Here is a 144,179-nt window from a genome sequence, read left to right on the forward strand (position 1 = left end):
GCTGCTTACTTCCTGATGACAATGGGTGAACCTCAAGATCAATGGTTCTGTTTCTCACAGGAATGCCTAGAGCATCTTAGGTCGAGGCCCATATGATAAACAAGGGTATGGGAAATAGCTTTCCACGGAGTGTTACAGTTTAGCTCTTTTTGAATGAAATTGCTGGTATCAGATGGTAGTGGAGACTTGGGAGTTCCACAAACTGGTGATGATACAGAAAGTGTGACAGCTCTTAGAGATGTAGATTGACTCTAGAAACTGGTCAGAGGGAACGCAGGCCCAGTGGGCGCTTCCCTAAGCTAGGTGCTACAATGGAGCGGGCTTCAGGGCTGCCACGACAGCTTCACCGGCACTCCCTGGTTGCCAAGTCCAAGGCCCAGAAACCCAGTGTTGATTTTTCCCCAGAATAAAAGGAGTTCGGGATGGGCATCATGAAGCAATTGAGTGAGCATGACATAGCAAGCTAGCCTACATTTATTTTCATGAACCAGGGATTTATAAAACTTGGGCACAGAGAAGATGTTTGAGGATGAATGTGTCTGACTCACAAGGGCTAGGGATGCAAGAATACTTGATTTATATGCAGTCTTTTTATTTTGCATTTTAATTTTAATTAATTTGATTAACTAATCTCATTGGCATTTCACAGAAGGGAAACTAATTAAAAATTTAAAATAAAAAATCCTAAGACCTATGGGTTTTCTAAATTCTTTTCATTGTATTAACCTCCAAATATATTTTAATTTTTTTACATATACATTTATATTATTACAGAGAACAATCAGGAGATATATTCATATTACATTCAAGTGTTTTGGCTCTTTGTATTTGGCAACCTTGAAGAAAATGTTTTCCTATATCAGTGAGTCTAAAATTCTGAGTGTAACTCAATATCTATCATTTCTCATTACTATCAAGTTAAAACATCTACCTAAACCTAAAAATATATTAACCCCTAAACAACTAAGATTAATTGTGAAACTAAATCATTTGGTCCCTAACCCCATCAGAGACCTGAGAAGGAGTAAAATTAATTCCTGAGTAAATAGGGAGTGCAGCTTAGCAGCTTCAAAAAGATGACAGAGACAGTTTGTTGCCTGGAGAGTCACCCATAACTCTCTAAAACACTGGAGCATCATCTACTGCCTTCTGGCCCAGTATATCTGACAGACGTATTTGTGAGGCAGGAACTATTGAGGACATGCTTTCTCTGTCTTGGCAGAGTTTGGCCATCGAGTCTGCCTACATCCAAGCTGCCAAGATTTAGTCAGGATCTGTCAGTGGTTGAAACAAGGCCATTTTCCCAGTGGCTTGTTTGCCATATTTCATCATCATCTTTGAGGTAGGCTGGGTGTTGCCAGGAGTTAACCTGTCTTGTTGTCAAAGAATCGTTAAAGCAATATAAACATCTTTAAATGCCATATTCTGTAGGACTCGGAGGGTTTTGAAGACCTTCTCTAAGTATTTTACTTTATCTGTTGGTAGAATCACACATATCTGCTACATCTAGGATGTATATTCTTCTGATATAAATAGACTAGTAATTGAAATGGCCACAATTTGATCAGTTAGCAATTAACTTGTCTAACTTACTTATCCTAAACAGCCTGCAGTAGGATTTTCAAAGTATTGGAGGTAAAGTTTGTATTCTACTTGAGTAATGTGGGTACAATACCTCAAATTAGAAGATATATATCTAGTCATAAGTCACATGTATTCTGTAACCAATAAGAAGCATTGACTACACATAGACATTCATGTCTCAGCCAATCTCAGAGCTATTCCCATGTAGTGGGATTAGGAATATAAATTACCTGCTTCTTCTGCCATTTTTTTTAACATCTTGATTGTAGTCCCCTCCCTCATCACCTCCTGATACCACTCTCCCACCCTCATACCCTCTCCTTTCCTCCCTTACCTCCTTTCCCTCCATCCACTAGCCCTCAGAAAAGGGGTCCCTTCTCCCCTAATGTGTGATTTAAGTTCATGAAGTCTTACCTGTACCACTTATATCCTCTTCCTCTGTGTTCTGAAAAGTCCACCCAGCCCAGCGGAAGTGATCCATATTGGGGTACCAAAGTCCATGTCAGAAGTAGTCCCTACTCCCCACATTGTGAGACACAGAGGGAGACTGTGCTGCCTGCGTACTACAACTGAGTTGAGTGTAATGGTCCTCAACATGCATGGTCCTTGGTAGGTGCATCAGTCTCCGCAGCAACCCTCTCCTCTGTCCAAATTTTTTAAGTGTATATTTTATTTATTATAATTTATTCATCTTACCTCCTGATTGTTATTCCACCTGTCTTATCTTCTCCTTGAAACTCTTCCTCCGTCTTCTACTTATTCCCCTCCCCTAGACCTCTGGGAACAGCCTATCCTCAGAGTAGTCTGCACCCCTTCCACTGTGTGCCCACTAGGCCATCTTGCAAAGGAACAATGGCCAAGTAGTGGTCCCCTGAGTGCATGTCAGAGTCCCTCCTTTCCACCCTTGTGGAGAATCCACAGTTTATTGGCTACATCTTTAAGAAGGGTCTTGGTTATTTGCATGCATTGTCCTTGAGTGGAGCATCAGTTTGTGGAGACCCCCTTGTGCCTTGATCCACAGGCCTTGATGGTCTCCTTGTGGGGCTCCTACTCCCTCCTGGACCTTCCATTCCCCAACTCTTACCTACAACTCTTAGCACTCTGCCCAGTATCCAGCTACTCCACTGGGTGGAGTCTCTCAGAGAACATCTATGTTGAGCTAAAATCCACTTATAAGTGAGTATATACCATGCGTGTCTTTTTATATTTGTGTTATCTCACTTAGGATGATCATTTCTTAGTCCATCCATTTGCCTGAAAATTTCAAGATTTCCTTGTTTTTAATAGCTGAGTAGTATTCCATTGTGTAGCCGTACCACAGTTTCTTTATCCATTCTTCAAGTGAGGGACATCTAGGTTGTTTCCAGATCCTGGTTATTATCGATAAGGCTGCTATGAACATAGTTGTGCAAATGTCCTTGTGTGGTGGAGCATCTTTAGGATATATGCCCAGGGATGGTATAGCTATATCTTGGGGTAGAAGTATTCCCATTTTTCTGAGAAAGCACCAGATTGATTTCCAAGGTGGTTGTACAACTTTGCACTCCCATCAGCAATGGAGGAGTGTTTCCCTTTCTCCACATCCTCACCAGCATGTGGTGTCACTTGAGCTATTGATCGTTGTCATTCTTATAGGTGCTAGTTGTTTTCATTTGCGTTTTACCTTATGACTAGGAATGTTGAGATTTTTAAGTGTTTTTAGCCATTTGATATTCCTCTGTTGAGAATTCTTTGTTTAGCCCTGTCCCCCATTTTTTTCAATTGGATTATTTGGCTTGGTGGTGTTCATTTTCTTGAGTTTGTTGTGTATTTTAGATATTAGCCTTTTGTTGGATGTAGGGTTGGCAAAGATCTTTTCCTAATCTTTAGGCTGCCACTTTGTTTTGTTGACAGTGCTTTTTGCCTTGCAGAAGCTTTTCAGTGTCATGATGTCCCATTTATTATTTATTGAACTTAAAGCCTGAGATGTTGGTATTCTGTTCACAAAATTGTATCTTGTGCCAATGAGTTCTAGGCTTTCCCCCACTTTTTCTTCTAACAGATTTAGTGTGTCTGGTTTTATGTTGAGGTCTTTAATCCACTTGCAATTCAGTTTTGTACAGGGTGATAATTATTGATCTATTTGCATTTTTAAACAAGTAGACATCCAGTTAGACCAGCACAATTTGAGGAAGATTCTGTCTTTTTTCAATTGTATGGTTATGGCTTCTTTGTCAACAATCAAATGACCATAGGGATGTAGATTTATTTCTGGGCCTTCAATTCGATTCTATTGGTCAACTCACCTATTTCTATGCCAGCACCATGCCATTTTTGTTGCTGTTGCTCTATAGTACAACTTAAACTTATTTTTCATCAATATACAAATTTAAAGGCTTCTCAAATATTCATGAGTTGCGATCTAAGGCCATTTTATTGTTCCTCTGCTGTGTGAAGATATCCTGGGTTTGTTGCAGTATAATACTTGGGTTCTGCTATTACTAGGTTCTTGTTCTTTGTGCTTTTGCATTGGCCTTTAGCCATCTGGTTGTCTCTGGTATTGGTTCCTTGAAGTTGCTGGCTTCCGGTAATGAGTGTAGGTGTGAGTTCCAGTAGATGGAGGGTGGAGGGGGTCTGGTGAAGTTTACTGCCGCTATGGTTGCCCTACAGCCTGGTTGTGTCTATATTTTCCAGGTAGCTTCCAATTGCCCCCAGGGTCCAAGGCAGTGGATCTAGAGTGGTGTGCACAGTAGGTGGAGTAGAATTCTCTGCTGCTATGTTTTCTTGGAGGGCAGGGCCGGATAGGAACTGTGGTCCATGGTTGTCTCACCTGTCTTTCTCAGGTGGCCACCAAAGGCTTCCATGGTTCAGGGTCATGGACCTAGAGTGCGGTGAGTACATTATTTGTGAGTATTGTGAAAGGTGTTGTTTCCCTAATTTCTGTCTTATCCTGTTTGTCATTTGCATACATGATTTTTTTTTTTAGTTAAATTTGTTTCCAACCACTTTGCTGAAGTTTTTTTCTCAGCTGTAGGTGTTACCAGGTAGAATTTTGGGGGTAATGTAAGTACACTATCATATTATCTTCAAATAATGATATTTTTACTTCTTCCTTTCCAATTTGTATCCTCTTGACCTCCTTTGGTTGTCTTATTGCTCTAGCTAGAACTTTGAGTACTATCTTGCATAGATATGGAGAGAGCAGGCAGCCTTGTATTGCTCCTGATTTTAGTGGAAATACTTTAAGTTTCTCTCCATTTAATGTGAGGTTGGCTATTGCCTTGCTATATAATGCCTTTACTGTGTTTAGGTATGTGCCTTGTATCCATGGTCTCTCCAAGACTTTAAACTTTAAGGGATGTTGGATTTTGTTGGAGGATTTTTCTGCATCTTGTCAGATGATCATGTGCATTCTTTCTTTCAATTTGTTTATATGGTAGATTATATAGATTTTTAAAATAATGAATTATCCCTGCACTTGGGGTGGAGACTTGATCATGGTAGATAATATCTTTGATGTGTCCATGGTTTTGATTTGCAAGTGTTTTAACAAGTACTTTTGCATCGATGTTCCTAAGATGGATTGGTCTGAAGTTCCCTTTCTTCGTTGAATCTGTGTGGTTTAGGTATCAGGGTGACTGTGGCCTCATAGAATGAGTTTTGGAATGATCCTTCTGTTTTTATTTTGTGGAATTGTTTGAGGAATATTGGTTTCATCTATGGTGGTTTGATAGGATACAAGAAGTTATGTCAATTTTCTTTTATCTGTTGAGGTTTGCTTTGTGGCCCACTGTGTTCGTTTTCATGTTTCTCAGTTTAGTTACAGTATTAAGGGGCCAGCCCCACAGTGATCTCAGGAAAATGTGTGGCTCCTTGTGGAATGCAGCCTAGTGAAGCTTGGGAGGCTGGGTCAGGGTGGCTTGTGCATGGGACAGGGTGACTGTGAGGTAGATAGAAGTACACCTGGGTATGTAGCTGTTTTAGTAAGCACCACATGCATTGGCTAAGTTGTGGTGCTCCAGAGAAGTGTGTATTATTCTGGTAAAATCAGAGATGTGTGTCTGACCCCGGGGTGTGAGAGCTAACCATGACTGTACTGGGGCTGCAATGAGTAGCTGCTCAGGATCACAGTGGAATGACTGACTTCTTCCTGTTTTCCACTGAGAACTAATCAACATGTCATGTTTGCACAATTCTATTTCATGGGGCTCCAAATTATATATCTCAAGAATATAACTTCTTGGGATCCAAGATGATGGAGCAAAATGTACACCTTGTTTGATCAAAAGGACAGCAGCACCTGTGAAGCAGCCGAAGAACTGACTGAGAAATACAAAACATCAGTGCTGTTGATACCCAGGTGAGTGGGGTGCAAACCGTACTGAGAATGGGCAGGTCTGGCCTCTGGCCATCCAGCAAATGCACAGAAATGTCCCCGGGTCCTGCAGGCACAGTCACCTGCTCCAAGATCTATATTTATTACTTGCTGGTCACTAGAAGCCCACTCTGCTCAAACCATAAGACAAGAGCAAAAAAAATCAAGGGAACCTTCCCCCAAAACCACCCATGTGACTAGAGGCCAGGTTAAGAACATCAGCAGAACAGCCAGGGGGATCATAGCACCACTGGAGCCTGGCTGTCCTACTACAACAAACATTGGATATTGCATCATAGTCGAACCAGAAGAAAATGACCTTAAATCCAGTCTTATGAAAATGATAGAGATACTCAAATAGAAACAGAAAAAAGTCCCTTTAATCCAGAAAAATACAAACAAACCAACCAAAGAAATGAATAAAACTTTGAAGACTCAAGATGGAAATAGAATCAATAAACAAAACACAACCTAAGGGAATCCTGGAGATGAAAAATCTAGGTAAGTGAACAGGAACTACAGACACAAGCAGCACCAACAGAATATAAGACATGAAAGACAAAAACTCAGCTGTAGAAGATACAAAGAAAGAAACTGATACACCAGTCAAAGCAATGTTAAATGCAGAATCTTTCTGAAATGAAACATGTATGGAAACTGGGAAAAGTCAAAAAGACCAAACCTAAGAATATTAGGAATAAGGGACACCAAGTAAACCCCTTCTCCTCCAAGCCTTGCCTCATCAATTTGCCAGAAAGCATACCCAAACACAGTAAATTTCACCTCATACTCTGATCCATTTCTCACACCATTACTCTGATGTTTTCTCTAGAGGCTTGCCATCATCAGGAATCCCAGGTAAGCCCCTACTCCAAAGCCCTTGCCTGCCAACCCCCTTGAAATTGTACCAAACTGCATTAAACTGCACTCATACCCTGTGATCCATTTCCTATCCAATAACTCTGCATTATTTTCCAAGAGACCTGCATGCACCAGGCATACTAGGTAAGCCCCTTACCGACAATGCCTATGGCCTTCAACTTGCCTGAAAGCACACCCAACAACAGTAAACTGCACCTCATGGAACCTTCTCCAAAACTGACTGGGTACTCAGTCACAAAGCAAGACTCCACACATAGAAGAAAATTTAAATAACTCCCTGCATCAGACCAATATGGATTAATGCTGGACTTCAAAACAGAAACAACAGAAAGCCTACAAACCCTTGGAAGCTGAACAAGTCCCTACTAAATGATCACTGGGTCAGGGAAGAAATAAAGAAATTAAAGACTTTGTAGAAATCAATGAAAATAAAGGCACAGCATACTGAAACTTATGGGACACAATGAAAACAATGCTAAAGCAAATGTTCAAAGCACTAAATGCCTTCATAAAGAAACTGGAAATATTTCATATTAAGCATAGCACACATAAAAACTCTAGAACAAAAAGAAGCAAACACATTCAAGAGATGTAGAGTGCAGGAAATAATCAAATTCAGGGCTGAAATTAATAATATAGAATCAAAGAGAATGATACAAAGAATCAACAAAACAAGAGTTGGTTCTTTGAGAAAAATCAACAAGATGGACAAATCCTTAGTCAAACTAATTAATGACAGAGGGAATATCTAAATTAACAAAATCAAAAATGAAAAGGGGGACATAATAAAAGACACTAAGGAAATCCAAAGAATTATTAGGTCTTACTTTAAAAAAATCTGTATTCCACAAAATTGAAAAATCTCCTTGTTAGAAATTACCTTTATCAACCTATAATAGTGTTTTTAACTCTTTTTTCTGATTTTCTTTCTTTTTTCTTTTTTTAAAAATTTGTTCATTCATATTACATCCCAAAGGTTATCCCATCCCTTGTAACCTCCCATTCCTCCCTCCCTCCCATTTTCCCCTTACTCCCCTCCCCTAAGACTGTGACTGAGGGGGACTTCCTCCCCCTGTATATGCTTATAGGGTATCAAGTCTCTTCTTGGTAGCCTGCTATCCTTCCTCTGAGTGCCACCAGGTCTCCCCATCCAGGGGTCATTGTCAAATATGAGGCCCCAGAGTTTGTGTGAAAGTCAGACCCCACTCTCCATTCAACTGTGAAGAATGCCCTGTCCATTGGCTAGATCTGGGTAGGGGTTTGAAGTTTGCTGCCTGTATTGTCCTTGGCTGGTGCCATAGTTTGAGTGGGACCCTGGGCCCAAATTTGCCTATCATAATGTTCTTCTTGTAGCTTTCTAGGACCCTCTGGATCCTTCTACTTTGCCATTCTCTCATGCTTCTGTCATCCAGAGTCCCAATAGGATGCCCTCCACTCTGTCCCAGTTTCCTGGTAAGTGAAGACTTTCCTGGGACATGCCCCTTGGGCTAGTGTGCAGATATAAGTGAGTGTATACTATTTGACTCTTTCTGCTTGTGGGTTAGCTCACTCCTTATGATCAACTCTAGTTCAATCCATTTGTTCACAAATTTTGGGAATTTCATGTTTTTAATAGCTGAGTAGTATTCCATAGTGTAAATGTACCACAGTTTCTTTATCCATTCTTCTACTGAGTGACACTTAGGTTGTTTCCATGATCTGCGCCACTGCCGCTCCAGTCTGAGAAATCTGCGCTTCTCTCGTGTGCAGGGGTACACACGTCCTCTGCAACCCGGTCCCTTCAAACCATGGAGCACTCCTGCTGCAGTGGTGTGGGGACCTCGGTGTTCCTGGTTCAGAATTCTGTGCAATTCCCTGAATTGTTTACTGGAGCTTCTAAACATGCTCCACACTGCTCACCACCATCTTGGATCCACTGTGTTTTTAACTCTTAAGCTAAAGCTTTTAAGAAGACTGTGACTATCTAGTTTTCAAACCCATCAGAGATCCAAGAAGGAAATATTAAGTAATATGAAGGAAGTGTAGGCAAGCAACTTCCAAAAGTATAGACAGGACAGAGAGAGTTGACTGCCTGGACAGTCACTGGTTTTTCTCTATCATTGGGTCATCCAGTCTTCAGCCTGCTGGCCCAAAATATCTAACAGAATATTCTGTGAAGCAGGAATTTTGAAGGACCGGCCCACCTAGTCTCAGCAAAGCTGGACAGACACTTTCTCACTATCATGCTTGATTATAGTGGACAATAAGTCTTTTATCAGCAGTAGAGATAAGAACTGTTCCTCAGTCCAGTGGCTATTCTGCCACACTTGTTTTTTGATGCCCATCATCTTCATTGAGGTCGACTAGAGGTGCTGCCAGGAGTGAATGTGTCTCTCTGTCAGAAAAGCCCTTTATTATTAAATGCTGTATTCTGTGGATCTCTGAAGTGTTGAAGACCATTTATCTACCTAGTCTATATTTATCTATTCTATTTATCTATCAACTTATCAGTCGATGGACTTATCTATCTCAGTATATCTAATTAGACAAGCATTGCTAGTTTTTAGCTTTGCACTGTCTGCTTAACTTTAAAAAGATATACAAGAAACCACATAAAGCTTATTCTGTAATTAAGTAATTCAGTATCTAGTAAGATTTATAGATGACTGACTACCAATTTTTATCTCTGACCATCCTGAACAGGTTATAACAGTTAGATTTCATAAGACCAGAAGTGTCCATCACCTTTTGAAATGAGTTGCACATGTGTAATACATTAAGTAAATGTTGAGCAAAATGATCTTAGGTTTCTACCAACATACAATACATGGTTTAAATTTTTATCAACAAACAATATACAGCACATAAAGCAAAAGTTGAATAAAATACTCTTAAATTTTCATCGATCTACAATACCAATGCAAAATATTTGAGGGTAGTAGATTCAATAATCTACTCTTTATTCTATAAATCTATATCCTCCCCTTGTATCCTTTCCCCCCTTTCCCCTGATGCTAGCTAGGATAGAAAAATAAGAGAGAAAGTAGGATAGAAGAATGAAATCCCTTAATAAAACTTTTATTAACTTATAGCTAACACCCCTAAGCAATAATGACCATTGGTAACCCACTAAAACCACCCACCCCACCTACTGAGAATGGGGTCGTGGTGTCCTCAAAATTACTTTTTGCTGTCTGGAGGTAAAAACATCTTTTTGGTGCCCTTAGAAAAAACAAGATATTAGCTAATTGCTGAAAAAGCTAGCTGTATCTTGTCCCTGGCCCACGGGTTCAGTTATTTGTGGAGTGGCGAGGAGGGTTGCGACCTGTGAATAAAGAATAGGCAAAAAAAAAAAAAAAAAAAAAAAAAAGGCACGGGCCCAGGAAAACTTTGCTTATCGAGGGCGGTTTATTGTAAGGGGGTATCCAAATTTAAAGTGAACTTTTCAGAGGGCAGGCGGTGGGAAGGAATGCAGTGGAAAGTTACAAAATCTTCTGGGCCAGGCCCAAGGACAGCAGGTGTGGAGTGGGGCGATTATTCAGAAGTCGCGATACACCGAATGTTCTCTTTCTCAAGGTCAGGCTGTATTTTTGTGGTTGCCAGGCAGAATAATTATCTCAAGTATGCAGACAGCTGTGGCTTTCAGCCAGCAGGGCCTCTCAGCCACTGGGGCAGGTCAGGCAAGGTCCTATGGCTCCTGACATCTCCCCCTACTCTAACTAATACAGTGACAGGTGGGCAATTGCCAATTAACATAGTCTAGTCTCTTGCCAATCAAGGTCTCAACCCAGAGAGCGCTCGCCGTTGGGATGGCGGAAGGCGGAAACCAGCGCCAAGTCAGGGCATGGTACTTCGCAGCTCTCTGTATTTTGCCCATGTTTGATGAAACGGGTGAGAGTAGAGGTCTGATCTCCAGAGGGCACTGATATACGCAGGGCTGTCAACCCTGTGATCGGCCCCTATATGGCCACTGATATGCTCAGAGCTTAACTGGGTGCTCAGCCCCAGCCTGGCTCTGGATCCGATCGACACCTTTTGTCTGGAGGTGGGACATTGGGTGTCAACCCACATGCAATCAGACATGCTCCCCAGAAGGCCATTAACAGCAGGCAATGTACCTCCTGTGCAATGCTTTGCCTTGCACCCCGAATGTGATGAGAATTAGGGCTTAAAGGCTGTCAGCCAAGCCTAAGGAGGCTACCTGGCCTTAATGGCAAGAAGGCATGAATAATAAGGGCATGGTCTCCGTCTGTGTGGACACCAGCCTGTATTAGAAAACCCGACTGTACAGTAGAATGAGGGGAGATTTTAGGGAGGAGCCACTAAGAGGTGTCTTTGCAGAGCCCTGCCAGCCAGCGGCCTCCTAGCCACTGCTTTTTTGTCCAGGGCCCTGATATTGAGGGGGCAACCAAACAAGATTGGCCCAGGGTTGGAGGAAGTCCTGGGCGTAAAGTCAGCTGGGGGGTCTTCGGTGTCCAAGCGATGATAATGGACCTGAACAGGGTTGGTAGCTGCATCCACCTGTGCTTTAACAAAACTGGAAAGGCGGTTAAGGGCCCAAGGACCAAAGGAGAGGAGGAGAATAATCCCCACAAGGGGTCCCAGAAGGCTGGGTAAGAGGGTGGTGAGCCAGGGGGAGGAGGAGAACCAGTTCTGATACCAGGACTCCTGTTTCTCTCTGGCTCACTGGCGTTCCTCCAGGGCCTTGGAAACTTTGTCAAGGCTCTTTTGTGCTAAGCCTGTTTTACTGACATAGAAGCAACATTCCTCTTTAAGAGCAGCACAGAGCCCCCCCTCCTTGAGGAAAAGGAGGTTGAGGCCTCTGCAGTTTTGAAGAACTACCTCTGTAAGGGAATTGAGGGAGTCGGAGGGGGGGAGCTCGCGGAAGGCCACAGGTAGCGAGTGGGTCCCATCTTCCGGAATTAGTACTGTTGAGGTGGTGGCACAGAGGTCCAGTCCTGGGCTGGGGGAAGGGGAGGACGAACAGGAAGCGAATTGGCAGGGGGGAGGGGGAGTAAGGGTGTTGGAAGGCTGGCTGGCGGCACCGGAGTCTGCTGGATCTGTCCCGTAGCAGGCACTGGGCTCAGGAGAACGAGGAAGAAGATGAGCAGGGACATTCGATGCTCTGTCCCCTGCCACTGCCAATAGCCACTGCCCCCTGCTGCTCCTGATGCTGCTGCTGCGGCGGCCAAGATGCTCTCAGCTCGGTGGAGCCTGCTCCTGGCAGTGACTGCAGGGGGAGACGGCCGTGGGAGCCGCCGTTGGGAGGGCTGGTCCTGCCAGGAGGCCGGCGAGCCACAGCCTGTTGCGTGGGGGCCGGCTGCTGGGGCTGGGAAGTCTGTTGTGGCAGCTGAGGCTTTAACATGATGGCAGAGAAATTAAAGAGTGAAGGGAGAGGAGGGCCTGGGGATGGGCCCCAGCTGGAGAGCACGGGAGCGTGTGATGGATGTGGCGGGTGCAGGATCTTCACTCGCAGCCTCAGCTTCTCCAGAGGATGGGGGAGGAGCAGGATTAGATTGAGAGCGGGTGACAGGGAAAGTAAGACAGGGAGCTGGAGTCTGTGAAAGACGAGAGTTTAAAAGCCAAAGCTGTTTTTGAAGGCGAGCGATTTCAGCAGCATCTGCGAGCTGGGAGTGAAGATGGGCTTTTAGGTTACAAAGGCAAGAAGAATATCAGCAGGAAGGAGATTGATTATAGGGGAGAACAGGAGGCTGCAGTTTATGGGGTGAAGCTGTAGGAGGTGGCCACTCTTTGGAATGATCTCCAGCGGCTTTTTCTTCAAGGGCTGCGTCGTCGTCAGGGTTAAGGGAATCTCCAGGATTAACAAAAAGGACAGCAGAGGGGCAGAAGACTTTGTAGTGGGTGGAGAAGCAGCCTTGGAATTCTTACTGTTAAGAGGGATAACAGGCATGCAGAAACGGGAATAGACGCGTTCCATAGAGGAGGCAGGATCTTCATAAGCAGGGAGAGGCAGAGTCGGGTAGAGGGAAGAGGAAGGGGGGTTAGAGACAGGGTGGGTTTGTTGTTGAGGAGCGGCCTGGTCCGAGGTCTGCGCTAAAGGGGGCAAGGGGTCAGGCTGGGAACTATTAGGGGGCATATCGATCAGGGTGAAAGAGGACCGTTGAATAGAAGAGCAAGAGGGGGCACGGGAAGATTGGCAAGAGGGCGGGAGGGACTCACGCAGGCATAATTCAGCAACGGAAAGAAGTTGTTTTTGGCCACTATCGTTTTCAGCCGATTCAATTACATCTCTAATAAGTCCCCAGTAAGAGAATACACTGTGTTTGACTGCGTCATTGCCTTGTTTTTCAATTAAGGCGTTTAGTTTCCTGCCCACCTTTTGCCATTTTTTTAGAGTGAATAGTAGGACCATCAATCATAAACCATGGACACGTATCAGCAGTAAAAACAACTGCACCATGTTTTTCTTTTTAACCCTAATGCCTCTCTCTCTGAGAATTTCCTTTAAGTCCTTAATGAATCGGACTTCCTTGGACATAGAATGGCCCATTCTTGAGAAAATGCGGATGGATGACTCACCTAATAACAAGACCAGCCGGGTGCGCAGGACGAGTTATGAAAAACCAAGCGGGATCCCTTAATCCATCCGGGGGCGATCCGTGCCTCATACCCCACATCGGGCGCCACTGTCCCCGACCCGCGGGTTCAGTTATTCGTGGAGTGGCAAGGAGGGTCGCGACCTGTGAATAAAGAATAGGCGAAAGAGAGACATGAGCCCAGGAAAACGTTGCTTATCGAGGGCCATTTATTGTAAGGGGGTATCCAAATTTAACGTAAGCTTCTGAAAGGGCGGGGAGTGGGAAGGAATGCAGTGGAAAGTTACAAAATCTTCTGGGCCAGGCCCAAGGACAACACGTGTGGGGTGGGGCGATTATTCAGAAGTCACGATACACTGAATGTTCTCTTTCTCAAGGTCAGGCTGTATCTTTGTGGTTGCCAGGCAGAATAATTATCTCAAGTATGCAGACAGCTGTGGCTTTCAGCCAGCAGGGCCTCTCAGCCACTGGGGCAGGTCAGGCAAGGTCCTATGGTTCCTGACAGTATCTATTTTTGTCCAGTCTTTTTTGGGGCTCAATCCTCTGGGATAGCCCTTTTAATGTTGACATGCATCAATTTCGTGAGGAAACCGTAGCTAAGGCAGTCTTCGAGGTTGACTCACCCAGGCTACTTGCTTTGCCTTCATTATATTCTGGGTTTCTTTTGCTCTGAAAATAAGCAAACGTTTGAAAGTATTAGTATAGGTGTATTTATACATATATAATTTCTTGAGGAAACAGTAGCTGAGGCAGTCTTCGAGGTTGAATCATGCAAGCTACCTGCTTTGTCTTTATTATTATCTAGTTTTTTGCTCTGATAATAAACAAACCTTTCAAAGTATTAGTATAGGCACAATTCTACACATATATGGAATATGCAAGGTATACAAATTATCTAAGGATAAACATCTGCCCTTTTTGAGCAGGTGTAAGCCATCAAATTTCTACATCTGTTTGAGCTATAATATGCAAGCTGTATGAAAGAATGTCATGTTATAGGGACCAGGCAACTTTTAAGATTCCCTTGCCATTCAAACACATTCATGTTTTAGGTACTAAGAGGTCTTCCCTGGTCTGATCTACTCTTTAAAGGTTTTGTCGGTAACTATTTTTTTTCACTCCCTGTAGAAGCATAAGCATAACCATGTCCCCATCTCAAAGCTACTGCAGGTTTCCAGTCCATTGTCAACAGATCTTTATAGTATATTGGTTGTCCTAGTTCCTCAGTTTTTTTTTATATAGCCCAATATCTCTCAGCTGCTATTGTCACCAAGACTAAGAAAATTTAAAGTCAACAAAGTATTATTTAATCTGTGCTTGGGGGCCTTTGCCCTTCCCTTTTGTTTAATAAGCATCTCTTTTATGGTATGATTAGCTCTTTCTACAACAGCTTGTCCTGTAGGATTGGGCAGTATACCAGCAATGTGCTTTATATTATTATTTGTAAAGAATTTCTTCATCTTAAGGGACACATATGCAGGAGCATTGCCAGTCTTAGTTTGTGAAGGTATTCCCACAAATACTATTATATCCAATAAATGAGTAATTACACAATCAGACTTTTCAAAACTTAAAGCAGTTGCCCATCAAAATCCCAAATATGTACTGGTGGCATGATGTACGTACCTTAGTATTCTAAATTCTGCAAAATGAAACACATCCATCTGCCAGATTTCATTCCTTTTGATACTCTTAGGATTAATTCCAACAGGTAATGGGATTTGATTATAGAAAGAACATGTAGGACACCTATTAATCATTTCTCTGTCTTATTTCCAAGTGATATGGAATATTTTCTTTAAACCCTTACTGTTAACATGATTTTTTAAATGAAATTTTGAGGCTTTGAACACATTTCCTATTAATAATTGGTTGATTTCCTCCTTTCCTTGTCCCAACAGGCCTGGTAAACCTATATGAGATTGAATATGAGTAATATACAAGGATAGTTTCTACTTTTGAAGACCTGTTGCAGTTCTATAAACAATATAGTTAGTTCTGAGTTTAGAGGTAAACTCAGCAGTTTCTATATGCAAAATAACTCTTTCTGTATATTGAGAGTCAGTAATTATAGTAAGAGATTCTGGAAAATCTAACAATACCATTAGCATTGCATACATCTGATTTTTTTTTTTTTTTGCAAATCTGATTTTTAAAATTAAGGTAAATGGGCTTTTGATCACCTTAGTAGTTTTATCAGACTTATAACCAGCCATATCCAGCTTATTTTCATTTTATAGAAGGTGAGTGTCCCTGGAATTGGTGTCCTCTTTTCAATACTTGGAAGGATCCAATTAATTCTTTTTTATAAACTGTATACATTTGCTTTTTGGGTATTTGTTATTAATTTCTCCCAAATAGTTACTACAAGCCCTTTGCCAATCTTCCTTGATTACCCATAATGACATAATCTCAGAATTAGTAAGAAGCACTACACTTTTGGCTTTGTTTGTTCCTGACAGTTGGTGAAATCTTATTATTCCCTTTTTAATCAATTCAGGAATATTTTCTATGTATATCTTCAATTTTTTACTTTGTTTAATTTCTAAGAAAATCCCTTCCATGATCTATCTCCCCTTGGATAAGGAGCCCAGTAGGAGAATGTGTTGAAGGTATAACCACAATGCAACCAAGTATAGGATCAATTATATCCACATATGTTCTTTGTATTTTTTGCTCTACCAGAATTAACTCCTTTTCTGCTTCAGCTGTTAGACACCTTGGACTTTTTAAATCTGATTCTCCTTGTAATGTTTGAAACAAGTTACTTAACTTATAGGCAACTAGTCTAATTGTAGGCCTTAACCAGTTAATATTTCCTATTAACTTTTGAAAGTCATTAAGAGTTTGCAACTGATCTCTAGGGATCTGTACCTTTTGTGGTCAAAATTTTTGTTCAGTTATTTTATAGCCTAAATAGGTAATTGAGGCTCCTTTTTATATATTTTCTACAGTAATCTGTAATTCCCAGCATGGCAGAATTCTTTGTGTTTCCTTAAACATTTTCCTAAAATATTAGGATCAGAATTAGCCAACAAAATATCATCCATGTAATGGTAAATGATAGATTGAGGAAACTGTCTACAAATTATTTCTAATTATGTTGCACAAAATATTGGCACAAAGTTGAACTATTCAACATTCCTTATGGAAGTACCTTCCAATGGTATCTCTTCATTGGACCATCACTGTTAAAATTATGTATGGAGAAAACAAACCTTTCCCTATCCTTTTCATTCAAAGGTGTTGTGAAAAAACAATCTTTTAAGTCAATTGCTATTATAGGCAGTGACCTAGGTAACAGGGAAGGTAAAGGAATTCTAAGTTGTAAAGGACCCATTGATTGAATTACTTTATTCAGTGCTCTCAAATCTGTTATCATCTCCCAGCTGCCTGAATTCTTTTTATTTATATTTATTTATTTATTTATACACCAAACACAGGGGAATTCCAAGGGCTGGTAGACTCTTCTATATGCTGAGCCTCCAGCTGCTCTTGTACTAAATGGTGAAGTGCCTGCTATTTTTCTTTTGTTATGAGCCACTGCTCTTGCCACACAGGGCTGTTTGAAATCTATTTTAGGGGCAAGGCTGTTCATACACCAGCAGTGGTCCATCTTATAAATTTGGAAACTCAATACCTGAGAAGTTCTGGGTTAGGACAATGGGCATAGCTTGTGGTTGCTCCTGATTACTCAAATTAATATTGTCCCTAGAAGCATGTACCATTTCACCCCTAGCTTCATCATTGTTTGTCTCTGAAATTGCAGGAATAATCATCTGAGTACCCCATTGTTGTAAGAGATTCCTTCCTCATAGATTTATGGGTATGTCAGCCACATAGGGTCTCAGCTTCCCTGTCTGCCTTTCTGGTCCCACACACTTAATCCATCAAACACTTCAATTTATTTGAGATAATTTACCAATTCCTTTAATTTCTGTATAAACCTTCGGAAGTGGCCAATTTGGATTTCAATACTTTTGAGAAAGGATCATGACATCTGCTTCTGTCCACCAAGCCTTCTATTTCAACACCATTCATTTGTACAATTAATTTAGGTCTCTGATAATTAACCATTGTTTGCTAGAACACACGTTTACCTGTACTCCCAATTACACCTGTTCTTTCTACTGGAGTGGCTTTGCCCTTGATATAAGGAATCAGTTACAGCTGAACAATTCTATCCCCTGCATTAATTTGCATCTCTTGCTTTACACATGCCATGATTTTGATTTCCTCATTACAATCCCCATCTATAATACTGGGATGCACAATAAGACCTTGAGAAGGCAATCCACTTCTTCCCACAATTATACCCACAGTGCATGAAGGCAAAGCACTGGAAACACCAGTACTTATTCAACTTGTGGAGATAGTGTAAGAAACATATCCTTAGGCCAGATCCAAGGCTGAGCTGCCTTCAGTAACATGCATTAGGTCATTGATACCTAACCCTCATTTTCCTACAAATCCATTACTTCTGGACTGGCCAGGGTGTGCTGGCTTGTGTTGTTGGTGCGCTCCGGAGCTGATGGGCCACTTCTTCCATTTCCTGTCAGCAAGATATTATCTTGCATGTCTCTTTTAGATTGACAATGCCTAGACCAATGTTTTCCTTTCCCACAATGGCTACTGTATCCTGGGAGTCCTGGCACCTTGTTACTATAATGGCCAGAAGCTCCTTGTTCTCTCCTACGAGTAATATTTTCTTCTGGGTTATTGTGATGGTTGTTTTGAAGCCTGTAACTTTTATCTCTATAGTTTCTTTGCACATGATCAATTTTACTACAATTCAAGCATCAGTGTTATGATATCTGAGGCCTCTGGCTGTAGCTTGTCCTACAATATTGTTTTGATGCTCCTGAAAGTTAATATTAACTGTCTCTCTTACCCATTCACCTAATGGAGTTCCTCTTTCCTATATTGGTCTAATTGCCCTCTTACATTCAGTATTTGCATTCTCATATGCCCTGAGCAGTTTCAGTGCCTGTTTGGTCTCAGAATCTTGTATGGCTCTATCTAGAACTGTATCCAATCTCTGCAAAAATTCTGTGAAAATTTCTGAAGACCCTTGAAATACCTTAGTAAATAGAATGGTTATCTTACCAGGTTCCTCTACCATGTCCCAAGCTCTTAAGGCTGCAACACGACATTGTTCAATTACTCTATCTTCAGATTCGATTTGTTTTCTTAAGTCTGCATGTTGCCCTTCACCAGGCAATTGATCTCTATCAACATTTATCTCCCTTGTTCTATTTTCTTGTTCTATTCTCACAGCCTCATTTTGCCACCACAAAGACCATTATAATTGTTGCACCACTTCTAATATGGATGAAACCAAACTTTCCCAATCTTGGGGAATGAGTCTATGCTGCATACCCCAGTTATTTATTAATGAAGGTCGAATGCATTCCATACCTGATAACAGGCTCCTTAAAATGTTTTAAATCCAACATATCTATTGGATGCCATGCCATTTTATCATAACCGTCAGCACAATTTTGAGCAGGCATGTGTCTTCTAGTAACTGGAAAAACTGAAGATGTCTGTGTGGCTCTGGAGGGTCCCTCTATTGGAACATTTTTCTCCAAAGATCTCTTTGTTTGTCTTTCCTGTTCCTCTAGTTTCTGTTTTTCTTTACCCCCTTTTTCCAAAGGTGCTTTTTGCTTTCCCAGCCCTCTTATTTCTTTCTTCATTTTCTCCAGCTGTTCAGTCAAGTCTGCAATTCTTTCCAAATGATAGAATTTAGTGACACTTCTGGTTTTCCTATCTTATCAACCTTTCTTACAATGCTTCTAAGAATGAAATACAATAAAAAGACAAAGAAAAATAGAAAATTCCCTCTAAGTATAAAGCAGGAGAGAGTTTTACAACAGCAGTTGCAATTTTGCTGATACCCTGAAACAGCATTTCTATACCTTGAAATTTGAATCTTCCTTCATACAATTAGACCTGGGGGTGAAGCTCATTTTCCCAGTAAGCCATATGTTTAGTATCTAGATATGGGAGGTATCTGGAGCTGCATGCAATAGCAGTCAGGAATCATTTTTTACATATACATTTATATTATAATAAATACAATAGATTATCTATAGCAAGAAGAACCATGACACAATCAGGAATTATATACATGTTACATTCTTAGTGTTTTGGCTATTTGTATTGGACAGTCTTGAAGAAGACATCTTTCCTATCTTGGTGCACCTAAATTCTGAATGTAAATCAGTCTCCATCACATATTGTCATTATCAACTTAGAACATCTATCTAGATCAAAAAACATCTTAACCGCTAAACAATTAAGCTTCATTGTAAAACTAAGCTACCTGGTCTTCAGCTCCCTCAGAGACTTGAGAAGGAATAAACCTGGTTATCTGAGTATCCTGGGAGTGCAGGTTAGTAGCTTTCCCCCAGGCATCTGGGCTTCTGGTGGCTGCTACCAGGCACAGCATGTGACCTTGCACCCTTTTGGTCTTAGGCGTGGCCCGGTAACATGACCTGCCTTCCCTGAGTTCAGTGAAGAAGGGCAGGTACACAGAGGCCTCATGGGAAGAACAGCAGGATAAAGAAGTGGTGCATCTTGGGAAGAATGAGTGTGAATTATAGAGAAATAATAAAGAGCTGCTCCATCCATTCCACTGTAGCCAACACTGATCCCTGAGGCAGTTACTTAGACAGCTGATGGCATCTTTCCGTGCTATATTAGACCTTTCTAACATGTTATTCTAGTGTCCACTTAGTTGCTGACTCCTGGTTGGGATGGATTGCAGTGGGCATTTAGAGGTAATTGATAAAACCCCACTACTTGTCATGGTCATGGATGGTGTCCTAGAACCTTGCTTTCTAACAACGTAAGTCACAGGTGGTCTATTTGTCATATATCATGTTCTGTAAATCCTTGGAATCCAACTCCCTCTGTTAATTTCGAGTGCTTTCTTCTGTGAATAATGGTGGGAAAGAAGATCTTTCTTTCCTGACTCTGTTTAAAGCAGCGCACAGCCCCAAACCAAATCTGATAAGCTATGGGAGTTGAGGACAGTACTATCTAAATCCATGGCAAGTCCAAGGCTGGCGGAAGAGGAAAGTAGAGCAGGTATGGTGGTGTGTGCATGACGTGGATGGTCACAAGGCATCCATTGAGGGAGCAGAGAGAGGGGGATGCTGATGCTTACACCTCAGCCCAGGAAAAGTGCTACCCATATCCACTGAAGGTCATCCCTCCTGAGTTGAACTTCCATGAGATGCCCAGTGATTGGTGACGGGTTCAGGGTGGGAGTTGTGAGAACTCATTTTAGATACAGAAGCTTAAAATGAAATCTTCCAAGAAGAGACTTGATACCCTATGAGCATATACAGGGGGAGGAGGTCCCCCTCAGTCATAGTCATAGGGGTGGGGAGTAAGAGGAAAATGGGAGGGAGGGAGGAATGGGAGGATACAAAGGATGGGATAACAGTTGAGATGTAATATGATTAAATTAATAAAATATATTTTAAAAAATGAAATCATTATTTTTCTCAGTTCAAGGAGGTGGCCATCTCAGGATCTGAACCAAATACTTGAGGGAAAGTTGTATTGAACTTTTAAAGGGTGAAAACCACAAGGCTCATGCATGAGGGCAGATGATGGAACAGGTCGTTAGCTCTGACTTATGTTATTTTGCTAACAAGCAGTTCTAGCTAGTCTTGAAACTGCCTGGCAGTTGTGGGCAACTGGGCTTGTGGTTGGTGAATTTTTGCTGATTAATAAGGCCATAGGGTTGTAGAGAGTTTTCCCTCAAACTGAAGGTATAAACACATTCCTTAGAACATAAACATTACTTTTATCCAGCTTTGTCGTCAGCTTGACTTTTTCTAAGGAATTTCCCCAGATTTGGTGGTCTTTGGCAAAGAGAGAGAGAAGGATGAAAGAGAACAGGAAAGGGAGATAGATAAAGAGATGAAAAAATGGCAAGAGGAGAGAGAAAGATGAGAGAGATAATACCGTAAAACAACACTGTCAGCGGAGGAGAGCTTGGGGGAGGGTTGCTAGCTTAGGAAAGAACCTAAGCTGAGGAGAGAGTGGGGACAGACTTGTGGGACCATAGCTAAGGAAGGTTAGAGCATGCTGGTACAAGGAAACCATCCACAATCCCAGGGATATGAAATGTGGCTGAGATACTGCCTGTGTCCGTGGCGATATCTGGCTAAGAACACCTGGTTCTGGTAGACAACGTGAGCAAATTGGAAGTCTGCCAGAGGTTTTCCACGCCCATAACTGCTCAGGATTGTCTCTCCTGAGGGTGAGTTCTGCTGTGTGCCTGAGGTCTGGGCTCTAACTAACAGCTAGCTGTGTAGAAACTGAACCATCCTGGGCCCTGCGATGGACCTCAGAGGTGAGCTTAGGGGTGAGGAAGGGGGCTGTGGGAACCTTCACTGATGTTTGCCATCTGGTTGGGATGGTTTATTGCTGTGGGCCCAGACCGAGGCTTAGAGATGGCAAGGCCAGGCCTGATGGGCTGTCAGGAAGCCTGAGATTCTCTGGGTCTGTGTCTTTGTGCCTGTGTATTGGTGAGGGGTGAGTGAGTCTGCGTCATAGTGGAAAGTCCTGATCTGACCAGTGAAGGAGAGATAAGCATGTTTTTTTGATATGATCCCAAGAGTGGGATGGGGATCGGACTTGTGAGAGAATAGGTGATGTTAGTTTAGAAGACGAACCACCTTGTGTGGGAGCTTTACTGTTGCCAGATGAAGGAAATCGGTGACCAAAACCTGTGACGACACTCTGGGGGGAGAGAGATATATAGGAGCCCAAGACAGGAGGCAGGGCACTTGTTCTGAACACTGGAGATAGTTTTAGCTGTTCATCGCTCTACTTTGAGATGCTCCTAGAGAGAATTGCTTGAAGGAAGGCTTTGAGGATCTGGGCTCCAGCTGAGGCTCCAGGTTCCGGTTGAGACAGGTTCCAGCAGAAGAAATCCTGCCTAATATGCCAGGAGAATCATTCCTCAGAACTGATATCCTTAAGGTTTCATTATTGTGTTCTTTAATCTCCTTTTCCTTTTGCTTAGGTTAACTGGGTTATATTTGAGGTGCTCTTGGTTAATAAGTTCATAATAAAATATAATTGTTAAGAAAATTGAGTCAACAGACTAGGCCAGGATGACATGGAAAGACATTGAATGCCAGTGACCTGTCTGTTTCTTTACTAGGCATCCTCTTCTTCACCTGCTGAGGTTTTCCAGGACAGGGGTGTTAGTCAGTGGTCATGAACCAGGCTTTCCAGGTATTCAGATGAGCCCATGCCACCTAGGAGGAAAGGGGAGATAGGAGGCTCATGGGAGGAGAATCCAGTGGCTGAGTGGCAAGTAATCCTGCAGGGCTGGAGAGGAGGGGTGATGGGGTGGAGGTTAGGGCTAGTTCCCCAGCCCTTAGTTTCTCAAGCCAGGATCATTTTCTTAGAGAAGAATATTCTTTCTTCCACAAAGAGACATGTGGACAAAGCAAAATTAATCCAGAAAGAGAATTTCTCTTTGCTAATTACCTCTATGCAAATACCTTGGAGTACAAAGTCCACTTCATTTTTATCGTAGCTCAAGTGGTAACTGCATCTCACCCCATTGGTGGGATCTGGACCTTACAATCTTATGCCATTGGCTAATTCCTAATCAGCACAAATGTAAGGGTGTGGTAGAATCAAAAGTCATGTACAGCAGGGCTTTACAAGCTGGGTGAGGTTATGGCATATTGGACCTTGGCAGGTAGCCAACTTAGAAAAAGCTCATTTCTCACTCTTCATATTTTTTACTTTGTTAAAATACATGAAACAAAATGATCATCTGAATCATTTCCCCCACAACAAAGAAGATAGAGTTCTGATATCCATTTCTGCATGCACTGTTTTCACATGGACATATGTTAATAGGTCAGAGGGCAACTTTGTAGAGATGTTTCTCTTCTATCACATATCTGGACCTCACACTGAGGTTGTCAAGCCTGTATCTATTGTGAAATATTACTGGCTAATCGTAGCAATTTTAAATGCAATTCTCAGTGTCTTTAAATAGAAAGGCACACTAAGTGGGATTACAGCACCTTCTATTTTTTTTTGAAATTTTTTATTAATGTATTTTATATTATAACTCAGTTGTGATCCCATCACTTATATTCTTCCATTCCTCCCTCCCTACTGCTTTCACATTATTCCTCTCCCTTAGGTCTATGACCGAGGGGGACCTCCTCCTCCACTATATGGACATAGGCTATCAAGTCTCATCTTGGTAGCCTGATTATTCTTTCTTTGAGTGCCATCAGGCCTCCCCACCAAGGGGAGGTGGTCAAATATGGGGCACCAGAGTTCATGTCTATGTCAGTCCATGCTCTCCATATAACTGTGGAGAATGTCCTGTTCATTGGGTAGACCAGAGTAGGGGTTATATGTTTACTACTTGTATTGTCCTTGGATAGTGCAATAATTTGAGAAGAGCCCCTGGGCCCCGACCCACTCATGATATTCTTCTTGTAGGTTTCTAGGACCCTCTGGGTCCTTATATTTTTCCCATCTCCTATATTTCTCTTCCATAGAGTCTCAGCAGGATGTCCTCACATCTATCCCAATCTCCTGGTAAGTGAAGACTTTTGTGGGACATGCCTTTTGGACTAGTGCCCTATTATAAGTGACTATATACCATGTGAGTCTTTCTGCTTCTGGGTTAACTCACTCAATATTACCATTTCTAGTTCCATCCATTTGTCCACACATTTCTGGATTTCCTTGTTTTTAATAGCTGAATAGTATTCCATAGTGTAAAAGTACCACAGTTTCTTTATCCATTCTTCACCTGAGGGACATTTAGGCTGTTTCCAGGATTTGGCTATTATGAATAAGGCCACTATGTACATGGTTGAGCATATGTCCCTGTTGTGAGGTGGAACATTTTTTAGGTATATTCCAAGGAGTGGAATAGCTGGGTCTTGAGGAAGCCCTATTCCCAGCTTTCTGAGAAAGCACCAGATAGATTTCCAAAGTGGTTGTACAAGTTTGCATTCCCACCAGCAATGAAGAAGTGTTCCTCTTTCTCCACATCCTTGCCAGCATGTGGCATGAATTTTTGATCTTAGCCTTTCTGATGGGTGTAAGATGGAATTTCAGAGTTGCTTTTATTTGCATTTCTCTGATGACTAAGGAGGTTGAACATTTCTTTAAGTGTTCCTCAGCCATTCAATATCCTTCTGTTGAGAATTAGCTCTTCAGTTCTGAGTCCCATTTCTGAATTGGGTTATTTGGTTTGGTGGTATTTAATTTCTTGGGTTCTTTATATATTTTGGATATTAGACCTTTGTCAGATGTAGGGTTGGTGAAGATCTTTTCCCAGTCTGTAGGCTGTTGCTTTGTTCTCTTGACAGTGTCTCCAGCCTTACAGAAGCTTCACAGCCTCATGAGGTCCCATTTATTAATTGTGGACTTTAAGGCCTGGGCTGCTGGTGTTCTGTTCAGGAAGTTGTCTCCTGTGCCAATGGGTTCTAGGCTCTTCCCCACTTTTTATTCTAATTGATTTAATGTCTCAGGTTTTATGTTGAGGTCTTCAATCCACTTGGACTTGAGTTTTGTGCATGGTGACAAAATATGGGTCTAATTGCATTTTTCTACATGTAGACCTCCAGTTAGAACAGCACCATTTGTTGAAGATGCTATCCTCTTTCCATTGAATAGATTTGGCTTCTTTGTCAAAGATCAAGTGACCATATGAGTGTGGATTCATTTTTGGGTCTTCAATTTGATTCCGTTGATCAACCAGCCTATTGCTATATCAGTAACATGGCTGCTTTAATTACTATTGCCGTATAGTACAGCTTGAGATCAGGTATGGAGATTCCTTCAGAGGATCTTTTATTGTATTGGATTGCTTTAGCTATTCTGGGTTTTTTGTTTTTCCATATGAAGTTGAGAATTGCCCTTTCAATGTCTTTAAATAATTGTGGAGGTATTTTGATAGGGATTGAATTGAATCTGTAAATTGCTTTTGGTAAGATGGCCATTTTTACTATGTTAAATCTCCTGTTCCATGAACAAGGGAGATACTTCTATCTTCTGATGTCATGTTCAATCTTTCTTCAGAGATTTAGTTTTTTTCAAACAAGTCCTTCACTTGCGTGGTTAGAGTTACTCCTAGATATTTTATATTTCTTGTGGCTATCTTGAAAGGTGTAGGTTTTCTAATTTCTTCCTCTGCAAGCTTGTCACTTGTATATAGGAAGGCTACTGACTTCTTTGAGTTAATTTTGTATCCAGCCAATTTGCTGAAGCTGTTTATCAGCTGTAGGAGTTCTCTGGTGGAATTTTGGGGATCACTTATGTTCACTATCATATCATCTGCAAATAGGGATAATTTGACTTCTTCCTTTCTCATTTGGATCCCCTTGACCTCCTTTTGTTGTCTTATTGCTCTGGCTAGAACTTCAAGAACTATACTGAAGAGATATGAGGAAAGTGAGCAGACTTGTCTGGTCCCCAATTTTAGAGGAATTTCCTTGGGTATCTCTCCATTTAATTTGATGTTGGCTATTGGATTGCAGTATATAGCCTTTATTATGTTGAGGAAAGTGCCTTGTATCCCTGATCACTCTAAAACCTTAAACATGAATAAGTGTTGGATTTTGTCAAATGCTTTTTCTGCATCTAAGGAGATGATCATATGGTTTTTTTCCTTAAGTTCGTTTATATGGTTGATTACATTGATGGATTTCTGTACATTAAACCAACCCCGCGTGCCTGGAATGAAGCCTACCTGGTCATGGTGAATGATATCTTTGATATATTCTTGTAATCATTTTGTGAGTATTTTATTGAGTATTTTTGTGTTAATGTTCATAAGAGAAATTGGTCTGAAATTCTCTTTTTCTGTTGGGTCTTTGTGGGGTTTAGGTATCAACGTGACTGTGGCTCTATAGAATGAATTTGGTAATGTTCCATCCATTTCTGTCTTTTAGAGTAGATTGAAGAGTATCAGTATTAGCTCTTCTTTGAGGGTCTGGTAGAATTCTGTGCTGAGACCATCTGACCCTGGGCTTTTTTTGGTTGCTAGACTATCAATGGTTGCTTCTATTTCTATAGGATTAATATGACTATTTAATTTGTTTATCTGACCTTGATTCAACTTTGGCAAATGGAATCAATCAAAAATTGTCCATTTCCCTTAGAATTTCAAATCTTGTGGCACATATGCCTTTAAAGTAGGATCTTATGATTCTTTGTATTTCTTTTGTGTCTGCTGTTAAGTCTCCCTTTTCATTTCTGATTTTGTTGATTTGGGTAGTGTTTCTCTGCCTTTTAGTTAGTTTGGCTAACGGTTTGTCTATCTTGTTAATTTTCTCAAAGAACCAGCTCCTTGTTTTGTTGATTCTTTGAATTGTTCTCTTTGTTTCTAATTTATTGATTTCAGGCCTGAGTTTGATTATTTTCAGATGTCTACTCACTCCTCTTGTGTGTTTCTTCTTCTTCTTCTTCTTCTTCTTCTTCTTCTTCTTCTTCTTCTTCTCCTCCTTCTCCTTCTCCTTCTCCTTCTCCTTCTCCTTCTCCTTCTCCTTCTCCTTCTCCTTCTCCTTCTTCTTCTTCTTCTTCTTCTTCTTCTTCTTCTTCTTCTTCTTCTTCTTCTTCTGGGCTTCTAGATGTATTATTAAGTTGCTTATGTGGGATGCTTCCAATTTCTTTCTAAAGGCACTTAGTGCTATGAATTTTCATCTTAGCACTGCTTTCAATGTGTCCTACAGATTTGGGTATGTTGTTCCATCATTTTCGTTGAATTTTAGGAAGGCATTAATTTCTGTCTTTATTTCTTCCCTGACCCAGGTGTCATTAAGTAGAGAGCTGTTTAGTTTCCTTGTGTGTGTAGGCTTTTTGTTATTTCTTTTGTTGTTGAAAGTGGGTGCCAGCTGGGTTTCTGCTCTGCTTGGATCTCCCACATCAGTCCTGGGTTTCAACTGAATCATGAAAAGAATTCACTAGAAAAGACCAGCTGCTGTCCCTGTTGATGTATGCATACAGGGGCCAGGAGGATCTGGTCCTCGCCTCTGTGATGGAGCCAGCAAGTGACCCCAAGTAACTCATTTTGGTTAATTTCAGTTTACTATGGGAAGGAGTGCTCAGTGGCATAAGAACATGGGGACCCAAGGGGACTCTAAGGGCCTAGAGGAGCAGCTGAGTCATTAGCTGAAAGGAAACAACCTTCTTTCTTCTCTGAGTGCTCAGCTAGGCTGGAGCTGGACCAGGATTGGGGCTGCCCGAGATAGAGTGGTGGCTGCAGGGCACAGGGTGACCTCTGGGTCTCAGGAGAGGCAGGAGGGGAGTCAGGCCTGGGAAGGGTGAGTAACTGCATCCTGTGCTGCTGTTTTACAGGAAGACCCAAATGCTACTCACCGCACTTTGGACTCCTTTTCCTCATAGTGCTTGTCCTAGTCTTCTTTAGGTAAGAGTCAGGGTGGTGAGCAACAGTTGAGACCCTGATGGGGATCCTGAGCTGTGCACATCCCTACTACCACAGCAGTGATAGAGATGCTCCAGGCTCCACCCCCACAGTTGCATGGCTAGCTTTTGCTTGTCAACATAGTGAAGCCTGTGATTCCACACATGGGACATGGGGATTGGTGCCCAGCCATTTGTCTTGACTGTAGGGCATCAGGAAGGAGAGGAAGGCAGGCCTAGGGCCTGGACCTAGGTCCTCACTCTATGGAGATGGCTGTGAACCCTCATAGAGCAAAGACACTGCCCTGTCTATTGGAGCTTGTGTAGACACAGCCAGGAAGTACTCCATGATGTGACCTTGGTTGTCCCCTGGCTTTGCTGGCCCTTTGTAAGGGCTGTCTGCAACTGCTCTTTGTGTCCAGGTGTCCAGACACAGGCCTTTTCCCCAGGGCCCTTCTTGCCACCTCTTCTTCATGTGGTAAGCATGCTAAGACCTGTCACTGGGCCCCACATCTCTGCTGGGAACATATGTGCTCACTGTCCTGGGTACAGTAGCTCATTTAGAGTGAGGGACAGACATCTGGTTTCACATTTGTGTCCTGAACAGATGCCCCTATGTCTGTCCTTCCCATAGCTATAGGTTCCTGAACCACAGAATTCAGGGGTTGGGGGCATTCAGGAGTTGTGACTAGGTGAGTGGGCATTGAAATGTGGTGTGTGTGTGTGTGTGTGTGTGTGTGTGTGTGTGTGTGAGAGAGAGAGAGAGAGAGAGAGAGAGAGAGAGAGAGAGAGAGAGAGAGAGAGAGAGAGAGAGAGAGAGAGAATGTGTTTGGGAACTAAGCTGGATAAACTTTCTGCTGGATTTTCCTTGTGGCCTCTGCCCTTACCTCTACATGAATTGCTTTCCAGAGCAGCTTCCACTGACCCTGCTGTCTTTAATGGGCTGTGCGTTCTTTGGTTTCAGCCTCATTCTCCCTCTATACCTGCTTGGGCAGCCCCAAGAACAGCTTCTGTTCCCTATGTACCTCCCCAGCAGCCTGCTGAGTGCAAGGTCATTTGCATTCTATAATCAGACTCAGGTTGGAGGCTCCTCCAACCCTACTGTGCCCACATCCTGTCAGTCTGTCTTTTGGGAAGACCTCCCCTGGCTTTGCTCTGTTCTGAGCCTGCTGTAGCCTAGCATCAGCCACATGCTTGTCTTTCTGTGTCAACCCTACTTTCCATAAAGCACCTACTGATCCTTCAGAGCAGAAGGCAGGAGGCACTCTCAGATCGTATCCTGCCTGTTGACCCTCTCCACCAGCCTGCCCTTTGTACTCCCCCACAAGCCGAGCATGCCACAGAACTGGGGTTCTGGCCTTGGCCTTTGTCCATGCTGTGCCTCACAGTAGACTGCACGGCCTCCCAGCTGCTCCCTGTTCCCACCACTTCCCTTTTGTGCCAGCTTTCCTCTGTTGCAAAGCACTGTGCTCCATCTTCATTTTTGTCGGCAGGCAGTCACACCTTTGATGACTGTCTCTCCAGAGGTATCTGGTTTTAAGTGTAGGAGTGTTTGTTTGCATGTATACCACATTTGTGGCTGTGCCCAAAGAGGCCAGAAAGGGGCCTCAGGTCCCCTGGAACTGGAGTTATAGACTGTTGTGTGTTTCTATGTGGGTACTGGGAACTGAATCCAGTTGTTCTGCAAGAGCAGCCAGTGCTCTTGCTGCTGAGCATCACTCCAGCCCTGCTTTCTGCTCTCTGCTTCACACACCATCACAGGCATGTAGCTTACTGCCAGAAGTGGCTCTTGTCCCTGGTACTTGACATTACTTGTGGGGACACCCCATTGCCACACATTGCCCTGGGAGTTTTGTGGGAAGCACTGTACACTGATGTTAGGATTAGTCTGAGGGAGAAAGAAAACCAAGGTTCTGTGTGCCACCAGCCAGGAGAGGACCAGTGCAGGCTGCAGGCCCAGGTGGGATGGTTGCCATCCACAGACATGCCCAGTAACAGCTGGCTTTTGAATGAAAGTAGTCCTTAGATGTCCCTGCCTTAAGTGTGGGGAGGGGCTCTGTGATTTCCTCTTCCTACTTGATGTCAAGTAGGACTCAGATCTTCCTGCTTTGGCTCATCCTTGGATCCCAGCATCATGGGCAGACAGGGTGGCTGGGTTGACACTGATTGTGCAGGTCTGTTTGCCTAGTGCATGGCTGGCTGCCAGTTACATGCATCCAATGACCTTCCTGTCAACCTGAGTTCTGGTATTTTCTTTCAGGATGACCTATCCCCAGGCAAAGGTGTTAACACCCAGGTGAGTAGATTGAGTCACTGCATGTGCAGTGCCTGGGTCCTGAATGCACTAAAGGGTGATTTCCTTGTACTGGGAGAATAGTTCAGAGCACACCTGAGGCTCTGAGTCAGGCTCTGAGTCAGCACTGGAAACAGCAAAACTCAGAGAAAACCAAAGACCTGATTATAGTTCTCACTTACCTTGCTCAGCCAATGCTTTCAAAACTTAGAGTTGTCTGATTCAGTCTGGAGCCCCAGAGCATCTTCTCCATCTCCTCTTGAATTTGGGCCTCAGATCCTTGTTTCCAGTCTCTGTCATCAGGGCCTTTTAGAGCTGTGGTGGGTGTGGTGGTAGTAAAGTCAATGGCTTTTTATGGCTGGGGGTGGGAGTAGTCACTAAGCTGCTTCTAATTGGACCAGGCCCTGGTGATCAGCTCTGGGGTCATCTGCGGGTGTGGCATCTGAGAAGGCCTTCTGCAGGCACGTTGGGTCATGTGCTCCCCTGGCTCTCTCCCCGTGCAGTAGGAAGGATGTTCTTGTCTTGGCTCCTTGGCTGGCTCCCATCATCTGGGAGGGGACCTTCAACATCGATATTCTCAATGAGCAGTTCAGGCTTCAGAACACCACGATTGGACTGACCGTGTTTGCCATCAAAAAGTAAGCAGAGGGGGCTGGAGAGACGCCCAGTGAGTGGGTAAAGCACTTGCTTCAGGGCATGGGGACCTGACTTTGATCCCTAACACCCATGTAAATGCTGGGCATGGTGGCATGTGCCTGTAACCCCAGCACTGTGGGTAGAGGGGACAGACAAGGGGATCCAGGCAGCTTGCAGGACAAGCTAGCTGAACAGTGAGCTTCAGAGTAAATGGAAGGACCGTGTCTGAAGAACAAAACAGATGAATGGCAGAAGACAGCCAAAGTCAGCTTCTGCCCCTCACACATGCCCTTCACACATGCCCCTCACACATGCCCTTCACACATGTGCTTCACACATGCCCTTCACACATGCCCTTCACATACCCTTTACACATGTCCTTCACACATGCCCTTCACACATGCCCTTCACACATGCCCCTCACACATGCCCTTCACACATGCCCTTCACACATGCCCTTCACACATGCCCTTCACACATACCCTTCACACATGCCCTTCACATACCCTTTACACATGTCCTTCACACATGCCCTTTACACATGCCCTTCACACATGCCCCTCACACATGCCCTTCACACATGCCCCTCACACATGCCCTTCACACATGCCCTTCACACATGCCCTTCACACATGCCCCTCACACATGCCCTTCACACATGCCCCTCACACATGCCCTTCACACATGCCCCTCACACATGCCCTTCACACATGCCCTTCACACATGCCCTTCACACATGCCCCTCACACATGCCCTTCACACATGCCCTTCACACATGCACACAGGAAAGCAAACATGTATATGTACAATACGTGAGCATACACATGCACATATACACACACGGTGGTTCAGGTGCAGGCATGCAGGCATACCGAGCTTCATGCTTGTATTCAGGATGCAGTGGGGGATGGGGCTTGTCTGTCACCTTCCTGAGCTGTGGTGGCCTCACAGGTGAATGAACCCAGCTCTGCCTCCTCCCAGAGCCCCAGGCAGCCTGTTCCTCCCACTCAGCAGGTACCATTGGCATCCCTCTGCACACACTTGAGGTTGGCATCCTTGTCCCCAGGGCTGAAAGCAATGAACAGGATGCTAGCAGCACTGTGGCCACTGAGGTGTCCTCAGATGCAGGACAAGGTGGACAGGAAGGCTTGAGTGAAACATTTAACCTCAGCCCTGGGAGCCGTGCATAGTAGACCTGGGAAGCCCAAGATGCTGCATCGGGCTGACTCATGCCACAGAAATGAAACGTGTCCCGTGGGAGCCTGTGAGAAGCAGAACAGGGCAGCGTGACAGTGTGGAAGGCTGTGGGAGAAAGAGAGCAATTTGTGCTGCCCATGCTCATGAAGAGTGAGTGCTGAGTGAGGTCCAGGATAGATCTGAAGCCTTGGTACCAATCAGACTTGAGAGATTTGGGGTTTCAGCTTTAGGCATCTTGAAATATCTGCTGTTATAACATGTCCAGCCTGCAGGACAAATCGAATCAGGATTCACCTGAATGAGGGAGTGGGGATTGAAAGTGGAGTACAAAGATGTGAGAAATAACAAGTCAGGTCTGGAAATTTCTGATCAAGACTCTCTTTAATGCGGACAAGTAAGACTTTTATTTTATTTTATTAGTTTGTTCATATTACATCTCAATGGTTATACCATCCCTTGTATCCTCCCATTCCTTCCTCCTATTTTCCCCTTACTCCCCTCCCCTATGACTGTGACTGAGGGGGACCTCCTCCCCCTGTATATGCTCATAGGGTATCAAGTCTCTTCTTGGTAGCCTGCTATCCTTCTTCTGAATGCCACCAGGTCTCTCCATTCAGGGGCCATGGTCAAATATGAGGCACCAGAGTACATATAGTAAGGTCCATAGGATCTATTCTGATCCCTCTCTCCCTAGGTATCAGGCAAGAAGAACACAATAGCCACAGTAGCTTTCTGTAAGGACTTCTTTAATCCTCTGGGTGTCTCTCAGTAGGAAGTTCCCTAGTTCTTTCAAAGGTAAATAGTCTAAGGATGGCCTGGAACACAAAGACCTTGTCTGGCAAAGCTCAGCAACTAGAAGGTCACAGCGTGCAGCCTACGCATGGGATTTCTGACATGGCAGAATTTAGCACAGCTCCCCACATTGCTCCTGGGAGAAAAAGACTTCAGAGGAACAAGACACAAGCACCAGTTATCTGGATGCTTCTGGGTACATGAGCAAGAGCCCTGCCAGGTGTAGGTAGGTGCATTGAAGTAGGGACTTGGCATATTTGCCAGGTGATGGAGCCCTGTTCTTATGGTGGGGGCACATGGAGGACCAACATCAAGGGGGACAGCAATCTGAAGTAGGTGAGAACCTCTTGGGCTCCGCAATGACATAGAATCTGGGTCATGAGCTTTTTTCCCTTGGACCTTAGGGTCTTGGTTTAGGCTTGCCCTTCTTTCTCGGGTGCCTGTCTCCCACTCCCATCCTACCTTGTGGGAATGATTTATGTTTTGGTGCAGTTTCTGGGAGAATGACGTTTAGGGATTAAATGAGTTTCCAAGTGCTTTGCCCACCTGCACTTTGAAGTCTCTGAGGAAGAAGGTCTGGAGTATAGAGGTCCTTTGTTTTTCTGAGACTGATCCCTGGAGAGTGCCACAAAGGAGGGGGGTGAGGGAAGTACCATGGCCTTGAGGATCCATCCAGTTACACAGGGTTTATAAAGTGGGGCCTTATGAGCGCAGGTCTCCTCAGGGATGGAGCTGTCATTACTGAAGGGAAGGAGATAGACTTAAGGAGAGGTGGTCTGCTGAGGAGCTGCCCAGATAAGTGGTGACTGCAGAGGATTTGCTTGGAAGTCCAGGTACTTTCAGTCAGTGAGCAGGATTGTAGCCAAAGGAGAGTGAAGTGAGGTACAGCCTTTGGGACAGCTGTAAAGTGGGAGTACCAAGCCTCTAGGTAGTGATGGTTTCTACATCCTGCTAAGTCATGTTCAAGCTGTATTAGACCTCCCCTAACTCCTTTGTCTCCCCTCACAGGTATGTGGTGTTCCTGAAGCTGTTTCTGGAGACGGCAGAGCAGCACTTCATGGTGGGATACAATGTCACCTACTACGTCTTCACTGACCAGCCAGCTGATGTGCCACAGGTGCTCCTGGGGACAGGACGCAGGCTGGTGGTGCTACCTGTGCACAACTACACTCTCTGGCAGGATGTGTCCATGCACCGGATGGAGATGATCAGCCACTTCTCAGAGAGGCGCTTTCTTCATGAGGTGGACTACCTGGTGTGCACAGATGTAGACATGAAGTTCCGTGACCATGTAGGCGTGGAGATTCTCTCAGCACTCTTTGGCACCCTGCATCCTGGCTTCTATGGTAGTAGCCGAAAGGCCTTTACCTATGAGCGCCGACCAAAGTCACAAGCCTACATCCCCTGGGATGAGGGTGACTTTTACTATGCTGGGGGCTTCTTTGGGGGGTCAGTGGTGGAGGTGTACCATCTCACCAAGGCCTGCCATGAGGCTATGGTGGAGGACCAGGCCAATGGCATTGAGGCCGTGTGGCACGATGAGAGCCATCTGAACAAGTACCTGCTCTACCATAAGCCTACAAAGGTTCTATCCCCAGAGTATGTGTGGGACCAGCAGCTGCTGGGATGGCCATCCATCATGAGGAAGCTGAGATATGTGGCCGTGCCCAAGAACCATCAGGCAATCAGGAACTGATATCTGAATCCCTATTGGAGAAGCCAGGCCTAAATACCCAGAGGAACTCCAGGCTGTGTTGGAGCAGGAAGGACTTGAGAGACATTGCCAAACGTTACACCCTACCACACCCAGAACCACTTGGCTTACCACACACTTCCTCTGTTAGGGTGGCAGCCATCTTCAGCTCCCACTGTGTCCCTAAGTTCCTTGTATTCAGTCATATTGTAGACAGAGACTTCAGAGCATGGGAGAAACTCTGTCATGCAGTTACCTGAGGGCCTGTCCACCTTCACTCATGCTTGTCCCTTCCTCTGCTGGTAGGTTTGACAGAGGGTCATTGCCCTTAGGTGCAGGCAGGAGGGCATTGAGAGTCATTCTGCAGCACACAGAGGTGCTTAGCTGCTGTTTGGACCATTGGGGCCTTTACCACCCTGTGCCCATCACCTCTGCTCATTTTTGGTTTATTTGGAAGCAGGTAGTTATCCATTCCTGGGCATGCTGTCACTGAGGTGCATTCCCCGTCTGGACTCTATCTTAGAGACACATACTGACTGAAATTGCTGAGTGTTAGGTCCACCACATTATTTTTATAGTCTAGTTTTCATTGAAGATTTCCAACATAAAGGGATGATACTTTTTCCTTTGTAGTTTTTGGGCTCTGACTCAGTTCCCAGCTTCAAATTTTATATGTTTGGGTGTTAGGTTTGCATATTGCTGCTTTTTTTTTTATTGGCACAGCATCTTTGGTACTGCAAATAGTTTCAGCCTTACTATATGGCTATGGATGGCCTTGAACTCCCCATCCTCCTGCCTCTGCCTCCCGAGTGCTTAGATGATAAGCATTCATGAGACCTAGCTCTGATGTTCTTAATTTTGTTAAAACTCTATTTATTTTGTTTCAAAATGTTTTCTGTGTCCTGAAGACCTTTGTGCACGTAGTTCATTTTTCATTTCTTTCGCCGCAAGAATTTTTTTGTTTTCTGTGACAGGATTCCTATGTCTTTCTGGCTGGCATGGAATTTGGTATTAGAACCAAGAGGGACCAGGATTCAAAGAAATCTATACCCTCTGCCTGTTACCACACTTGGTCAGAATTTTTCCCTCTATCATAGGTGAGCAAGGTACCAACCACCAATATTCCATTAGCATCTTGAGATCTCATTATTTTTATTTATTTATTTTTATCTTATCTTTATTCTTTTTACTTTTTATTTATTAATTCATTCATATTACATCTCAATTGTTATCCCATGCCTTGTATTCTCCCATTCCTCCCTCCCTTCCGCTATCACCCTATTCACCTCCCCTATGACTGTGACTGAGGGGGACCTCCTCCCCTGTATATGCTCATAGGGTATCAAGTCTCTTCTTGGTAGCCTGCTATCCTTCCCCTGAGTGCTACCGGGCCTTCCCATCAAGGGGACATAATCAAATATGGGGCACCAGAGTTAATGTGAAAGTCAGTTACCACTTTTCACTCAACTGTGGAGAATGTCCTGTCCATTGGCTAGATCTGGATAGGGGTTTGATGTTTACTGCACATATTGTCCTTGGTTGGTGCCATAGTTTGAGCAGAACCCCTGGGCCTAGATCTCCAGAGATCTTATTTTTGTGCTGTTTGCCATGCCCTGGATACTCCTGTGGTCATTCAGCATCTGGTGGGTGGCATGGCTTCTGAGTCCAGTGGGCGGGTTCAGGTGCTGCTTACTTCCTGATGACAATGGATGAACCTCAAGATCAATGGTTCTGTTTCTCACAGGAATGCCTAGAGCATCTTAGGTCGAGGCACATATGATAGGCCAGGGTATGGGAAACAGTTTTCCATGGAGTGTTACAGTTTAGCTCTTTTCGAAAGAAATTGCTGGTATCAGATGGTAGTGGAGACTTGGGAGTTCCACAAGCTGGTGATGATACAGAAAGTGTTATAGCTCTTAGAGATGTAGATTGACTCTAGAAACTGGTCAGAGGGAAGGCAGGCCCAGTGGGCGCTTCCCTGAGCTAGGTGCTACAATGGAGCGGGCTTCAGGGCTGCCACAACAGCTTCACCAGCACTCCCTGGTTGCCTTAACTGGCAGTCCAAGGCCCAGAAACCCAGTGTTGATTCTTCCCTAGAATAAATGGAGTCTGGGATGGGCATCATGAAGGAACTGAGTGAGCATGACATAGCAAGCTAGCCTACATTTATTTTCATGAACCAGGGATTTATAAAACTTGGGTACGGGGGAGATGTTTGAGGATGAATGTGTCTGATTCACAAGGGCTAGGGATGCACGAACACTTCATTTACATGCAGTCTTTTTATTTTGCATTTTAATTTTTAATTAATTTGATAAACTAATCTCAGCATTTCACAGAAGGGAAACTAATTAAAATTTTAAAATAAAAAATCCTAAGTACTATGGATTTTCTAAATTCTTTTCATTGTATTAACCTCCAAATGTATTTTTAAATATTTTTACATATACATTTATATTATTACACATATATAAAATAAACTACATACAGCAAACAGAACTACAGAACGATCAGGAAATACATTCATATTACATTCAAGTGTTTTGGCTCTTTGTATTTGGCAACCTTGAAGAAAATGTTTTCCTATCTCAGTGAGTCTAAAATTCTGAGTGTAACTCAATATCTATCATTTCTCATTACTATCAAGTTAAAACATCTATGTAAACCTAAAACCATATTAACCCCTAAACAACTAAGATTAATTGTGAAACTAAATCATTTGGTCCCTAACCCCATCAGAGACCTGAGAAGGAGTAAAATTAATTCCTGAGTAAATAGGGAGTGCAGCTTAGCAGCTTCAAAAAGATGACAGAGACAGTTTGTTGCCTGGAGAGTCACCCATAACTCTCTAAAACACTGGAGCATCATCTACTTCCTTCTGGCCCAGTATATCTGACAGACGTATTTGTGAGGCAGGAACTATTGAGGACATGCTTTCTCTGTCTTGGCAGAGTCTGGCCATCGACTCTGCCTACATCCAAGCTGCTAAGATTTAGTCAGGATTCTGTTAGTGGTCGAAACAAGGCCATTTTCCCAGTGGCTTGTTTGCCATATTTCATCATCATCTTTGAGGTAGGCTGGGTGTTGCCAGGAGTTAACCTGTCTTGTTGTCAAAGAATCGTTAAAGCAATATAAACATCTTTAAATGCCATATTCTGTAGGACTCGGAGGGTTTTGAAGACCTTCTCTAAGTATTTTACTTTATCTGTTGGTAGAATCACACATATCTGCTACATCTAGGATGTATATTCTTCTGATATAAATAGACTAGTAATTGAAATGACCTTGATTTGATCAGTTAGCAATTAACTTGTCTAACTTACTTATCCTAAACAGCCTGCAGTAGGATTTTCAAAGTATTGGAGGTAAAGTTTGTATTCTACTTGAGTAATGTGGGTACAATACCTCAAATTAGAAGATATGTATATTGAAGAATAATCTTAAATTAGAATTCTGTATCAATGAATCAAAATTAAATTTATCTTACATCAATATTCAAGTTTCTATATCAATGAATTAAAAATAGCTTTGTGGGCAGAGTTAAGGTCTTAAGTTGACAAGTCAACTCAATAATTTACTTTTTGCCCTATCATTCCTATATATTTCTATTTACCTTTTAATTTTCAGCTCCTATCTTGAAGCCTGAGAAGAAAAGTTAAAGGAAAAGAGAGACATCCCTGAGTCCAATATTGTTTTTCCTCTGGATAAGACCAAGAGTAACTTATAACCAATTCCCAATGAAAATAAAAATCTAAAGCCCAAGAAAGCAACCAAAAGCCTACCTAACCCCCTTAAGGGAAATTAGATGTAGTTCTCTTTGGGTTTCTTTCAAATGATTTGGGATGAATAAACATTTGTATAGGACCAAAAAAACTTGGGGCAGATTGTTAAACAAGATAGAAATATCCTTTGTGATCCAGCTTCTAAATGCTTAGAACTTCAAGACTTAATAAAAGTCTTGTGTGTGATAGTCTGAAATGCTGTACTAATTGGGACCAGAAGCTCTCTTCAAAACTGTCTTGGGAGCTGTCCTGTTCTGATGGAAAACAGCAACTAAAGCCCTTGGTGATGGAACATGAAGGATGTAAGATGTCAGCATCAAGCATGCTGAGAGGAATGAATCCTGTCAGGTCTGGTCCAGTTTCAAAGTCCTCTTCTTTTGTTCTGAAAACATATACTTTGTCACAAGCATTAGACCATGCTAAAATTTTAAGAGCATGAGGTGTACAAGGTGCACACAACAACTAAGGCTAATTCTCTGCTCTTTGCATGAGCAGAAGAAAGACATCTGTAGATCTTTATTCATGCCATACAAAGAATGGCATCTAGTCATAAGTCACATGTATTTTGTAACCAATAAGAAGCACTGACTACACATAGACATTCATGTCTCAGCCAATCTCAGAGCTATTCCCATGTAGTGGGATTAGGAATATAAATTACCTGCTTCTTCTGCCGTTTTTTTTAAACATCTTGATTGTAGTCCCCTCCCTCATCACCTCCTGGTCCCACTCTCCCACCCTCATACCGTCTCCCTTCCTCCCTTACCTCCTTTCCCTCCACCCACTAGCCCTCAGAAAGGGGGTCCCTTCTCCCCTAATGTGTGATTTAAGTTCATGAGGTCTTACCTGTACCACTTATATCCTCTTCCTCTGTGTTCTGAAAAGTCCACCCAGTCCAGTGGAAGTGATCCATATTGGGGTACCAAAGTCCATGTCAGAAGTAGTCCCTACTCCCCACATTGTGAGACACAGAGGGTGACTGTGCTGCCTACGCACTACAACTGAGTTGAGTGTAATGGTCCTCAACATGCATGGTCCTTGGTAGGTGCATCAGTCTCCGCAGCAACCCTCTCCTCTGTCCAAAATTTTAAGTGTATATTTTATTTATTATAATTTATTCATCTTACCTCCTGATTGTTATTCCACCTGTCTTATCTTCTCCTTGAAACTCTTCCTCCCTCTTCTACTTATTTCCCTCCCCTAGACCTCTGGGAACAGCCTATCCTCAGAGTAGTCTGCACCCCTTCCACTGTGTGCCCACTAGGCCAGCTTGCAAAGGAACAATGGCCAAGTAGTGGTCTCCTGAGTGCATGTCAGAGGTTCAGCAGCAGTCCCTCCTTTCCACCCATGTGGAGAATCCACAGTTTATTGGCTACATCTTTAAGAAGGGTCTTTGTTATTTGCATGCATTGTCCTTGAGTGGAGCATCAGTTTGTGGAGACCCCCTTGTGCCTTGATCCACAGGCCTTGATGGTCTCCTTGTGGGGCTCTTACTCCCTCCTGGACCTTCCATTCCCCAACTCTTACCTACAACTCTTAGCACTCTGCCCAGTATCCAGATACTCCACTGGGTGGAGTCTCTCAGAGAACATCTATGTTGAGCTAAAATCCACTTATAAGTGAGTATATACCATGCGTGTCTTTTTATATTTGTGTTATCTCACTTAGGATGATCATTTCTTAGTCCATCCATTTGCCTGAAAATTTCAAGATTTCCTTGTTTTTAATAGCTGAGTAGTATTCCATTGTGTAGCCGTACCACAGTTTCTTTATCCATTCTTCAAGTGAGGGACATCTAGGTTGTTTCCAGATCCTGGTTATTATCGATAAGGCTGCTATGAACATAGTTGTGCAAATGTCCTTGTGTGGTGGAGCATCTTTAGGCTATATGCCCAGGAGTGGTATAGCTATATCCTGGGGTAGAAGTATTCCCATTTTTCTGAGAAAGCACCAGATTGATTTCCAAGGTGGTTGTACAACTTTGCACTCCCATCAGCAATGGAGGAGTGTTTCCCTTTCTCCACATCCTCACCAGCATGTGGTGTCACTTGAGCTATTGATCGTTGTCATTCTTATAGGTGCTAGTTGTTTTTATTTGCGCTTTACCTTATGACTAGGAATGTTGAGATTTTTAAGTGTTTTTAGCCATTTGATATTCCTCTGTTGAGAATTCTTTGTTTAGCCCTGTCCCCCATTTTTTTTCAATTGGATTATTTGGCTTGGTGGTGTTTATTTTCTTGAATTCTTTATGTATTTTAGATATTAGCCTTTTGTTGGATGTAGGGTTGGCAAAGATCTTTTCCTAATCTTTAGGCTGCTGCTTTGTTCTATTGACAGTGTTTTTTTGCCTTACAGAAGCTTTTCAGTGTCATGATGTCCCATTTATTATTTATTGAACTTAAAGCCTGAGATGTTGGTATTCTGTTCACAAAATTGTATCTTGTGCCAATGAGTTCTAGGCTTTCCCCCACTTTTTCTTCTAACAGATTTAGTGTGTCTGGTTTTATGTTGAGGTCTTTAATCCACTTGGAATTCAGTTTTGTACAGGGTGATAATTATTGATCTATTTGCATTTTTAAACAAGTAGACATCCAGTTAGACCAGCACAATTTGAGGAAGATTCTGTCTTTTTTCAATTGTATGGTTATGACTTCTATGTAAACAATCAAATGACCATAGGGATGTAGATTTATTTCTGGGCCTTCAATTCGATTCTATTGGTCAACTCACCTATTTCTATGCCAGCACCATACCATTTTTGTTGCTGTTGCTCTATAGTACAACTTAAACTTATTTTTCATCAATATACAAATTTAAAGGCTTCTCAAATATTCATGAGTTGCGATCTAAGGCCATTTTATTGTTCCTCTGCTGTGTGAAGATATCCTGGGTTTGTTGCAGTATAATACTTGGGTTCTGCTATTACTAGGTTCTTGTTCTTTGTGCTTTTGCATTGGCCTTTAGCCATCTGGTTGTCCCTGGTATTGGTTCCCTGGAGTTGCTGGCTTCTGGTAATGAGTGTAAGTTTGAGTTCCAGTAGATGGAGGGTGGAGGGGATCTGGTAAAGTTCACTGCCACTATGTTTGTTCTGCAGCTTGGTTGTGTCTGTATTTTCTAGGTGGCTGCCTATTGCCCCCAGGGGCCAAGACAGTGGATCTAGAGTCATGTGCACAGTGGGTGGGGTAGAATTCTCTGCTGCTAGGTTTTCTGGGAGGTCAGGGCAGGATAGGAACTGTGGTCCATGGGTGTCTCACCTGTCTTTCTCAGGTGGCCACCAAAGGCTTCCAGGGGTGAGGGTTGTGGTCCTAGAGTGCAGTGACTACATTATTTGTGAGTATTGTGAAAGGTGTTGTTTCCCTAATTTCTGTCTCATCCTTTTTTGTCATTTGTATACATGAAGGTACCGAATTTTATCAGTTAAACTTGTTTCCAGCCACTTTGATGAAGTTTTTTCTCAGTTGTAGGTGTTACCAGGTAAAATTTTTGGTCATATAAGTATACTATCATATTATCTTCAAATAATGATATTTTTACTTCTTCCTTTCCAATTTGTATCCTCTTGATCTCCTTTGGTTGTCTTATTGCTATAGCTAGAACTTCGAGTACTATCTTGAATAGATATGGAGAGAGCAGACAGCCTTGTCATGCTCCTGATTTCAGTGAAAATGTTTAAGTTTCTCTCCATTTAATGTGAGGTTGGCTATTGACTTGCTATATGGTGCCTTTACTGTGTTTAGGTATGTGCATTGTATCCATGGTCTCTCCAAGGCTTTAAACTTGAAGGGATGTTGGATTTTGTTGGAGGATTTTTCTGCATCTTGTCAGATGATCATGTGCATTCTTTCTTTCAATTTGTTTATATGGTAGATTATATTGATTTTTAAAAATAATAATGAATTATCCCTGCACTTGGGTTGGAGACTTGATCATGGTAGATAATACCTTTGATGTGTCCAGGGTTTTGATTTGCAAGTATTTTAACAAGTACTTTTGCATCGATGTTCCTAAGATAGATTGGTCTGAAGTTTCTTTTCTTTGTTGAATCTCTGTGTGGTTTAGGTATCACGGTGACTGTGGCCTCATAGAATAAGTTTTGGAATGATCCTTCTGTTTTTATTTTATGGAATTGTTTGAGGAGTATTGATTTCATCTATGGTGGTTTGATAGGATACAAGAAGTTATGTCAATTTTCTTTTATCTGTTGAGGTTTGCTTTGTGGCCCACTATGTTCATTTTCATGTTTCTCAGTTTAGTTACGGTATTAAGGGGCCAGCCCAACAGTGATCTCAGGGAAATGTGTGGCTCCTTGTGGAATACAGCCTAGTGAAGCTTGGGAGGCTGGGTCAGGGTGGCTTGTGCATGGGACAGGGTGACTGTGAGGTAGATAGAAGTACATCTGGGTATGTAGCCATTTTAGTAAGTGCCACATGCATTGATTAAGTTGTGGTGCTCCAGAGAAGTGTGTATTATTCTGGTAAAATCAGAGTTGTGTGTCTGATCACAGAGTGTGAGAGCACACCATGACTGTACTGGGGCTGGAATGAATAGGTGCTCAGGATCACAGGTAATGACTGACTTCTTCCTCTTTTCCACTGAAAACTAAACAACATGTCATGTTTGTACAATTCTATTCCACGGGCCTCCAAATTACATATCTCAAGAATATAACTTCTTGGGATCCAAGATGGTGGAGCAGAATGCACACCTTGTTTGATCATAACGACAGCAGCGCCTGTAAAATAGCCTAAGAACTGACTGAGAAATACAAAATGCCAGTGCTGTTGATACCCAGGTGAGTGGGTGCAAACTGTACTGAAAATGGACAGGTCCTGCCTCAGGCCCTGCAGCAAATGCACAGAAACCTCCCCAGGTCCCTGCAGGCACAGTCACCTACTCCAAGGTCTATATTTATTGCTTGCTGGTCACTAGAAGCCCACTCTTCTCAAACTGTAAGACAAGAGTATGAAAACAAGGTAACCTTCCCCTGAAAGCCCCATCAACAAAGATAAAGTTAAAATCACCACTCAACCTGATAATAAACCACAAACCCATGTGACTCGAGGCCAGTGTAAGAACAGCAGCAGAACAGCCAGGGATCATAGCACCACTGGAGCCTAGCTGTCCTACTACAGCAAACATTGGATATTTCATCATAGTCAAACCAGAAGAAAATGACCTTAAATCCAGTCTTATGAGGATGATAGGGATTCTTAATTAGATATAGAAAAAAAAGTTCCCAGGAGATCCAAGGTGGCGGTGAGCAATGTGGAACGTGTTTAGAAGCTCCAGTAAACAATTTAGGGAATTGAACAGAACTCTGAACCAGGAACACTGAGGCCCCCACACCACTGGAGCAGGAGTGCTCCACGGTTCGAAGGGACCAGGGTGCAAATGACCTGTGTGCCACTGCACACAGGAGGAGCATTAATTTTCTCAGACCGGAGTGGCAATGGCAGCAGCGGCAGCGGCGATGGCAACAGCTGAAGTTTGCAGCTTGGAGCCATCCAGCAGAGGTTATTGGTGTGGCAGCTGGTGGGAGTTGCTGTGGGAGAGGGGACTCTGGGCAGGATTTGGTCCATACTACGTGGTTTGGGCTCCATGGCCCAAGCTCAACTTGGTGCACGGCTCATGCCCTGAGACCCAAACTGGACTCAGCATGCATTTTGGCCCCTGAGATGCTAGCCGAGCTCAGCGTGCAGTTCTGCCACAGAGACACTAGCTCAGCTTAGCTCAGTGTGCAGTTTCGGCCGAGACACTAGCTGAGCTCAGCGTGTAGTCCTGCTTTGGAAACACTAGCTCAGCTCAGCATGCCGTTCTGCCATTGAGATGCTAGCTCAGCTCAGCATGCAGTTCGACCCCTGAGACCCAAGCTCAGCTTAATTCCATTTCTGCTGCTGAGATGCAGGCTGAGATTGGCATGTAGTTTTGGCCCAGAGTCCCTAGCTGGACTTGCTGGGCAGGTTGGGCCGAGAGACTCTAGCTGAACTTTGTGTGTGGTCACAGCCCTGAGACTCTGGCTGGACTCTGTGCACAGTTTGGGCCCAGAGTCCTGGGCTGAGCTCAATGCATGGATTGGACCCAGAGTCCCTAGCTGAGCTCAGTGCATGGTTTGGGCCCAGTGTCCCTAGCTGAGCTCAGTGAATGGTTTGGGCCCAGTGTCCCTGGGTAGACTTGGCAGACATTTTGGGCCCTGAGACTCTAGCTGAGCTGGCAGGTAATTTGGCCCCAGGGAACCTAGCTGAGCTCACAGTGTGATTTGAGCCAGGAGTCCCTGGCTGGACTTGGCGGGCAGTCCCAGCCCTGAGATTCTGACTGGACTTGGTGGAAAGTTTGGGCCCTGAGACCCTAACTGAACTTGGTGAGCTCAATGTGTGCTTTGGGCCCACGACCCTGGTTGAACCCAGCACTAACTGGACTATGTGCATGGAATAGGCCCTGAGACCCATTTGGGCCCAGATACACAAACTGGACTCTGTGTGGATGGTTTGGGCCTGTGACACTAACCTGTACTCTGCAAGCGGTCTGGGTCTTGAAATGCTACCAGGAACGACAGACCAGGAGAGCCCCAAAGCTCCAGGACTAAGGAATTCTCAGAGAGACAAGTGGTAGAGTGGCCATCAGACCACCTCCACCTGACTTGCTTCAGTCCCTGGAGAGCTCCGGTACTACAAGGGACTCAGAAAGCTGTGGACACTTTGGCCTGACCCAATGCACATTCAGAGGCCCAGAACGATTGCAGGACGCACAGTACAGAGTAGCTGAGGATCACTGGCTGGGAGAGTCCAAAACGACAGGGCTAGCCTCCTGCCATCCACACTAGTGAAGCATCAGAGCTTCCGGCCTAGGAAAGTCATGAGGAAAGAGGTGAATCTACCATCAGACTCCCTCCACTCAACTCTGGAACCTATCCAACAAAAACAGAGACAGTAAGATGTCTAAAGGACAGCATAGAAGCATATGCAAAAAAGCCAAAACAATATGGCGTCTCCAGATTGCAGCTATCCCAAAGAAAACAACCTAGAAACACAAACACAATGGAAACACAAGAAAATGACCTCAAATCCTTAGTAATGAGGATGATAATGGAGGAAACAAATAAAATTCATAATCAAATGCAGGAAAGCACAGCCAAAGAAGTGGAAGACATAAAAGAAACATATGGAGTGGAACTCGAAAAATTGCAGGAAAATGCAAACAACCAGATGAAATAAATAAATAAAACGGTTCAAGCTCTGAAGACCTATAAAGAGGCAATGGAAGACACTCGAGAATATACAAACAATCAGATGAAAGAAATAAAAAAATCAGTTCAAGATCTGAAGATGAGAATGGATTCAATGATAAACACACAGACAGAAGAAAAACGAGAAAGTGGGACCTCAGAGAAGGAGGCGAGCAACACAGAGGTGAGCTTTTCTAACAAAAACCAAGAGATGGAAGAACGAATCTCAGGTCTGGAAGATAAAATCACAGGTCTTGAAGCAACCATTAAAGAAAATTCCAAATCTGGAAAAATTCTGACACAAAACATCCAAGAAATCAAGGACACCATGAAAAGAAGAAATCTGAGGATAATAGGCTTTGAAGAAAGAGAAGATATCAGACTCCAAGGCCCAGAAATTATTCTCAACAAAATCATAGAAGAAAATTTCCCCAATCTAAAGAAAGAGATGCCTATAAACATACAAGAGGCTTACAGAACACCAAAGAGAATTGACCACAAAATAAAAACTGCCCAACACATAATAATCAAAACACAAAACATACAAAATTAAAAAAAATATTAAAAGCTGCAAGGGAAAAGGGCCAAATAACATTTAATGGCAAAACTATCAGAATTACACCCGACTTTTCAGCAGAGACCATAAAAGCCAGAAGGGCCTGGACAGAGATCCTGCAAACCCTAAGAGACCACAGATGCCAGGCCAGGCTACTTTACCCAGCAAAACTATCAATAACCATTGATGGAGAAAACAAAATATTCTATGACAAAAACAAATTCAAACAGTACCTATCCACAAATCCAGCTTTACAGAAGGTACTAGAAGGAAAACTCCATCCCAAAGGGTCAAGCTACAACCAAAACTACTCAGGAAATAGATAACTATATCATGGCAAAAACACAACTACACAAACGCTCGACTGGAACCAACACCAAAATTAAGACTCTTAACAGTCACTGGTCATTAATATCTCTCAACGTCAATGGCCTCAATTCTCCAATAAAAAGACACAGACTAACTGAATGGGTGCATAAAAAATATCCATCATTCTTCTGCATTCAAGAAACACATCTCACCCATAACGATAGGCATTACCACAGGGTAAAAGGTTGAAAAAATATTCCAAGCAAATGGTCACAAGAAGCAAGCAGGTGTAGCCATTTTAGTATCGAACAAAATAGACTTTCAACCAAAATTAATCAAGAGGGATGAGGACGGACACTTCATACTCATCAAAGGTAAAGTCAACCAAGATGACATCACAATTCTGAACATCTATGCTTCCAATACAAGGGCACCTACATTTGTAAAAGATCTGCTAAAAAAGCTTAAACCACACATCGATCCCCACACAATAATAGTGGGAGACTTCAACACCCCACTCTCACTGAAGGAGAAGTCATTGAAAGAGACACTATGCTGAGAAATAACATTATTAACAAATGGCATGGGTCAAATGGATCTAACAGATATCTATAGAACCTTTCACCCAAACAAGAAAGAATACACCTTCTTCTCAGCACCCCATGGAACCTTCTTCAAAATTGTTCACACCGTAGGTCACAAAGCAGGCCTTAGCAGATACAACAAGATTGAAATAATACCTTGTATCCTATCAGATCACCATGGCCTTAGGCTGCAATTCAACAACAACAGAAATTTTAAAAAAGCCTACACGTACGTGGAAACTAAACAACTCTCTGCTAAATGACACCTGGGTCAGGGAAGAAATAAAGAAAGAAATTAAAGACTTCCTGACATTCAATGAAAATGAAGGAACAACATACCCAAACTTGTGGGATACATTGAAAGCAGTGCTAAGAGGAAAATTCATAGCACTAAGTGCCTTTAAAAAGAAATTGGAAACGTCACACATAAGCATCTTAACCACACAACTGGAAGCCCTAGAAAAAAAAGAAGCAGAAACCCCCAAGTGGAGTAGACATCTAAAAATAATTATACTCAGGGCTGAAATTAATAAATTAGAAACTGAGAAAACAGTTTAAAGAATCAACAAAACCAAGAGCTTGTTTTTTGAGAAAATCAACAAGATAGACAAACCATTGGCCAAACTAACTGAAAGGTAGAGAGACTGTATCCAAATCAACAAACTCAGAAATGAAGAGGAAGACATAACAACAGACACTAAAGAAATACAAAGAATCATAAGATCCTATTTTGAAGGCATGTATGCCACAAAATTTGAAAATCTAAGGGAAATGGACGATTTTCTTGATCAATTTCACTTGCCAAAATTGAATGAAGAACAGATAAACAAGCTAAATAGTCCCATTTCACCTACAGAAATAGAAGCAATCATTTACAGTCTTCCAACCAAAAAAAGCGCAGGGCCAGATGGTTTCAGTGCAGAATTCTACCAGACCTTAAGGGTGTGCTAATACTGATGCTCTTCGAGCTACTCCAAAAGATAGAAATGAATGGAACATTACCAAATACTTTCTATGAGGCCATAGTCATGTTGATACCTAAACCTCACAAAGACCCAAAAAGAAAGAGAATTTCAGACCAATTTCTCTTATGAACATCAATGCAAAAATACTCAATAAAATACTTGCAAAATGAATACAAGAACACATCAAATATATCATTCACCATGACCAGGTGGGCTTCACTCCAGGCATGCAGGGATGGTTTAATATACGGATATCCATCAATGTAATCCACCATATAAACAAACGGAAAATAAAAAACCACATGATCATTTCCTTAGATGCAAAGAAAGCATTTGATAAAATCCAAAACCCATTCATGTTTAAATTTTTGTAGAGATTGGGGATACAAGGCACTTTCCTCAACATAATAAAGGCTATATACAGCAAACCAATAGCCAAAATCAAATTAAATGGTGAGATACTCTAGGAAATTCCTTTAAAATTGGGAACAAGGCAAGTCTGCCCACTTTCTCCATATCTCTTCAATATAGTACTCGAAGTTCTAGCCAGAGCAATAAGAGAACAAAAGGAGATCAAGGGTACCAAAATGGGAAAGGAGGAAGTCAAATTATCCCTATTTGCAGATGATATGATAGTGTACATATGTGATCCCCAAAATTCCACCAGAGAACTCCTAAAGCTGATAAACAGCTTCAGCAAATTAGCTGGGTACAAAATAAACTCAAAAAACTCAGTAGCCTTCCTATACACAAATGACAAGCTTGCAGAGGAAGAAATTAGGAAAACCACACCATTCACATTAGCCACAAGCAATATAAAATATGTAGGAGTTACTCTAACCAAGCAAGTGAAGGACTTGTTTGGAAACAAAATTCAAAACTCTGAAGAAAGAGATCGAAGATGACATGAGAAGATGGAATGATCTTCCTTGCTCATGGATTGGGAAAATTAACATAGTAAAAATGGTCATCCTACCAAAAGTAATCTACAGATTCAATGCAATCCCTATCAAAATACCTACACAATTTTTTAAAGACATTGAAAGTTCAATTCTGAACTTCATATGGAAAAACAAAAAACCCAGAATAGCTAAAACAATCTTGTCCAATAAAAGATCCTCCCGAGGAATCTCCATATCTGACCTCAAACTGTACTATAAAGCAACAGTAATTAAAACAGCATGGTACTGGCACAGCAACAGGCTGGTTGATCAGTGGAATTGAATCGAAGACCCAGATATGAATCCACACACATATGGTCTCTTGGTTTTTGACAAAGAAGCCAAGTTTGTTGAAGATAGCATCTTCAACAAAAGGTGCTAGTCTAACTCGATATCTATGTGTAAAAAATTCAACTGGACCCATATTTGTCACCTTGCACAAAACTCAAATCCAAGTGGATTAAAGACCTCAACATAAAACCAGAGACACTAAATCAGTTAGAAGAAAAAATGGGGAAGAGCCTGCAACATACTGGCACAGTAGACAACTTCCTGAACAGAATACCAACAGCACAGGCCTTAAGGTCAACAATTAATAAATGGGACCTCATGAGGCTTAGATGCTTCTATAAGGCAGGAGACACTGTCAAGAGAACAAAGCGACAGCTTACAGACTGGGAAAAGATCTTCACGGCCCCTACATCTGACAAAGGTCTAATATCCAAAATATATAAAGAACTCAAGAAATTAAACACCACCAAACCAAATAACCCTATTGAGAAAAGGGGCTTGGAACTAAACAGAGAATTCTCAACAAAGGAATATCAAATGGCTTAGAAACACTTAAAGAAATGCTCAACCTCCTTAGTCATCAAGGAAATGCAAATCAAAACAACTCTGAGATTCCATCTTACACTCATCAGAATGGCTAAGATCAAAAATTCAAGTGACACCACATGCTGGCGAGCATGTGGAGAGAGAGGAACACTCCTTCATTGCTGGTGAGAATGCCAACTAGTACAGCCACTTTGGAAATCTATCTGGTGCTTTCTCAGAAAACTGGGAATAAGGCTGTCTCAAGACCCAGCTATTCCACTCCTTGGAATATACCCAGAAGATGCTCCAGCACACAACCAGAAAATTTGCTCAACCATGTTCATAGCGGCCTTATTGATGAGAGCCAGATCATGGAAACAGCCTAAATGTCCCTCAGGTGAAAAATGGATAAAGAAACTGTGGTACATTTACACTATGGAATACTACTCAGCTATTAAACAAGGAATTCCTGAAATTTGTGGACAAATGGATTGAGCTAGAAATGATCATAATGAGTGAGTTAACCCATAAGCAGAAAGAGTCAAATGGTATATACTCACTTGCATCTGCATGCTAGCCCAAGGGGGCATGTCCCATGAAAGTCCTTACTTACCAGGAAACTGGGACAGAGGGGAGGGCATCTTATTGGGACTCTAGATGAGAGAAGCATGGGAGAATAGCAAAGAAGAAGTATCCAGAGGGTCCTACAAACCTACAAAGAGAACATTATTATAGGCAGGTTTGGGCCCAGGGGTCCTGCACAAATTGTGGCACCAGCCAAGGACAATGCAGGCTGTAAACTTCAAACCCCTACCCAGATCTAGCCAATGGACAGGACATTCTCCACCGTTGAGTGGAGAGTGGGGTCTGACTTTCCCACATACTCTTGTGCCTCATATTTGACCATGTCCACTGGAGGGGGAGACCTGTTGGCACTCAGAGGAAGGATAGCAGGCTACCAAGAAGAGACCTGATACCCTATGAGCATATACAGTGGGTGGAAGTCCCCCTCAGTCACAGTCATAGGGGAGGGGAGTAAGGGGAAAATAGGAGGGAGAGAGGAATGGGAGGATACAAGGGATGGGATAACGATTGAGATGTAATAAGAATAAATTAAAAAAATAAAATTTTAAATTTTAAAAAAAGAAAGAAAGAAGTCCCTTTAATCCAGAAAAATACAAGCAAGGAAACAAAAGAAATGAATAAACTTTGAAGACTCAAGAAGAAAATAGAATCAATAAACAAAACCTTAGGGAATCATGGAGCTGAAAAATCTAGATAAGTGAACAGAAACTACAGACACAGCGTCATGAACAGAATACAAGACATGAAAGATAATATTCTCAGGTTTAGAAGATACAAAGAAAGAAACTGATACACCAGTCAAAGAAAATGTTAAATGTAGAATGTTTCTAAAATGAAACATGTATGGAAACTTGGAAAGTACAAAAAGACCAAACCTAAGAATATTAAGAATAAGGGACACCAAGTAAACCCCTTCTCCAAGCCTTGCTTCATCAATTTGCCTGAAAGCACTCCCAATAACAGTAAATTTCACCTCATACTCTGATCCATTTCTCATACCACTACTCTGCTGGTTTCTCCAGAGGCTTGTCATGATCAGGAATCCCAGGTAAGCCCCTACCCCAAAGCCCTTGCCTGCCAACCCCCTTGAAATTGCACCAACCTGCAGTAAACTGCACTCATACCCTGTGATCCATTTCCTATCCAATAACTCTGCATTATTTTCCAAGAGACCTGCATGCACCAGGCATACTAGGTAAGCCCCTTACCCACAATGCCTATGGCCTTCAACTTGCCTGAAAGCACACCCAACAACAGTAAACTGAACATCATGGAACCTTCTCCAAAACTGACTGGGTGCTCAGTCACAAAGCAAGACTCCACACATGGAAGAAAATTAAAATAACTCCCTGTATCAGACCAATATGGATTAATGCTGGACTTCAAAACAGAAACAACAGAAAGCCTACAAACCCTTGGAAGCTGAACAAATCCCTACTAAATGATCACTGGGTCAAGGGAGAAATAAAGAAATTAAAGACTTTGTAGAATTCAATAAAAATAAAGGCACAACATACTGAAACTTATGGGACACAATGAAAATAATGCTAACTCAAATGTTCAAAGCACTAAGTGCCTTCATAAAGAAACTGGAAAATTTTCATACTAAGAATAGCACACCTGAAAGCTCTAGAACAAAAAGAAGCAAACACATTCAAGAGAAGTAGAGTGTAGGAAATAATCAAATTCAGTTCTGAAATCAATAATATAGAATCAAAGAGAACAATACAAAGAATCAACAAAACCAAGAGTTGGTTCTTTGAGAAAAATCAACAAGGACAAACCCTTAGCCAAAGTAACTAATGGCAGAGGGAATATCTAAATTAACAAAATCAGAAATGAAAAGGGGGACATAATAAAAGACACTAAGGAAATCCAAGGAATTATTAGGTCTTACTTAAAAAATCTGTATTCCACAAAATTGAAAATTCTCCTAATTTGAAATTACCTTTATCAACCTATAATAGTGTTTTTAACTCTTAAGCTAAAGCTTTTAGTAACACTGTGGCTGTCTAGTCTTCAAACCCGTCAGAGATCCAAGAAGGAAATCTTAAGTAATATGGAGGAAGTGCAGGCAAGCAACTTCCAAAAGTATAGACAGGACAGAGAGAGTTGACTGCCTGGACAGTCACTGGTTTTTCTCTATCATTGGGTCATCCAGTCTTCAGCCTGCTGGCCCAAAATATCTAACAGAATATTCTGCGAAGCAGGAATTTTGAAGGACCGGCCCACCTAGTCTCGGCAAAGCTGGACAGACACTTTCTCACTATCATGCTTGATTATAGTGGACAATAAGTCTTTTATCAGCAGTAGAGATAAGAACTGTTCCTCAGTCCAGTGGCTATTCTGCCACACTTGTTTTTTGATGCCCATCATCTTCATTGAGGTCGACTAGAGGTGCTGCCAGGAGTGAATGTGTCTCTCTGTCAGAAAAGCCCTTTATTATTAAATGCTGTATTCTGTGGATCTCTGAAGTGTTGAAGACCATTTATCTACCTAGTCTATATCTATCTATTCTACTTATCTATCAACTTATCAGTCAATGGACTTATCTATCTCAGTATATCTAATTAGACAAACATTGCTAGTTTCTAGCTTTGCACTATCTGCTTAACTTTAAAAATATATTTAAGAAACTAAATAAAGCTTATTCTGCAATTAAGTAATTCAGTATCTAGTAAGATTTATAGATGACTGACTACCAACTTTTATCTCTGACCATCCTGAACAGGTTATAACAGTTAGATTTCATAAGACCAGAAGTGTCCATCACCTTTTGAAATGAGTTGCACATGTGTAACACATTAAGTAAATGTTGAGCAAAATGATCTTAGGTTTCTACCAACATACAATACATGGTTTAAATTTTTATCAACAATCAATATACAACACATAAAGCAAAAGTTGAATAAAATACTCTTAAATTTCCATCGATCTACAATACCAATGTAAAATATTTGAGGGTAGTAGATTCAATAATCTACTTTTTATTCTATAAATCTATATCCTCCCCTTGTATCCTTTCCCCCCTTTCCCCTGATGCTAGCTAGGATAGAAAAATAAGAAAGAAAGTAGGATAGAAGAATGAAATTCTTAAATAAAACTTTTATTAACTTATAGCTAACACCCCTAAGCAATAATGACCATTGGTAACCCACTAAAACCACCCACCCCACCTACTGGGAACGGGGGCATGGTGTTCTCAAAATTACTTTTTGCTGTCTGAAGGTAAAAACATCTTTTTGGTGCCCTTAGAAAAAACAAGATATTAGCTAATTGCTGAAAAAGCTAGCTGTATCTATTTTTGTCCGGTCTTTTGTGGGCTCGATCCTCTGAGATAGCCCTTTTAATGTTGACATGCATCAATTTCTTGAGGAAACAGTCGCTGAGGCAGTCTTCGAGGTTGAATCACCCAGGCTACTTGCTTTGTCTTCATTATATTCTGAGGGTTTTTTTTTTTTTTTGCTCTGAAAATAAGCAAACTTTGGAAAGTATTAGTATAGGCACAATTCTACACATATACGGAATATGCAAGGTATACAAATTATCTAAGGATAAACATCTGCCCTTTTTTTGAGCAGGTGTAAGCCATCAAATTTGTACATCTGTTTGAGCTATAATATGCAAGCTGTATGAAAGAATGTCATGTTATAGGGACCAGGTAACCTTTAAGATTCCCTTGCCATACAAACACATTCATGTTTTAGGTACTAAGAGGTTTTCCCTGGTCAGATCTACTCTTGAAAGGTTTTGTCGGTAACTATATTTTTTCACTCCCTGTAGAAGCATAAGCATAACCATGTCCCCATCTCAAAGCTACTGCAGGTTTCCAGTCCATTGTCAACAGATCTTTATAGTATATTGGTTGTCCTAGTTTCTCAGGTTTTTTTTCTATAGCCCAACGTCTCTCAGCTGCTGTGTCCCTTCATCACCAACATTAAGAAAATTTAAAGTCAACAAAGCATTATTTAATTTGTGCTTGAGGGTGTTTGCCCTTCCCTTTTGTTTAATAAGCATCCCTTTTAAGGTATGATTAGCTCTTTCTACAACTTCTTGTCCTGTAGGATTGGGTAGTAGACCAACAATGTGCTTTATATTATTATTTGTAAAGAATTTCTTCATCTTAAGGGACACATATGCAGGAGCCTTGCCAGTCTTAATATGTGAAGGTATTCCCATAATTGCCATTATTTCCAGTAAGTGAGTAATTACACAATCAGCCTTTTCAGAACTTAAGGCAGTTGCCCATCAAAACCCCAAATATGTACTGGTGGCATGATGTACGTACCTTAGTATTCCAAATTCTGCAAAATGAAACACATCCACCTGCCAAATTTCATTCCTTTTGATACCCTTAGTGTTAATTCCAGCAGGTAATGGGATTTGATTATAGAAAGAACATGTAGGACACCTATTAATCATTTCTCTGTCTTGTTGTCAAGTGATCCGGAATCTTTTCTTCAAACCCTTATGGTTAACATGATTTTTTAAAATGAAATTTTGAGGCTCAGAACACATTTCCTATTAATAATTGGTTGATTTCCTCATTTCCTTGTGCCAATAGACCTGGTAAACCTGTATGGGATCGAATATGAGTAATATACAAGGATAGTTTCTAGTTCTGGTGACCTGTTGCAGTTCTAAAAACAATGTAGTTAATTCTGAGTTCAGGGGTAAATTCAGCAGTTTCTATATGCAAAACAACTCTTTCTGTATATTGAGAGTCAGTAATTATAGTAAGAGATTCTGGAAAATCTAACAATACCATAAGCATTGCACACATATCTGATTTATAAATTAAGGTAAACGGGCTTTTGATTACCTTAGTAGGTTTGCCAGACTTATAATCAGCCATATCCAACTTATTCACATTTTTATAGAAGGTGGGTGCCCCTGGAATTGGTGTCCTCTTTTCAATACTTGGAAGGATCCAATTAATTCTTTTTTATAAACTGTATACATTTGCTTTTTGGGTATTTGTTATTAATTTCTCCCAAATAGTTACTAAAAGCCCTTTGTCAATCTTCCTTGATTACCCATAATGACATAATCTCAGAATTAGTAAGAAGCACTACAATTTCAGACGGGTTTGTTCCTGACAGTTGATGAAATCTTATTATTCCCTTTTTAATCAATTCAGGAATATTTTCTATGTATATCTTCAATTTTTTACTTTGTTTAATTTTTAAGAAAATCCCTTCCATGATTCTATCTCTGCCCTGGCCCATGGGGTCTTCAAACGGAACCTGGGAGGGGGGTGCAAGGCTGAAAAAGAGACAGGACAGGAATTCTTTGTTTTTAATAGCTGAGTAGTATTCCATAGTGTAACTGTACCACAGTTTCTTTATCCATTCTTCACCTGAGGGACACTTAGGCTGTTTCCATGTTCTGGCTATTATGAATAAGGCTGCTATGAACATGGTTGAGCAAATTTTCTTGTTGTGTGCTGGAGCATCTTCTGGGTATATTCCAAGGAGTGGAATAGCTGGGTCTTGAGGCAGCCCTATTCTCAGTTTCTGAGATAGCACCAGATAGATTTCCAAAGTGGCTGTACTAGTTGGCATTCTCACCAGCAATGAAGGAGTGTTCCTCTCTCTCCACATCTTCTCCAGCATGTGGTGTCACTTGAATTTCTGATCTTAGCCATTCTGATGGGTGTAAGATGGAATCTCAGAATTGTTTTGATTTGCATTTCCCTGATGACTAAGGAGGTTGAGCATTTCTTTAAGTGTTTCTCAGATCTGATGGTACTCAGAGGAAGGATAGCAGGCTACCAAGAAGAGACTTAATACCCTATGAACATATAAAGGGGGAGGAAGTCCCCCTTAGGCACAGTCACAAGGGAGAGGAGTAAGGGGAAAATGGGAGGGAGGGAACAGTGGGAGGATACAAGGGATGGGATAACCATTGAGATGTAACAAGAATAAATTAGTAAAAAAACAAAAACAAAAACAAAAAAAGAGACAGGACAGGGAGACATGAAGAAATGGGGGCAAGTCTGGATTCTGATCAAACCCCGTTTATTGAAAATTTTCACAGAGTTTTAATATGGTCTCAGAGAGGCACGGGCAGGGTTGCTATGGAAACCTAATGGCAGCTATTCTGCTCTCTAGCCCGGTAGTAAAAACTTTAAGATAAGGGAGTAAACTTTGAAAGAATGTTGCTGATAAGCAAGTGGGTTCCTAGGAGCTAATGAGGATGTTCTGTTATATATCTCAGTAGTAAAAACTTCAAGGATAGGGAGGTAAGTTCTGAGGAATGCAGCTGCAGAGATAAGGTAAATAAGCAGCTTCCTGGGACAGGGACTGGGTGGTGTGGCCTCGGGCTGACCCTCAGCTTGCTATGTGCCAAACAGAGGTGTAGAAAATGGAGCCTTCAGGCAAGGTGGGATTGCCTATGTTTTAGGCCAAGAGCCACTAAGGTTGGCCCCTTACAGGTCTATATATATATATATAAAATGCTGGATGGGTGGTTCAGGCCTGTCTTAGGCTGCATCAATCTCATCAGACCATTCCTTACCCATCATTGAGAAGCCAACAGCTTAATGTCTTTGAAAATGGGTTGACATTTCTGTCTTAAGTTGGATATGGTCCTGATCATGCATAATCCCATCATTGGCTTTGGATCCCCTGGTGCCCTCTATAACCTGTCATTGGGTCCATTGGGTCTTTTGACCCCTGGTCCTGTCCTAGGTGGGTCACCTGAGGTATGGCCTGCTGTTCATCTGAATAGCCTTGGTCTGCAAGCTTCAGCTTGTGATAATGGGCCTGTATGGGCTTGGCCTGGACGGCATCCATTTGCTGTTTGACAAAGACCATGAGTTTATTAAAGAGAACGGGTCCTAGTGATAGCTGTATTAGTAAGCCAACGAAGGGGCATAAAATGGGGGAAAGATATGGGAGGAACCCCCACTCTAAGGAGGATTATCAAAGAGTTCTTTTTGCTACTTTTTCAGGTCTTTTTGTAAGCCTTTTAATCTTATCTCAATCAGTCCCAGACTTGTCAGCATAGAAACAGCACTTTTCCTCCCAGACAATCACAAGGCTTTTCATGCATCTTCTGGATGATTTCTATAGCCTTATGAAGATCTCCAAAACCACAAAAGGTCATCGGGAAGAGGAATCCAGCAGTGATCCAGCAGATAAGGATGGTCTTTTTTCTCAATATCTCTGTGAAGGAAACAGAATTGACTTATCTCAGTGAGTTTCATCCTCACTGGATTGCCTGTTTAAAATTGTCCACCTGTTTCATAAGTCTTTCTGGCAGCCACCTGGCTGCATCTGTTTTGGTGTCAAACACACAAACTGATCCTCAACCCCACATAAGCATTGGGTCGGGTCCTGATGATTTGTAAGTCAACAGATCTTTTTATAAAATAGTGGCATAATGATCTTTTGTGGCGGGGTGCCGTAAGCGATCTGCCACTGATTTTCCTTTGTCATCTAGGTTCAGGAAGTTTAGAATGAATAAGGCAGGGGTAAGAGCATTCCTGGGAGATCCTTTGACAGGGTACAAGTCTCTCCTTTTGTATCTGGGGCACAGCAGATATTAATTAATTAAACTATTTTTTTCATAGTGGGGCAGGTATGGGATCTTGCCCCAATCCCATGTCATCTGTTTTTAATGATTTTTATTAAGTTACCTTTTATTCATAATCTTAAATACTTGTTAATGTGTTTTATCTGGGCCAGTTTTTTATATAACTCACAGCTCTTTGTAACCTTATATTTAATAAGCAAATCATTAATCTTTAGATAAAAGTTCACAGATATATTCTGGAGATGCAGTTTTAATACCTTTAAAGTCAATAAGAAACAAACATGTAGTAAAACTGACAAAACTTTTTTCTTTTAACTTTATAGCATAATTTAAAAGGATCTTACACTTGAATGTTAAATGTTTGAAGACAGAGCCTGTGAAAGATAATAGAGAAACTAGGAGTATCTGAGTTTGTATCTTGCCCAGGATGTTTCTCCACACAAGCCCCTGTGGAAAATGCACAGCCTCTATAATGAAAGTTATTTAGAGCCCATTACCAAGGAGTCCAAGGAGTGACTAGGACTGAAAAAGACCTTACCAGTGGCTTTATCTGGTCATTGTTTACCACCCAGTTCCTGAAAAGACCCATCATATTAGCTCTCATTTTTTAGCCACTTAATTTTTTGTTGTCGGTAGTGACCTTGCACTTACGATGTTTAAGGGATTTGGGCTGGCTGGAGTTTAGAGCACATCATTAGGAGTTCAGGCAGCCCTGGGCTTTCTGCCAGTTTTTAAGAGACATCTGGATAACGTATAGTCAGGTCCATCCTAATTGATAAGTTGTATAATCTTGTAAGTTTTAGACCCTATTAACTTTAGATCCTGCCAACCTTTGTCATTCTGAACTTACCTCTCTTGAATGTATGTGTGTGAGTGGTTTATTTTTTATCTCTCTCTTAATGCTTGTTTCTCTGTAGATTTGCAAAAAAGTTTAGCAGACTCAGGGCCTTCAGCCTTTAATGGCTAATAAGCCTAAGTTTACAGCAACTTATTGGAGATCTCCGCAAAGAGGCCTATCTACAGATCAAAGAGCCTCCTTTTACGACCCCCTGTGCAGTTTCTAGCTAGAAGCCGCTTTTACAGCCTCAGCCATAGGAAAAATATGGCCAGTTTAAGTTTTCCTCAGCCTCAGTACAGCCAGTCCCTAGAGAAGAAACCTTGAGCTCTCTTTCCCTTTCCTTTTTGTTCTTTTCAATTCTGATCAGTTGCCTAAACCCTCAGTTCTGGCCATCCAAGAGGTGAAGCAAACTGGAAGGGCATCTGCATCCAGCACCAGAGACCCTACCCTGGACCCTTTCAGAGCATCCACTGGGCATTAACAAACAGAGCTAGTTTATCAGTTTTTGCTGTTGTTGTTGTTGTTTCTTGAGAATCATTGAAATGAGTTAGAATTAATGGCCAGCAGATGAAATTTTGTTCTTTTTTCTCTAAAAGAATATAATATATAAAACAGCATTTAAACAGCAAAGACAAAAAAGTGACAAGTTTGTCTTTCTTTACTATGAGGAACAAGTTATGTTTCCCGTCCATCTGTCTCATAGCGAAAATATCTATAGAAATAGACACAAATAAACAAAAACAAAAAATGGCACCAAAAAGCCATAATAATCTGGACTACACCAAAACCAGAACCAAGTGAGCGAAGAGCGCTCCCCAAGTGGAAAGTGGATTGACTCCCCCTCCTGGAGGTCAGGAACGTGTTCCAGCCTCCCCTTCAGGAGGTATATTATCTTCTGGCACTGGCAAAGAGTGACCCTGACAAATGTGACTAACTTAAATGCTCGAGCTTCAAAGTGAAACAGAGAGACAGACAAAGAGGACAGACAAAGAAGGGTGGCAGCAGCCTTACCTAATTTCTTGACTAGAATCTGGGTCTGGGAGGGGACTCTTTAGGCAGAGGAGATTTACAGTCTTTGGCCTTAATAGGGGTCCTTAAGGGAGGACTGGGTAGGCCGATTTTCACATTTTCCCAGACTTTTTTAAAGTTCTTTTTAAAGAAAGTTTTTACCTTTATCTAATACATTTTTAATATCTTCACGAAAGTATCTAACACACAAGATATCACTAATCAAATTTAATCATTCAATGCATCACCAACTCTCTTCTATCTTTTCTCATCTATGGTTCCTTCCTGCAGGAACCAGGGACAAATGTCCTGAAGGAAGAGGAAAAAATGAACTAAATCTTTTTTCTTAACCCTAGTTCTTCATGCCTTGAGAGAATCTTTAAGTCCACCTATGAATTTCTTAAGTACACTAATTCCCTGTCCCATACTATCACCTTCTGCTTACCTCTGTGCGGCTCTTCACTCATGGAGCAGGCTTTCTCCGCAGTGACCTCAGTGTGAGTCTTCACTCACGAAGCGGGCTTTCTCCATGGCGACCTCTGTGCATGATGTGACTGCAGTCTTAAGACAGTGCTCCTTACATGATGCCCCTATCCTCAGACTCCACGGCTGGGCGTGAGTTTGCAACTGATCTCTAGGGATCTGTACCTTTTGTGCTCAATATTTTTGTTCAGTTATTATATAGCCTAAATAGGTAATTGGGGCTCCTTTTGTATTTTTCTACAGTAATCTGTAATCCCCAGCATGGCAGCCTTAAACATTTTTCTAAAATATTAGGATCAGAATTGGCCAACAAAATATCATCCATGTAATGGTAAATGATAGATTGAGGAAACTGTCTACAAATTATTTCTAATGATGGTGCACAAAATATTGGCACAAAGTTGAACTATTCAACATTCCCATGATGGTAACATGGTGCCAGGACTCCCAGGGTATGGTAGCCACTGTGGGAAAGGAAAACATTGGTCTAGGGATTGTCAATCAAAAAGAGTCATGAAAAGTAATATCTTGCTGACAGGAAATGGAAGGAGGGGCCTATCACCTTGGGAGCTCACCAACAACACAAGCCAGCACTCCCTGGCCAGTCCAGAAGTAATGGACTTGCAGGAAAATGAGGATTAGGTATCAATGACCTAAGGCATGTTACTGAAGGCAGCTCAGCCTTGGATCTGGCCTAAGATATGTTTCTTACACTATCTCCACAGGTTGAATAAGTACTGGCCAACATAGTACTTCTGGCTTTAGGTGATTATTCTTTGCAAGGCAAGCTTCTGGGTTGGAGCATCTTTGCTCTACTTACATTTCAGGAAGGCCTACCCAGTTAATTCCTGAGTGATTTTAGAGGTCACAGGCCAGTCCACAGAAGAGGCCATTCTACCATGTAGATAGTATTGTTCACTATCCAGTAAGGAGACTGAAGTTTAGGATTTAGAAAGCAGCGCAGGGCAGCAGCTAGTCAGGCACAGCCTCAGTCTTCAGTGAAACCCACAGTCCTGGCTCCATAGCTAGATATGGCTCCTTCCTGAAAGGAACTTATGTCTTTAAAAAAAATTATTATTAATTTATTCATATTACATCTCGATTGTTAGCCCTTCCCTTGTTTCCTCCTATTGCTCCCTCCCTCCCATTCCTCCCATCTCCCCTCCCCTATGTCTGTGATTGAGGGAGACCTCCTCCCCCTATATATGCCCTTAGAATATCGAGTCTCTTCTTGGTAACTTGCTATCATTCCTCTGAGTGCCGCCAGGCCTCCCCATCCAGGGGACGTGGTCAGAAAAGGGTCACTAGAGTTCATGTGAGAGTCAGATCTCACTCTCCACTCAACGGTGGAGAATATCAAGTTCGTCGGCTAGGTCTTGGTAGGGGTTCGAAGTTTACTGCCTATATTCTCCTTGGCTAGTGCTTTAGTTTGAGGAGGACCCCAGGACCCAGATCTGCCTGTCATAAAGTTCTCCTTGTAGGTTTCCAGGACCCTGTGGATCCTACTATTTCCCCATTCTTCCATGCTTCTCTCGCCTAAAGTCTCAATAGGATGTCCTCTCCTCTGACTCACTTTCCTGGTAAGTAAGGTTTTTCATGGGACATATCCCTTGGACTAGTGTCTTGAAATAAGTGAGTATATACCATTTGTCTCTTTTTGCTTCTGGGTGAACTCACTCATTATGAAAATTTCTAGATCAATCCATTTGTCCACAAATTTTGGGAATTCCTTGGTCTTAATAGCTGAGTAGTATTCCATAGTGTAAATGTGCCACAGTTTCTTAGTCCATTCTTCTACTGAGGGACACTTAGGCTGTTTCCATGTTCTAGATATTATGTATAAAGCAGCTATGAACATGGTTGACCATATGCCCCTGTTGTGTGGTAGGGCATTTTCTGGGTATATTCCAAGGAGTGGGATAGCTGGGTCTTGAGGCAATCCTATTCCCAGTTTTCTGAGAAAGCGCCAGATAGCTTTCCAAAGTGGTTGTACAAGTTTGCATTCCCACCAGCAATGAAGGAGTGTTCCTCTCTCTCCACATCCTCGTCAACATGTGGTGTCATTTGAGTTTTTGATCTTAGCCATTCTGATGGGTGTAAGATGGAATCTCAGTGTCATTTTGATTTGCATTTCTGTGATGACTAATGAGGACAAGCATTTCTTTACGTGTTTCTCGGCCATTTGATATTCCTCTGTTGAGAATTCTCTGTTAAGTTCCAAGCCCCATTTTGCAATTGGGTTCTTTGGCTTTGTGGTGTTTAATTTCTTGAGTTCTTTATATATTTTGGATATTAGACCTTTGTCGATGAAGGGTTGGTGAAGATCTTTTCCCAGTCTGTAGGCTGTCACTTTGTTCTGTTGATACTGTCTCCTGCCTTAGAGAAGCTTCACAACATCATGAGGTCCCATTTATTAATTGTTGACATTAAGGCCTGGGCTGTTGGTGTACTGTTCAGGAAGTTGTCTCTTGTGCCTAGATGTCCCAGGCTCTTCCCCACTTTTTCCTCTAACTGAATTAATGTCTCTGGTTTTAAGTTGAGGTCTTTAATTTACTTGGACTTGAGTTTTGGGCATGTTGAGAAATAGGGGTCTAATTGCATTTTTCTACATGTAGACATCCAGTTAGACCAGCACCATTTGTTGAAGATGCTGTCATTTTTCCATTGAATAGATTTGGCTTCTTTGTCAAAAATCAAGTGAGCAAATGTGTGTAGATTCATCTCTGGGTCTTCAATTCGATTCCATTGATCAACCAACCTAGTGCTTTGCCAGTACCATGCTGTTTTAATTACTGTTGCTCTGTAGTACAGCTTGAGATCAGGTATGGAGACTCCTCCGGAGGATCTTTTATTGTATAGGATTGTTTTTGCTATTCTGGGCTTTTTCTTTCTCCATATAAATTTGAGAATTGCTCTTTCAATATCTTCAAATATTTTGTAGGTATTTTGATAGGGATTGCATTGAATCTGTAAATTGCTTTTGGTAAGATGGCCATTTTTACTATGTTAATTCTCCCGATCCACAAACAAGGTAAATCCCTCCATCTTCTGATGTCATCTTCAATCTCTTTCTTCAGAGGTTTAAGGTTTTTTTTTTAAATAAGTCCTTCCCTTGCTTGGTTAGAGTTACTCCTAGATATTTTATATTGTTTGTGGCTATTGTGAAGGGAGTAGTTTTCCTAATTTCTTCCTCTGCCTGTTTGACATTTGTATACAGGAAAGCTACTGACTTTTTGAGTTTATTTTGTATCCAGCCAACTTGCTGAAGGTGTTTATCAGCTGTAGGAGTTCTCTGGTGGAATTTTGCGGGTCACTTATATACACTATCATATCATCTGCAAGTAGGGATAATTTGACTTCTTCCTTTCCCACTTGGATCCCCTTGATCTCCTTTTGATGCCTTACTGCTCTGGCTAGAACTTCAAGAAGTATATTGAAGAGATATGGGGAAAGTGGGCAGCCTTGTCTGGTCCCCGATTTTCGAGGGATTTCCTTGAGTATCTCTCCATTTAATTTAATGTTGGTTATTGGTTTTCTGTAGATAGCCTTTATTATGTTTAGATAAGTGCCTTATATTCCCGATCTTTCCAGAACTTTAAACATAAATGGGTGTTGGGTTTTGTCAAATGCTTTTTATGCATCTAAAGAGATGATCATATGGGTTTTTTTTCTTTCAGTTTGTTTATATGGTGGATTACATTGATGGATTTCTATATGTTAAATGATCCCTGCATGCATGGAATGAAGCCTACCTGGTCATGGTGAATGATGTCTTTGATATGCTGTTGTATTCGCTTTGTGAGTATTTTGTTGAGTATTTTTGCATCAATGTTCATAAGAGAAATTGGTCTGAAATTCTCCTTTTTGTTGGGTCTTTGTGAGGTTTGGGTATCAATGTGACTGTGGCCTCATAGAAGGAATTTGGTAATATTCTGTCCATTTCTATCTTTTGGAATAGCTTGAATAGTATCGGTATTAGCTCCTCTTTGAAGGACTGGTAGAATTCTGCGCTGAAACCATCTGGCCCTGGGCTTTTTTTGGTTGGGAGACTATCAATGGTTGCTGCTATTTCTATAGGCGAAATAGGGCTATTTAATTTGTTTATCTGGTCTTGATTCAATTTTGGCAAATGGAATCGGTCGAGAAATTTGTCCATTTCCCTTAAATTTTTGAATTTTGTGGCATAAATGCCTTTAAAGTAGGTTCTTACGATTCTTTGTATTTCTTCAGTGTCTGTTGTTATGTCTCCCTTTTCATTTCTGATTTTGTTAATTTGGATATTGTTTCTCTGTCTTTTAGTTAGATTGGCTAACAGTTTGTCTATCTTATTAATTTTCTCAAAGAACCAGCTCTTGGTTTTGTTGATTCTTTGGATTGTTCTCTTTGTTTCTAATTTATTGATTTCAGCTCTGAGTTTGATTATTTCTAGGCATCTACTCCTCTTGGGTGTTTCTGCTTTTTTTTTCTAGAGCTTCCAGATGTGTTGTTAAGTTGTTTATGTGGGATGTTTCCATTTTCTTTTTAAAGGCACTTAGTGCTATGAATTTTACTCTTAGCACTGCTTTCAATGAGTCCCACAAGTTTGGGTATGTTGTTCCATCATTTTCATTGCATTTCAGGAAGTCTTTTATTTCTTCCCTTATTTCTTCCATGACCCATGTGTCATTAAGTAGAAAGTTGTTTAGTTTCCACGTGTTAGTACACTTTTTTTTATTTCTGTTGTTGTGAAGTCCAGCCTTAGACCATGGTGATCTGATAAGATACAAGGTATTGTTTCAATCTCATTGTATCTATTGAGGTTTGCCTTGTGACCAACTATGTGATCAGCTTTAGAGAACGTTCCATGGGGTGCTGAGAAAAAAGTTGCGTTTGGGTGGAAAGTTCTGTAGATATCTGTTAGATCCGTTTGATTCTGACATTGGTTAATGAAGTTATTTCCCCGCTTAGTTTTTGATTCAAAGACCTATCCTTGAGTGAAAGTGGGATGTTGAAGTCTTCCACTATTAATGTGTGGGTATCGATGAGTGGGGCAAGCTTTGTTAATAACTCTTTTACGAATGTGGGAGCCCTTGTATTAGGAGCATAGATGTTCAAAATCGTGATGTCTTCTCGGTTGACTTTACCTTTGATGAGTACGAAGTGACCATCCTCATCTCTTTTGATTCATTTTGGTTGAAAGTCTATTTTATTAGATATTAGAATGGCTACCCCAGCTTGTTTCTTGTGACCATTTGCTTGGAATATTTTTCCCCAACCTTTTACTCTGAGGCAATGTCTGTCCTTGTGGTTGAGATGTATTTCTTGAATGCAGAAAAATGTTGGGTCATGTTTATGCATCCATTCAGTTAGTCTGTGTCTTTTTATTGAAGAATTGAGACCATTGACGTTGAGTGATTGCTAACTCCCTTCATTTTTGGTATTTTTAACAGTAGAGATATTGTGAAGTTGTGATTTTTGCGATGGTATAGTTACCTATTTCCTATGTAGTTTTGGTTGTAGTTTGACCTGTTGGGGTGGAGTTTTCTTTCTAGTAACTTCTGTGAAGCCGGATTTGTGGCTAGGTACTGTTTGAATTTGTTTTTGTCATGGAATATCTTGTTTTCTTCGTCAATGATTATTGATAATTTCGCTGGATATAGTAATATTTCTCTGTGTTCTCTTAGGGTCTGCAGAGCCTCTGTCCAGGCCCTTCTGGCTTTCATGGTCTCTGCTGAGAAGTCAGGAGTAATTCTGATAGGTTTGCCTTCATATGTTACTCGGCCTTTTTCTCTTGCCACTTTTAATATTTTTTCCTTGTTCTGTATATTTTGTGTTGTTATTATTATGTGGCGGGAAGATTTTTTTTTCAGGTCTATTCTATTTGGTGTTCTGTAGGCCTCTTGTATGCTCATATGCATCTCCTTCATCAAATTGGGAAATTTTCTTCTATTATTCTATTAAAGATATTTTCTGGGCTGTGGAGTCAGTTGCCTTCTCTTTCTTCAATCCCTATTATTCTCAAGTTTTGTCTTTTCATGTTGTTTTTTATTTCTTGAATGTTCTGTGTCAGGAACTTTTCAGATTTAGCATTTCCCCGATGGTTGTTTCCAGTTCTGCGATTGTATCTTCAAGTCCCGATATTCGTTCTTCTGTTTCTTGCAATCTGCTAGATAAGGCCACCTCTGTGATGCTTGCTTTCTTCTCTGGTGCCTCTTCATCACGTTTTTCTTCTGTGTGTTCCTTATCATAGCTTCCATTTTTATCTTCAGGTCTTGAACTGTTTTAATGATTTCCTTCATCTGGTTATTTATATTTTTCTGAAATTCTTCAAGTGCCTCTTTATATGACTCTTTTAACTCTTCAGCCCTCTTGTTTGCCTCCTCCTGCATTTGTTTACAGATTTTATTTGTTTCTTCCATTATCATTTTCTTTACTAAGGACTTGAGGTCATTTTCTTGACTATCCATTGCTATTAGGTTCTCCAGGTTGTTTTCATTGGGATTGCTGGGATATGAAGATGTCAAACTGTTTGGGTTTTTGTTAGAGTTCTTTCGCTGTCCTCTTGTCATTTGGTGGCTCTGATGTTGGAAGGTAGTTTGTAGTGACATTTGCTGGTTGAGAGTGGATAGTTGATGACTGATTATAGGTCGGGTGCTCTTGCCTGTGGGGATCAGGGAGTATTTCCGTGGAACAGGCAGGTGACCCGATTTCACTCCTGGTGATTTACCTTTACACTAGGGGCTCCAGGCTGAGTCAGCCAAAGTAGGTTTCTGTTTGGACCCTTTCACTTTACTGCTGTAATTCAGATCAGCAGTTTTGGGACCTATAATAAGGCAGCACACAAACGTTCTGGTTGTGTAGGTTGATCCCAGCTGCCTGTCCTTTCTGTCGCTTTGTAGCCAAGACCCCAGGTAGATCAGATCTTCTGGGCTGTAGCTGTCTTTTAGCTCTGTCTCTATACCCTGTAGAAGTGTCCAGCCTCTCCCAGAACTATATGCCTGGAGGGACCAAGATTGCTCTGGGTCAGCAATTCAACACTGCAAGCAAGACCCACGTCTCATCTCCCGATAACGTGAGAGTTCCTGCCTTGCTCGGGCTAGGTGCCCCAGCTAGGATCTCTTGTTCGGGGAGTGCAGGGCCAGTGCCTTGCAGCTGGGCGGCTGGAGACAATAGGGTTGCAGAGCTCTGGCAGTCACCCGCGGAACCTGCTCTTTCCACAGGGCTGTAAGGGTCTGCTAATGCTCTAGTTCAGCAATTAGACACTGCAAGCAAGACCCATGTCTCATCTCCTGATAACGTGAGAGTTCCTGCCTTGCTCGGGCTAGGTGCCCCAGCTAGGATCTCTCATTTGGGGAGTGCAGGGCCAGTGCATTGCGGCTGGGCGGCTGGAGACAATAGGGTTGCAGAGTGCTGGCAGTCGCCCGCGGAACCTGCTCTTCCTGCAGGGCTGTGAGGTTCCGCTAACGCTCTAGGTCAGCAATTAGACACTGCAAGTAAGACCCACATCTCCAGATAGGCCTGTGGAAGCAGTCCAAGCTGATTTCTAACTGCCTCTGTTTGCAGGCTCAGTCTGTTTTGTCCGGTGTTAAGTTGGGCCCTGGATGGCCAGGGAGCTTCAGGCCCACTTTAGCTGTCTCTGTGTTTCCACTCAGCCTGGGTGGGTGACCTCCACAGTTAGGGGTGGTGTGGAAGGAGGGATCCTAGGACAGATTTATCCTATTCACTGAGACTCCTCTGGCTGTGGGCTCCAGAAAATCCTCTCCCCAAACAGCAAGTTGTGCATTATATGATGGCTGCAGTTTGCATGTGGATTCCGGTCCAGAGTTTGGGGAGTGCGTTTAGCACCTCCGGGATATTGCTTGTCCTGGGGGGTAGGCCCACTGTTGCTCTGTGGAGTTTGGGGACCCACTCACCTACAGTTCTCAAGATTCAGGAGTCTGTGGCTCCATTTACGTCCCTGGTCTCCTCGGAGTAGATGAAGATACGATACATATTGGTCGGTGCCATCTTGGAATCCTCAGAACTTATGCCTTGTAATGAATCCACAGAAAGGCCTGGAGACAGCTGCCTGGATGTCCGTGAGTTATTGTTGAAACCTTCTAGACTCATCCTTAGTGTGGTGTGAATTTTGTCTTTGAAAAGGACATTTCAGATACACTTCTCTTTATTCTGCAGTTTTGGGCCATAAACTCATCTATATCTATGAGATGCCAGTGAAGGACCAGTACGTCCTATATGGTGATGTGTTGTCCTAGTCGTGAAATCCTCTTCGATCTCCAGAAACCAGCCAAATACAATTCTCATAGGGTGTTTTTATTTAGCAAGCTCTGGAGCAAGGACCGTACATTCCCCAGGAGCTGAGGAAGGTGGCACCTCCCCTCTTTAAGGTACAGGGTTTATAAAGGCAAAAAACACAAGCAGGAGTTTCCAAGCCTTAGTGTTATGTAATTGGTAAGGAGTGTAGGGGAAGCTGGCCTTAGGGCTGATAAGGTATAGGCAGAGGGGCTTTTGTTTAGCTCTCACAGGGGTCTAGGGGAAGTTGTCCTTGAGCAGATAAGGTACAGGGTAAGGGGGCTTTTGTTTAGCTCTCACAATCCCCCTGCTGGCTGGTGACTTTAGAGCCTAATTTCAGCCTCCTTGGTATCTACTGGAGAATACTGTTGTCTGAGAACCATAAGTTTTCTGGCCTCAAGTCTCTCTTTTATATATTTAACAAATTTGTTCAGGATGCAGAGCCCAATTGTAAGAATCAGGAGTCAAACTATGAGTGGTCCAACCAAAGCGGAAATCAGGGTGGTCAGCCAGGGAGAAAACTCAAACAGGGACTAGTACCAACTCTTGGATTGTTTTCTTTCTCGCATTCTCCACTCTTTCTTTGACCTTTGCTAATGGTTTTCTAATGGTGCCTGAATAGTTTGCATAGAAACAACACTGTTCATTAAGGGCTGCACATAACCCACCCTGTTGGAGACACAGGAGATCAAGACTACTCCTGTTTTGTAAGACTGCCTCAGCCAGTGAATCTACATTTTTTTCTAAGTGGGATATGGACTGTTCTAGTCTTTGTATAACTTCATCAATGTCTGCCCTTAGGTTATTATATTTCTGATCTTGAAGTGCCAAGGTGGATATTACAACACCTGCTCTTACTAAGCTTGTTCCATGGATAAGGACCAGGGTGAGAAATATGGGTTCATGCCTCTCTCGCATGAGACCAATCTCTCCCCTGCCAACCAGGGCCAATATTGTTTTTTCTTCTGGATAGTAAGATATGTGGGGCACTAACTGGACCATGATGCAAAAACCTGGCAGTCTCTTTCACCCAGTAAGAATCATGTCATGGGCACATGAAGTGAGTCCCATGGAGCAGGTCCACCAAGGGTGAAATGGTGGGATCACCCATTTGCCCTTTTCTGTAGACAAGGCTTTAGTTTTATTGCAAAGGTGATGGTGAGTGTGGGGTACCACTCCTATACAAACACTTTGTCCTGTTATCTCTTGTAAGGTCAATGACAGTGCCTCATGGACCCACCGCAACCTCTAGGCTGGTCACTTACAATATTGTCATCCATGAGGCTTATTCCCTCATAGAAGGATGGCTGTGCATAGTAGCACAATCAAGAGGAAGTGGTCATCTCCAGATGAGTGGAATTCAGCACTAAGAATGAACGGACCATCATAGACCAGAGGGGGATCTTGGGGTGGAGGTGTGTTGGTGCCCTGGCTAATTATCTTAGAAGTAGACAAAGCAGGACCTCGGATTGTGAGTTGGGGTTTGGGTGCTAAAATCTGGTTGGGTCCTGTGTGCATAGAGGGTCCTTTTATTAATGGTCCATTGAATACTCTAATCTTGAATAATAATTCTGGGTCATAATATTTTAGGTATAACCACAGACGCCATATTTTCCCCCTTCCCATGATTGATTTTTCCCTAGGTCGTAAAGCTTAGGACAACCTTACTGCACTCATCTCCTCCTCCTTTCCATCCTGGACCATTACAAGAATGCCAGAGAGTTATATAATCTTGTCTAGAGGTGGCCCAGCTATTTTGTCCTGAAGTCTCACATCCCCAGGAGGCACAGAGTAATCATTGGCCCTACCACATCTCTTTGTCCAAACATTTGCAGTCTCCCACCCCAGACATACCTGGATTTCCTGTTGTCCTATAATAGCTCTACCAGTATGAGTGGAACATTCCACTCCCCACCCAGGAACCTCAATTTCTTCTGCAAAGTCAAACAGGTCACAAGTTATTTGAAGCCACCAAGTCCCCTTCAGGGCCTCCATGGAAAAGAACCTAACAATATCCCCAGAGTTACAGTTACTGACTTGCCAGGTCACATTGACAGACCAATAGGGATTATCCAGGTTTAAAGTTTCTGAAATGAACAACAACACCCCAAACAAGATTGTCTTTATAAATATGAGAAATAGTTGGGTAAATGGGTAAATCTGAGTGCCATGTGCAATAGATTCTGGTGCTGCCCAGAAATGTGAGAGGCAATGAATCTCAGCCACAGAGATGGGCATGTTGTTGTTAAACGTAGAAACAATGAAGTGTGACTTCCCTGAACATACCCTGTGCTGCCTTCTCCTGGGGGTGAAGCTCATTTTCCCAGTAAGCCATATGTTTAGTATCTAGATATGGGAGGTATCTGGAGCTGCATGCAATAGCAGTCAGGAATCATTTTTTACATATACATTTATATTATAATAAATACAATAGATTATCTATAGCAAGAAGAACCATGACACAATCAGGAATTATATACATGTTACATTCTTAGTGTTTTGGCTATTTGTATTGGACAGTCTTGAAGAAGACATCTTTCCTATCTTGGTGCACCTAAATTCTGAATGTAAATCAGTCTCCATCACATATTGTCATTATTAACTTAGAACATCTATCTAGATCTAAAAACATCTTAACCGCTAAACAATTAAGCTTCATTGTAAAACTAAGCTACCTGGTCTTCAGCTCCCTCAGAGACTTGAGAAGGAATAAACCTGGTTATCTGAGTATCCTGGGAGTGCAGGTTAGAATCTTTCCCCCAGGCATCTGGGCTTCTGGTGGCTGCTACCAGGCACAGCATGTGACCTTGCACCCTTTTGGTCTTAGGCGTGGCCCGGTAACATGACCTGCCTTCCCTGAGTTCAGTGAAGAAGGGCAGGTACACAGAGGCCTCATGGGAGGAACAGAAGGATAAATAAGTGGTGCATCTTGGGAAGAATGAGTGTGAATTATAGAGAAATAATAAAGAGCTGCTCCATCCATTCCACTGTAGCCAACACTGATCCCTGAGGCAGTTACTTAGACAGCTGATGGCATCTTTCCATGCTATATTAGACCTTTCTAACATGTTATTCCAGTGTCCACTTAGTTGCTGACTCCTGGTTGGGATGGATTGCAGTGGGCATTTAGAGGTAATGGATAAAACTCCACTACTTGTCACGGTCATGGATGGTGTCGCAGAACCTTGCTTTCTAACAATGTAAGTCACAGGTGGTCTATTTGTCATATATCATGTTCGGAAAATCCTTAGAATCCATCTCCCTCTGTTAATTTTGAGTGCTTTCTTCTGTGAATAATGGGGAGGTGGGAAAGAAGTTCTTTCTTTCCTGAGTCTGTTTAGAGCAGCGCACAGCCCCAAATCAAATCTGATATGCTGTGGGAGTTGAGGACAGTACTATCTAAATCCATGGCAAGTCCAAGGCTGGCGGAAGAGGAAAGTAGGTCAGGCATGGTGGTGTGTGCATGAGGTGGATGGTCACAAGGCATCCATTGAGGGAGCAGAGAGAGGGGGATGCTGATGCTTACACCTCAGCCCAGGAAAATTGCTATCCATATTAAGGGAAGGTCTCCCCTCCTGAGTTGAACTTCCATGAGATGCCCAGTGGTTGGTGACGGGTTCAGGGTGGGAGTTGAGAGAACTCACTTTAGATACAGAAGCATAAAATGAAATCTTCCAAGAAGAGATTTGATACCCTATGAGCATATACAGGGGGAGGAGGACCCCCTCAGTCATAGTCATAGGGGTGGGGAGTGAGGGGAAAATGGGAGGGAGGGAGGAATGGGAGGATACAAGGGATGGGATAACAATTGAGATGTAATATGATTAAATTAATAAAATATATTTTAAAAAATGAAATCATTATTTTTCTCAGTTCAAGGTGGTGGTCATCTCAGGATCTGAACCACATACTTGAGGGGACATTGTATTGCACTTTTAAAGGGTGAAAACCACAAGGCCCATGCATGGGGGCAGATGGTGGAATAGGTGGTTAGCTCTGACTCATGTTATTTTGCTAACAAGCAGTTATAACTAGTCTTGAGAATGTGCCTGGCAGTTGTGGGCAACTGGGTTTGTGGTTGGTGAATTTTTGCTGATTAATAAGGCCATAGGGTTGTAGAGAGTTTTCCCTCAAACTGAAGGTATAAACATATTCCTTAGAACATAAACATTACTTTTATCCAGCTTTGTCGTCAGCTTGACTTTTTCTAAGGAATTTCCCCAGATTTGGTGGTCTTTGGCAAAGAGAGAGAGAAGGAAGGAAGAGAACAGGAAAGGGAGATAAATAATGAGATGAAAAAATGGCAAGAGAAGAGAGAAAGATGAGAGAGATAATACCGTAAAACAACACTGTCAGAGGAGGAGAGCTTGGGGGAGGGTTGCTAGCTTAGGAAGGAACCTAAGCTGAGGAGACAGTGGGGACAGACATGTGGGACCATAACTAAGGATGGTAAGAACATGACAGTACAAGGAAACTACCCACAATCCCTGGGATATGAAATGTGGCTGAGATACTGCCTGTGTCCGTGGCGATATCTGGTTGAGAACATCTGGTTCCGGTAGACGTCCTGAGCAAATTGGAAGTCTGCCAGAGGGTTTCCACGCCCATAACTGCTCAGGATTGTCTCTCCTGAGGGTGAGTTCTGCTGTGTGCCTGAGGTCTGGGCTCTAACTAACAGCTAGCTGCATAGAAACTGAACCATCCTGGGCCCTGCGATGGACCTCAGAGGTGAGCTTAGGGGTGAGGAAGGGGGCTGTGGGAACCTTCATTGATGTTTGCCATCTGGTTGGGATGGTTTATTGCTGTGGGCCCAGACCGAGGCTTAGAGATGGCAAGGCCAGGCCTGATGGGCTGTCAGGAAGCCTGAGATTCTCTGGGTCTGTGTCTTTGTGCCTGTGTATTGGTGAGGGGTGAGTGAGTCTGCGTCATAGTGGAAAGTCCTGATCTGACCAGTGAAGGAGAGATAAGCATGTTTTTTTGATATGATCCCAAGAGTGGGATGGGGATCGGACTTGTGAGAGAACAGGTGATGTTAGTTTAGAAGACGAACCACCTTGTGTGGGAGCTTTACTGTTGCCAGATGAAGAAAACCGGTGACCAAAACCTGTGATGACACTCTAGGGGGAGAGAGATATATAGGAGCCCAAGACAGGAGGCAGGGCATTCGTTCTGGAGACTGGAGAGAATTTTAGCTGTTCATCGCTCTGCTTCAAGATGCTCCTAGAGAGAACTGCTTGAAGGAAGGCTTTGAGGATCTGGGCTACAGCTGAGGATCCAGGTTCCGGTTGAGACAGGTTCCAGCAGAAGAAATCCTGCCTAATATGCCAGGAGAATCATTCCTCAGAACTGATATCCTTAAGGTTTCATTATTGTGTTCTTTAATCTCCTTTTCCTTTTGCTTAGGTTAACTGGGTTATATTTGAGGTGCTCTTGGTTAATAAGTTCATAATAAAATATAATTGTTAAGAAAATTGAGTCAACAGACTAAGCCAGAATGACATGGAAAGACATTGAATGCCAGTGACCTGTCTGTTTCTTTACTAGGCATCCTCTTCTTCACCTGCCGAAGTGTTCCAGGACAGGGGTGTTAGTCAGTGGTCATGAACCAGGCTTTCCAGGTGTTCAGATGAGCCCATGCCACCTAGGAGGAAAGGGGAGCTAGGAGGTTCATGGGAGGAGAATCTGCTGGCTCAGTGGCAAGTAATCCTGCAGGGCTGGAGAGGAGGGGTGATGGGATGGAGGGTAGGGCTAGTTCCCCAGCCCTTAGTTTCTCAAGCCAGGATCATTTTCTTAGAGAAGAATATTCTTTCTTCCACAAAGAGACATGTGGACAAAGCAAAATTAATCCAGAAAGAGAATTTCTCTTTGCTAATTACCTCTATGCAAATACCTTGAAGTACAAAGTCCATTTCATTTTTATCATAGCTCAAGTGGTAACTGCATCTCACCCCATTGGTGGGATCTGGACCTTACCATCTGATGCCATTGGTTAATTACTAATCAACACAAATGTAAGGGTGTGGTAGAATCAAAAGTCATGTACAGCAGGGTTTTACAAGCTGGGTGAAGTTATGGAATATTGGACCTTGCCAGGTAGCCAACTTAGATAGAAAAGGCTGATTTCTCACTTTTCATATTTTTTCCTTTGTTAAAATACATGAAACAAAATGATCATCTGAATCATTTCCCCCACAACAAAGAAGATAAGAGTTCTGATATCCATTTCTGCATGCACTGTTTTCACATGGACATATGTTAATAGGTCAGAGGGCAACTTTGTAGAGATGTTTCTCTTCTATCACATATCTGGACCTCACACTGAGGTTGTCAAGCCTCTATCTACTGTGAAATATTACTGGCTAATCGTAGCAATTTTAAATGCAATTCTCAGTGTCTTTAAAAAGAAAGGCACACTAAGTGGGACCACAGCACCTTCTATTTTTTTTGAAATTTTTTATTAATGTATTCATATTATAACTCAGTTGTGATCCCATCACTTATATTCTTCCATTCCTCCCTCCCTACTGCTTTCACATTGTTCCTCTCCCTTAGGTCTATGACTGAGGGGGACCTCCTCCTCCACTATATGGACATAGGCTATCAAGTCTCATCTTGGTAGCCTGATTATTCTTTCTTTGAGTGCCATCAGGCCTCCCCACCAAGGGGAGGTGGTCAAATATGGGGCACCAGAGTTCATGTCTATGTCAGTCCATGCTCTCCATATAACTGTGGAGAATGTCCTGTCCATTGGGTAGGTCAGAGTAGGGGTTATATGTTTACTTTTTGTATTGTCCTTGGATAGTGCAATAATTTGAGCAGACCCCCTGGGCCCCAACCCACTCATCACGATATTCTTCTTGTAAGTTTCTAGGACCCTCTGGGTCCTTCTATTTTCCCATCTCCTATATTTCTCTTCCCTAGAGTCTCAGTAGGATGTCCTAACATCTATCCCAGTCTCCTGGTAAGTGAAGACTTTTGTGGGACATGCCTTTTGCGCTAGTGCTCTATTATAAGTGACTATGTACCATGTGAGTCTTTCTGCTTCTGGTTAACTCACTCAATATTACCATTTCTTGTTCCATCCATTTGTCCACAAATTTCTGGATTTCCTTGTTTTTAACAGCTGAGTAGTATTTCATAGTGTAAAAGTACCACAGTTTCTTTATCCATTCTTCACCTGAGGGACATTTAGGCTGTTTCCTGTTTTGGCTGTTATGAATAAGGCTGCTATGTACATGGTTGAGCATATGTCCCTGTTGTGAGGTGGAACATTTTTAGGTATATTCCTAGGAGTGGAATAGCTGGGCCTTGAGGAAGACCTATTCCTAGTTTTCTGAGATAGCACCAGATAGATTTCCAAAATCGCTGTACTAGTTTGCATTCCCAGCAGCAATGAAGGAGTGTTCCTCTCTTCCCACATCCTCGCCAGCATGTGGTGTCACTTGATTTTTTGATCTTAGCCATTCTGATGGGTGGAAGATGGAATCTCAGAGTTGTTTTGATTTGCATTTCCCTGATGACTAAGGAGGTTGAGCATTTCTTTAAGTGTTTCTCAGCCATTTGATATTCCCCTATTGAGAATTCTCTGTTTAGTTCTGAGCCTCATTTCTCAATTAGGCTATTTGGTTTGGTGGTGTTTAATTTATTGAGTTCTTTATATATTTTGGATATTAGACCTTTGTCAGATGTAGGGTTGGTGAAGATCTTTTCCCAGTCTGTAGGCTGTCGCTTTGTTCTCTTGACAGTGTCTCTTGCCTTACAGAAGATTCTCAGCCTCATGAGGTCCCATTTATTAATGGTTGACATTAAGGCCTGGGCCGTTGGTGTTCTGTTCAGGAAGTTGTCTCCTGTGCCAATATGTTCCAGGCTCTTCCCCACTTTTTCTTCTAACCTACTTAGTGTCTCTGGTTTTATGTTGAGGTCTTTAATCCACTTGGATTTGAGTTTTGTGCAAGGTGACAAATATGGGTCCAGTTGCATTTTTTTACACATAGACCTCCAGTTAGATCAGCACCATTTGTTGAAGATGCTATCCTCTTTCCATTGAATAGATTTGGTTTCTTTGTCAAAGATCTAGTGACCATATGTGTGTGGATTAATTTTTGTGTCTTCAATTTGATTCCATTGATCAACCAGCCTATTTCTATATCAGTAACATGCTGTTTTAATTATTATTGCCATATAGTACAGCTTGAGATCGAGTATGGAGATTCCTCCAAAGGATCTTTTATTGTATTAGATTGTTTTAGCTATTCTGGTTTTTTTGTTTTTCCATATGAAGTTGATCATTGACCTTTCAGTGTCTTGAAAATTTCTGTAGGTATTTTGATAGGGATTGCATTGAATCTGTAAATTGCTTTTGGCAAGATGGCCATTTTTACTATGTTAATTCTCCTGATCCAGGAACAAGGGAGAGCCTTCCATTTTCTGATGTCATGTTCAATCTCTTTCTTCAGAGATTTCAAGCTTTTTTTTTTTTTCAAACAAGTCCTTTATTTGCTTGATTAGAGCTACTCCTAGATATCTTATATTGCTTGTGGCTATCTTGAAAGGTGTAGTTTTTCTAATTTCTTCCTCTGCATGTTTGTCATTTGTATATAGGAAGGCTAGTGATTTTTTTGAGTTAATTTTGTATCCAGTCAATTTGCTGAAAGTGTTTATCAGCTGTAGGAGTTTTCTGGTGGAATTTTGGGGATCACTTATGTACACTATCATATTACCTGCAAATAGGGATAATTTGACTTCTTCCTTTCCCATTTGGATCCCCTTGACCTCCTTTTGTTGTCTTATTGCTCTGGCTAGAACTTCAAGAACTATATTGAAGAGATATGAGGAAAGTGAGCAGACTTGTCTGGTCCCCAATTTTAGAGGAATTTCCTTGAGTATCTCTCCATTTAATTTGATGTTGGCTATTGGATTGCAGTATATAGCCTTTATTATGTTCAGGAAAGTGTCTTGTATCTCCGATCTCTCTAAAACCTTAAACATGAATAAGTGTTGGATTTTGTCAAATGCTGTTTCTGCATCTAAGGAGATGATCATATGGTTTTTTTCTTTAAGTTTGTTTATATGGTTGATTACATTGATGGATTTCTGTACATTAAACCAACCCTGCATGCCTGGAATGAAACCTACCTGGTCATGGTGAATGATAGCTTTGATATATTCTTGTAATCATTTTGTGAGTATTTTATTGAGTATTTTTGCATTAACGTTCATAAGAGAAATTGGTCTGAAATTCTCTTTTTTTTGTTGGGTCTTTGTGGGGTTTAGGTATCAAAGTGACTGTGGCTCTATAGAATGAATATGGTAATGTTCTATCCATTTATATTTTTTAGAGTAGCTTGAAGAGTATTTGTATTAGCTCTTCTTTGAGGGTCTGATGGAATTCTGCCATGAGACCATCTGACTCTGGGGTTTTTTTTTTTTTTTTGGTTGCTAGACTATCAATGATTGCTTCTATTTCTATAGGATTAATATGACTATTTAATTTGTTTGTCTGATCTTGATTCAATTTTGGCAAATGGAATCAATCAAAATATGTCCATTTCCCTTAGAATTTCAAATCTTGTGGCATATATGCCTTTCAAGTAGGATCTTACGATTCTTTGTATTTCTTTTGTGTCTGTTGTTAAGTATCCCTTTTCATTTCTGATTTTGTTGATTTGGATAGTGTTTCTCTGCCCTTTAGTTTGTTTGGCTAACTGTTTGTCTATCTTGTTGATTTTCTCAAAGAACCAGCTCCTTGTTTTGTTGATTCTTTGAATTGTTCTCTTTGTTTCTAATTTATTGGTTTCAGGCCTGAGTTTAATTATTTTCAGATGTCTACTTACTCCTCTTGTGTGTTTCTTCTTTTTCTTCTTCTTCTTCTTCTTATTGTTGTTGTTGTTGTTATTATTATTATTATTATTATTATTATTATTATTATTATTATTATTATTATTATTATGAGCTTCTAGATGTGTCGTTAAGTTGCTTATGTGGGATGTTTTCAATTTCTTTCTAAAGGCACTTAGTGCTGTGAATTTTCCTCTTAGTACTGCTTTCAATGTGTCCTACAGATTTGGGTCTGTTGTTCCTTCATTTTCATTGCATTATAGGAAGTCATTAATTTTTTTCCTTATATCTTCTGTGAACCAGGTGTCATTAAGTAGAGAGTTGTTTAGTTTCCTTGTGTATGTAAGTTTTTTGTTATTTCTTTTATTGTTGAAAGTGGGTGCAGGCTGGGTTTCCTCTCTGATTGGATCTCCTTACTGCTTGACACATCAGTCCTGGGTTTCAACTGAATCATGAAAAGAATTTACTAGAAAAGACCAGGTGCTGCCCCTGTTGATGTATGCATACAGGCGCCAGGGGGATCTGGTCCGGGCCTCTGTGATGGAGTCAGCAGTGATGCCAAGAAACTCATTTTGGTTTATTGCAGTTAACTATGGGAAGGAGTGCTCAGTGGCACAAGACCATGGGGACCCCACGGGACTCTAAGGACCTAGAGTAGCAGCTGAGTCATTAGCTGAAAGGAAACAACCTTCTCTCCCCTCTGAGTGCTCAGCTAGGCTCGAGCTCCAGCCAGAATTGAGGCGGCCTGACATAGAGCAGTGGCAGCAGGCCATAGGGTGACCTCTAAATCTCAGGAGAGGCTGGAGGGGAGTCAGGCCCAGGAAGGGTGAGTAACTGCAACCTGTGCTGCTGTTTTTTCAGGAAGACCCAAATGCTACTCACCGTATCTTGGATTCCTTCCCCTCATAGTGCTTGGCCTAGTCTTCTTTAGGTAAGAGTCGGGCTGGTGAGCAACAGCTGAGACCCTGATGGGGACCCTGAGCTGTGCACATCCCTACTACCACAGCAGTGATGGAGATGCTCCAGGCTCTGCCCCCACAGTGACATGGCCAGCTTTTCCTTGTCCACATAGTGAATGAAGCCTCTGATTCCACAAATGGGACCTGGGGATGGATGCCCATCCGTTTCTCTCCAGCTGTAAGGGTGGGCCCCAAGAAGGAGAGGAAGGCAGACCTAGGGCCTGGACTTAGGCCCTCACTCTATGCAGATGGCTGTGAACCCTTTTAAAGCAAAGACAGTGCCCTGGCTACTGTGGCTTGTGTAGACACAGCCAGGAAATACTCCATGCTGTGGCCTTGGCTGTGGGTTCCTGGCCCTTTGTAGGGGCTGTCTGCAACTGCTACAGGGGTCCAGATACAGGCCTGGTTCCCAGGGCCCTTCTTGCCACCTCTTCCCATGGAGTGAGACCTGTAACCTCGCCCCACATCCCTACTGGGAACACATGTCTTCACTGTCTTGGGTACAGTGGTTTATTTGGAGGGAGGGACAAACATGTGGTTTCAGGTTTGTGTCCTGAACAGATGCCTCTATGTCTGTCTTTCCCACAGCTATGGGTTCCTGAGCCACAGAAGTCAGGAACTGAGAGACACAGGAGCTGTGACTAGGTGAGTGGGGGTTGAAGTGTGTGTGTGAGTGTCATGAGTGTGTGTGATGTTGACCCTGTCTAGCAGCCTATCCCTCTCTTACTGCTCAAGCTGTGCATGCCGCTGGTCCCCAGGGCTCTGGCCTTGATCTTTGTCTGTGCTGTGCTTCCCACTAGATTACACGGTCCCCACCTGCTCTTAGTTCTCACCAGTTTCTTCTTCAGTCAACATTCCTCTGAAACAAAGCACTGTGTTCCCCAATTGTGCTGGGAGGCAGTTACACCTTTGATGACTGCCAGGGTCCTGGTGCACCTATACAGAGATGGGTAGGTCTCCCTCAAGGTGACGGCGCTCACATTTTTAGTGGTTGAGGTGACACTGGGCTAAGGTGACCTGTTCTTGTGGTCTCCCTTTGTGGGCTGAGCTTCCTTGCAGCCTGCTGGAAAGTTCTAGACCAGTGATCTATCATATGTTATCTCAGGCACCAAGAACATGGGTTTAAAGTCATCCAGCAAGACTGCTGCCTCAGTTTATCTCTTGAAGGACAGGACGAGATTCCATTTCTTGATTTGAGGGGGGTGAGAATCTTTTGTGTTCTGGAACTCCTTTTCTGTTCAGGCTCCAGTCAGGAGTGCCTGGTGAGTGTGGGACAGTGAACGTTGACTGCAGTGTTTGCCATTTGTGTTTATGTTGTGGCAGTGTTTGACTGCAGTGTTTGTTTGACTTTTCTGTTCATGGTGTGGCTGTGTTTGACTTTCCGTGCTGTATGGTGCTGTTCTATAGTTGTAGCAGAGGTAGTGTGCCCTTAGGCACCGCTCTGCCATTGCACCAGGCTCTGTGTGCCTGAACCCTAAGCGCTCCTGGTATAAACCAGTCTTCTGTGTTCTCTTTCTGCAGCATGGATATCAGAAAGCTGGATGTCCAGGAAGTTGTAGCCCTGTCAAGGTATCCAGCCCTCACATGGTGCTCTTTTGCTCTGAGTTGAGGGGTTTGGAACTCTCTCTCTCTCTCTCTCTCTCTCTCTCTCTCTCTCTCTCTCTCTCTCTCTCTCGTGTGTGTGTGTGTGTGTGTGTGTGTGTGTGTGTGTGTGTGCTTGTGTGTGTCCAGCATGGATATCTGGAAAGTCTCCTTCTGTACCTGAAGTGGAGCACATAGCCCTACACGTTGTTTTAAATAACTGCATGCCATGTGGCATTTAAAGAGCCATCCTGCTTCATCTGGTAGAGAGCTGAGTTGACATTTGTGCAGCATCATTTCCAGGGCAACATATAGAACATATGTTTACCATACTCACCACTGCAAGAGTTCAGTGCAGTGAGCACAGTCATTCTGTGGAGCAGCCATCACCACCATCTATCTCTAGAATATTCCATCATGTAAACTTTGCCCATTAAACACCGACTCCTACTGGAGTTCCTAACACCCATCTTGCCTCTGCAGTGTTGGTCTTCTGAGCATGGCAAGCCTAGAGTAGTGCCTCGTTTGGGGTGGGGTTCAGTAGGTTTTCTCTTTTGGCTACTGGAAAGAATCACTCTGCAAGGTGTGATCAGGCCTGGCTCTGCTGCAGAAATTTCCTGTTATATTTATGCTCATTCTCTGCCTTAACTAATATTTAGTTCTGTTTTTATGTGTATGAGTGTTTTGCCAGCCTGATTGTCTGTGTACTACATTTGTACCATTGTCCAAGTGGGCCTGAAAAGGGCCTCAAGTCCCCTGGAACAGACTGTTGTGGGTCTCCCTGTGGATGCTGGGAACTGAATCCAGTTTTTCTGGAAGAGCAGGCAGTGCTTTTGCTGCTGAGCATCACTACAGCCCTGCACTCTGGTTCACACACCATCACAGGCATGCAGCTTACTGCCAGAAGTAGCTCTTGTCCCTGGTGGCTTGACATCATTTGTGGGGACAGCCCATTGCCACACATTGCCCTGGGGGTTTTGTGGGAAGCACTTTACACTGATGTTAGGATTAGTCTGAGGGAGACAGAAAGCCAAGGTTCTGTGAGCCACCAGCCAGGAGAGGACCAGTGCAGGCTGCAGGCCCAGGTGGGATGGTTGCCATCCACAGACATGCCCAGTATCAGCTGGCTTTTGAGTGAGAGTAGTCCTTAGATGTCCCTGCCTTAGGCGTGTGGAGGGGCGCTGTGATTTCATCTTCCTACTTGATGTCAAGTAGGACTCAGATCTTCCTGCTTTGGCTCATCCTTGGATCCCAGCATCATGGGCAGACAGGGTGGCTTGGTTGACACTGATCATGCAGGTCTGTTTGCCTAGTACATGGCTGCCAATTACATGCATCCAATGACCTTCCTGTCAACCTGAGTTCTGATGTTTTCTTTTTCAGGATGACCTATCCCCAGGCAAAGGTGCTAACACCCAGGTGAGGTGATTGAGTCACTCTATATGCAGTGCATGGGTCCTGAATGCACTAAAGGGTGATTTGCTTGTCCTGAGAGAATGGCTCAGAGCACACCTGAGGCCCTGAGTCAGGCTCAGAGTTAGCACTGGAAACAACAAAACTCAGAGAAAACCAAAGACCTGATTATAGTTCTCATAAACCTGTCTGGCCAACACTTTTTTTCTGTAGTTATTTTTGTTTAAATAATTTATTCATAGTACATCACAATTTTTATCCCATCACTTATATTTTCCTCTCTCCCTCCCTCCCTCCCTCTTTCACCCCATTTCCCTCCACTACGCCTGTGATAAAAGGGGACTCCTCCCCCACCATATGATCACAGCCTATCAGGTCTCATCCAGATAGCCTGCTTCCCCTTCCTCTAAGTACCACCTGGCCTCCTGACCAAGGCAAAGTGGTCAAATAGAGGGCAGCAGAGTTTGTGTCTTAGTCAGTCCCTACTTTCCACACAACTTTGGGAAACATGATGTCCATTGGCTATGTCTGAACAGGAGGGCTCTAGATTTACTGCATGCATTGTCCTTGGTTGGTACAGTAGTTTGTGCAGGCCCTCCCTGGGTTCATATCTGCCAGCCTTGAATGTCTTCTTGTAAGGTTTCAGGGCCTTCTGGGTCCTTCCATTTCCCCATTCTCCCACACCTCTCTCACCTGGAGTCCCAATAGCAAGTCCCAGTATCTATCACAATCCCCCACTGAGTGAAGAGTCCTAGAGAACATCCATGTTGGGCTAATATCCAATTGGAAGTCAGTATATACCATGTGTCTTTCTGGGTCTGGGTTATCTCACTCAGGGTGATTATTTCTAGTTCTATCCATTTGCTTGTAAATGTCAAGATTTCCTTGTTATAGCTGAGTAGTATTCCATAATGTAAATGTACCAGTTTCTTTATCAATTCTTTGACTGAGGAACAGTTAGTTTGATTCCAGATTCTGGCTCTTTTGAACAAGGCTGCTATCATCATAGTTGAGCCAATGTCCTCATTGTATGGTGGAATATCTTTATGGTGTATTCCAAGGAATGGAATAGTCGCGACTTGAGATAGCCCTATTCCAAATTTTCTGAGAAAGCACCAGATAGGTTTGCAAAGTTGTTGTACATGTTTGCACTCCCACCATCAATGAAGGAGTGTTCCCCCTTTTCCACACCCTGGTCAGCATGTGCTGTCACTTGAGTTTTTGATCTCAACCATTCTGATGAGTGTAAGATGGAATCTCAAGGTTGTTTTGATTTGTGTACTCTGATGACTCAGAATATTGAGCATTTCTTTAAGTGTCTCTCAGCATTCTATATTTTTCAGTTGAGAATTCTCTGTTTAGCTCTGAACCCCATTGTTAATTTGGTTGTTGTGTTCTTGTTTAATTTATTGAGTTCTTTATATATTTTGGATATTAGCTTTTTGTCAGATGTAGGGTTGGTGAAGATCTTTTCCCAGTCTGTAGGCTGTAGCATTGTTCTGTTGACAGTGTTGTCGGCTTTACAGAAGCTTCTCAACCTCATGAAATTCCATTTTTTAATTGTTGACCATAGAGCCTGGGCTGTTGGTGTTCTGTTCAGGAAGTTGTCTCCTGTGCCAATGAGTTCAAGGCTCTTCCCCACTCTTTCTTCTAACAGTTTTAGTGTGTCTAGTTTTATGTTGAGGCCTTTAATCCACATGGACTAGAGTTTTGTTCATAGTGATAAATATGGATCTACTTGCATTTTTCTACATATAGGCATCCAGTTTGACCAGCACCATTTGCTGAAGATGCTATCCTTTTCCATTGTATAGATTTGGGTTCTTTTTCAAAATTCAAATGTCTGTAGGTGTGTGGATTTTTTTTTTTGGGGTCTTTGCTCAGAGTCCATTGATCAACCAGCCTATTGCTATGTCAGCACCATGCTGTTTTAATTACTGTTTCTCTATTATACAGCTTGAGATCATGAATGGAGATTTCTCTGGAGGGTGTTTTAGTATACAGGATTGTTTTAGCTATTCTGGGTTTTGTTTTTCTATATTATTTTAAGAATTGATCTTTCAAGGTCTTTAAAAAATAGTATAGGTATTTTGATAGGGATTACATTTAATATATAAACTGCTTTTGGTAAGATGGCCATTTTTACTACATTAATTATCCCGATCCATGAAGAAGGGAGATCTTTCTACCTTCTGATATCATCTTCAATTTTCTCCTTCAGAGACATGAAGTTTTTTTCATATAAGTCTTTCACTTCTTTGGTTTTAGTGACACCTATATCCTTTATATTACTTGTGGCTCTGGTGAAGGGTGTAGTTTTTCTGATTTCATTCTCAGCATGATTGTCATTTGTATACAAGAAAGTTACTGACTTTTTCAAGTTGATTTTGTATCCAGCCACTTTGCTGAAGGTGTTTATCTTCAGCAAAGGTGGAATTTTGGGGGCCACTTATGTACACTATCATATCATCTGCAAATAGGGATAATCTGACTTCCTCCTTTCTGTTATACATCCCCTTGATATACATTTGTTGTCTTATTGCTCTAGATAGAACTTCAAATACTTTTTTGAAGAGATATGGAGAGAGTAGGCAGCCTTGTCTAGTCCCTGATTCTAGTGGAATTTCCTTGAGTTTCTCTCTATTTAATTTGATGTTGGCTATTGGCTTGCTGTATATTATGTTTAGGTATGTGTCCTGAATCCCTGATCTCTCCAAGACTTTCAACATGAATAGGTGTTGGATTTTGTCAAATGGCTTTCGGCATCTAAGGAGATGATTGAATGGTTTTTTTCTTTCAGTTTGTTTATATGGTGGATTACATTGATTGATATCCATATATTGAACCACTCTTGCATGTCTGGGATGAAGCCTACTTGGTCATGGTGAACCATGGTGATATCTTGATGTTTTTTTTAATTTGGTTTGTGAGTATTTTATTGCGTATTTTTGAATCAATGTTCATAAGTGAACTTAGTCTTAAATTCTCTTTCTTTGTTGAGTCTTTGTGAGCTTTAGGTATCAAGGTGTCTGTGGCCTCATAGAATGAATTTAGTTATGTTCCATCCATTTCTATTTTGTGGAGTTTTTTGAAGAGTATTGGTATTAGCTCTTCTTGGATGGACTAGTAGAATTCTGTGCTGAAACCTCGGATTTTTTTATTGGAAGACTTTTGATAACTGATTCTATTTCTGTAGGAGAAATAGGACTATTTACTTCGTTTATCTGATCTTGATTCAACTTTGACCAGTGGAATCCTTCAAGAAATTGTCCATTTCCTTTAGATTTTCAAATTTTGTGGCACATAGGCTTTTGAAGTAGGACCTAATGTTTTTTTTTTGTTGTTGTTGTCGTTTTGTTTTTGTTTTCTGGTTTTTTTTTTTTTTTTTTTTTTTTTTTATCTTCAGTGTCTGTTGTTATGTCTCCTTTTTCACTTCTGATTTTACTGATTTGGATAGTGTCTCTCTACCTGTAGTTAGTTTGGCTAGGTTTTGTCTATCTTGTTGATTTTCTCAAAGAACCAGCTCTTGGTTTTATTGATTCTTTGAATTGTTTTCTTTGTTTCTAATTCATTGTTTTCAGCCCTGAGTTTGATTATTCCTAGCAGTCTACTCCTTTTGGGTGTTTCTTCTTCCTTTTTTCCTAGAGTTTCCATATGTGTTGTTAAATTGCTTATATGAGATGTTTCCAATCTCTTTATGAAGGCACTTAGTGCTATGAAATTTCCTCTTATCACTTCTCTCAATGAATTTCGTAAGTTTGGGTATGTCGTACCTTCATTTTCATTGAATTTTAGGAAGTCCTTAATTTCTTTCTTTATTTCTTCCCTGACCCAATTGTCATTGAGTAGAAAGTTGTTCAGTTTACATGTGAAGGAGGCTTTTTGTTAATTCTGTTGAAGTCCAGCTTCAGTCCATGGTGGTCTGATATGATAGACGATATTATTTCCATCTTCTTTTTCTGTTGTGGCTTTCTTTGTGACCTAGTATATGTTCAATTTTTGGAGAAGGTTCTGTGAGGTGCTGAGAAGAAGGTATCATCTTTTGTATTTGGGTAAAAAGTTCTGTATATATCTGTTAGATCAATTTGATACATAACATCAGTTAATGTCATTATTTCTTAGTTTAGCTTCTGTTTCATTGACCTATTCCTTGGTGAAAGTGGTGTGTTGAAATCTCCCACTATTAATGTATGGGAATCAATGTGTGGTTTAAGCTTTACTAGTGTTTCTTTTACAAATGTGGGTGCCTTGGTGTTGGGGACATAGACATTCAGAGTTGTGATGTCATCTTGGTGGAATTTTCCTTTGATGAGTATGAAGTGTTCTTCCTCATCTCTTTTGATTGATTTTGGTTAAAAGTCTATTTTATTAGATATTAGAATGGCTACACCAGCATGCTTCTTGTGTCTATTTCCTTGGAATACACTTTTCCAGCCTTTTACCCAGAGGTAATGTCTATCCTTGTGGCTGAGATGTGTTTCTTGAATGCAGAAGAATGTTGGGTCTTATTTATGCATTCATTCTGTTAGTCTGTGTCTTTTTATTAGAGAATTGAGACCATTGATGTTGAAAGACATTAATGGCTAGTGACTGTTAGGGTACTTGATTTTGATGTAGGTTGGGGTAGAGTGCTACAGTGAAGTTATCTATTTCCTGTGTTACCTTGGTTGTAGTTTGTCACTTTGGGTTGGGGTTTTCCTTGTAGTAAGTTCTGTAGGGATGGATTTGTGGATAGGAACTGTTTGAATTTGTTTTTGTCATGGAATATCTTGTTTTCTCCATCAACGGTTATTGCAAGTTTCACTGGGTATAGTAGCCTAGACTGACATCTGGTCTTTTAGTGTTTGCAGGGCCACTGCCCAGGCCCTCTGGCTTTTATTTTCTCTGCTGAGAAGTTGGGTATAAATTTGATAGGTTTGCCATTATAAGTTACTTGGCCTTTCCCCTTGCTGCTTTTAATATTTTTTCTTTGATCTGTAAATTTTGTGTTTTAATTATTATGTGGCAGGAGAATTTTCTTATCTTGTCTATTCTATTTGGTGTTCTGTAGGCCTCTTCTATGTTTATGTGCATCTCTTTCTTTAATTAGGGAAGTTTCTTCTATGATTTTGTTGAAAATATTTTCTGGGCCTTGGAGCTGGGTTTCTTTTTTTTCCCCTTTTTAAAAATAAATTCATTCATATTACATCTCAATTGTTAGCCCATCCCCTGTATCCTCACATTTCCCCCTCCCTCCCACTTCCCTCCTTCTCCCCTCTCCTATGTCTGTGACTGAGGGGGACCTCTTCCCCTATATATGCTCATAGGGTATTGAGTGAGTTTCTTCTTGGTGACCTGTTATTCTTCCTCTGAGTGCCACCAGGACTCCCCATCAAGGGGACGTGGTCAGAAATGGGGCACCACAGTTTGTATGAAAGTCAGACCTCACTCACCACTCATTGGTGGAGAATGTCCTGCCCTTCGGCTAGGTCTGGGTAGGGTTTCGAAGATTCCTGCTTATATTTTCCTTGGCTGGTGCCATTGTTTGAGCAGGAAGGACCCCAGGACCCAGATCCACCTGTCATTATGTTCTTCTTGTAGATTTCTAGGACCCTCTGAATCCTTCTATTTCCCATTTTCCCATGCTTCTCTCACCTAGAGTTCCAATAGGATGTCTTCCCCTCTCACCCACTTTTCCGGTAAGTAGGACATCCCCTTTGGGCTAGTGTCTCAAAATAAGTGAGTATATACCATTTGTCTCTTTTTGCTTCTGGGTGAACTCACTCATGATAATTTCTAGCTCAATCCATTTGTCCACAAATTTCTGGATTTCCTTGTTTTTAATAGCTGAATAGTATTCCATAGTCTAAATGTACCACAGTTTCTTTATCCATTCTTCTACTGAGTGACACTTAGGCTGTTTCCATGTTCTGTCTATTATGAATAAGGCTGCTATGAACATGGTTGAGCATATGTCCCTGTTGTGTGGTAGAGCATTTTTTGGGTATATTCCAAGGAGTAGAATAGCTGGGTCTTGAGGAAGCCCTATTCCCATTTTTCTGAGAAAGAACCAGATAGATTTCCAAAGTGGTTGTACTAGTTTGCATTCCCACCAGCAATGAAGGAGTGTTCCTCTCTCTCCACATCCTCGCTAACATGTGGAGTCATTTGAGTTTTTGATCTTAGCCATTCTGATGGGTGTAAGATGGAATCTCAGTGTCATTTTGACTTGCATTTCTCTGATGACTAATGAGGCTGAGCATTTCTTTAAGTGTTTCTCAGCCATTTGATATTCCTCTGTTGAGAATTCTCATTTAGTTCTGAGCCCCATTTCTCAATTGGGTTACTTGGTTTGGTGATGTTTAATTTCGTGAGTTCTTTATATATTTTGGATATTGGACCTTTGTCAGATGTAGGGTTGGTGAAGATCTTTCCCCAGTCTGTAGGCTGTTGCTTTCTTCTGTTGACAGTGTCTCCTGCCTTACAGAAGCTTCTCAGCCTCATGAGGTCCCATTTATTAATTGTTGACCTTAAGGCCTGGGCTCTTGGTTTTCTGTTCAGGAAGTTGTCACCTGTGCCAATGTGTTCCAGGCTCTTCACCACGTTTTCCTTTTTTTTTAATTTTTTATTATTAATTTATTCTTGTTACATCTCAATGGTTATCCCATCCCTTGTGTCCTCCCATTCTTCCCTCCCTCCCCTTTTCCCCTTATTCCCCTCCCCTATGACTGTTTCTGAGAGGGATTACCTCCTCCTGTATATGCTCATAGGGATTCAAGTCTCTTCCCGGGAACCTGCTTCCTTCCTCTGAGTGCCACCAGATCTCCCCCTCCAGGGGACATGGTCAAATGTGAGGCACCAGAGTATGTGAGAAAGTCATATCCCACTCTCCATTCAAGTGTGGAGAATGTTTTGACCATTGGCTAGATCTGAGTAGGGGTTTAAAGTTTACTGCCTGTATTGTCCTTGCCTGGGGCCTTAGTTTGAGTGAGACCCCTGGGCCCAAATCTGCCTATCATAATGTTCTGCTTGTAGGTTTCTAGGACCCTCTGGATCCTTCTACTTTGCCATTCTCCCATGCTTCTCTCATCTAGAGTCCCAATAGGATGTCCGCCCCTCTGTCCCAGTTTTTTGGTAAGTGAAGGCTTTCGTGGGACATGCCCCTTGGGCTAGTATGCAGATATAAGTGAGTATATACCATTTAAGTCTTTCTGCTTCTGGGTTAACTCACTCATTATGATCATTTCTAGCTCAATCCATTTATCCACAAATTTCGGGAATTCCTTGTTTTTAATAGCTGAGTAGTATTCCATAGTGTATATGTACCACAGTTTTTTTTTATCCATTCTTCTACTGAGGAACACTTAGGCTGTTTCCATGATCTGGCTATTATGAATAAGGCTGCTATGAACATGATTGATCAAATTTTTTTGTTGTGTGCTGGAGCATCTTCTGGGTATATTCCAAGGAGTGGAATAGCTGGGTCTTGAGGAAGCCCTATTGCCAGTTTTCTGAGATAGCACCAGATAGATTTCTAAAGTGGCTGTACTAGTTTGCATTCCCACCAGCAATGAAGGAGCATTCCTCTCTCTCCACATCCTCACCAGCATGTGGTGTCACTTGAATTTTTGATCTTAGCCATTCTGATGGGTGTAAGATGGAATCTCTGAGTTTTTTTGATTTGCATTTCTCTGATGACCAAAGATATTGAGCATTTCTTTAAGTGTTTCTCAGCCATTCAATATTCCTCTGTTGAGAATTCTCTGTTTAGTTCCAAGCCCCATTTCTCAATTGGGTTATTTGGCTTGGTGATGTTTAATTTCTTGATTTCTTTGCATATTTGGATACTGGACCTTTGTCAGATACAGGGTTAGTGAAGATCTTTTTCTAGTCTGTAGGCTGTCGCTTTGTTCTGTTGACAGTGTCTCCTTCCTTACAAAAGCTTCTCAGCCTCATGAGATCCATACCACCCTGAAATTGCCTGATCTTATTTTGGATGTTTTGTGGCAGGATTTTTTTCAGATTTAATATTTTATTTTATTTGTTGCTTGCATGAAATTCTTCTATTCTGCCTTCTACATCCAAGATTTTTTCCTCCATCTCTTGAATTCTGTAAGCAAAGCTTATCTCTGCATTTCCTGTTTTTTACTCTAAATTCTCTCATTATCATCTTTCATCTGTGCTTTTATCAGTTTCCATTTTCATCTTCAGATTTTGAATCATTTTATTGATTTTCTTCATCTGATTGTTTGCATTTTCCTGAGTTTCTTCCAGTGATTTCTTCATTGCCTCTCTATAGGTTTCTGTCATGGCCTCTCTAAGGTCCTCAATCTGTTTGGCTCTGTCTTCCTGTATTTGGTTACAGACATTCTTTTTTTTCCTCATTTATCATTTTCATTCCTAAGGATCTGAGGTCATTTTCTTGTGTTTTACTTCTGTTTGAGTTCCCTAGGTTGAATTTTTTGGGATAACTGGGTTCTGGAGGTGTCATATTATTTTTGCTTTTGTTGTTTGTGTCTTTATACTGCCTTTTAGTAATATTGCCATTTCTGATGCTGGGAAGTAGTTTCTGGTATCCTTCACTGGTCATTGAGATTAGTTTGTTGGTGAGTGTCTGTAAGTTGAGATCAGGGGATCAGGGAACCCTTTCCTGGATCAGGCAGGTGACCTGGTTGCAGCTCTGGTGGCCTTTGCTCAACACTCTGGGCTCCCCACAGGGTCAGCAGAGGGTGGTGCTGGTGCTCTGCAGCTCAGGGTTCAGTCTGAGTAGGTACCATCTGCCTTTGGCTGTGCTTTGGAGTCCCTGCCCTTGGCTACTGGGGCTCTGTGTCAGTGGTTCAGTCTGCCAGAGAGTGCAGATACTATCTGCTGGCTACTGGTGGCTGTCCAGGCTCCTGCCCATTCCTGCTCAGGCTGTGAGGGCTCAGTTCATTTTGATGGCAAGTGTGGATATTGTGCCATAGCCAGAGTATATGTGCACAGCTTCCTGCGCCCCAGCATAGGCCCTGGTTCTCTCCATGGACTCATTGGGTGATCCAAAGTCAGATCTATCCCAGATCTTCAATCTTGGCTCCCCTGTCTCCCCAACCAGCAGACATTGATGCTGGTGCTCTGCAACCCACAGTTCAGTCAGAGAGAGTTGAGGTACAGACAGCACTGTATATAAGCTGTGCTGGGTATAGGTATAGGCTGCACCAGGCTTTGGAGATCCTTGGACACTAGCCCCTGGGGATTTCTGTGGACTGGTGGGGTGGTCTGAGGTCACATCCACCCATTCTCCTGGGTTCTGCCCTGGGCCAGCTAGTGCTTCACATCCCACAGTTCAGTCTCAGATATAGAGTCTGAGATACAGAACATAGTTGCATCTCACAGATGAGTATGTGGCCAGTCTCTGGGGGTCTGGGCACTCATCCTCTGTGGACCAGTTGGATGGCCCATGGCCAGATGTACCTGTGCTCTACAGCATGTGGACCCCTCTCCCCTAGGGCTCTCCAGGTATTGTAATCTGTAGCTCCTAGCCCTTGTCCTTGACTCTGTCCTGCTGATCAGACACTATGCTTGTTTAGGGCTGCCATCTTTGTAACTGGCCAACACTTTTAGAACTTAGGGTTTTCTGATTCAAATCTGGAGCCCCAGAGAATCTTCTCCATCTCCTTTTGAATATGGGCCTCAGCTTCTTGTTTCCCATCTCTGTAATCAGGGACTTTTAGAGAAGTGGTGGGTGTAGTAAATTCAATTTCTTTTATGGTTGGGAGTTGGGGTAGACACTGATAAGTGCTTCTGATTGGGCAAGGCCTGGTGATCAGTTCTGGGATAATCTGAGGGTGTTGCATCTGAGAAGGCCTTCAGCAGGAACGTTGGGTCACATGTTCGGCTGTCTCTCTCCCCATGCAGTAGGAAAGATGTTCTTGTCTTGACTCCTTGGCTGGCTCCCATCATCTGGGAGGGGACCTTCAACATTGACATTCTGAATGAGCAGTTCAGGCTTAAGAACACCACGATTGGACTGACCGTGTTTGCCATCAAAAAGTAAGCAGTGGGGGCCGGAGAGATGCCCAGTGGGTAAAGCACTTGGTTCAGGAGCATGAGGACTGAACTTTGATTCCTAACACCCATGTAAAATCTTTGCACACACTTCAGGTAGGTATCCTCATCACCAGGGTTGACAGTAAGAATAGGATACCAAAAGAACTGTGGCCACTGAGGTGTCCTCAGATGCAGGACAAAGTGGACAGGAAGGCTTGGTTGAAACATTTAACCTCAGCCCTGGGAGCAGTGCATAGTAAATATGTGAAGCCCAAGGTGCTGGGTCAGGTTGACTTATGCCACAGAAATGAAACATGCCCCATGGGAGCCTGTGGGAAGCAGAACAGGGCAGCATTAGAGTGTGGAAGGCTGTGAGGCAATGAGAGAAGCCATCTGTGCTGCCTGCATATGAGAAGGGCTTTGTGCTTCCATGCAATACTGGATGAGGTCCAAGAATAGCTCTGAGGCCTTGGTACCAATTAGACCTGAGAGAGATTTGGAGTCCAGCTGGAAGGATCTTAGACCCCTTGAGAATACCAGATTCCCCTGGGAATGAAGGACTTCACAGAAACAAAACTCAAACACTAGCTGTCTGGGTGCTGCTGGGTACATGAGCAAGACCCCTGACAGGCATGGGCAGGTAATCTGTCTGTGGGAAGAAGGCCTCTGACGGAATTAGCTGAGAGACCCATGGTTACCATTGCACAAGGGAAAACAGAAACTTGCCTGTTTATGACATTGAAGTGGGGCCTTGGCATACTTGCTGGGTTATGGGCAGCTCTGTTCTTATGGTGAAGACATGTGGACAAAGGGATCATCAAGGGAGGAGCAGCCATCTGAAGCAGGTGAAAACTTATTGGGCTTGGTGATGACATAGAAACTGGATCATAAGCTTTTTTCCCTTTGGCCTGAGGGTTTGGGTTTAACTTTACCCTTCTTTGTAGGGTGCCTGTCTCTCCTAATCTCTCTCCACTATGAAAATGATTTTTGCTCTGGAGGAGTTCATGGGGGATGATATATTGGGACATAAATGAGTTAGTGTGTGCTTTGTCCACTTGTACCTTCAAGCCTCTGAGGAAGAAGGTTTAGGATATAAAGACCCTTTGTTCTACTGAGACAGAGTTTAGAGAGTGGGGCTTTATGAGCACAGGCTCTACTCAGGGATGGAACTTGTCATTACTAAAGGGAGTGTGATAGCCTCATGGAGAGGTTATCTGCTGAAGATCTGCCCAGACAAGAGGTGCCTGCAGGGGATCTGCTTGCAACTGCAGGTCTGGAGGCAATCCTGCTCATTGGTGATAGTACCCAGAATTTACTCCAGTGTTCCTGGCTCAGTGTTCTAGCAAAGGAGAGTAAATTGAGGTTCAGATTGCAGACTGGTCAGGACAGCTCTAAAGTGGGGATCAAGCCTCCTGTTTTCTGCATCCTGGGCATCCTTCTATGTCCTGTTCTAGCTGTATTAGACCTCTCCTAACTCCTTTGTCCCCCCTCACAGGTATGTGGTGTTCCTGAAGCTGTTTCTGGAGACGGCAGAGCAGCACTTCATGGTAGGGCACATGGTCACCTACTATATCTTCACAGACAGGCCAGCTGATGTGCCACAGGTGCCCCTGGGGACAGGACGCAGGCTGGTGGTGTTACCTGTGCGCAACTACACCCGCTGGCAGGATGTGTCCATGCACCGGATGGAGATGATCAGTCACTTCTCAAAGAGGCGCTTTCTTCATGAGGTGGACTACCTGGTGTGCGCAGATGTAGACATGAAGTTCCGTGACCACGTGGGTGTGGAGATTCTCTCAGCACTCTTTGGCACCCTGCATCCTGGCTTCTATGGTAGTAGCCGAAAGGCCTTTACCTATGAGCGACGGCCAAAATCACAAGCCTACATCCCTTGGGATGAGGGTGACTTCTATTATATGGGGGCCTTCTTTGGGGGGTCAGTGGTGGAGGTGTACCATCTCACCAAGGCCTGCCATGAGGCTATGGTGGAGGACCAGGCCAATGGCATTGAGGCCGTGTGGCACGATGAGAGCCATCTGAACAAGTACCTGCTCTACCATAAGCCTACAAAGGTGCTGTCCCCAGAGTACATGTGGGACCAGCAGCTGCTGGGATGGCCATCCATCATGAGGAAGCTGAGATATGTGGCCGTGCCCAAGAACCATCAGGCAATCAGGAACTGATAGCTGAATCCCTATTGGAGAAGCCAGGCCTAAATACCCAGAGGAACTTCAGGCTGTGTTGGAGCAGGAAGGACTTGAGAGACATTGCTAACTGTCACCGTCTACCCTACCTCATAGTCCAGCAGGCACAGAACCACTTGGCTTACCACACACACACTTCTTTTGGGGTGGCAGCCATCTTCAGCTCCCAATGTGTTCCTAAGTTCCTTGTTTTCAGTGATATGGTAGACAGAGTCCTCAGAACATAGGAGAAATTCTGCCTGAGGGCCTGTGCACCTTCACTCAGGCTTGTCCCTTACTCTGGTGGTGTATTTGACACAGGGTAAGTGTCCTTAGGAGCAGGCAGAAGGGCAGAAGAATCAGCCTATAGACCACAGAGGTGTTTTGTCCTGTTCAACCCATTGAGACAGATCAGCACCCTGTGCCCGTCACCTCTGATCCTTTTTGGTTTATTTGGGAACAGTTAGTTGTCCATTTCTGGGAATAAAAATATTTATGGATTATGTGGAATATTTTTCATTTTCTATTTCTTTCTCTTGTTTTGATGCACTTGTGATTTAACCCAGAATCTAGTCGATGCTGGTCAGGCGTGCTGCCACTGAAGTGGATTCCCTGCCCAGATCCTATCTTAGCCACATCTTCTGAATGCACTTGTTGAGTGTTAGGTTCATTCCATAATTTTTCAGGTCTAGTTGTCATTGAAAAGTTCCAATGTAAGTGGATTGTTATTGTTTTTTTCCTTTGCAGTGCTGGGATCTTATTCAGTTGCCAGCCTCAAATTTTATATTTTTAGGGGTTGGCGTTGGATATTGTTGCTTTTTTCTTTACTTTTATTGAATGTCTATGATTTACACGTCATGCACCAAAATCCCTCTCCTTCCCCCAGTAAAATAAAACAGACAAACAAAAACTCTTGTCACAGAAGCTGTAGTGTATCACACAGTATAGCCTTCTGTCCACATATGTTTACTTTCAAATGTTCATTGGTACGAGTCATGGGTCTGGTGGGAGGCCTACACTATCGTTAGTGGATCCTCACTGTGACTACTTTTGGATATCCTGTTGTTACTGTGTGTCAAGGAGATTCTTAATCTTTGAATCTGCAGGTCTGGCCCCTTCATGTGTTCCAGCAGGTCATACCTTGGGTAGATGTTGGGGTGAGGTACACTCAGAGCCCTGGATCAGGGCCCACTCCCTTGTCCTCAGGGTAGGCCAGCTCTCCTGCTCCCATGCTATCAGATGTTGCTTATTTTTTATTGGTGCAATACCTCTAGTATTCAAGCTGGTTTCATTCTTACTGTGTGACCAAGGATGGCCTTGAACTCCTCACATTCTGCCACTACCTCTGGAGTGGATAGATGTCAAGTATGCTGAGATACCTTGTTCTGATATCTTAATTTTCTTAAAACTCCATTAATTTTTTTAAAAAATCTGTGTCCTGGAGAGCCCTTGGCTGTTTTCCCATTTCTTAGACTGTGAGAATTTTTTTTCTGTGACAGGATCTTTCTAGGTGGGATGGAAGTTAGTACTAGAACTCAAAGAAATCCACCTCCCTTTTCCTGTTACCACACCTAGCCAGAATTTTTTTCTCTATCATAGATAAGCAAACTATCAACCACCAATATTCCATTAGCATCTTGAGACCCCACGTTTGTGCTGTCTGCCAAGCCCTGGATACTCCTGCTGTCATTCAGGATCCAGTGGGTGGTATGACTTCTGAGTCTGTAGGGTTGGTCCACGTGCTTCTTCTTTCCTGATAATGGATGGGTCTCAAGATCAGTGGTTCAGGGAGCTGGGCGTGGTGGCACATGCTTTTAATCCCAGCACTTGGGAGGCAGAGGTCTACAAAGAGAGTCCAGGACAGCCAAGGATACACAGAGAAACACTGTCTAAAAAAAAAAAAAAAAAAAGATCACTGGTTCTGTTTCTCCCAGGAATTATTAGAGCAGCTTAGGGTGAGGCCTGTGTGCTAGACCAGGGTGTGGAAACAGTTTTCTATGGAGTGTAAAAGGAAATTGCTGGTGTTATATGGCAGTGGACACTCAGGAGCTCCACAAGCCCATGAACACACAAAATGCGTTACGCCTCTTCCTATAGCTGCCGCTGCTAGACACAACAGAGGATGTAGGCCAACACCACAAACTGGCCAGAAGGCAGGTCCTGTAGGTGCTTCATCAGTAGTGAGCACTGAGCTAGCTGTGATGATGGAGTGGGCTCCGGGGACTGCCAAGACAGCTTCACCTGCACTGCCTTGAATGCCCAGACATCCAGTTGTGCTTCTTCCCCAGAAATAATGTAGGTCTGGGTTGTCATGGTGTAGGAATGGGGCAAGCATGAGTGAGCAAGACATCCAACTTTTATTTTCATGAATGAGGGATTTATAAACTTTGGACAGTGGGAAGGGGTTTGCGGATGCATGTGTCTGATTCGCTGGGGTTAGGGCTGCCAGGATATTTGATTTACATGTAGTAATATGGCACCTCATTTACATGCTGTAGCATGAGGTCCTATCACAAAGAGGAAAACACAGTTCTTAACTATCCCGTGGTTGGAGAAACATCCATGTACTGTTAAAGCTAGGATCTCTTTAGCATAGGGTCGGGCATTTCCAGGAATCCCCAGGTGCTTCCTGAACAGGTTCTTTCAGGGAAGGGTTTGGTCCTGTAATCTTCCCTGAGGGCTGTGATGCTCCTTAGAGACTCTGGGGCTTCCCAGCTCAGGTGAAGTGAGAACTCCACTGAGAAAGGGAGTCCTTCATAATAGGATGAGCCCAGTTGGCTATCTACCTGATATTTGACATCTTGTCACACGCTTTATACCTCAGCAATTATGAATTAGCCTACCACATCAGTTATGTGGTCTAGCTCTCACCAATGGGGTAAGGCACAGTCATGGCCTGTGTTACTACAGAATAAATGACCTGGCCTGGTATGCTTGGGCACATTCTTTGTATGGTGGAGCATTCTTTTGAAATATTAATTGCCTTGGTAGGTTTATTTTGATTTGTGTGTGTATGTGATGCATGGAGAATATTGCCCAGCAATGTGTAAAGTAGAACAGTATCTTCTCCTTTCTTCTCAACTCAGTGATTTCCTGAGTGCTGGACACTTTCTGAAGAATCTTCAACATGATAAGATACAGGTTGTAGGCAGAATTCCTTGTTGTATTTTTTAGTGTCATCTCACCTCAGAGATTATGGTAGTTAAAAAAGGGTGGGAAAGAAAGTGATTGGTGGGAGGAGGGGGATTTCAGACAGTCCTAAAAAACAAGGAAGCTGATCTTAAGTATTTTGAGGAAGGGAAGAAGGTGGATCAGGGAAGTCATGCACTGTGCAAGAGAGAGGAAGGCATCTAGAGCACATGGTGGAGGAGTGAAGTAAAGGCACCTTAGTGCCTCATCATTGGGTTGGGGTTGAATGGTTCTTTGATGTCCGAAGGCTCTAACTTTCTAGGTGTCTGGCATTCTTCTGACTCTGGACACATATGGACCAGTAGCTCCCTTTCCATAAACCCTCAGAGAGCTCAAGGGAAGGAGTAAGAGAGAGAAACATGGAGAACAGAGAGCACAAGTTCTGGGAGAGCAGGCAGTGCCCAGGAAGCCCTGACAGGCTCACCCATGGACTCCTGGTGTAGTGCCTGCTAGATTCTATCAGACTGTAGGGAATTGGGGCCTGGTTAGCCCTAGTTCAGATACAAGGCTTCTTGTGGAAAATGTTATGATGCTATGAACATGCTTTACTGTCCTGCAGGGCAGCACTGTTCACACAAGAATAACCAAGGAAAAGATTTCTCTTTAATTTTAAGTGAATCCTGCCTTATTCGTGGGAGAGATATGTAGCCAGCCTTGGCAGAAAGTACAGCTTGGTGCCTATCTCCCTCTCAGTCCTTGAGGCTGCTGTTGGCTCCTGACAGGCTCTTAACATTTTGGAGACTTTTGGGTAAAACAATTGCCCCACTCTTTCAGTATCCATAGCCAAAGGCATGACTTTCACTCAGTTCAGGGTGTGGTCATGCTGGGTGGGTATTTTCCAGTTTCCTGGTGGATGTTTCTATACTTTTTGTAAGGTGCTGACCAGGTAGTGTGTGTCCCACTGGGATTCCTCTGGGTTACAGATAACCTTGACCTTGTGTCTCTATCTGGAACTTTCTTAACCTAGAGCATTTCTCATGGGGCTCTTTGGGCTTTCATTGTAAAAGGTGGGATTTTCAGAACCATTTGTTGTTGTTCCATGATGGGGTCTTTGGAGGAGGACAGTGGAATATACAGGGGATCTTTGGCATATCCCAGCTGATGGCGTCCTTGTGAGGACTGGGTGTGTGCTCAGCCTCTGCTCTTTTCTGGAGAGTCCAGGCAGGAGCATCATTGATGGGCAGGGGCTCCAACTCTTGGCTCTTCTGTGGTAGATCCTATTTATGTTTTCTGACTCTTCTTGGTCACCCACTCTTGCTTCATTTTGGGACCCCTGAGCCCATTACGTTCTGGGCTCTGCTCTCCTCCTATCCAGCCTACCATGTGATGAAGGCCAGACACTAAGCTCTTGTTCTACCCCTTCAGGATGTCTTCATCCATAATCTTGGTTCCTAATGATCCCTGTCACTGTTAGATTCTTGCCATTCAATCCTATAATCCATTGTTATGGGCCCTTTCCAAGGTCCCCTGTTCTGGATGAGACACTCGCATGCCCTAGCATTCATTGACAGCTTTCCTCTGCTATCATTTCCAACACAGCTCACCAATCCAGCCAGCTTGGAACACCCCTCTTCACCTCTACCAACCTCTTCTATGCCGGTGTCATGTTTACCTGGAATGTGGACAGTGGTGTTCTGAGTGGACTGCATCTGCCCTGGTGCCTGTTGGGCATTCTTTTCCCAGTACCCACAGTTGTTCTTTGAGTTGTTCTTTTGTTGGGGGGCCTTCTATGGGCTTCTTTATGTCATCTTTCATACTGCTGTCTTCATTCTAGCTCAGGTTTGGGATATTTGGGCCTGGAAACTCAGATTTGGGAGTCTATGGGGAAAAGTAAAGTATGCTACACACCTGAGTATTAAGATGGAAAAAAAAATGCTCCTTTTTCTTAGGATTTTCCCAGGTGCCTTGCTTTTTCTTTTTTCATCATATATCTTCTCATCTCCATTTGAGAAGAACCAAAATGTCTCCAGAAGGCTTCCATCAGTGGAGACAGGCCCAAGGTCTCATTGTCACTCCACTCCACTCCACTATTTCTGAGACAACTCTTGGCTTTTTGTTGTCTCCTGCCTTCTTCCCACAATCCTTGGCTCATAGCTCCACATCAGAGAGCCTCACCCAGCCAAGTCTCCAAAATGGCATCTTTATCCCATACACTGATGCCTCGCTTTTTCATTTAATGTCATGTAAAAATGCCTAAAATGCTGTCAAGTTGGATCTAGGAGCACACACCTATAATCACAGCCTCTTGGATGGGAGAGTCAGGAGTTTCAGTAGCTCAAGGTCACCCTCACTTTCTTATTGAGTTTAAGTCATTCTCAGCTACAGGTTACTAGATCACATAATATAAAAAATAGAATGAAAAATTAAAGGAAATGATGGAGTCTTGGGAAGTTGGATTTGTCTATGGAAAAGGGTATCACATACACCCAAGGTTCCCTCATTGGTCACTCATACCTGACTGTACTATGACAGCAAAGCCAGGAATTTTTGCTTGGGAACATGTGTGTTTGACACTGCTTTCTTGCCTGAGGACCCTGCAGGACCAGTGCAGCCTCAGCTGGTTGAATAGACTCTGATGGTTGCACTGAATCCCCACACACCATCTGCTCTATCTCCAGCTGTATCAGTTGCTCTGGTTGCTGACACTCATTCTATACCTGGATGGGGCAATGTCTGATCTGGCAGTTCACTCACCAGAGGTCCAGTTTTAGATGATTTCAGGCATGAGTATTTGTGTGAGGTTTCCATGTTCACACCTTGGAGTGAGACGGGTGGATGGGGAGAGGACTGTTCAGAGTGTGTGACATTTTTGCAATATGCTGCTAAGTATCTCCCTCATTGGCTGCAAGATTTTTTCACTCCTTCAAAAATGAAGGTTCTTGTTGCTCCTTTCCTTGCCAGAATTTATCATGTAGGTGTCCAGGGTTCTGTCCATTTTAACAGAAGCATGTCCTGTTGTTTGATTTTGTAGTGTGTGTGTGTCGTGTGTGTGTGTGTGTGTGTGTGTAAGAGAGAGAGAGACAGAGACAGAGACAAAGACAGAGAGAGACAGCGAGAGAGAGAGACAGAGAGACAGAAAGACAGAGAGAGACAGAGAGACAGACAGAGAGATAGAGACAGAGAGACAGAGAAAGAGACAGACAGACAGACAGACAGAGAATTCATCTAATATGGTGTACATGTGAAAGTCAGAGAATAATCTTTGTGAAATTGTTCTCTTGCTCTTTAGGCTTGGTGGCAAGCACCTCTGCCCACTGAGCCCTCCTGCTGGCCTGTGTTTTAATTTGCTGTCCTCTTATGACATTTTTTGATGTAAAATATCTTTCCATGTTTATTTTCACCTATATCTTTCCTCATGAGATCTTGCTATAACATTAGCCTATTTTTCTATTGGCTTGTTTGTTTTCTTATTGCTGAGTGAGGACAGCTCAATGTGTGCTTGGTGTTTTAACTTGTACCAGATATGTGATTTGAAAATTTTTTCCTCTAGTTGGTAGCTTGTTTTTTTATTCTCCACACAGCATCTTTTTTTCTTTTTTCTTTTTAAGGCTGACTGTTGGGTGTCACAGGATGGATTTGAGCTGGCTATGTAGCCAATGATGACCCTGAATTTCTGATCTTCCTGTTTTCACTTCTCTAGAGTTAAGAAGTAATCGTGTGTCACCACAGCAGGTCAATGTAATGCTGGGAACTGGACCCAGAGCTTCATGAATGCTGGGCAAGCACTCTATCAGCTGAGCTATATCACCACCTGCTAATGAAATCTATTCCAGAGCAGATGTTTTATATTTCAATAGCACCATCTTATCAGTTGTCTTGTGCTTTTGATGTAGGACTGTCACAGTCACCTGGACTTTCATCTAGGGGTTATCTAGGCATTGCATTATTTTTCACTTCATACTTAAGCTTAAGACATGTTTTGAATTTGTTTTAGAGGCAGAGTCTCATATCTTGGCTGATGCTGAATTCACTGTGTAGCCAAGGATGCATTTGAACTCCTGATCTTTCACCCTCCACTTGATAAGTGCTAGGATTAAAGCTGTACCCAACCACGTTCAGCTGGATCTTATTTTATGAGACAAGCATGTGTGCCCAGTTAATCCAATCCCAACTGTGAAAAAGTCTGTCCTTTTCATTGGGTTAATTTATTCTTGTAAGACAAACACACTGGCTGCACATCTATGGTTCTGCCCTTTTTGCTCTTTATTCTGTTACAGTTTCTCTGTGTCTCCTTCTGCCCATAACACATCTGTCCCATCCCATGGGGCAAGTTGAACAGCATCTCTGGAAGATGGGGTGGAGATGAAAGGGGGGACAGAGACATTAAAAATGAAGCCAAAATAAGAAGTCCTGACCAAGGCTCTACTTTATTTTAGCAGGCACAGCTTATATAGCAAAGACACCACAAGCACCTGTACAGACCCACTTCCTCCCTAGCCCCTCTGGTAGGCCACAGAGAAGAACTTCCTTGTTTCTTTCAGTGGTAGACAGTCCAAAGGTCAACTTGCATGCAGCTAAGTACAGCGACCTCCTCCAGCAAAGGTAAAAAACTAAAGATCATAGCACGTAGCTTAAGCACAGATCACCACACACATCCTCTCAATGACTAACTGTATAGTGTCTTGAAATCATGAAGCATTTCCTAGTCTGTGTTGGAACTGGAAACTCTGAAAGTCTGTCCCTGTCCCCAGTAAAAGGTAAAAGTCTATGAAGTGATATTTCAAGTTTCATCCTCTGTGTTTAGTGGAACAAATGGGGTTTTGCAAGAACATGTGGGGTAAATGTGTGTTCCAGCTCCCCACCCAAGAGGAAATCTCTAAAATACCAGAGCTCTTATGACCAGCATCCCAGCTGGGAGCTCTCCTTCAGTTGCCCATTTGCATGATGCTAGAAGGATGCAGTGTACCTCAGCATCTTCTGGCTTAGATACAAATCAAATCTGTGTTAAAATGTCCTTTAGGCTCTGAAATGGGAAGTGTCAGGTGGTAAAGAGGAAAAACATGAGGAAAAGTGGCAATAGAAAAACAGGGGATTGAGAAGGCAGCCAGGCAGCCAGGTCACTGTTCACCAGAGTTGAGAAAGAGAGCATTTCAGAAGTGACATCAGGATGGACAGAAATGTAGTGGCTTTGATGAAACACACATGGTGGATGTGGAGGGAGAAGTTCTCACCAGTGGAATCTGCAAGAACTGCTTCCATAACTGCATTTCTAAAAAGTCCCCAGGTGAGGGCCATATAGGATTAGTAGAGGTTCCCATGTCTGATTACTGGTTTGTAAATGTAAGAAGTGGTGGGGCGTGGGTAAATGTGCAAGCCATGTGTAGTGGATTCTGGCACTCCCCAGAAGTGTCAGAGGCATGAACTTCAGCCACAGCGATGGAGATAGTGTCTTTATAGGTAGAAGCAATGAAGTATGACTTCCATGAACATGCCCTGTGCCTTTCTCTCTTGGGGGGTGAAGCTCATTTGCCCAGTCAGGGGTCCTTTTGGTACCCAGACATGGCTGATGGAGATCATGAGATGCCAGGAGCTGCATGCAATGGAGATCAGGAATCTTACAGCCCCAAGCATCTGGGCTTCTAAGTTGCTAGTAGGCACAGCAAGCTACCCTGTACCCTTTTGTTCTTAGGCATGGCCAACCAATGTGGCCTGGCTTCACTGAGTTCAGCAAAGAAGGGGAGATACAGAGGCACCATGGGAACAATCCCAAGATAAAGAAGTGGCAGAGCCTGGGAAGAATGACTTACAGAGATGCAACAGTGGGCAATTCTACCCATGCTTCTGTAGCCAACACTGTCTCCACAGGGAGGAAATGAGACAGCTGATGGTATCTTTCCATGCTGTACTAGCCTTTGCTAACATGATACTCTAGTTTCACATACATTGGTAAGTCCTGATTGAAATTAGTTGCAATGGACTTCCAGAGTGCTGTTCACAGATCATCCTCATAGGCCCACTGCTGGTCATGGTCATGGATGGTGGCCCACGTCCTTGATTTCGAACCCTGCTCACCCTCTGCAAAAACATGTTCACTATGTAGATGACATCATGTTAACCTGGAATGTTAAACAAATTTTCAAACTCATTTGTGAGACACGCATTCATTCCTAAAGGTGCAAGGGAGGGAACCAGAAGCCTTGAGGAGGAGAAGGAACAGGATGGGGCAGCTGACAGTTGAACTACACGGTGTTAACCTCCTCCTCTTTTGAATGGCTGCCTGCCACTCAAGGCCTCAAGAGGTAAACTGTTTCATTCCCAGAGTCTTTCAGAGCTGGCAGGTTGGCCCTGGACTCTGGAGATTCTCCTAGTACACTTCTGTTTTAGAGATCTGCAGAGACTGATTTTTTAGACTGATCATTGATCAGGGGGAACAAGACACTAGAAAGCCTATTCAGAACCTGCACAGACTTAGGGATATCCCACTGTAGGCTTACGCATGTGACTTCCCCACCCTGTGTGTCTCAAACTCTTATGATGACCCATCATTTGGCTTTCATTTGCACGGCCTGGTCTTTAAGGCTGATAGCTGAGTGAATCTCATACACACAGTGGTTGTCTGTGTGCCATTTCCGCTATATGGCTCCACTTTGTGATTTCTCATCCATATTAGCTCCCTCTCATACTTCATCTCTGTGGCACCTGTCCACATGACTTTTCTCCACTGTCTGCTCTGCTGTGTGGAGTCTCTGAGATCTCAGCATCACCTCCACTACTTTAGCTCCATTTCCCTGCCCTGGTGGCTTCAAGGCTATCCCTTTTTGCTGGTCACAAATGACCATGGCTCCACGCAGCCCAGTCTTTCTATAGAGCATGGAATTAGGCCCTTCTTGGCCCATCACACTAATCCTCCTCTGCACATTTCTGTAAAAAAAGTTTAGCACTTCTTTGTGGCTCTATGGTGCCTTGCATCATGCACCTCTGGATCCCTTGAGAATATGCTAAGAGAAGGATAGGTGGGGATGTGGGCAGGAAGAGTAAGAAGATAGACCAGGACTCCTCTTGGCTTTCTCGGTGGTGGTGCTGGACAAACAACAGGTGCTACCAGATATTAGGGGTCTGAATTGGCTTGACCAGTGACACAGGAGTAAAGATGTGCTTGTGAGGATGGATTACATCACCCTGCCAAGTGGGACAGGACATCTAACCTAGCTGGGGGGCAAAAGCAAGAGCCCTTGCCTGTGGTCATGATGCTGGACAAAGATTTTAAAGAGTCTCGTGTCTCACACCTCTTACATTGCTTGGGTGAGGGGTTACTTACAGTATCAGGGTGAGACCATAATAGCTGTTCCACCAAAAATAACACTCGAACATGGACCTCAACTCCCTCATAGCTGCATAGGTAGAATTCCATCTTCAGTTAATTATCCTCACTGTGTATATTACAAGGAACCTCTGAGGATCACCGTGGGGAAAGAATTACATGCATCTGTGAGGTACGTGTGGGAAGGAGGGGATGAAACCTCAGGAGAGGGTCTGATTATGTCCCTTCTTCCTTCTGTGAGGGTTCCTGGACAGACCTGATCTTGATGGTTTCTTCAGTAGCCATAGATGCTGCTGACAATGGTGGTGGGTATTAAACACTGCTGACAGCATTCTACAACAAGCCTTCCCAGGAGCTCTGCACCCTATTCTACTGTGTAGGAAGCAGGAAGGAAGCCCATTTTCTGGATCCTTGGAATGACAGAACTTCCCAGGGGCTGTGCCACATAGAGTCAAATGCCCTTTGTATACTACATCTGGAGTAAGACATGTTTGCACAATTCTACTTCTGTTTGCTTTCTTGGGCATTGGGCAATGGATATATACTTTGATTGGTACCCTGGATCACACTGTGAAGCCAGGCTGGTCTTACTCCATTGAGAGAACACAGACCATTTAATGGAGACAGTGGAAGGCACACACCGCTCATAGCATCCCCTGGTGGAGGCAAAAAGTTACTGGTTTGATTCTAGGAAGGTTTTCTCCCCAGGCTGTTTGCAGGGAGGGATGAGATTCATGTATACTATAGAAATTTTCCTTGGGAGCCAGCCGATAGATTAAGCGGCTGAGTTCTCTGTTGTAGAAACATACTGGATGACTTTTATGTATCAGAGTGTGTTATAAGGCAGAATGCTCTTTAGGGCCCAGTCACACAGTGACCTCAAGGGAAATTGTAGCTCCTTGTAGATTGCAAGCACAGTGCAGCTTGCAAAGCCGGAGAACAGGGTGCATTGTCTCTGGGTCAAGGTGGAGGAGAGGAGTTTGAACAAGGGCCCCTGGGCATGTAGCTGTTTCATTGGGCTCCATATGTCTCGACTGACTTATGGAGCTCTAGGGTACAGTGTCTTATTTTGGTGCGATCAGAACTATGTGTCTGGCCCCAGAGTGTGAGAGCAAAGCATGACTGTGCTGAGGTTGGACCCAGCAGCTTCGAGAGTCACAGAGGAATGACTGAGCTCCTCCAGCTTGTCACTCCAAGCTGAGTAATTACGGAATGTTTGCACAGTTCTACTTCATAAGGCTCAAACTTTCATAACCTCAAGAATAGAACTTCTCTGGAAGCAGAACCTGTTTGGTTAATGTGGTGTATTGTACATACATGAAACTGGATAAATAAATACTTTTGTTGGAAAATTAAAAAAAAAGCAATCAGAAAGGATGAGTCTTGACTTCTATGGGGGCACTTGAGGTTCATCTTATGGGAGACTGTAACAAGAATTTGTGTAATAGTCTGTCTACAGGGTATCAGGATCACTGTAGGTACTGAAGAGTGGCCATGTGAGGTGACCTTGTTTCCAGTTCTCCTTGCCCCTTCCTAGGTATCAGAAGTCACAGCTCAGAACCTAGGCAGGCAGCCTATATTGGATGATGCCAAGATCTCATTGAAGTCAAAGGGTAAAGATGGACGGCAATCATAAATGCCACACCTGTACAGAAGTTCGTGTGGCTGTATGGGTGAGCAATGGCTTTTCAGAAGGAAACACACACACACACACACACCTGCACAGAAGTTCATGTGGCTGTATAGATGAGCAATGGCTTTTCAGAAGGAAACACACACACACACATGGGTTCACTGCAGAGAGAGCACCGACTTCGTGGATCGAAATACTGAAATATTTTAAGATGATGTTCTGGAACCGGAACTCTGCTGTTAGACCTAGAAAAGCCCACTCAGAAGGTAGATTTTTGCAATGTTTTGAGTCCAAAGTGTTGAAATATTCTTTCTTAATGGTTCTCTGAATTTGATTCGGTGTCTGTTGTAAAGCTCCCATTTTATCTCTGAGTTTGTGAGTTCTCTTTCTGTCTCTGTTTTTCTTTGCCTCTCTTTCTTTCTCTGTGTCTGTTTCTATATTTGTCTGTATTTGTGTTTGTCTGAATGTCTGTCTGTTTCTATGTTAGTCTGGCTAAGAAATTCACAATCCTGCTGTTTTTACAGAAAGAAGTTTTCACTGATTCTTGCTCTTTGGTTTAATCTCCATGTTGCTTATTTCATCTCTAACTCTTGTTATCTTTCCATCTACTGTGCTTTTCTTTGCCACCAGGCAAGACACTGAAGTATGCTACAAGTGTGTTAACACTCCGACCACATATCCTTTTTATTCATAGTAAAAGCAAAAGTGCCCCTGTGACCTACAGATCACCACAGATTGCTCAACCCTCTCCCTAACCTGGCCTCTGGCCATTTTCCTCTATCTTCCCTGCCATCTGTTTCATGTTGTCAACCCTCCAGTCACTTCCTGTCACAGCCAGACTACCTCTGCTTTTCCTCACCACACAGTATGTTCCTTTCCTGGAGTCCTCATCCATTTCACTCATTGCTGGCTCATTCCTTATACCATCGTCAATTAAGTGTTTCAATGTGTCCTTTGTGCATCTGACTCACATAATTCCATGTAATCTACAACCCCTCATCCCCATAGCTGCTGTCCACTTTGGTCCACTGGGGCTTATTCATGGTATGTTAAACTCTTGTAATAATATATAATTAAGTGATCAGCAGACAGGAGCTCACAGTAGACTGAGCAGGGATAGTGACTCCACAAAACACTCAATACAAATGTGAGGAGAGCCAAAGACACTCACTGATGATTGCAGGAGATCAGAGGAGGAAATAATTTTGTGCTAGAATTCCTTTCACATGGCTGATTCCACTATGGTAGAAAAGGTGTTACAGGAAGGACATTAGTTAGCCAAGCTACTTGACAGTTATGGTTTTGATTTTAGGCTCATTGGGTCCTTCCACAGAGAAAATCATGTGATATCCATATAAGATGCTATTTCTTTCTGTAAATTTGCATATATTTTTATTTTAATCCAATATCTGTAGTTGAAACTTTCGGCACTGCATTACATGTACGCAGGGAGAGCGGACACAGCTACTTGTCCTTGATACAATAATGATCACAGCATTACACAGTAGGAATGACACAGGCTAAATATCTTTTTAAGAAGCCATTATCTACATAAGGGAGAAACTCCTTTTCCAACAATTTTTACCCAGAGTTTTGTGAAATGGTTTTTCTTCACTGACTGATTGACACAATATAGACAGTTTCTACTTCAATTGTTGAGACAGAATCTTATGCAGCATATTTGGTCTTCACTAGACTGTCACTGAAAACACAGAAAAGAGGAATGTAGGCACTGGAAGTTGGAGCAATGATCACAGTGACAGGCACTGTATTAAAAAACTTTAAGAGGACAAAGAGGGTCAGTCATATCACCCCTTTCAAATGAGTCCATCTATTATAATAACCCACTTATGCTTAAAACTGTATTTATTCCATAACTAAGGTATCAGAGTTATAGAAATGGCTTCTAGAATAAATAATAAGGGGCTGAGAAATAGCCCATTAGTTAAGAGCATATATAGTTCTTACAAAGACACAGGCTCCATTCACAGTACACATACAGCAGCTCACAACTGTTTGTAACAGAAGTTCCAGGGGGATTTGATGCCTTCTTCTGAACTCATGTACTGGGAAACAATGTGAGTCACATATGTACATGTAGGAAAAATAATTATACACATATAGTAAATGAAATAAGAGGAAAGAAATAATTTGTATAGGGGAGTAATCTCCAGTATATACAGTGCAGGTGATCCTCTATGTATTATTGATATTCATATCAAAATAATTTCCAGGATGTATCTTGTTATAACTAATTAGATCTCTAATTGCCGTAAGAGGGCAAGAAGGAACTTTAGTTGAAAAAAAATGATCAACAATACTGGTCTGCAGCAAAGTCTGTGGTATATTTTCTTAATTAGTGGTTGATGTTGAAGTGTCCAGGTCACATGGGCAATGTTACCATTGCGCAGATGGTCCTTGGTGGTATGAGAAAAGAAGCTGACCCACTCTGGCTACTTTCCAAGAGACCACACTTGCAAGAGGGACACAAGTAAGACCCCACCCAACTAACTAACACTCCTTAAAGTATCTCAACAACTCCAAAATGCACCCTTTCCCCCAGACTCTATATTCTGGTCCACAACATTAGCAGAAGACATCTGCTTTCCTAGAGGACACTCTGGTGTTGAGGACCCAAAGAAGACACCACACACAACACCCTAACACTCTTCTAATCCCATCCAATAGCCAAAAACTGAATCTTCCACCCCAGACTCTAAATTATGGCCCACAGATTCAGCAGAAAACTTTCCCCTTACTGGAAGCCATGCCGTACTAGGAACCTCAGAGACCAAACAGGTACCCAGAGACCCAGAGGTCACACAGGTACTTGGAAAAACCAAGATAAACATTGGCACCCCAAGCCCCAGATGTTACTGAAGCCACAAAAGTCCCAAAGGAGACACTCTACTGGACAAGAAGACTCTCTTCACCAGAACCCCTGTCTGCTCAAACCACAAGACCAAGGGGAAAAACAAAACCCAAGAAAACATACAAAACCGTACAACTAAAAAGATAACTCAGAAATCAGCATCCAAATTGATAATAACGTCAAACCCAGATGACTAGAAGCCAGCATAAGAACACAATCAACAACAACCAAGGCAATACGGCATCACCATAACCCACCTGTCCAACAAATCTTGAACATTACAGCACAGCTGAAGCACAAGAAATGACCTTAAATCTAATTTTATGGATATGATAGAGGCCCTTACAGTGCAAATGAAAACATACCTTAAAGAAATTCAAGAAAATACAAACAAATGAAAGAAGTGAATAAAACTGTTGAAGACCTGACAAATGGAAATAGAAGCAATAAAGAAAAAACAAACCAAAGGAGTCTTGGAGATAGAAAATCTAGGTAAGTGAACAGAAACTAGAGACACGAGCATCACAAACAGAATACAAGAGATGAAATACAGAATCTCTGGGGTAGAAGACAGGATGAAAGAAATTGATATGCTATCCAAAGAAAATGTTATCTCTAAAAAGTTTCTAACATGGTACCCCAGATCCAAGATGGCAGCGGAGAGTGGGCACAGTATCTGAACAGCAGGACAGCAGCGAGAGCAAAGTGACTGAGAGGCCACCCTGTGGACACCCAAACCCCAACATTTGCATTTGCTAGGTGATATGAGAGACCACAGTGCAGGAAACTTGCAGTTCCAGCCTCAAGTCACCTAGATAAACTCAGGAAAAACTCCTGAGCTCCTGGCGGTGCTGCCTGAGCCTCAGGTCACAGACCTGTTCCCACCATTTATGGATACATTCCAGTACCAGGGGTGTGGCTCCAACCTTGGGTGTCCACTCCCACTGCTATGCAGAGGATACTTTCGGGTATTGTGGCTCACAGCCCCAACCTTGGATCTTCTAATGAAGTAGATATCTTCAAGGATGGGGGCATGCAATAGTCATTCAGTAGAGAATTCTTTAGTTTCCAGGAGCTCATAGGCTTTCTGTTGTTGTTGAAGTCCAACTTTAACCCATATTAGTCTGATAAGATACAAGGGATTATTTCAAAATTTTTATATCTGCTATTTCTTATTTTGTGTCTAAGTACTCGGTCAGTTTTGCAGAGAGTACTGTGAAGTGCTGAGGAGAACATATATTCTTTTGTGTTTGGATAAAATGTTCTGTAGATATTTATTAGACCCATTTGATTCATAAAGTCTGGTAGTTTCATAATTCCTTTGTTTAGCTTTTGTCTGCCCAACTGGGTATCATACTGCTGGTTCTCTCAAGCACTCCATGACAACCTTCCCATGTATTCTCTTGCCTCTCCCCTGCACCCAATGCAGGCTCTGCAGCCATGTCACTTAAGCAATGTACTTGGAGTTTCACAGCACAGAGCTAAAAGACCTAGAGAGAAATGCCTTCTGGCCCTACCTTCACATCATGACCAGCACTCCAGTCCCTAGTACTGTCAAGACGACACAGAGTTTCTGAAGCATGAGGTGTTGATGTGTTCCTGTGCATTTAATGGTACTTGTGTGAGGTTTTCTTTGTAGACATGATCATACTTTACAATATATCAACAACGACCTTACATACAGCCAAGCCAAAGTACATTGTGAAAAATAAATGCCTTTATCTTGCTTACTTACATGAGAAGGAGACAGGTTTTTGAAAAGATAGGAGTGACCACAAGGTTGATACATCACTGACACATATTACCTCAGCATGGAGGACAATTATTTGTAGCTGCAATGCTGGAGTCCCATCTTCAGTTGACACAGTCTATTCTATAGCATGTCATAGAGCCAGGGAGCCATCAGCAGCTGGGAAAGAAGTTCTTTCATTCATGGAGGAGTGGAAGGACCTGTCTGCTGTCTCAGATTCACTTATATGTAAATAGACCACAACTATGCTCATTACTCTGTGCTAACTTTTGAATTTGAGAAAATATGTATAAAATAAAACTGTTACATCACAACATCACTGTGTCAACACACTCCCTATCTCTCCATTTTACTCACAGTAAATATAATGGTTTTAGAGTTACCTACTGTTTTTACTACCCTCGCTTTATCTGGCCTATGGCATGTACACCCCCTATCTGGTCTGTTCTGGCTCATTCAGCCTTCCTCTGCCTCTGCCAAACCCCACTGAATGTTTTCCCACGTGTAGTTGTCTTTTATGTTCTCATTAACAGTTCATTTCCTTCAGTTTCTTCAATAGCATCTTTAAATGTTCTCTTTGTGTAGGTGAATTGGGAAATTCTATTGAATTTACCGACCCTTTGTTCCTCAAGGTGCTCTCTACCTTGTCCCATTTGGGGCTTCCTCATTGCATGTGCCACTACTGAATAATATGTAATTAAGTAATCAGAAATGGAACACACAGTAGCCTGACCACAGATAGTTAATACAATGAACACTTAACAGTACAAATGTAAGGAGATCTAGAGACACTAATAGAGGGTTACAGGAAATCAGTGGAGGAAACCATTATGTGGTAGGATCTCTTACACTTGGCTTGTTCCAAAATAGTGGAGAAAGTGTTATAACTTGGGGTCTTGGCCAAGTCACTTATATGTTCTGATTTAGTTTAAAGATTCATTGTATCCTCCAAAAAAATCACACCATATCAAAATTGGTTGTTTTTTATTTCCTACAAATATATGAGTTTGATTCCACTTTCCACCTTCATTAGTGCAGGTGGAAATCACTACACTGTTCCTTACTCATCCTGAGATTTGTGGTTTTGTTTGGTTCCCATTGTGCTGACAAAAAATGACCCAATCAAAGTTGGAGGAGAAAAGAGTTTATGTCTTCTTAAAATGTACAGGTCACAATCCATGATAGAAGAAAGCCAGGGTGGGAATTCAAGGCATGCCCCAAAGGTGAGAATGGAAGCAGAGGACATGGAGGGAGGAGTGTTGCTCATTGGCTTGCTCTCATGACTTGCCCAGCTTGCTTTAGTATACTACACCGGACCAACTGTTTGATGTGGAGGACTAATGCCAAAAATGAGTTGTATTCTTCCCATTTCACTTGGTAATCAATCACATGCCTCACAGACTTGTTTATAGGCCAGTCTGATTGAGGAAATCCTTCAACTGAGATTCCTTCTTCCCAGTGAAATGTAGGTCTGTGTCAAGCAGACATAAAAAGTAACCACACAGTGGACCACTTATCATCTTGATGCATTAACATATCAGTATTTGATCATAGTCTTTCATTTCTCATTTCTTCTCAAGCTGTTAGGTTGACATTACTTCTAAAATATAAAACTGAAAATCTTTTAAGTCCCACAGTTTTCAAAAATTTCAATACTAAAAAAATCAATACTAAAAATACTTTAAAAACCAGTGTCTCATTCAAAGTCCAAAATCTATCAGCTTTGGACTCTTATAAAAAGCAAACACTGGGCACGGTCCCATGCACTAAAGTTAAGCCAACCACCACATGCTAGCACACTCAAGGGACCTGCACTCTTTGGCAGACTGAACCAAGGCCCTAGGGCCCTGGTGGCCACAGGCAGGGTCTCCAAAGCCAAGCCAAATGTATGATAGTGGGCTATACCTACACTCTCTGGGACTGAACCTTGGGCTGCAGAACACCAGCATCAGCATCTACTGGCCCAGTGTGGAGCTCAGGGTGTGGAGCAAAGTCCACCAGAGCTGAAACCATGTAACCTGCCTGATCTAGGGAAGGGTTCTCTGATCCCCACAGGTGAGGGGTCTTGACCTATAGACACTCACCAATGATCTACTATCAACAGCCACTGAAAGACACCAGAAACTACCATCCAATGTAAGAAACAGCAAGATGACTAAAAGTGAGCATAAAAACACAAACAACAAAAGCCCAAATAATATGACATCTCCAGAACCCAGTTATACCAAAGAAATCAGACCTAGAAACTCAAACACAACTGAAATACAAGAAAATGACCTCAAATCCTCCATAGTGAAGATGATAATGGAAGAAATGAATAAAATCCATAAACAAATACAAGAAGACACAGCCAAACAGATTGAACACCTTAGAGTGGCCATGCAGAAGCCTATAGAGGGGAAATGAAGACACCACTGGAAGAAATTCAGGAAAATGCAAACAATCGGGTAAAGTAAATCAATAAAACAGTTCAATATCTGACAATGAAAATGGAAACAATGATAAAAGCACAAACAGGAAAGCTGGGAAAGAGAGAACTTAGAGAAAAACGCAGGAACTGCAGAAGAAAGCATTGCCAATAGAATACAAGAGATGGAGGAAAGAATCTCTGGTGCAGAAGATACAATAGAAAAGTATGATGCAACCATAAAAGAAAATGTTAAATGTGAAAATTTTTCAACACAAAATATCCAAGAAGTCAAAAAATCCAATGAAACCTGAGGATAATAGGAATTGAGGAAAGAAAAGACGCCCAGCTCCAAAGCCCAGAAAATATTTTCAACAAAAGTATAGAAGAAAATATCCCCAATTACAAAAAGAGATGCACAAACATACAAGAGGCCTACAGAACACTAAATAGAGTAGACCAGAAGAGAAATTCCTCCCACCACATAATAATCAAAACACGAAATGTACAGAACAAAGAAACAAATATTAAAAGTGGCAAGCGAAAAAGGCCAAGTAACATATAATAGCAAACCTATCAGAATCAGACCTGACTTCTCAGCAGAGCCCATAAAAGTCAGAAGGGCCCAGAAAGAGTTCTTACAAACCCTAAGAAACCACAGATGCCAGTCCAGACTGCTATGCCCAGTGAAATGTTCAGTAACTATTGTTGTTGAAACACTACAACTAACATCAAAATCAAGGGATGTAACAGTCACAAACTATAGATGGTGAAAACAAATATTACATAACAAACACAAATATAACCCAGCAGAAGTTATTAGAAGGAAAACTCCAACTCAAAGTGGTTGATAACAACCAGGATAACACAGGAAATGGATAACTTCACTGTGGCCAAACAAAAACCAGACAAACACACTACCACAACCAACATCAAAATCAAGGAATGTAACAGTCACTGGTTATTAATTTTTCTCAATATCAATGGACAAAGACTAACAGAATGGATGCATAAACAAGACCCACCATTCTGCTGTATTCAGGAAACATATATAATGTCAAACCTGTCAGAATCACACCTGACTTCTCAGCAGAGCCCATAAAAGTCAGAAGGGCCTGGAAAGAGGTCTTGCAAACCCTGAGAAACAACAGATGCCAGTCCAGACAACTATACCTGGTAAAACTTTGAATAACTATAGATGGAGAAAATAAGCACAAATTCAAACAATACCTATCCACAAATTCTCAGCGCCTAATGGAACCTTCTCCAAAACTGACCATATAGTAGGTCACAAAGCAAGCATCAACAGATACAAGAAGATTGAAATAATACCTTGTATCCTATTAGATCACCACGGTCTAAAGCTGGACTTCAACAACAACAACAGAAATAACAAAAAGCCTACACACACATGGAAACTGAACAACTCTCTACTCTATGACAACTGGGTCAGGGAAGAAAGAAAAAAATTAGGGACTTGCTAAAATTCAATGAAAATGAAGGTACAACATACTCAAGTTTATGGGGCACATTGAAAACAGTGCTACCTCATAACACTAAGTTCCTTCATAAAGAGACTCAAAACATGTCATATAGACAACTTAATGACACATCTGGAAGCCTTAGGAAAAAAGAATCAGAAACAGCCAAGAGGAGTAGGCTGCTAGGAATAATCAAACTCAGGGCTGAAATCAATAAATTAGGAACAAAGAGAACAACTAACTAAAAGGCAGAGAGACACTATCCAAATCAACAAAATGAGAAGTGAAAAGGATGACATAACAACAGACAGTGAAGAAATCCAAAGAATCATTATGTCTTACTTCAAACGCCTATATGCCATAAATTTAAAATCTAAAGGAAATGGACAATTTTCTTGATGGATTCCACCTTCCTAAGTTGAATCAAGATCAGATAAATGAATTAAATAGTTCTATTTCTTCTATAGAAACCAAAGCAGTCATCAAAAGTCTCCAACCAAAAACAGTCCAGGCCCAGATGGATTCAGTGCAGAATCTAGCAGATCTTCAAAGAAGTGCTAATACCGATACTCTTCAAATTACTCTACAAAATAAAAATAGAACATTACCAAACTCATTCTTTGAGGCCACAGTTACCTTGATATCTAAACCTCACAAAGGCTCAACAAAGAGAATTTCAGACCAATTTCTTTTATGAACATTGATGCAAAAATACTCAAACCAAAGATATCATTCACCATGACCAAGTAGGCTTCATTCCAACCACGCAGGGATTGTTCAATATGTGGAAATCCAATGCAATACATCATATAAACAAACTGAAAGAAAAAAACAGACATGATCATCTCCTTGGATGCCAAAAAAGCATTTGACAAAATCCAACACCCATCCATGTTAAAGTCTTGGAGAGGTCAGAGACAAAAGGCACATACTAAATATAATAAAGGCTATATAGAGCAAACCAATAGTAGACATCAAATTAAATGGAAAGAAGCTCAAGTAAATCCCACTAAAATCAGAAACTAGACAAGGCTTTCTACTCTCTCCATATCTCTTGAATATAGTACTTGAAGTTCTAGCTAGAGCAATAAGATAACAAAAGGAGATCAAGAGGATCAACATCAGAGAGATCCAAGATGGCGGCGAGCAGTGTGGACCGCGTTTGGAGGCTCCAGTGAACAATTCAGGGAATTGCACAGATTTCTGAGCCAGGAACACCGAGGTCCGAACATCACGGCAGCGGGAGTGCTCCACGGTTCAGAGGGACCAGGGTGCGGAGGACTTGCGTGCCCCGGCACACGGGAGGAGCGTGGTTTTTCTCTGATCGGAGCGGCAGCGGCAGAGGCAGCATCACCAGTGGCACCAGCAGCGGCGGCTGAGGTTTGCAGCTCATAGCCTTCCGGTGGAGGTGATTGGTGTGGTGGCTGGTGGGAATTGCTGCGGGAGAGGGGACTCGGGGCAGGATTTGGGTCGCCTGGAGCCTTTGGACCCAGACTGGACTCGGCGGACAGTTCGGCCCCAGAGTCCTGGGTATTGGCCCGGCCCAGCAAGCAATTCTGCCTGAGGCACTAACTCAGCATGGCCATAGCTCCCCTGCTGTGGCACAGGCTTAGTTGAGCTCGCTGCTCCACACTAGGCACCACCTCAGCTCAGCGGCAGCTCCCCTGCGGTGACACAGTCCGGGCGGAGCACTTGTTCCACCACTGGCGCTAACTCAGAGCAGCCGCAGTTCTCCTGCTGTGGCGCAGGCTTGGTGACGTGCTCAGTTCCATCCTGGGCACCACCTCAGCTCAGCGGCAGCTCCCCTGCGGTGACACAGTGCGGGCGGAGCACTTGTTCCACCACTGGCGCTAACTCAGAGCAGCCGCAGTTCTCCTGCTGTGGCACAGGCTGGACAGAGCTCTCGGTTCCACCAGCTCTAAGACTCTGGTTGGACACAGTGTGCAGTTTGAATCCAGAATTCCTGGCTGAGATTGGTGGTCAGCTCGGGCCCTGAGTCAATAACTGACCACAGCACGCACTTTGGGCCAAAAGGCCCTAGTGGAGCTTGGTGCGTAGTCCCAGCCCAAAAATTCTGGCTGGACCCTGTGTGCATTTTGGGCCCAAAATCCCTAGCTGAGCTTGGCAGACGGTTCAGGCCCTGAGAATCTAGCTGAGTTCTGCCCGTGGTTCGGTCCCAGTGCTCCTGGCTGGACTTGGCAGGGAACACAGAAGGCTGTGGATACCTTGGCCTGACCCAACGCTCATTCAGAGACCCAGAACAATTGCAGGATCCACAGCAGAGGGGGACTGAGGATCACTGGCTGTGAGAGACCAGAACAACAGGGCTAACCTCCTAACATCCACACCAGTGAAGCTTTGAGCTCGCAGCCTAGGGAAATCATAAGAAAACAAGTGAATCTATCTTCAGACACCCTCCATTCAACTCTGGAAGCTACCCAACAAAAACAAAGACAGCAAGATGTCTAAAGGACAACGAAAAAGCATACGCAAAAAACCTCAAAACAACATGGCGTCTCCAGTTTCCAGCTATCCCAAAGAAAACCACCCAGAGAACTCAAATACAACGGAAATACAAGAAAATGACCTCAAATCCTTAGTAATGAGGATGATAATGGAGGAAACAAATAAAATTCGTAATCAAATGCAGGAAGACGCAGACAAACAGGTGAGAGAAATAAAAGAAGCACATAGAGTGGAACTGGAAAAATTGCAGGAAAATGCAAACAACCAGATGAAAGAAATAAGTAAAACGGTTCAAGCTCTGAAGACCTATAAAGAGGCAATGGAAGAAACTCAGGAATATACAAAAAATCAGATGAAAGAAATCAAAAAATCAGTTCAAGATCTGAAAATGAAAATGGATTCAATGATAAACACACAGACAGAAGAAAAACGAGAACGTGAGACCTCAGAGAAGAAGGCGAGCAACACAGAGGTGAGCTTTTCTAACAGAATCCAAGAGATGGAAGAACGAATCTCAGGGCTAGAAGATACAATCACAGATATTGAATCAACCATTAAAGAAAATGCCAAATCTGGAAAACTCCTGACACAAAACATCCAAGAAATTAAGGACACCATGAAAAGAAGAAATTTGCGGATAATAGGCATTGAAGAAAGAGAAGACATCAGACTCCAGGGCCCAGAAACTATTCTCAACAAAATCATAGAAGAAAATTTCCCCAATCTAAAGAAAGAGATGCCTATAAACATACAAGAGGCCTACAGAACACCAAATAGAATTGACCAGAAAAGAAAAACTGCCCGCCACATAATAATCAAAACACAAAACATGCTGAACAAAGAAAAAATATTAAAAGCTGCAAGGGAAAAGGGCCAAATAACATTTAATGGTAAACCTATCAGAATTACACCTGACTTCTCAGCAGAGACCATAAAAACCAGAAGGGCCTGGACAGAGATCCTGCAAACCCTAAGAGAACACAGATGCCAGGCCAGACTACTTTACCCAGCAAAATTATCAATAACCATTGATGGAGAAAACAAAATATTCCATGACAAAAACAAATTCAAACAGTACCTATCCACAAATCCAGCTTTACAGAAGGTACTAGAAGGAAAACTCCATCCCAAAGGGTCAAGCTACAACCAAAACTACCCAGGAAATAGATAACTATCCCATGGCAAAAACACAACTACACAAACACTCGACTGGAAACAACATCAAAATTAAGACTCTTAACAGTCATTGGTCATTAATATCTCTCAACATCAATGGCCTCAATTCTCCAATAAAAAGACACAGACTAACTGAATGGGTACATAAACAAGATCCAACATTCTTCTGCATTCAAGAAACACATCTCACCCATAATGAAAGGCATTACCTCAGGGTAAAAGGTTGGAAAAAAATATTCCAAGCAAATGGTCACAAGAAGCAAGCAGGTGTAGCCATTTTAGTATCGAACAAAATAGACTTTCAACCAAAATTAATCAAAAGGGATGAGGAAGGACACTTCATACTCATCAAAGGTAAAGTCAACCAAGATGACATAACAATTCTGAACATCTATGCTCCCAATACAAGGGCACCCACATATGTAAAAGATCTCCTAAAAAAGCTTAAACCACACATCGATCCCCACACAATAATAGTGGGAGACTTCAACACCCCACTCTCACTGAAGGATAAGTCATTGAAACAGAAACTAAGCCGAGAAATAACATCATTAACCAATGCCATGGGTCAAATGGATCTAACAGATATCTATAGAACCTTTCACCCAAACAAGAAAGAATACACCTTCTTCTCTGCACCCCATGGAACCTTCTCCAAAATTGATCACATCGTAGGTCACAAAGCAAGCCTCAACAGATACAAGAGGATTGAAATAATACCTTGTATCCTATCAGATCACCATGCTCTTAGGCTGCAATTCAACAACAACAGAAATAACAAAAAGCCTACACGTTTGTGGAAACTAAACAACTCTCTGCTAAATGACACCTGGGTCAGGGAAGAAATAAAGAAAGAAATCAAGGAGTTTCTGAAATTCAATGAAAATGAAGAAACAACATACCCAAATTTGTGGGATACATTGAAAGCAGTGCTAAGAGGAAAATTCATAGCACTAAGTGCCTTTAAAAAGAAATTGGAAACATCGCACATAAGCATCTTAACAACACAACTGGAAGCCCTAGGAAAAAAAGAAGCAGAAACACCCAAGAGGAGTAGACGCCTGGAAATTATCAAACTCAGGGCTGAAATTAACAAATTAGAAACTAAGAAAACAGTCCAAAGAATCAACAAAACCAAAAGCTGGTTCTTTGAGAAAATCAACAAGATAGACAGACCATTAGCCAAACTAACTAAAAGGCAGAGAGACAGTATTGAAATCAACAAAATCAGAAATGAAAAGGGAGACATAACAACAGACACTGAAGAAATTCAAAGAATCATAAGATCCTACTTTGAAGGCATATACGCCACAAAATTTGAAAATCTAAGGGAAATGGAAGATTTTCTTGAACAATTTCACTTGCCAAAGTTGAATGAAGAACAGATAAACAAGCTAAATAGTCCCATTTCCCCTACAGAAATAGAAGCAATCATCGATGGTCTCCCAACCAAAAAAAGCCCAGGGCCAGATGGTTTCAGTGCAGAATTCTACCAGACCTTTAAGGGCGAGCTAATACCGATACTCTTCAAGCTACTCCAAAAGATAGAAATGGATGGAAAATTACCAAATTCATTCTATGAGGCAATAGTCTCATTGATACCTAAACCTCACAAAGACTCAACAAAGAAAGAGAATTTCAGACCAATTTCTCTTATGAACATAGATGCAAAAATACTAAATAAAATACTTGCAAAACGAATACAGGAGCACATCAAAGATATCATTCATCATGACCAAGTAGGCTTCATTCCAGGCATGCAGGGATGGTTTAATATACGGAAATCCATCAATGTAATCCACCATATAAACAAACTGAAAGTAAAAAACCACATGATCATCTCCTTGGATGCAGAGAAAGCATTTGATAAAATTCAACACCCATTCATGTTTAAAGTTTTAGAGAGATCGGGGATACAAGGCACTTTCCTCAACATAATAAAGGCTATATACAGCAAGCCAATAGCCAAAATCAAAGTAAATGGTGAGATACTCAAGGAAATTCCTCTAAAATCGGGAACAAGGCAAGGCTGCCCACTCTCTCCATATCTCTTCAATATAGTACTCGAAGTTCTAGCCAGAGCAATAAGACAACAAAGGAGATCACGGGTATCCAAATGGGAAAGGAGGAAGTCAAATTATCCCTCTTTGCAGATGATATGATAGTGTACAAAAGTGACCCTCAAAACTCCACCAGAGAACTCCTAAAGCTGATAAACACCTTCAGTAAATTGGCTGGATACAAAATTAACTCAAAAAAGTCTGTAGCCTTCCTATACACAAATGACAAGCTTGCAGAGGAAGAAATTAGGAAAACCACACCCTTCACATTAGCCACAAGCAATATAAAATATCTAGGAGTTACCCTAACTAAGCAAGTGAAGGACTTGTATGAAAAAAATTTCAAAACTCTGAAGAAAGAGATTGAAGATGACCTGAGAAGATGGCGTGATCTTCCTTGCTCATGGATCGGGAGAATTAACATAGTAAAAATGGCCATCCTACCAAAAGCAATCTACAGATTCAATGCAATCCCTATTAAAATAACTACACAATTTTTTAAAGACATTGAAAGTTCAATTCTGAACTTCATATGGAAAAACAAAAAACCCAGAATACCTAAAACAATCTTGTACAATAAAAGGTGCTCCGGAGGAATCTCCATACCTGATCTCAAACTGTACTATAAAGCAATAGTACTTAAAACAGCATGGTACTGGCACAGCAACAGGCTGGTTGATCAGTGGAATCGAATCGAAGACCCAGATATGAATCCACACACATATGGTCACTTGATTTTTGACAAAGAAGCCAAATCCATTCAATGGAAAAAGGATAGCATCTTCAATAAATGGTGCTGGTCTAACTGGAGGTCTATGTGTAAAAAAATGCAACTGGACCCTTATTTGTCACCTTGCACAAAACTCAAATCCAAGTGGATTAAAGACCTCAACATAAAACCAGAGACACTAAGCTACTTAGAAGAAAAAGTGGAAAAGAGCCTGGAACATATTGGCACAGGAGACAACTTCCTGAACAGAACACCAACGGCCCAGGCCTTAATGTCAACCATTAATAAATGGGACCTCATGAGGCTGAGAAGCTTCTGTAAGGCAGGAGACACTGTCAAGAGAACAAAGCGACAGCCTACAGACTGCGAAAAAATCTTCACCAACCCTACATCTGACAAAGGTCTAATATCCAAAATATATAAAGAACTCAAGAAATTAAACACCACCAAACCGAATAACCCAATTGAGAAATGGGGCTTGGAACTAAACAGAGAATTCTCAACAGAGGAGTATCAAATGGCTGAGAAACACTTAAAGAAATGCTCAACCTCCTTAGTCATCAGGGAAATGCAAATCAAAACAACTCTGAGATTCCATCTTACACCCATCAGAATGGCTAAGATCAAAAATTCAAGCGACACCACATGCTGGCGAGGATGTGGGGAGAGAGGAACACTCCTTCATTGCTGGTGGGAATGCAAACTAGTACAGCCACTTTGGAAATCTATCTGGTGCTATCTCAGAAAAATGGGAATAGGGCTTCCTCAAGACCCAGCTATTCCACTCCTTGGAATATACCCAGAAGATGCTCCAGCACACAACAAGAAAATTTGCTCAACCATGTTCATAGCAGCCTTATTCATAATAGCCAGAACATGGAAACAGCCTAAGTGTCCCTCAGTAGAAGAGTGGATAAAGAAACTGTGGTACATATACACTATGGAATACTACTCAGCTACTAAAAACAAGGAATTCCCTAAATTTGTGGATAAATGGATTGAGCTAGAAATGATCATAATGAGTGAGTTAACCCAGAAGCAGAAAGACTCAAATGGTATATACTCACTTATATCTGCATACTAGCCCAAGGGGCATGTCCCACAAAAGCCTTCACTTACCAGGAAACTGGGACAGAGGGGAAGGCATCCTATTGGGACTCTAAATGAGAGACGCATGGGAGAACAGCAAAATAAAAGGATCCAGAGGGTCCTAGAAATCTACAAGTAGAACAATATGATAGGCAGATTTGGGCCCAGGGGTCCCGCTCAAACTAAGGCACCAGCCAAGGACAATACAGGAGGTAAACTTTAAACCCCTTCCCAGATCTAGCCAATGGTCAGAATATTCTCCACAGTTGAGTGGAGAGTGTGATACGACTTTCTCACGTGTTCTGGTGCCTCACATTTGACCATGTCCCCTGGAGGGGGAGACCTGGTAGCACTCAGAGGAAGGACAGCAAGTAGCCAAGAAGAGACTTGATACCCTATGAGAATATATAGGGGGACGTAATCCCCCTTAGGAACAGTCATAGGGGAGGGGAATAATGGGAAAATGGGGGGAGGGAGGAATGGGAGGATACAAGGGATGGGATAAACATTGAGATGTAACAAGAATAAATTAATAAAAAAAAAAGAAATATACAATAAAATTTCTTTTTTTTAATATTAAAAAAAAAAGAGGATCAACATCAGAAAGGAGGGATTAAAATTATTCCTACTCACAGATGATATGATTGTGTATATAAGTGACCCCCAAAATTCCACCAGAGAACACCTACAGCTGATAAACACCTTCAGCAAAGTGTCTGGATATAAAATCAACTCACAAAAGACAGAAGCCCTCCTGTATACCAATGACAATCATGCAGAGAGAGAAATTAGGGAAATTATACCCTTCATGATAGCCACAAATAATATAAAGTATCTAGGTGTGACTCTAACCAAGCAAGATAAAGACTTTATGAATAAAATTTCAAACCTCTGAAAGAGGAAACTGAAGATGATATCAGAAGATGAAAAGATCTCCCTTATTTGTGGTTCAGGAGAATTAACATAGTAAAGATCTCTATCTTATGAAAAGCAATTTACAGATTCAATGCCATCTCTAACAAAATACCTACACATTTTTAAAGACCGTGAAGGATCAATTCTCAACTTCATAGAAAAAAACAAAAAACCCAGAATATATCAAACAATCCTGTACAATAAAATATCCTCTGGAGGACTCTACATCCCTGAACTCAAGCTGTACTATAGAGAAACAGTAATTAAAACAGCATGGTATTGGCATAGAAATAGGCTGGATGATTAATGGAATCAAATTGAAACACAGGAATAAATCCTCACACCTGTGGACACTTGAATTTTGACAAAGAAGGCAAATCTATTCAATGGAAAAGGAAAGCATCTTCAACAAATGGTACTGGTCTAACTGGATGTCTACATGTAGAAAGATGCAAGTAAATCCATATTTATCAGCATGCTCAAAACTCAAGTCCAAGTGGATTAAAGGCCTCAACATAAAACCAGAGACACTAAATCTAGTAGAAGAAAAAGTGGTAAAGAGCCTTGGACTTATTGGCACAGAAGACAACTTCCTGAACAGAACACCAACAGCCCAGGCTCTAAGGTCATCAATTAGTAAATGGGAGCTCGTGAAACTGAAAATCTTCTGTAAGGCAAAGGACACTGTCAACAGAACAAAGAGACAGCCTGCAGACTGGGAAAAGATCTTCACCAATCCTGCATCTGACAAAGGACTAATATCTAAAATATATAAAGAACTCAAGATATTAAACACCACCAAACCAAATAATCCAATTTTTTAAATGGAGTACAGAACTAAACAGAGAATTCTCAACAGAGGAATATCAAATGGCTGAGAAACACTTAAAGCAGTGATCAACATCCTTAGTCATTGGGGAAATGCAAATCCAAAAGACTTTGAGATTCCATCTTACACCTCTGAGAATGGCAAAGATCAATAACTCAAGTGACAACACATGCTGGCGAAGATGTGAAGAAAGGGAAACACTCCTCCACTGTTGGTGGGAGTGCTAACTTGCACAACCACTTTGGGAATCAATATGGTGCTTTCTCAGAAATTTGGGAATAGTTCTACCCCAAGATCCAGCTATGCCACTCCTGGGTATACATCCAAAAGATGCTTCACCATACAACAAGGACATTTGCTCAACTATGTTCATAGCAGCCTTTTTCATAGTAGCTAGAATATGGAAATAACCTAGATGTCCTTGAGTCAAATAATGGATAAAGAAACTAGTATATTTACATTATGGAATCCTACTCAACTACTGTAAACAAGGAATCTTGAAATTTGCAGACAAATGGATGAAACTAGAAATGATCATCCTGAATGAGTTAACCCAGACCCAGAAAGACACACATGGTATATACTTCCTTATAATGGATACTAGTCCAACATGGATGTCCTCTAAGAGTCTCCATTCAGCAGGGGATTGGGACAGATACTGGGACTTGCTATTGGGACCCCAGGTGAGAGAGATATGGGAGAAAGGAGAGATATAAGGACCCAGAGGGTCCTGGAACCCTACAAGAAGACCATCAAGGCTCTTCATATGAACCCAAAGCAGCCTTCACAAACTGCTGTATCAACCAAGGACAATGCATGCAGTAAACCTAGACCCCATATTCAGATCTAGCCAATGGACAGCACATTCTCCATGGTTGTGGGCAAAGTAGGGACTGCCTCTGACATGAACTCTGGTGCCCCACTTGACCACTTTGCCTTGGCAGGGGAAGCCTGGTGGCACTCAGAGGAAGAGGAAGCAGGCTATCCACATAAGACCTGATAACTGTGATCATATGGTGGGGAAGGAGATCCCCTTCTCTCATAGGTCTAGGGGAGGGGAATAGGGTAAAAGTGAGAGGGAGGCAGGTGGAATGGGAAGATACAAGTGAGGGGATAAAAATCAGGATGTAATCTGAATAAATTATTTAAAAATAAAAAACAAACAAACCAACCTTTTGCAAACACTTAAATGCTTCTTAAATAACAAATAACTTCTGGGTATATTCCAAGGAGTGGAATAGCTGGGTCTTGAGGAAGCCCTATTCCCATTTTTCTGAGAAAGCACCAGATAGATTTCCAAAGTGGTTGTACTAGTTTGCATTCCCATCAGCAATAAAGGAGTGTTCCTCTCTCTCCACATCCTCGCCAGCATGTGGTGTCAGTTGAGTTTTTGATCTTAGCCATTCTGATGGATGTAAGATGGAATCTCAGTGTCGTTTTGATTTGCATTCTCTGATGACTAAGGAGATTGAGCATTTCTTTAAGTGTTTCTCTGCCATTTGATATTCCTCTGTTGAGAATTCTCTGTTTAGTTCTGAGCCCCATTTCTCTATTGGGTTATTTGGTTTGGTGGTGTTTAATTTCTTGAGTTCTTTATATATTTTGGATATTAGACCTTTTTCAGATGAAGAGTTGGTGAAGATCTTTTCAGAAATATACCCAGAAGATGCTCTACCACACAACAGGGACATATGCTCAACCATATTCATAGCTGCCTTATTCATAATAGCCACAACATGGAAACAGCCTAAGTGTCTCTCAGTAGAAGAATGGATAAAGAAACTGTGGTACATTTACACTATGGAATACTACTCAGCTATTAGAAACAAGGAATTCCTGAAATTTGTGGACAAATGGATTGAACTAGAAATTATCATAATGAGTGAGTTCACCCAGAAGCAAAAAGAGTTAAATGGTATATGCTCACTTATATTGAGACACTAGTCCAAGGGACATGTCCCATGAAAAACTTTACTTACCAGGAAAGTGGGTCAGGGGAGAGGACATCCTATTGAGACTTTAGGTGAGAGAAGCATGGGAGAATGAAGAAATAGAAGGATACAGAGGGTCCTGGAAACCTACAAGAGGAACTTTATGGCAGGCGGATCTGGGTCCTGGGTCTTCCTCAAACTATGGCACCAGCCAGGGAAAATATAGGCTACCCAGATCTAGCCGATGGACAGGACATTCTCCATTGTTGAGTGGAGAAGGAGATCTGACTTTCACACAAACTCTGGTGCTCCATCTCTGACCAGGTCCCCTGGATGGGGAGGCATGGTGGCACGAAGAGGAAGGATAGCAAGTTACCAAGAAGAGACTCGATACCCTAAGAGCATATATGGGGGGGGGAGGTCCCCCTCAATCACAGACATAGGGGAGGGGAGTAGGAGAGAAGCGGGAGGGAGGGAGGAATGGGAGGATACAAGGGATGGGCTAACAATTTAGATGTAATATGAATAAATTAATAAAAAAACAAATAACTAGGGCACAATCACAAGATCAAAGCGCATCTGATCTTCAACATTGTAAAAAGTTCTTGAACACACAATTGGAACACACAAATCTCTCTCTGGGCTCCAAAGAGCCTGGAGAGCTAGCTCCCTTCTTTGACTCTGTCTTATGCAGATCAAATAGCTCATTTCAAATGCTCAGGCCAGCTTGCACCTCACATCATCTGCTCCTTTAGGCAGTGATTACATATGGTACTGGTAGTTTCAAGGTCCTGGTGTCTCCATTGCAACTGATATTACACCCCCATCAAGGGCCTCTGGCCTCTCTTTAGGGCCTCCATCCCTGCCACATAACACCAAGCCTCAGGTACTCCCCAACCTCTTCATACCTTCAAACCCAGGACCACTTTGGGAACTGGAGAGATGGCTCAGTGATTACGAACATGCCATGATTTTTCAGAGGACTGGAGATTGATTCCTAGTATAAAACCTGTTTAATTTCATTTTGGGGCATCTTCTGATCTCTGTTGGCACAAAGAACTTACATCGTGCAAAGACATACATGCAGCCAAAACCCTAAATGTAAAATGAAATAAATAAATCTAATAAAACTTATATAAATCCAGTACCATGTGGGAGACTTTTCAATTAATTAAATTATTCACTTTACATCCCAATAGTAGGCCCTCCCTCGGATCTTTCCCACCCCACCTCCCTCTTCCCCATATTTACCCTTCTCTACCCCTCTGAAATTTGGAGCCCTAGGCCTACCTACACATCCCATCACGTCAAGTTACATCAGGATTAATCACATCCTCTACCAAGGTGGCCTGTCAAGAGAGCCCTGCTAGTGGGTAAGTGACCAAAAGCATGCATAACATCCTTGTCAGAGCCAGCCCCCATTCTCCTTACTAGGGAACACAATGAGGAGCAAGCTGCCCATTGGGTACATATTTGTAGGGGGCCTAGGTACAGTTCCATATATGGTCCTTGATTGATGTTTAAATCTCTACAAGTCCCCTTTGGCCCAGGTTAGTTGGCTCTGTCAGGCTTCTTCTGGAGCTCCTGTTCCCTTTAGGTCCTTCTATCCTTCCTTCTACTCTTCTATAAGTCTCTCTACACTCCATCCAATATTTGGCTGAGTATCAACATCTATTTCAATTCACTTCTGGGTGGGGCCTCTCAGAAGGCAGCTATGCTACGGTCCTATCTTCAAGCATAGCAGAGTGTCACTAATAGTGTCAAGGGTTGGCTCTATTACATGGTATGGCCATTATAGGACATAACCTCAATCTCTGCACTTTCTTTTTTATTATTTCAGGACATTACCTCAGTCTCTAATCTTTCTTTATCCTTGCACATCTTGTAGGCAGGGTAAATTTTGGGACAAAACCCCATTTCTTTTGGGGGGTAACAGCTTAAAACTTTATTAAGTATGCAAGCCTGCCACAACTGCCAGTTGTCTCCTCCCATGTCATCCTTGTGATTGCAGCTTCCTTGAGCTACTAAGATGTCCCTATTTCCTTCCAGGTAGAAGGGTGGTGTTCCCCGAGGGCTTATCTTAATTTCAAGGACAATTTTCTTGCCTCCAAACACATTTCTCAATCCCGTCATTTTGCAGAATCTGCTCTACTTCCCTTTTAGACTTCGTGTGTGGCATCTTATGATCACAATCATATAAGAAACCAAAGAATAGCTCTTATGTATTATAATGAAATTAAATTATGGCTTAATGTAGTCTTTGGAGAGTGTAGAAAATATATATTTAAGAGCCTAGAGTGTTACCACTATCACATTACCTTTTCTATAGTGCCCAAAAAAAGGGAGTAACTGGATAAACACACACATTCTAACTTATAGCAAGGAGTGAAGGCTTGCTCTGAAATATTGTATGTACACTTGACCATTTTTTTCTTTCTCTTTCTTCTTTTTTTTTATTAATTTATTCATATTACATCTCAATTGTTAGCTCTTCCCTTGTATCCTCCTATTCCTCCCTCCCTCCAAGTTTCCCCCTTCTCCCATCCCCTATGTCTGTGGTTGAGGGAAACCTCCTCCCCCTATATATGCTCTTAGAGTATTGAGTCTCTTTTTGGTAACTTGCTATCCTTCCTCTGAGTGCCACCAGACCTCCCCATCCAGGGGAAGAGCACAGGCCCCACCCTTTTTGCTTTTTATGTGGCTTGACTTCCTGCTCAATAACACCTTGCATGCTGGGATCAAAGACTAGATTGTATGAGAAAGTCAGCAAGTTTCAAGGCTTGTCAGGGCATGCTCATTAATTTTGTTTATAGATATGAGGAGCTGTTCAACATGGGTCCATAGAGGCACAAAGATGTCATTGTAGTACCAGCTCTTGTCTCCAGAACTTGGAGCAGCTGGGTCTCAGCACAGGACATCAAGGCCCCAGAAGATCAGGATGGGGAGGAAGGAGGCAGAGTTCCTGTGGAGGAGGGAAATGGCCTGAATCAGTAGAGAGGGCAAACAGGACAGCTCATCTGTGGATTCTGGATGCTAGAGGGCCATGACCTCTTTGTGCCTCTCTTTTCCTTTCAATCCAAAAGGAACTAGATTTGGCATCACCATGGTGGCCTGTTAGTGTTTAGAAAAATGAAAGGTTAAACTTAGCCATAAGATGTGGATGGGGCCTCAATTGTGCAGAAGGTAGCCAGGGAAGCCATGGCTGTCTGAACTGGGAAAGCAAGGCTAACGACGACAAGGGGATGAACTGAACCCTCCCTTACTGGTGCAGAGTACAGACTGTCCCCCACCTCGTACCTGAGTCACACACACTCTCTTGGCTCCTTGATTAGCACCCTTGAATGGTGCAGTTATTGCAGATCTCTTGTCTGGAGGTGGCAGTGAATGACAACCAGATCCCAACAGCAACAACATCCACTCCCATGATGAATGTGGATTTGACTATGACAGATGGCCAGGAGGGGTGTGGCCAGTGTCATTTTTTGGCCATAAAGGCATCCTCTGAGGAGACAAAAGAACCTCACCATGCCACACCAGTGACCTGACTTGTCTGAGATAACACAGCCTGGATATGGAGAGATGATCTTACCTGCCACACTCTTTGGTATGATGGCTGTTCTACAGGCCCAGCATGACTTGCCCTACCTCTCAGAAAAGAATAAACTGAGGCATGGTGAAATGTGGATAGGTGTGTGTGGAAGGGTTGACTGTTGGGCAGTGCCTGAAACCAGAGCTAGTACTAGGAGGGGTTAAGTTCTGAGTCTGAGCAGTTGACTGCTGTCCTCAATGCACAGGCCTCCTGGTCTACAGAGTTGGAGCAAGGAAGGGTATTGCAGTAGTGCTGCCCAAAGCCGTAATGTCTCACTTGTCAGGAATTCATGTGTTGGTTCCTAAGATCCTGAGTGTTTTCAGTCTTTTGGGACAGACACCTATTTCTAATGGGCCACAAAATATAGCTGTAGCCTAATTATAAGGAGAATGGGGTTGCAGTGTGGAACCTCATGAACTCCAGGGACCATCTTGGGCTCTAGGACATGTGCTCAGGGTTTTTGCCTGTGGGCAACCTGGGATAGTTTTGGGGCTGAGCAGGTGTGGGCTCAAGATGCTGTCTGGTACAGATTTCAGGTGTATGGTTTGTAAAGGCTTCAATGACTCAAAGGAGATGGACAGAGTGGAAAACTGAGGTAGACTGACATGCTTGGAAGAAGTAATCTTGGAGGTCAGTACAACTGTCATGTGAGTGTCCCCCATGCACTCTTCATCTTTCTCTCTCTTATTCTATCTGTATTTTGCATGGCAGGAAGGTCACTTCTTGGGTTCTCATGTTTCAGGGCAGGCAGGTCTTTTTGAAGGGCTATGCCCTAACACAAAACTTTTATGGGCAATACCCCACCAGATATAATAGTGACCTTGGAAAACAGAGTCCTTCCTGGTTAGAGTGTGATATTACTTAGCTGCTTAGAATGTCACCTATATGATTTGCAATACAGTGGCCCTATGTTTCAGTGATACCTACTTTCTGTGGATAAGTTATCCTGTCACCATCCAAATCTTACCGCCATGTTCATTTTAACATCTTCTCTCCTCTATGTAAGAAGTGGAAGTATTTTACTGAATTTGAGATAAAATTAGTTTCACAGTATGAAAGCATAGGGTTAAAAATCTTATATATGTAATAGATTTGACAGCACCAGTTCCAACTGCATGAAAAAAAAGGTTTCCCTCTGTGACTAAGGATGAACATAGTGGCAATCTATGGGCATGAACTTAAATGCTAAGAAGACATTTTTATAGAAAAATATGTTTCTTTAGCAAACCAAGAGCAATAGTCACACCACTGAAGTTTTGATCTTTGCACTTGCTCACTGATCTGAACAAGAGTTCTCTCCTGAGAAGCCCCTGGAATTCAAGTGGAAAGTGACTTTAGCACAAGCAGAGAAAATTTGCCTGGCATGTTGGCAGTGAAACATAAGTCCACAACTAAGCAGGGCAGCAGGTGAACTTCCCCTGCATCAGTAGACTGAGCAGGAATAGTTCATACAATGAACACTTAACAACACAAAGGTAAGGAGAGCTAGAAATAATAACAGTGGGTTACAGGAAATCAGCGGAAAAAAACCATCTTGTGTTAGGATTGCTTACACTTAGGTATCTCCAAAATGGTGGAGAAATTGTTACATCCTGGACTCTTTTCCAAGACATTTGCCAGTTCTGGTTTTGTTTTTATACTAACTGGATTCTTCCACAAGACAATCAAACCATCTTCACATAGGGTCTATTTTAATCCTACAAATCTGTATCTTTTATTCCCTTTTCTACACTCACTTGTCAAGGTGGGAACTCAAGTCAAGGCTCCTGGAGGCAAGACAGGAAGCAAAAGCCATGAAGGGCTGAGTTCTGCTCATTGGTTTGCTTTCATGACTTACCCAGGCTGCTTTACTATACTACCCAGGATCACCTGTGCAGTTGTAGTACTGCAAAAAATGAGCTGTGTTCCCCATCATTTGTTAAACAAGAGCATGCTCATCATCTTCTTTGAGGTAGGCTGGGTGTTGCCAGGAGTTAACCTGTCTCATTGTCAGTGAATCTTTAAAATAATAAAAACATTTTTAAATGCTGTATTTTGCATGTCTCTGAGGTTTTTGAAGATCGTATCTAACTATCCTACCTTATCCTTCTATAGAATCATATCTATCTGCTGCACCTAAGATATATATTCTTGAGATGAAACTAGACCAACAATTGGCATGACCATGATCTTATCAGCTAATAATCAACTTGTATAACTTATTTATCCTAAACAGCCTGCAATAGAAATTTCAAAGTATTTGAAGTAAACCTTGTATTATAATTGAGTTATGTGAATACAATAGCTCGTCTGATAGAGAAAATCCTTCAATTGAGATTTCTTTTTCCCAGTGAGGTCTAGGTTTGTGTCGAGCCAACATAAAAACTATCCAGTATAATAGATCATTTATCAATTTGAGGCACAAATGCCTCTGTATTTAACCATTATCTTTCCTTTCTCCTTTTTACAAATTGTCATATTGAGATTAATACTAAAATATAAAACTGAAATAACTTCCAACACTTAAAAAATTAAATCATCTTTAAAAACCCGATGTCTCTTATAAGTCTAAAGTCTCTCAACTGTGGGCTCTTGTAAAAAAAAAAAAACAGAACAAAAACAAACAAAAAACAGTTAAATACTTTTTGCTCCAAAAAAGGAGAACCAGAACACAGTTGCAACCAAATTAAAGCACAACCAAATGTCAGTGGTATAAAAAGTACTTGATGTCTGGGAACCACTTATAAGGCTCTAGGATCCAAAGTGCCTGGGAAGATAGCTTCTCTTCTCTGCCTCTGTCTGAATCAGAACAAGTAGCTCATTTCATAGGCTCAGGCCAGCTTCCACCTCACACCTGCTGCTCTTTATCAGTGATTACGTATGGTACTGGTATCTCCAAAGTTTCAGTGTCCCCATTACAACTGAGACTACACTTTCTACTCATGGCCTCTGGCCTTTATTCAGGGGCCCTAGCCGTGCCACATCGTGCCAAGCCTCAGGAACTCTATGTCCTCTTCATAATTTCAGAACAGGGATGAGCTTTGAGACTAGGACATAAACACAGAAATGTATGCCCAGATACACATATAAATTTTCACACAGAGAACTTCACATATAAAACACACACACAGAGATGGGGAGGCAGACAGACAGAGAGACAGAGAAAGAGCAAGACAGATGGACAGACAGAGACAGAGGTGTACACACCCAATCACATATGAACAAACATGTCCCCAAAAACACAATGACATAGGATCACACACAGGTACACCCAAATACTATACAGATTAGATATAAACACACAAACACTGGTCAGTTAACACACAGACAGAGATACACAGGGGCACAATGTGCACACTCACAGACACCAGCACTCACATGGAAAGATAGGCATACATTTGACCATACAAACAGAAATATAGTAGTGCACTTTTGTATAGAGCTGTTCAATGACATATGCAAATGTGAACATACACATACACACTATCACACATTTCCCAAAAGCAAGAATTTTCTCCATGGTATGGAACAGAAGGGAGAATGAAGAGTGGGAATCTCTGAGGAGTCTTACTCCATGGCCTGACCCCCTGATTCACTTGGAGCAAGAAGAGAGAAAAGGCAGTTGATCTTAGAAAAGCTGAATTGGAAGTGGGATCATTGTTGGATCCTGACTTCGTAATGTCTGGGGACCAAGAGAGAGGATGTAGAGAGCAAGAGAGGATTTCAGGAACCCTGTGAGTTTAACACAGAGGGAAATAGATGGCATAGGAGCCGAGATGCTGGAGGAAGAGGGCAGAGCTTAGTTCTCAAGGGGCTGTGGTTTCAGAACACAGAGTTGCTGTGTGGAGAGGGAATGGTGGTTGTGTTTCAATCTGGGTGTTCTGGAAAAAAAACAGGGATGTATAGAGTATCCAGTATCCAGTGGAATTGGGCCTGATCACAGAAGGATGTGAACACAATAGCCCTGGTTATCTTTCTGGCTTTGTAATTGTGGGCAGGATTTCCAATGCTGATAACATTCTTCCCATTGACAGGCTTCTTGAGAATGAGTGTAGGAACAGCCAAATGTCTCCTATAAAAAATTATTACCTTGTCTCAGAGCTGCTACCTCTCTACTCCTTTCTAGGCTCCAAGAGGTTGGGAGTCAAAGTACTGACTGAAGTCTCCAATGGTCCCAACCTTTCATTTGTCTCCATTTCTATGCTACACAACAGGTCCAAAGAAAACAGTGCACTCAGTCCACAGCATGGATGGAGGCTTTGTGCAGATGGGGGTGTTTGGCACCCAGTAAAGGATAAATGTGCTTCTCAGAGGCCAGGTAGACAGAGGCACCATGGAAAACGTGTTGCTGTTCCTGCTAACCATAAACCTGATGCTGATACCTGTGGGAGGCTACCTTAATCATGACATGTGTGCCACAACAGACAAGGTGAGATCTTTGGGCTGACTAAAGGTGTAAACCATGTTTTCAGGATCTTGATACTGGACAGAGCAAGAGTCTCTTTTGGTTCTTAGATTTTGGTGGAATACATCTTGTTGTGTCCCAGAGTTGACCCATCAACATGGAGTTACCAAATTCTCTGTTAGGCAGAGGGATGTCTTATGGTGGCATCTGTCTGGCCATTATGCTACACAGAGACCCACTGCCTCCTTCTGTAAGCTATGGGCTTCCTATGACATTCTTGTAACCCCACATGACTGACACTTCAGAACTTCTGTGATCCAGGGATACCATTAAGTAGGAATAAGTTTTTGGAAGAACACGGATGACTCCAATACTTAGAGAGTAATGCCTGACAGTGAAAAGATATAGGGCATTTACTCCAGGAGCAAGGCACAAACATATAAGATGGTTTGGTCTTCAGTGACCCAATAGTGGGTTCTGGTGTTATTGTCCACCAAAGCTGGGAATTTTTTGGTCTCTGTCTGCTCTGCCCACAGTCTTATCGTCTAGGTGAATTTTTCTACTCCCTTTAAGTGATTTGTCTAGGGTAATGGCCATATCCAATCCAAGGAACAGCATCTCCCAGGAGTCCAAGCCTTAGTTTGCTTGGAACAGCCTGCTAATTATGGTTAAGAACTGGCCATGACTAAGGTCCCTTGACCTTCCAGTCTGCCTTGATTTGTTTTCAAAATCCTTCCTACTTCTGATCCCTCTTCAGCTACATTCTGAAACCTTTTTAACTGACTCTCTTCCCATCATGTCCTTCTCAATGTTGGCTTTCCCTATCTAGCTTTTAGGAAACTGGTACATAGTTCGCTGGGCAGGAAACCTTCCCCTCCCGGAATCAAAGCTGAGAAGTCCACTGCCACCATTTATATTGGCCAAAAACAGAATTGGCTACTTGGAGTTTAGGATGAACATCTCGTGAGTATTTATCCTCAGTCTTCTGCTTGGCTCTTGACTGCATGGTCTCATCTTCCCCACCACACACATGCCCTCAACTTCCAGTGGACATTGGATATGAGCATGGAGTTTCCTTGTGCTGTCTGGACAATGTATCAGGTGATTTCTGTTACTGAAGGAATGGTGCTCCTAGGAACACTGAGCTTAGCACAGGAGACACAGTATTTTATGTGAGGCATTTTGTAGTTGCACACACTGGGAATAACAGGAACTTTAAAGCACAATGATCTAGCTTTTTAAAAAATCAGTGTATACACAGCTTACTTCTGTATAGGGATGAAGTCTCTGGCTCTTCAGGATTTCAGAGGTTTCTAAGATAAATTAGGAGCCTGGGGAATTGTGGTAACATTTAGGATCAAATCATCTGGGAGAGGCCCTTGATGAAACTTTGGAGACCACAGTAAAACCTAGCATCTTTATGGACAATGGTAAGTGGTGCATTGGTTGGAAGACAGTCCTGAATTTAGAGTATGGTTTGATCATAGGCTCTGCACCTAACTGTATCTGTGATTTCCATACTATAGTGATGTGTAACATGCAGGGTGGAGACACATGGTTTTTGGGAAGTCTGTGGCTGCCTATTGTATTCATTGGACCATGAGGGGGCTAAGCTTACCTCACTGTTGGGCAATTGACAATGGAAGAGGACAGGGCAGGTATGAAGGGAGAAAGTCATGCTTCTGCTTTGTGTCCAGGAAACCCATTGGATGTGTTGAGTTCAAGATGGCCATGAATGAAGCAAAGAACTTACCTTGCTACTTCACTCTCTGTAAGTGATTGTACTTAAATTGTTCCATTCCTCAGACTCCTTGGGGGGAAACTTGACAGCAACAAGGATTTTTCTTTGTCTGCAGGGATGTGGCACTACGTCATCATACAGTTTCTGGGAGGAGAGAACTTTGGTTTAGCTTACTTACAGAGCAACATCAATAACATAAAGCAGAAGATGGCGATGCTCATGGGTACGGTGTCCGGTGTCCATGTCTGTCAGTGTTGCCACGGCTTTCTTTGGCATTGTGTAGAGAGTTGGCTGCAATTCACTGCTTTTCTAGCTCTAGATCTTGCCTGTGTGTCATTGTTGTGATGTCTGGCTCTTTGCGGAAGAGATTTGTTGGCCTCAGCATTCAGATGACCACTCCTAATGTCGAAGGCCAGCATGCAACCCCATCCACCCCTCCTGAATGTATTTCCTTCTTCTCAGTCAGCATCTTGTGCTCCCTTGCTATGAGCAGGAGTGGAAATGGGGTCCTTTGTCATTGGGTATATTGCTCGTCCACTGGAGACCTGTGCTCTTATCATGGTAGCAGGAAGGGACTCAAGCACTGAATGGCATGAGACTCCAGCCCTGTTCCAAACCTTGTTGCTTACAAAATGCCCATAGACTGTTTGCTGGACAGTGCTAAGTTTCTCCACATTAGTGTCTTCAGAGAGTATGTCTAACTAACTATAAAGCTCTAATTTTGGCTCTCTTAACTGGCCACATCGTTCCGAGATCCTGAAGACTACAGCTCATCACCAATTTAAAAGAAAAAATAAGGGGCAGATAAGTTAAGGAAGACTCAGTTTTTAGCTTTAGCTTGTGCTGGGGAGAAAAAAACTTGTAAGTTTCCTCTGTTTTTCACTTGGACAGTTTATAGAGTGGGCTAAAGAGAACAGGATGTTAACTTTGGTGCTAGGATTACTTTCTTTGCAAGGAAGAGACTGGCCTTTGCCCCTAGCACTAATATACAAAGAGCCATTGCTGAACAAGCCTGTTACAAAAGCACTTCTCTAAAGCCTCTGCTGGTCCCAAAAAGGGGGATCCAGATTTAATTATAGACACTCTCTCGAAAAAGTCATATGGAGAGACTTGGTATGCATAGGTATAAACACACACACACATGTGCATACCCAGACACATTCACAACCCCAACACACACACACACACGCACGCACGCACACTCTCGCACACACACACACACACACACACACACACACACACAGACAGACACACACACACACACACTAAAAAAGAGCCAAAAGTTAAGTATGCATAGAGTTAGCTGAGAGATCAGTAACATACAGAGACACTCTCCTGGTCCATATTCCCAGGTTGTCTCTGTTCTCACAAGAATATTCTGGACACTGTTATACCCATGTAGTGTACATGACTTAAAAGTAACCAGTCCTTCCTGGCTACATAACTTTCAATTGTCACCAACAAGTGTCATCACTGAGACCTTGTACCCTGTCTGATACCTACAGCTTTCACCACACTTCAAAACAATACGAGCATCCTCCTGACACTCTTGCTCCCAGGATCCTTCTTATAAAGGGCTCTTAATTAGCTGTCTCCTCTGTTCTACTTAAGTATCTTTTGCAAATGTTCTGTGCATGCTTCCCCTGCCCTCATCTTTTTCAACTTCAATTTAAGACTCCTCACCCATGAAACCCCAACAGGAGCTTAGGAGGTATCTCAGCCTAGACATTGAGACTTAAGCAGAAACACCTATTGGTGCCTACTGGCCCAAACGTAACCAAGGATTCCAGAGGTTTTCATACTGTCCAGACCCTGTTGTTGTCTCTAGTTTCTGACCTGTCTTACCAATATGAAATATCAACTTCGGAAAATGAGAGGTAAAGGTCCTCTTTCAGCATATATTTTGGGAGCAGATGATGTATTACTGAGGGTCTTATTGTATGATGGGGTCTTGCTAAGAGGAATTGGGAACAGAAGAAAAGCAGAGAGGTAGTCAGTCAGTCAATGGTGGATACCTCACCTTCCCACTTTACCCTACCTACGTTGTCAAAATTAAACTTGACTTTATTCCAGAAGGGAAGTAGGCCAAGTTGTGAGTTCATGAAGTGCCTGTGGGGGAATTCTACATCTCTCCTCTGTCTCCCATGAATGAGTTGTTGGAAACATCCAAAAGAAGCCACTGAAGAGGGATACACTGGGTTCTCCTGTCTCATGGGAAAACTATGTACTCAGGTGGTTCTTGTCCCAAACAAGATGTTAATTTGATTCCCTCCTGATTGCTCCCATATTCCTAGCATTCTTCTCAGGGAGTTTTGTGTGAAAACACCCTGTCTGTTGCTTGAATCTGCCTATGTCACAAAAGATCCCCCAATAAACTTGTAAGTGACCTGTCTATAGGGAGACTCCTTCACACCCATTTCTTGTCATCTTGGCTTACCTGCAGGTCGCCGTAATAAGATTGCAGACTCAACATTACTGATGGATTTTGAAACACTTGTGGAAAAATTAGACCTGAACAAAACAAGCATCATCAACCCTCCTTATGATGGTAATAAGAAAGATTTTGTTGCTTTTCTTTTCTGTCTCTTCATGATTTTCCTGTAAGACAGTAGCCATGTCAACACCCTCTAATATCATTTTTTCTGTGTATACAAATAGATTCCTGTGAACCACATGAAGAATCCCAGTGAACCTATGAATACCCTTCAGAGACTATGCTGGAACATGGCACAGTGACCTTCCTCCCTCTGCAGCATCAGGAAGAACTCCTGGTGCCCAGAGAGGACAGAGCCTCCCCCCCCCCATACCTCTTATTTCAATAAAGGTGGTAGATTCTCCTGGCTTTGTATGTCAAGAATGATTCATTCGGCTTCAGAACTCTGGTAATCAGGTGTGGGCAGAGGCTCACACCTGACTTTGATTGTCAGAAAGAGAATTTCAATTGACTGTTCCCCATGCAAGTGGCATGCCATGGCACACAGGGACACTGAACTCAGTGTTGAGCAAGTGAAGAAAATGACAGGCGCAGGAACCTGCGTAGTAACCAGTAAATGGAAAAAAAAGATGAGCAGAGTCAGAGTGATTCAGGTGTATTTTGGCCAATTTGTGTCACTTCAGGAAGCTGAGTTCTCAGTACTACCCTCAGGTTCTGTGTCTGGTGAGGGAGGGTAGCCTGGTGTGAAGCCATGACAGATGGTGGCCTGGTGTGAAGCTGTGATGGATGGTGGCCTGGTATGAAGCCATGATTGATGGTGGCCTTATGTGAAGCCATGATGGATGGTGGCTTGCTGTGAAGCTGTGATGGATGGTGGCCTGGTGTGAAGCCGTGATGGATGGTGACCTGGTGCGAAACCAGAATGGATGGTGGCCTGGTGTGAAACCATGATGGATGCTCAACTGGTGTGAAACCATGTATGGCTGTGGTCTTTGTAAATGTGAAAGGCTATGCTTTCTACTGAGGCATCTTCTATCTGGGACATAGCTTACATATAGTCACATCCTGCAGGGAGAAAGAAACCAGAAGCCAGAGCATCAAAAATGTAAACCTGTGGGTAAGCCCAGACAACGAGAGGGAAAAATTCACTCCACATCTCCATTAAAGATCCAAAAACAATTTTTCAGCTTTTTAAAATATAATAATCTTTCCTGGTGATGTTATTAATAATGAATACAATAGTATCTTTCTTAGATTATGTTTTCAAACTCCATGGAAGAAGGAGGCTTTGAAGAAATGACTCAAGTCATTCTGTGAATTAATTTCTGGAATATTACACATTATGACTTGATATATGTGCTGCAAAAGTCAGTGCTTCTGCCCATTATATACTGTGAAGAGCCAGGCAATGATTGTCAGCCACATAGGGTGTGTTCTCTGGAGGAAGAAAGAGAGGAGAGAACCTCAGAAGATGCAACCCCACTGCAAGACGAACATTTCCATGGCCCAGGCCTCAATAAATAACCTTCTCATAGATAGTCAGGGAGTGGCAGACATTACAAATATTCTCTTACAACTTTGTTGTCCCTTCCAGATATCCCCCAAAGGCCATCTTGTGTCAAAGGGTATCCTTGAACCTGTAATGTATCTTGTGTGAATATTTTCCATGGAGATAATATAGAAGTTTCAATTCATCAATGATAGAGCATCAGTAAAGCCCAATGGAGAATTCCTTCAAAGTCCAACTTGGTGAACCAAAAAGTGCCATGCTTGCTATCAAGGGGCTGATAAAGTGTTACTTATAGGAGTAGGGATGACACCAAACCAGTCACATAGTGAAATTTTTCATCAGAGATGCATGGTAATTTCCACACAGGAGCATGGATAGGGTGTCTCCTTCAGTTAACCTTTAACCTTCTATATATTAGAAAGCATACCATGAGATGAAGAGACCATGTACAGCCTGAAGAAGGATTCCATACAGCAGATGGGAATGGATGGAACCTTGGGTGAGAGTCTGATGAGGACACTTTCTCCTTTTGTGAGGATCTGGGGACAGACCTGATATTGATGGTTTCTTGACTAGCCACACGCAGAGGACATTGCTACACAACAGGTCTATGAGGGGCTCTGAATCCTCCTCTGCTGTGCAGGAAGAAATTGGTTAGTCCATCCCTCCTATCTAAGGTCTGTGAGACTCCAAGGATCCCTACCTACTCTAGAGCTGTACCCCAAAGATTCAAATGACTTCTCACACTACTACTGATGTGTTGTTTCTTTGGACATTGGGATTGTGGGTGTGAACCTTGACTGTTACCCTAAGTATCACTGCACAGTAGACAAAACCATGGAGTCAGGCCGGCCTCACTCCATTGACAAAACACAGACTATGGGCCAGAGACACTGTCAGGGTGTATCTCATTCATAACATCCAATGACAGAGGGCAATAGGGTTTATTTTCAGAAAGATTCCATAACAGTTAGTCTGCAGGAACCAGATTCTTATATACTGAAGAAATTTCCACTGGGAGCAAGTAGACAGGTTCAGAGGCTGAGTTATCTCTTGTGAAAACTAACTAGAGTTCTTTCCTCTATCAGATGGTGTTATAAGGAAGAATTGTTTTTAGGGACCAGCCCCAAAGTGACCTTAGGGAAATGTAAAGCTCCTTGTGAATTTCAGCCCCAGTGCAACTTGGGAGGATTGATCACAGGGTGCCTTGTCTATGGGACAGGGTAGAAGCAAGATGTATTTAAGGGCCACAGGGTATGTAACTGATTTACATTTACGAAGTTCCATGTGTGCTCACTAAGTTATGGTGCTCCAGAACAGAGTGTCTTATTCTAGTGCAGTCAAAGCCATGTGTCTGTCTCCAGAGTGTGAGACCAAAGCACAACTGTCATGGAGTTGGACTAAGTAGCTTCTCAGAAACACAGGGGAATTACGGGCATCCTCCAGCTATCCCTTCAAAGCAGGACCAACATGTGATGTTTACATGATTTTATTCCATCAAATACTGTTTATACCTCAAGAATAGAACTTCTTTTGACAAAAAACAAACTTTTGGCTAATGCATTATAATTAATGGCATGTAACAGGATCAATAAAGACTTTTCGTGGAAGTGTGGAAAACAATAAAAAAGAATGAACCTAGAACTTTTATCTCATATATTGAAAAGATTTCCCTTGGAAGCAAGCAAGCAAGCTAAAAGAGTGAGTGCTCTCCTGTAAAAACTTATTGGAGTACTTTCCTGGATCAAGTTGTGTTATAAGGAAGAATTCTCTTTAGGGGCCAGCCTCAAAGTGATCTCATGGGAATGTAAAACTCTTTGTGGATTGCAGCCCCAATGCAACATGGGAGGCTTGGTCACAGGGTGGCTTGTTTGTGGGACAAGGTGGCACCTGAGCCTCTTCCTGTAGGAAATTGTAACAACATTTTGTGTAATAGTCCATCCATAGAGTACCAAGATCCCTGTAGATGATAGGGGTGATCATTCAAGTTGAACAGTCCTCCTTAGGTTCCCAATACTCTTCCCCTACCCTCTTTATGTGACACTAATCACAGCCAAGAACCCAGGAAGGCAATCTGGCTGGGAGGGTGCTAGAAGCCCTTTGAAGTCCAAGGCAAATCCTGCAAAGCATACAGAGCAGAGGCAGAGACTACATCTTGGAAGTAGTTTTTATGGTTTTAGAGATGACAGAGCAATGGGATATCTGAAGAAGGGAAGGTAGAGCTAGGCACAGACAGAGCACACATCTCACCTAAGAAATATTGAGTTTCACAAAGGGGGAGGAAGAATCTGAAAACTGCCATGGAACCTGGATAAAGCTACCACTGAATCAATTATGGACTGGAATATAGTTGAATAGCTAGGTGGCTGATGGTTATAGCTGATTCAGAAGTAGAGGGATGAGACACCATAGAGTAAGAAGTTCTCTAAGAGAACAGAACTCCCTGGTGTGCAGAGTGAAGCTCTTCAGGTGATTGTGGTCTCTAATGTTGCTATGTGGCCTCTTCCTCTTAGACCAGTAAATGCCCAGGAGCTCCTAAGCTGCTGCCTCAAACCTGACACATTAAATGTTTCCCCTCTCACATCTAGAGCAGGGCCATGCAGTAGCAGAAGGCAGTGTGGTGGGCTCCTGATGCACAGCTTCTGCAAAAATAACTGGCAGGGTTGTGTGTGGTTAAGAAGGTCAGTCCCTTTCTAACCTTCAGTGGGAGAGAAACCAGCTGCAAGGTACAATCTCCAAGGAAGCCAAGGTTGGATGCCTGGAAAGCAGGTGGAAGAGTGCAGAGGGAGGATGAGCAAGCCAAGGCCTTCCCTTTCTGTCTGCCTCATTTGCACATTGCCATTTCTTCTGTGTATGGGACACACTTAGGTGGTACAAACACTGCAAAACATTGCATCTTTCATCTGCAGTTGTCACAGAATAATCATCGGATCTCCATACAATGACCTATACTTTCATGATGGACATAGATTTGTCTAGGAGGAGTGTGGTCAGTGCCACTTGTGGCCATAAATGGCATTCTCTGGTGAGTTAGCACAGGTTCATTGAGTCATCTGAGTGACTTACCTTGTCTAGAGGACAGAATCTGATCAGATATTTCCTGATCCTAATGGTCACACTGTTTGGTCTGGTAGCTAGCTGTCCTTCAAGCCCAAGATGGCCTGCCCTTCTTGTCAGAAGACAAGAATATGTGGCAGGAAGTAATGGTGGACAGGGGTAGGTGGAAAATTTGGTTAATATTCAGTGCCTGGGTACCACAGCTAACACTCATGAGTTTTAATTTCCTCTAAGTCTGGCTTTTAACAGTACACTTCAGCCTGAGGTCTTACCTGTTCTCTACTGCTCTGCTGTATCTACTTCTTTTTAACAACAGACATGGGCTCTCTTGGAACACAGAAGTATCCTACGTGCAGTGACTCCAAGAACCAGAATGTTTCTTATGGGTAGATGGTCATGCCATGTCCTAGAATCAAAAAATGGGGGCTTTGGTAACAGACATTCCTGCCTTTTTTGGAACATAGTTATTCAGACACATTGCAGAACACAGAACTGAGGAGTGGAGCCAGCCCATTTAGTGGCTGCACGGTGAGCTACAGAATGTTTATTCAGGCCCTTGTACAAGTGCTCGACCCTGGGGAGAACTTTGCCTTAACTGGGATATTGTAAGGACTCAATCTGTTATTTGTTCCGGGGACCTTGTACAGGAAGTCCATAGTGTATGGCCTGAATACCACAGAGCTGAAGATCCATGTAGAAGAATTTCATTTTGTAGTAAGAGCCATGGGAAATGGAAACTTGGATGTCAAGATCATTTCTATATGATTGTCACCAGCATGAAACTTCCAAGTTTTCCCTTCACTTCTTGTCTATGCTTTGAGTGTTGCTGATGAACAGATTCTTCCTGTGAGAGGACACCACTACACCAAACATCTGATGTGCTAGTTGCAGTTGGAGGTCACTGCTTCATCATGCAAGCAGAGAAGAGTGCAAGTGTGAACTCTGAAGGATGCAGTAGATGTGCTTGCTGTGTTCCAGGATTAATGGTGAGTGCATCCAAGTTGACTTCCTGATGGAGAACAGAGAATCCTGGCCAATCCAAAGCCTGTGAGTCCTTTCTAAATTAATTCTTCCGTTGCTGTGATAAAACACTATGTCCAAAGTGATTATAGAAAGGGGCTTTATTTTAGCTCACTGTTCAAAGCACTGTTCTCCATAGTGGAGAATTCAAAGCAGCTGGTGCTTGTAGCAGTTGGTTCCATCTACTGCCAAAAGAAGAAAATAAAAGATACACACATTCTAGGGCTCAGCTGTCTTTCTCCATTTTACACAGTCCAAGGTGGGCTGCCCAGTGGCTAGTCCTACACAGTTAAGATGGGTCTTTCCAATTAAATTACCATAATCAAGATCATGTGACACTGGCGTGGAAGAAGGCATATTTCCCAGGGAATTCTT

The 144,179-nt window shown here is 42.4% G+C and overlaps 1 protein-coding gene across 1 annotated transcript; it reads left to right on the top strand.

Moving 5' to 3' along the window:
* Positions 1–30,053: 30,053 nt before the first annotated feature.
* LOC127207037 (histo-blood group ABO system transferase 2-like) lies at positions 30,054–94,427 on the top strand. Its single transcript, XM_051166324.1, has 4 exons — positions 30,054–30,088; positions 30,589–30,723; positions 33,719–33,953; positions 93,828–94,427. The coding sequence occupies exons 1-4, from the start codon at positions 30,054–30,056 to the stop codon at positions 94,278–94,280; spliced, it is 858 nt and encodes a 285-aa protein (XP_051022281.1). The 3' UTR covers positions 94,281–94,427.
* Positions 94,428–144,179: the final 49,752 nt, after the last annotated feature.

The sequence above is a fragment of the Acomys russatus genome, chromosome 24 (assembly GCF_903995435.1).
Source record: "Acomys russatus chromosome 24, mAcoRus1.1, whole genome shotgun sequence".
Taxonomy (NCBI): Eukaryota; Metazoa; Chordata; class Mammalia; order Rodentia; family Muridae; genus Acomys; species Acomys russatus.

What these genes read in the sequence shown, in the direction of transcription:
- LOC127207037 (XM_051166324.1), top strand. Translation starts at nt 30,054, where the DNA reads ATGACCTATCCCCAGGCAAAGGTGTTAACACCCAG. An exon ending in GCAAAGGTGTTAACACCCAG is followed by an intron (nt 30,089 to 30,588) that starts GTGAGTAGATTG and finishes CTCCCCGTGCAG; the next exon opens with TAGGAAGGATGTTCTTGTCT. An exon ending in ACCGTGTTTGCCATCAAAAA is followed by an intron (nt 30,724 to 33,718) that starts GTAAGCAGAGGG and finishes CTCCCCTCACAG; the next exon opens with GTATGTGGTGTTCCTGAAGC.